The sequence below is a fragment of the Hemiscyllium ocellatum genome, chromosome 50 (assembly GCF_020745735.1).
Source record: "Hemiscyllium ocellatum isolate sHemOce1 chromosome 50, sHemOce1.pat.X.cur, whole genome shotgun sequence".
Classification (NCBI taxonomy): Eukaryota; Metazoa; Chordata; class Chondrichthyes; order Orectolobiformes; family Hemiscylliidae; genus Hemiscyllium; species Hemiscyllium ocellatum.
The window spans coordinates 1462512-1581094 of NC_083450.1; the positions used below are offsets into that span (position 1 = coordinate 1462512).

Here is a 118583-nt window from a genome sequence, read left to right on the forward strand (position 1 = left end):
CAGGAAAGACCTAAAGAGAGAGCTCAGAAGAGCCAGGAGGAGACATGAGAAGTTGTTGGCGGATAGGATCAGGGTAAACCCTAAGGCTTTCTATAGGTATTTAAGGAATAAATTAATGGTGAGAGTAAGATTAGAGCCAATCAAGGATAATAGTGTGAAGTTGTATGTGGTGTCAGAGGAGATGGGGAAGCACTAAATGAATATTTTTCAACAGTATTCACTCTAGAAAACGACAATGTTGTCAAGGAGAATACTGAGATACAGGTTACTAGACTAGATGGGATTGAGGTTCACAAGGAAGAGGTATTAGAAATCCTGCAGAGTGTGAAAATAATTAAGTCCCTGGGCCGGATGGGATTTACCCTAGGATCCTCTGGGAAGCCAGGGAGAAGATTGCCAAGCCTTAGGCATTGATCTTTAAATCGTCATTGTCTACAGGAATAGTGCCAGAAGACTGGAGGATAGCAAATGTGGTTCCCCTGTTCAAGAAGGGGAGTAGAGACAACCCTGGTAATTATAGACCAGTGAGCCTTACTTCAGTTGTTGGAAAAGTGTTGGAAAAGGTTATAAGAGATAGAATTTATAATCATCTAGAAAAGAATAATTTGATTAGGGATAGTCAGCACAGCTTTGTGAAGGGTAGGTCGTGCCTCACAAACCTTATTGAGTTCTTTGAGAAGGTGACCAAACAGGTAGATGAGAGTAAACCAGTTGATGTGGTGTATATGGATTTCAGCAAGGCGTTCGATAAGGTTCCCCACAGTAGGCTATTGTACAAAATGCGGAGGAATGGGATTGTGGGAGATATAGCAGTTTGGATCAGTAATTGGCTTGCTGAAAGAAGACAGAGGGTGGTGGTTGATGAGAAATGTTCATCCTGGAGTCCAGTTACCAGTGGTGTACCGTAAGGATCAGTGTTGGGTCTACTGCTGCTCGTCAGTTTATAAACGACATGGATGAGGGCGTAGAAGGGTGGGTTAGTAAATTTGCAGACGACACTAAGGTCGGTGGAGTTGTGGATAGTGACGAAGGATGTTGTAAGTTACAGAGAGACATAGATTAGCTGCAGAGCTGGGCTGAGAGGTGGCAAATGGAGTTTAATGCGGACAAGTGTGAGGTGATTCACTTTGGTCGGAGTAACCGGAATGCAAAGTACTGGGCTAATGGTAAGATTCTTGGTAGTGTAGATGAGCAGAGAGATCTCAGTGTCCATGTACACAGATCCTTGAAAGTTGCCACCCAGGTTGACATGGTTGCTAAGAAGGCTAAATCAGTGTTTTAGCTTTTATTAATAGAGGGATCGAGTTCTGGAACCACGAGGTTATGCTACAGCTGTACAAAACTCTGGTGTGGCTGCACTTGGAGTATTGTGTACAGTTCTGGTCACCGCATTATAAGAAGGATGTGGAAGCTTTGGAAAGGGTGCAGAGGAGATTTACTAGGATGTTGCCTGGTATGGAGGGAAGGTCTTACGATGAAAGGCTGAGGGACTTGAGGCTGTTTTTGTTAGAGAGAAGAAGGTTGAGAGGTGACTTAATAGAGACATCTAAGATAATCAGAGGGTTAGATAGGGTGGACGGGGAGAGCCTTTTTCCAAGAATGGTGACGGCGAGCACGAGGGGGCATAGCTTTAAACTGAATGGTGATAGATATAGGAGATGTCAGAGGTAGTTTCTTTACTCAGAGAGTAGTAAGGGTATGGAATGCTTTGTCTGCAACGGTAGTAGATTCGCCAACTTTAAGTACACTTAAATCGTCATTGGACAAGCATATGGATGTACGTGGAATAGTGTAGGTTAGATGGGCTTCAGATTGGTATGACAGGTCGGCGCAACATCGACGGCCGAAGGGTCTGTACTGCGCTGTAATGTTCTATGTTCTATGAGCATTGTGGCACAGACAGTCTCGTACAGGGAAGCTCACACCATCAATACTTTATCTGGGCCAACATGTTAATGTTCACTTGAGAATGTAACTTTTAAAAAGGTTTAAAAATTACAAATGTCGGAGAAATTTGCCCAATAGGTTAGAGATCACAAAACACAGCTCAAAGTGAAACTGACAAACAATGTATTGCAAAGCGATACTGCTGGAAGAGAAACAGACTAGGCCGACACAGAACTGACAGTCTGTACAGGTAGATCAGATTTCTCTTCCTAGAGTTGAGGATGAGACCAGTTTTATAATAATGCTGCACATTGACACTGATTAAGAAATGGGAAACTACAATGTATCTGCAAATGGAATAATCTAATTGCAAGGATGCTAATTGGAAAACAAATATCGGATGAATATCCTGCTTCTTCAAACACTGCAACATCCTGACAGTATCGATGGTTCCATTCATCTTCATAGATAGATGTCAATGTCTCCTCTGAAGTGGTGAGGTGCTTCCATTATTCTGGAGCATGTCCTTGCTGGTGCCTCTCTGTCTGACCTGCTCTTTGTGTGGCTTTGGTATTGCTGGGTTGTGAAGCTGCCCTTGGGGCTTTGAGATATTTGTGGTGCTCTGTCATTGTTAGTGGGAGCTTGAAGTGTATTGCTTTGTGTGGGCTGTCTGATTTGGCTTGTGAGCTGCTTGGGAATTCTGGTGTTTTTGGTTCGGTTTGGCCAATTTTGCTTTTGTGGGCCTATCGTGGGTTAGCAAGTCTTTTCCCACAACATATGAAAGAACTGAAACCAACATGGTCATTCTAACAGATGAGAGACTTAACAAATAATTCAGGTCTTTTTCAATATATAATTTCAGTTACATCACACTAAACTTTTGCTATAAATTCTGTCTTACAACCCTATACTCCACAACCACCTGATGAAGGAGCAGTGCTCCGAAAGCTAGTGCTTCCAATTAACCTGTTGGACTATAACCTGGTGGAATGTAATGTTTAATTTTGGATACTGTTGGGATGAGGAGGTGGGAGGGGCAACGTACCAGGGGTAAGAAATAGGGTACAGGTCTCTGGCACAGAGTCTTTCCCTTAATTAGAAGGGAATGGGGGAGATGCGCAGAGCACTAGTCATTGATGATTCCATAGTTAGGGGGCAGATAGGAGGTTATGTGGGAATGAGAGAGGGAGAGAGAGACAGTCAATGTGTAGCCCCCCAGGTGCCAGGGTTCGTGATATCTCAGATTGTGTTTTCGGATCCTTGAGGCGTAGGGGGTGCAGCCCCAAGTCGTGGTTCACATAGGCACCAACGACATAGGTAGGAAAAGGATGGAGACTTAAGGCAGAAATTCAGGGAGCTAAGGTGGAAGCTGGAACAAACAGAGTTGTTATCTCTGGTTTGTTGCCTTGCTAGTGAGGTGAGGAATAGGGAGAGAGAGGACTTGAACATGTGGCTACAGGGATGGTGCAGGATAGAGGGTTTCGGATACTTAAATAATTGGGGCTCATTCTGGGTTAGGTGGGACCTCTACAAACAGGAGGGGTACTAATAGCCTGGGGTGGAAGATTTGCTAATGCTGTTTGAGAGGGTTTAAACTAATTTAGCAGGGGGATGGGAACCTAAATTGTAGTTCCAGTGTCCAGAAGGTTGAGATTAATGAGGTCAGAAATAAGATTTCAAGGTCGCAAGAGTACACTGGCAAGTAGGAAGGTGGTTTGAAGTGTGTCTACTTCAACGCCTGGAGCATCCGGAATAAAGTGGGTGAACATGCAGCACAGGTTGGTACCTGGGACTTCGATGTTGTGGCCATTTTGGAGTCATGGATGGAGCAGGGACAGGAATGATTGTTGCAGGTTCTGGTATTTAGATGTTTCAGTAGGAACAGAGAAGATGGTAAAAGACTGGAAGGTGTGGCATTGTTAGTCAAAGATAGTATTACAGTGGCAGAAAGGATGTTTGGGGACTCGTTTATTGAGGTAGTATAGGCTGAGGTTAGAAACAGGAAAGGAGAGGTCACCCTGTTGGGGGTTTTCTATAGGCCTCCGAATAGTTCCAGTGATATAGAGGAAAGGATAGCAAAGATGATTCTGGATAGGAGTGAAAGTACCAGGTAGTTGTTTTGGGGCACTGTAACCTTCCATATATTGACTGGAAATACTATAGTTTTAGTATTTTAGATGGGTCAGTTTTTGTCCAATGTATGCAGGAGGGTTTCCTGACATAGTATGTAGACAGGCCAAAAAGGGGTGAGGCCATATTGGATTTGGTACTGGGTAATGAACCTGGCCAGGCATTAGATTTGGAGGTAGCTGAGCACTTTGGGGATAGTAACCACATTCGGTTATTATTTTTTTAGCGATGGAAAGGGATAGGCACTCACAACAGGGCAAAAGTTATAATTGAATGAAAGGCAATTATGATGCGATTATGCAAGATTTAGGATGCATAGAATGGGGAAGGAAACTGCAAGGATGGGCACAATTAAAATGTAGAGTTTATTCAAGGAACAGCTACTGCATGTCCTTGATAAGTATGTACCTGTCAGGCAGGGAGGAAGTGGTCGAGTGAGGGAGCAGGTGAATCGCTTGTCAAGAGGAAGAAGGCCTCTAATAGGATGAGACATGAAGGCTCAGTCAGGGTGCTTGAGAGTTACAAGCTAGCCAGGAAAGATCTAAACAGAGAACTAAGAAGAGCCACGAGGGGACATGAGAAGTCATTGGCAGATATGATTTTAAAATTCCTACAGCAGGAAATAAAGAATGACGAGAGTAAAATTGGGGCCGATCAAGGACAGTAGTGGGAAGTTGTGCATGGAGTCCGAGGAGATAGGAGAAGTGCTAAATAAATATTTTTCGTCAGTATTCACACTGGTAAAAGTCAATGCTGTCGAGAAAAGTACTGAAATACAGGTTCGCAAGAAAGAGGTGTTAGTAATTCTGGAAAATGTGAAAATAGGTAAGTCCTCTCGGCCGGATGGGATTTATCTTAAGAATCTCTGGGAAGCCAGGGAGGAGATTGCAGAGCCTTTGACGTTGATCTTTATGTCGTCATTGTCTACAAGAATAGTGCCAGAAGACTAGAGGATAGCAAATGTTGTTCCCTTGTTAAAGAGGGCAGTAAAGACAATCCTGGTAATTATAGAACAGTGAGCCTTACTTCGGTTGTGGGTAAACATATTGGAAAATATTATAAGAGATAGGATCTATAAGCACCTAGAAAGGAATAAGTTGATTAGGTTAGTCAACATGGTTTTGTGAAGAGTACTATGTGCCTCACAAGCTTTATTGAGTTCTTTGAGAAGGTGACCAAACAGGTGGGTGAGGTTAAAGCAGTTGATGTGGTGTATATGGATTTCAGTAAGGTGTTTGAAAAGGTTCCTCATGGTAGGCTATTGCACAAAATACAGAGGCATGGGATTGAGCTGTTTGGATCAGAAATTGGCTAGCTGAAAGAAGACAGAGGATAGTGATTGATGGAAATGTTCATCCTGGAGTTCAGTTGTGAATGGTGTACAGCAAGGATCTCGTTTTGGGTCCACTGCTGTTTGTCATGTTTATAAATGACCTGGATGAAGGCGTCCCTGCCTGCCCTGACTGCTTTGACTTGCCTTTGTTCTCAACTGTTTTATATGCTGTTGTATTGTTTTGGAACTTTCGGAGAAAAAAAAAGTCAAAACAACAACACGTTTAAAAGGGAGAAGAACAGACAAAGGAAGCACATGGTGAAGTCAGTGCAGGGGAGAGAGAGAGAGAGAGAGAAACCCATACTGCCAACTGAGATAGTTAGCAGTTATTGCCTTTGCTGTTGAATTAATGTATCACTAGACATCGGAGTGCGTCTGGGAAAATTTAAAAAACAATATAAGTAGGAAACGAGATGAGGTCCTGAAAGAAGAATTCAGGTAGCTAGGAGAGAAGTTAAAGAGAAGGACCTCAAAGGTAGTGATCTCAGGATTACTACCAGTGCCACGTGCTAGCCAGCGTAGAAATGAAAAAATAGGCAGGATGAACATGTGGCTTGAGATATGGTGTAGGAGGAAGGGGTTAAAATCTGTTGGATATTGGGACCGGTTCTGGGGAAGGTGGGACTATTACAAAATGGACGGTCTACATCTGAACCAGACCGGAACCAATGTCCGAGTTTTTGCTACTATTGTTGGGGAGTTTTTAAACTAATGTGGCAGGGGGCTGGGAACCAGAAGAGAAAACAAGTAAGCAGCGAGGTGGAGACTGTAAGAATCATGGAGATAGCATTAATAAAAGGAAGAGTAGGCAGAGAGCAAATGAGCGCAAAAAAACTGGTGGCATGAAATGCATCTACTTTAATGCAAGGAGTATAGTGTGTAAGGCAGATGAACTTAGGGCTTGGATTGGTGCCTGGGAGTATGATGTTATTGCAATCATAGAGACTTGGTTGAGGGGAGGGCATAATGATTGGCAATTAAATGTTCCAGGATATAGACGCTTCAGACAGGACAGGGAGGGAAGTAAAAGGTTTGGGGGGGTGGGGGGGGGGGGTTGGAGTTGCATTGCTGGTCAAGGACGATATCATGGCTGTGCTAAAGGAGCACACTATGGAGGTCTTGGGTAGTGAGGCATTATGGGTGGAGCTGAGAAATAAGAAGGGTGTAGTCACACTGTTGGGACTGTATTACAGGCCTCCCAACAGTGAGCGTGAGGTAGAAGAACAAATAGATAAACAGATTATGGAAAGATGTAGAGGCAATAGGGTGGTGGTGATGGGAGACTTTAATTTTCCCAATATTGACTGGGATACATTTAACGTCAGAAGTCTGGATGGGGTAGAATTTGTAAGAAGCGTCCAGGAGAGTTTTCTAGAGGAGTATGTCAATAGTCCGACGAGGGAAGGGGCCATATTGGACCTGGTACTGAGGAACGAGCCAGGACAGGTGATAGAATTTGTGGTGGGAGATTTCTTTGGGAACAGTGACCACAATTCTGTAAGTTTTAGAATACTCATAGATAAAGAAGAAAGTGATTCTAAGGGAAGATTACTAAAGTGAGCCAAAGCCAATTATATCAAAATTAGGCAGGAGCTCGGAAATGTGGATTGGAAGCGGCTTTTTGAAGGGAAGTCCACATTTGAGATGTGGGAGGCTTTCAAAGATAGGTTAAAGATAGTGCAGGATAGGCATGTCCTGTTGAAGGCAAAGGATAGGAAGGGCAAGATTCGTGAACCATGGATGACAGGAGAAATTGTACAACTAGCCAAGAGGAAAAGGGAAGCATACATAAGGTCCAAGCAACTAAGAACAAAACAGGCCCTGGAAGAATGTCGGAAGAGTAGGATATGTCTTAAACAAGGAATCAAGCGGGTTAAAAGGGGTCATGAAATAGCTTTAGCGAGCAGAATTAAGGAGAATCCCAAAGCATTTTATTCTTATATAAGAAGCAAGCAGGTAACTAGAGAAAGGATTGGTCCACTAAAGGATAACGAAGGAAGGCTGTGTGTCGAACCTGAGAGAATGGGTGAGATTCTGAATGATTACTTTGCATCAGTGTTCACTGAGGAGTGGAACATGATGAATGTTAGAGATAGAAGTTTGATTAGTCTGGATCACGTTGGCATAAGTAGGGAAGATGTGTTGGATAGGCTAGAGATTATTAGGGTGGACAAATCCCCAGGACCGGATGGGATCTATCCCAGGTTGCTGAGGGAAGTGAGAGAGGAAATAGCTGGTGCTCTGACAGATATCTTTATGGCATCCTTAAAGACAGGTGAGGTGTTGGAGGACTGGAGAGTTGCTCATGTTGTCCCCTGTACAAGAAGGGTAATAGGGATATACCGGGTAACGACAGACCAGTGAGCCTGACGTCAGTGGTAGGAAAGTTGCTCGAGAGGGTACTGAGGGATAGGATCTGTTTATATTTAGAAAAGAATGGGCGTATCAGTGATAGGCAACATGGTTTTGTGCGGGGGAAATCGTGCCTTACCAACTTAATAGAGTTCTTCGAGGAAGTGACCAAGTTGATAAATGAAGGAAGGGCTGTTGGTGTCATATACATGGACTTTAGTAAGGTGTTTAATAAGGTTCCCCATGGTAGACTAATGGAGAAAGTGAAGTCACATGGTGCACAGTGTGTTCTAGCTAGATGGCTAAAGAACTGTTTGAGCAACAGGAGACAGAGAGTAGTGGTTGAAGGGAGTTTCTCGAAATGGAGAAAGGTGACCAGTGGTGTTCCACAGGGGTCAGTGTTGGGGCTACTGTTGTTTGTAATATACATAAATGATCTGGAAGAGGGTACTGTTGGTATGATCAGCAAGTTTGCAGATGACACGAAGATTGATGGAGTAGCAGAAAGCATCAGGGACTGTCAGAGAATACAGGAGGATATAGATAGACTGGAGAGTTGGGTGGAAAAGTGGCAGATGGATTTCAATCCAGACAAATGTGAGATGATGCATTGAGGCAAGACTAATTCTAGAACAAATTATACAATGAATGGAAGAGTCTTGGGAAAAGTTGATGAGCAGAGAGATCTGGGAGTGCAGGTCCATTGTACCCTGAAGGTTGCTGCACAGGTGGATAGAGTGGTCAAGAAGGCATATAGTATGCTGACCTGCATTGGACGGGGTGTTGAGTATAAGAGCTGGCAAGTCATGTTAACATTATGCAAGACATTCGTTCAGCCACATTTAGAATACTGTGTACAGTTCTGTCGCCACATTACCAAAAGAATGTGGACGCTTTGGAGAGGGTGCAGAGAAGGTTTACAAGGATGTTGCCTGGTATGGAAGGTGCTAGCTATGAAGAAAGGTTGAGTAGGTTAGATTTATTTTCATTAGAAAAAAGGAGATTGAGGGGGGGCCTGATTGAGGTTTATAAAATCATGAAGGGTATAGACAGGGTGGATAGAGACAAGCTTTTTCCCAGGGTGAAAGATTCAATAATGAGAGGTCACACTTTCAAGGTGAGAGGTGGTAAATTTAAGGGGGATACATGCGGCAAGTACTTGACAAAGAGGGTGGTGGGTATTTGGAACACGTTGCCAGCAGAGGTGGTAGAGGCAGGCACAGTAGATTCATTTAAGATGCGTCTGGATAAATGCATGAGTAGGTGGAGAGTAGAGAGATACAGATGTTTAGGAATTAGGCGACAGATTTAGACAGTACATTTGGATCAGCTCAGGCTTGGAGGGCCAAAGGGCCTGTTCCTGGCCTGTAAATTTTCTTTGTTCTTTGTTCACAACAGATCTTGGAGGAACCTGTTTGGGAGAGGCCACAGCACAGAAACAGATAAATGGATTTTAAGCATAGCCTTAAAATAAGTCTGCAGTAGTGAGTAGAGTGGGTTCTTCCTTGATTATATGTTTCATTGAGCTATGTCTCTTGATTAAACTTAAAATATAAGCCATAAGTATTAATTTAACCTGGAGCAGTGTTTTGTAGAGGAATAAGACAGCGCTATTTTCTGGGTCTGTAGTTTGAAAGAAGCAACAATGGCCCTTCGTAGAGTGATATGCTCTTCTTGTCGGATGTGGGAGTTTAGGGAGAGTTTACGGATTACTGAGGATTATATCTGCAATAAATGCAATTCGTTGGTTGCGAATCCTATCAGATCGAATGGATCAGTTGGAGCGACAGTTAGAGACAATGGGGAATTTACAAGAGCAAGGGGGTGTGATGAATGGCAGTTACAGGAAGGGGGGAATGTCTCAAATACAGTCACATAGATGGGTTAACTCCAGGAAAGGTAAGAGAGGTAGGCAGGTAGTAAAGGAGTCTTCTGTGGCTATCCCCATTTCAAACAAGTATGCTGTTTTGGAAAATGTAGGGGGTGATGGATTTTCAGGGGAATGTAGCACTAATAGCCAAGTTTCTGGTATAGAGACCGACTCTAATGTCATGAGACGTATGTCGGGTTCCAAGCAATTGATTGTGTTAGGGGACTGTCTAGTCCGAGGCACAGACATATGTTTCTGTGGCCAGCAATGAAAAATCAGAATGGTCTGTTGCTTCCCTGGTGCCAGGATCAAGGATGTCTCGGAGATGGTGCAGAATGTTCTCACAGGGGAGAGGGACCAGCAGGAGGTCATTGTCCACATTGGAACCAACGATATAGAAAGGGAAAAAGTTGAGATTCTGAAGGGAGCTTACAGAGTTAGGCAGGAATTTAAAAAGGAGGTCCTCAAGGGTAGTAATATCTGGATTACTCCTAGTGCTACGAGCTAGTGAGAGCAGGAATAGGAGGATAGAGCAGATGAATGCATGGCTGAGGAGCTGGTGTATGGGAGAAGGATTCACATTTCTGGATCATTGGAAGCTGTTTTGGGGTAAAAGTGATGTGTACAAGAAGGACAGTTTGCACCTAAATTGGAAGAGGACTAAAATACTGGCAGGGAGATTAGCTAGAGCTGCTTGGGAGGATTTAAACTAGTAAGGTGGGGGAGTGGGATTCAGGGAGATAGTGAGGAATGATTTCAATCTGAGACTGGTACAGTTGAGAACAGAAGTGAGTCAAACAGTCAGGACAGGCAGGGACAAGGTAGGACTAATAAATTAGACTGCATTTAGAGTCATAGAGATGTACAGCATGGAAACAGACCCTTCGGTCCAACCTGTCCATGCTGACCAGATATCCCAACCCAATCTAGTCCCACCTGCCAGTACTCGGCTCATATCCCTCCAAACCCTTCCTATTCATATACCCGTCCAAATGCCTCTAAAATGTTGCAATTGTACCAGCCTCCACCACATCATCTGGCAGCTCATTCCATACACGTTCCACCCTGTGGGTGAAAAAAGTTGCTCCTGAGGTCTCTTTTATATCTTTCCCCTCTCACCTAATCCTATGCCCTCTAGTTCTGGACTCCCTGACCCCGGGGAAAATACTTTGTCTATTTATCTTATCCATGCCCTTCATAAGGTCACCCCTCAGCCTCCGACACTCCTGGGAAAACAGCCCCGGCCTGTTCAGCCTCTCCCTGTAGCTCAGATCCTCCAACCCTGGCAACATCCTCGTAAATCTTTTCTGAACCCTTTCAAGTTTCACAACATCTTTCCGATAGGAAGGAAACCAGAACTGCACGCAATATTCCAACAGTGGCCTAACCAATGTCCTGTACAGCCGCAACTCCTGCACTCAATACTCTGACTGATAAAGGAAAGCTTACCATTTATTTCAATGCAAGAGACCTAACAGGGAAGGCAGATGAACTCAGGGCATGGTTAGGAACATGGGACTGGGATATCATAGCAATTACAGAAACATGGCTCAGGGACGGGCAGGACTGGCAGCTTAATGTTCCAGGATACAAATGCTGCAGGAAGGATAGAAAGGGAGGCAAGAGAGGAGGGGGAGTGGCATTTTTGAAAAGGGATAGCATTACAGCTATGCTGAGGGAGGATATTCCTGGAAATATATGCAGGGAGGTTATTTGGGTGGAACTGAGAAATAAGAAAGGGATGATCACCTTATTGGGATTGTATTATAGACCCCCTAATAGTCAGAGGGAAATTGAGAAACAAATTTGTAAAGAGATTTCAGTTATCTGTAAGAATAATAGGGTGGTTATGGTAGTGGATTTTAACTTTCCAAACATCGACTGGGACTACCATAGTGTTAAGGGTTTAGATGGAGAGGAATTTAAGTGCGCACAAGACAATTTTCTGATTCAGTATGTGCATGTACCTACTAGAGAAGGTGCAAAACTTGACCTACGCTTGAGAAATAAGGCAGGGCAGGTGACTGAGGTGTCAGTGGGGGAGCACTTTGGGGCCTGTGACCATAATGCTATTCGTTTTAAAATAGTGATGGAAAAGGATAGACCAGATCTAAAAGTTGAAGTCCTAAATTGGAGAAATGCCAATTTTGATGGTATTAGGCAAGAACTTTCAAAAGCTGATTGGAGGCAGATGTTCGCAGGTAAAGGGACAGCTGGAAAATGGGAGGCCTTCAGAAATGAGGTAAAGAAAGTCCAGAGAAAGTATATTCCTGTCAGGGTGAAAGGGAAGGCTGGTAGGTATAGGGAATGCTGGATGACTAAAGAAATTGAGGGTTTGTTTAAGAAAAAGAAGGAAGCATATGTCAGGTATAGACAGGATAGATAGAGTGAATCCTTAGAAGAGTATAAAGGAAGTAGGAGTATACTTAAGAGGGAAATCAGGAGGGCAAAAAGGGGGCATGAGATCGCTTTGGCAAATAGAGTTAAGGAGAATCCAAAGGGTTTTTACAAATACATTAAGGACAAAAGAGTAACTAGGGAGAGAATAGGGCCTCTCAAAGGTCAGTAAGGCGGCCTTTGTGTGGAGCCGCAAGAGATGGGGGAGATACTAACCCTGTATTTTGCATCAGTATTTACTGTGGAAAAGGACATAGAAGGTATAGAATGTAGGTAAATAGATGGTGATATCTTGAAAAATGTCCATATTACAAAGGAGGAAGTGCTGGATGCCTTGAAACGCATAAAGGTGGATAAATCCCCAGGACCTGATCAGGTGTACCCGAGATCTCTGTGAGAAGCTAGAGAAGTGATTGTTGGGCCTCTTGCTGAGATATTTGTATCATCGACAGTCACAGGTGAGCTGCCAGAAGATTGGAGGTTGGCTAACGCGGTGCCACTGTTTAAGAAACGTGGTAAGGGCAAACCAGGGAACTATAGACCAGTGAGCCTGACATCGGTGGTGGGCAAGTTGTTGGAGGGAATCCTGAGGGACACGATGTACATGTATTTGGAAAGGCAAGGACTGATTAGGGATAGTCAACATGGCTTTGTCTGTGGGAAATCATGCCTCACAAACTTGATTGAGTTTTTTGAAGAAGTAACAAAGAAGATTGATGAGGGCAGAGCAGTAGATGTGATCTATATGGACTTCAGTAAGGTGTTCGACAGGGTTCCCAATGGGAGACTGGTTAGCAAGATCTCATGGAATACAGGGGGAACTAGCCATTTGGATACAGAACTGGCTCAAAGGTAGAAGACAGAGGGTGGTGGTGGAGGGTTGTTTTTCAGACTGGAGGCCTGTGGCCAGTGGAGTGCTACAAGGATCGGTGCTGGGTCCTCTACTTTTCATCATTTATATAAATGATTTGGATGTGAGCATAAGAGGTATAGTTAATAAGTTTACAGATGACACCAAAATTGGAGGTGTGGTGGACAACGAAGAAGGTTACCTCAGATTACAACAGGATCTTAATCAGATGGGCCAATGGGCTGAGAAGTATCCGATGGAGTTTAATTTAGGTAAATGTGAGGTGCTGCATTTTGGGAAAGCAAATCTTAGCAGGACTTATACACTTAATGGTAAGGTCCTAGGGAGTGTTGCTGAACAAAGAGACCTTGGAGTGCAGGTTCATAGCTCCTTGAAAGTGGAGTCGCAGGTAGATAGGATAGTGAGGAAGGTGTTTGGTATGCTTTCCTTTATTGGTCAGAGTATTGAGTACAGGAGTTGGGAGGTCATGTTGTGGCTGTACAAGATATTGGTTTGGCCACTTATGGAATATTGCGTGCAATTCTGGTCTCCTTCCTGTTGGAAGGATGTTGTGAAACTTGAAAGGGTTCAAAAAAAGATTTACAAGGATGTTGCCAGGGTTGGAGGATTTGAACTATAGGGAGAGGCTGAACAGGCTGGGGCTGTTTTCCCTGGAGCATTGGAGGCTGAGGGGTGACCTTATGTGGGTTTACAAAATCACGAGGGGCATGGATAGGATAAATAGACAAAGTCTTTTCCCTGGGGTCGGGGAGTCCAGAACTAGAGGGCATAGGTTTAGGGTGAGAGGGGAAAGATATAAAAGAGACCTAAGGGGCAACTTTTTCACACAGAGGGTGGTACAGGTATGGAATGAACTGCCAGAGGATGTACTGCCTCTGGAGGTTAGTACAATTGCAACAATTAAAAGCCATTTGGATGGTTATATGAATAGGAAGGGTTTGGAGGGATATGGGCCGGTGCAGGTAGGTAGGACTAGATTGGATTGGGATATCTGGTCAGCATGGATGAGTTGGACTGAAGGGTCTGTTTCCGTGCTTTACATTTCTAAATGGCTTTGGATGGAAAGGGATGGGAATGTAAAAACCTACCTGTAAGTCAGAGGCATCCCACCCTATCCTCAGGACATCCAATTTCCTGCAGGTCAGCAGAGCACTTTCTCTCTTTAATGTGACATTCCCTGCTTTTATCATTCCATGATAACCACCTAGATGGCACTACCAGCTTATTCATAAGAATCTGACAGCCAGTATTTAAGCAACTTATTGACACACAACAAACAAGAATTACTAGTTCATGCAGTCGGTAGAATCTGCAGGATCCTCCCACGTGGGAAAAAAAGTGTTCACCAGTAAATCCACAATCTTTAGTGGCCACTCCACCCCCTCCAAAATCTCCTTCAGTAAACTCCAACTTGAAAACAAAATCCAGTCTGTCCTTACACACCAATCCATAGAGAAATCTGAATTCTTGGATAAGGGCAGTTAAATACTTAACAAAACTGACGAGACCTTCATCCTTGCGGAGATGCTGCAGATGGAGGATACCAGCCCATCTGAGCATGCAGTGCAGCAGCTGCAGCAGCAGGCTAGGTGGGTGCAGCATTCTTTGCTGCTTCTGCTCCCATTCTGCTGTCAAATATAACAAAGCCAACTGGCTGTTTTGATGTTAGCTTAATCAGTGAGCCTTCATATCCCTTAAATGATTGAAAGCTCACGTAGTTTCATATCCATAGAAAGGCCACTGACAAAAAGCATACTGACCTCCTCTTCATGGAATGCCCTGCCAGTAGCAGTGGTGGACTCTCCCTCTTTATGGTCATTTAAGCGGGCATTGGATAAGCATATGGAGGTTATTGGGCTAGTGTAGGTTAGGTAGGCTTCGGTCAGCGCAACATCGAGGGCCGAAGGGCCTGTACTGCGCTGTATTTTTCTATGTTCTATGTTCTATGTTCACTGTTGTTAGCTTTTTCATTTTTCTTGGTCATGACTGGGGAGTTGATTGAATCGTTTGGATCAGGATGAAGGCGGTCCAAAGGCATGGTTTAACCTGTGAATGGAGAAAATCTAGAGACCATGTTAGCTGTTGAATATATCTTTGCATTTCCTGTCTCATTCCTTCCTTACCAAGGTGGTTATCAGTATGAAAACAGTCACACATATAACTACATTAAATTGTTTCCACCTATTTCAACATTCTCAGTCATCTTGAAATCTGTTACGCTGTTCACTATTTATGACATTATCAAGTTTTATACAATTCATAAACTTCTAAATTGTACTGCCTAAACAATTCAGTCATTTATGAACAAAAATCAGTGGTCCTAAAATCATAACTTTGGGGGACCCCATTCAGGTTATTCAAAAATTATTTTCCTTTGACAAATTAATACTTGGCAAATGTGAAAGCTGTCAGGAAAATATTTCATAATCTGGCACAGCAAGAAAACAACAAAATGTATCCTGTGCTTTAGCCATTGAAGAGGTAGTTACAATTCAGATTTAAATCGCAAATATTTGTGGGAAACAAATGCAGAATACATTAAAATATGTTCTCCAAATGAAACTTCTCAAATAAAACAGTTGGAATTACAGTGGTTACAGAACCAGTAGCTGTACAACTTTGGTAGAGACTGACATTCTTTGATTTGGAGATGCTGGTGTTGGACTGGGGTGTACAAAGTTAAAAATCACACAACACCAGGTTATAGTCCAACAGGTTTAATTGGAAGCACACTAGCTTTCAGAGCGACGCTCCTTTGATCACCTGATGAAGGAGTGTCGCTCCGAAAGCTAGTGTGCTTCCAATTAAACCTGTTGGACTATAACCTGGTGTTGTGTGATTTTTAACTTTGGACATTCTTTGAATTTGCGATATGAAAGGGGCTAATGCAGTCTTAACAATGATTGACAGAACCTACACAGCTCAGCCTCAAGTTCTAATATTCTCTAAAATCTTAACAAAACATCAAAATTAAAATACATTCTTCTTTTTGTGAAAACTCTGCATTATAAACACAGCAGCAAAGATATTTTAATATAATACTCTCACCTGGCCACTGACGCAATTGTTTTTTTGAAACAGGCATTGTAGAACTTCAAACAAATCAGGGTCTTAAGGCCCTCAATCAATTCGTTTTAAGGTTACAAGTTTGATAATTTTAAAAAAGGACATAATGTTGTATAAAATTAATGTAAAAACAAAATCTGCCCTATTAAAAGCCCACAAAACACATTGAATTGAGATCCTAGTTCAAAGAAGGCAAAACAAAGGATTTTGGGTTTCACCCCACATTCCCTGTGAAATAAAACTAGTTCCCTGTAATTACAAATATTCTGCCAATTCACTCCTTATTCCCTGAATAAAGACAATGCTATTGTATCAGGTCATCATTCTTCTTGGGTTTTAAAAAATGCTGGAAGCCTTTAGCATGGCATTCCCTTACAGTTTCAACTCTTGCAAGTTTGACTGGTGTTTTAATCAATTTTTGACCATACACAGTGAACACAGACAATTAAAATCTAAACCAGTAAAGAGATATTTCAGTAACAGATCTGGGTCTTGATTGACCCATTATGTCATAATCAACCTTTCCCATGTGAATTTCCTATCTACTGTCAGACATCAATGGTTTATTGTTTAAGCTACTATAACAAAGCTCATCAAGAGTTCTGACTAGACTTGTGCAAATAAAAGACTGTTGCATTTAAAATTAACTCCTTAATATCACATTCCCCATACCTCAAGTTCTGCAGTCTTGGGAACATTCCTTTTAAATCATTTTTTGTACCCTTTCCAGTTTAATAAGATTTTTCCTATACCAGGGTGCGCAGAATCATGCGTAGTATTCCAAATGTGGCCGCACCAATGTCTTGTATAGTCTTAACAACTCCTGCACTCAGTGCTCTGACCGATGAAGACAAGCTTGCTAAACCCTTTCTTCATTAACATGTCTACCTGTGACACCCTGTGTACCTACACTCCTAGTTTCTCTGTTTGACCACATTCCCCAGGGCCCCCCCATTAACTGTGTAAGTCCTGCCCTGGTTCGTCTTACCAAAATGCAACATCTCGCATTTATCTAAATTAACTCCATCTGCCAATCCTCTGTCCACTGGCTCAGTTGATCAAATCCCATTGTAATCTGAATAACCTTCTTCACTGTCCACGATACCACCAATTTGGGCGATATCCACAAGCCTACTAACCATGCCTCCTATATTCTCATCCATATCGTTTCTATAAATGACATACAACAGTGTGCCCAGCACTGATCCTTGCAGCAGGACTTATACAGTTTTTGGTGGGCTCTGGGGAGTGTAACTGAATAAAGAGATCTAGGGACACAGGTGTATATTTGCTTGAAAGTGGAGTTGCAGTCAGGCAGAATGGTGAGGAAGGCATTGCCTTCATTGGTCAGAACGTTGAATATAGGAGTTGGGATGTAATGTTATGGCTGTACAGGGCATTGGTGAGGCCTGTTCTGGAATGCTGCGCACAATTCTGGTCACCCTTCTGTAGGAAAGGTGTTGTTAAACTAGAGAACGTGCAGAAAAGATTTACAAGGATGTTGTCAGTACTGGAGGATTTGAGTGTAGGAAGAGGCTTAACAGGCTGGGGAGTTGATCTTACAGATGTTTATAAAATCATGTGGGGAATGGATAGTGTGAATAGCCAAGATCTTTTTCAGAGGGTGGAGGAGTCCAAAACTAGAAGGCATAGGTTTAAGGTGAAAGGGGAAAGATTTAAAAAGGACCTGAAGCACAACGTTTTCGTGTAGAGTGTGGTGCACATATGGAACGAGCTGCCAGAGGAAGTACAGGAGCAGCTACAATTACAACATTTAAGAGGGACCTGAATAGGGAGGGTTTGGCGGAATATGGGCCAAATGTTGACAAATGAGACAAGGGTGTCTGGTCAGTGCGGCCAGGTTAGACCGAAGTGTTAGCTTCTGTGCTGTATGACTATGAATCCTGAGAGAGAGTGAGAAAGAGACAGAATCTTCACACCTTAAGAACTAAATTTATTGAAATTCATAAATTTGATCATTTGCAGATGTGTATTTATTAATGGTTCTGGGCCACAACGCGGCAGTAAAAAAACATTGACGAGGTGTGTGGAATGATACAATGCAGATAACTTTTGAGTGTAGAATTATGTCAGAGAGATTTTCAGACCAGCCAGCAGATGGCAATGTGCTCATAGACTTTTTGAGTTTAATTGCACAGATTCTTCAGAATTAAAATAAACGTACGTTTTATCCAATCTGACACACTCCTGGAGCACATTCAACCCGATCTGACATGCTTTCAAAGCAGATTGCAACTCATCTGACACACTCAGAGCAGACTGTGCTCAGTCTGACACAGTCTTGGACCAGACGCTATGCAATCTGACAAACTCCCATAACAGACTGTACCCAGCCTGACACCCTCACAGACCACTCTGTGCCCCAGCTGACACCCTCCCAGAGCAGACTGTACCCCAGCCTGACAGCTTCCCAGAACACTCTGTACCCCAGCTGACACCCTCCCAGAGCAGACTGTACCTCAGTCTGACACCCTCTCAGAGCAGACTACTTCAGTCTGACACCCTCCCAGAATAGACTGTACCCAGTCTGACACCGTCACAGAGCAGACTCTACTCAGCCTGACACCGTCCCAGAACTCTCTGTACCCCAGCCTGACAGCTTCACAGAGCAGACTGTACCCAGTCTGACACAATCCCAGAGCAGATTGTACCCCAGCCTGACAGCTTCACTGAGCAGACTGTACCCAGTCTGACACAATCCCAGAGCAGACTGTACCAGGCCTGGTACCCTTCCAGAGCAGACTGTACTCCAGCCGGACACCCTCACAGAACACTCTTTACCCCAGCCTGACACCCTCCCAGAACACTCTGTACCCCAGCCTGACACCCTCCCAGAGCAGATTGTACCCCAGCCTGACACCCTCCCAAAGCAGACTATACCCAGCCTGACACCTTCCCAGAGCAAACCCTACCAAGCCTGACACCTTTCCAGAGCAGGCTGTACCCAGCCTGACACCCTCCCAGAGCAGACTCTACCCAGCCTGACACCCTCCCAGAACACTCTGTACCCCAGCCTGACACCCTCACAGAGCAGACTCTACCCAGCCTGACACCCTCACAGAACACTCTGTACCCCAGCCTGACACCCTCACAGAACACTCTGTACCCCAGCCTGACACCCTCCTAGGGCAGACTGTACCCAGCCTGACACCTTCCCAGAGCAGACTGTACCCAGCCTGGCACCCTCACAGAACAATCTGTACCCCAGCCTGGCACTCTCCTAGGGCAGACTGTAGTCAGCCTGACACCTTCCAAGAGCAGACTGTACCCAGCCTGACACCCTCCTAGGGCAGACTGTACCCCAGCCTGACCCCCTACCAGAGCAGACTGTACCCAGCCTGATACCCTCAAAGAACACTGTACCCCAGCCTAACACCCTCCTCGAGCAGTCTGTACCCAGCCTGACACCCTCCCAGAGCAGACTGTACTACAGCATGACACCCTCACAGAACACTCTGTATGCCAGCCTGACACCCTCCTAGGGCAGACTTTACCCAGCATGACACCTTCACAGAGCAGACTGTACCACAGCCTGACACCTTTCCAGAACAGACTGTACCCAGCCTAATACCCTCTCAGGCCAGACTGTACCCAGCCTGACATCTTCCCAGGCCAGACTGTACCCCAGCCTGACCCCCTCCCAGACAGACTGTACCCAACCTGGCACCCTCACAGAACTCTCTGTACCCCAGCCTGACACCCTCCCAGAACAAATTGTACACAGCCTGACACCCTCACAGAGCAGACTGTACCCCAGCCTGACACCCTCACAGAACACTCTGTACCCCAGCCTGGCACCCTCACAGAACACTCTGTACCCCAGCCTGACACCCTCCCAGAACACTCTGTACCCAGCCTGACATCCTCCCAGAACACTCTGTCCCCAGCCTGACACCCTCCCAAAGCAGATTGTACCCCAGCCTGACACCCTCACAGAGCAGACTTTATCCATTTTAAGAAGGGCTTATGCCCGAAACGTCGATTCTCCTACTCCTTTGATGCTGCCTGACCTGCTGCGCTTTTCCAGCAACACATTTTTAAACCCTCCAAGAGCAGACTCTACCCGGCCGGACGTATTGGGACACATTGTTTCCTTTCCTGAAGACCCTTTGTGGTCTTTTATTAGATGGAACTTAATAGCTCACCAAACTGGGATGTGATCTTGTGACTTTAGGGTTTTTGTTTCAACCTATCATCTCTCAACTGTTATACACACTTGACACTTTCATTGGAAAGAGTGCTGTACTGTCTCATTTGTGCTACCTTTTCCTCTGAGCCTGAAAAACAAGTGCTTGCCTGGTTCTACCCATCAGATAAATCAGATTTGACAGTGCAACAAAAAACACTGTACAGAAATAATTCTGGTCCCTTGAGTGCTGTTTCTCAGCACTCCACTGCTCAAGGTCACTCCCTGACATACATTCATCGATTCATGTGACATGACCTAGCCCCCTTTCTCTGCAACGCACACCCCCAACAAAAGAACACAACCATTGGAAGAAATATCTCACACAAACTGCAGTTGGCTCTTGTTAGATGGTTCCCCAAGACACATACGAGTGTGCGTGTAAGATAGAGCAACCTGTGTTAGGTAGGGCCTGTGTCATCGTAACACAAGATGCACCAAGTTCAAGTTAATTGGACATGGCCCAGTTAATGCGCAGAGTGAGTGTAAATGTCAGTGTCAGTGTCTCTGTGCTTTGACCTCCTGTGCATTCAGTCAAAAAACATTGAGTTGTAGTGAGAATATAGAAGGCACCTCATTTGGTCTGCATAGATTTAGCCAGTTTGAGGGTTAAGTATTGGACCCGGGCTGTGCTAACCCTGACACCTCACAGCAACTGGATGGTGAACTTTTAGGTAAAAGTAAAATTGCCACACTCCTACCAGGCCATAAGGCTGCTCTCTCATCAGAGAAAGAAGGCTGGTGGCGGTTTAACCTGAGGGTTACCACACCTCAGGCGAGAGGAGAGGTTGAGAAGCAGTATCGTTAATGGTAACATTGAACTCATGCTGTTGGCATTATACTGCATTGAAAATCAGCTGTCCAACCAACTGAACCAACAATAAGGTGAGGGTGATGGGACATTGTAGGGGGAAGGTGAAGAAAAGTGTCAAGGGAACAACACTGAAGTATCTACAAGAGTACGATCCAAACATTGGAAGTCGGATTTGGCTGGAATACTACATGACAACTAGTGCGGATGTATGAATGGCTATATTTCAGGCCATAGATTTCTAGGAATCTAGATTGCTTTATTAATGACTGCTCATGTGACATGAGGAAAAGAATGAGCTTGTGAGGAACTAAAAGACAGCTAAGGTTCAGAGAATCATCACTGACTGGGTCACAATATTAGTATTGTGTTCAGTGTAGATCAACCTTATTTGCATGGTGGATGTGTACATTCCTCGGGGCACCGTTCAAGCACCTACCTGCCCCAGTGAACATCAATTGTACAAGGAGAAGCATTGGTGAAAGGCACAGTTTAGGATGCCCAAAACTTGTTGGTTTTTCAGAACAAGGCGTTGACCCCGGCTGAGTCGCAGACTGGCACATTCCAAGGTGCAGCACCATGTGCAGAGGCATGCACTAAAGTGGGAAAGAGCCATTGTCTCAGGTCCTTCTGCCAAAGTTAAATTGGGGACTGTTCAATTATTGGACCCTCCCAAGTGCCTCAAACGCATGTCAATGTCGTGTTGTTCAAGTAAGAAATGCCTTCGCTTTGTTTGGTTAGAATCAAACTCCAATGTTTGTTCGTTTCCCTGATATGCTACTATACAGAACCAACCTGCATTTGTGATTATGTATATGCATAAAGGTTTTTTAATAAATAAAGTATGTTCTAAAATTTTAAGAAAAGCATCCTGACCCCGGGATATCTATCAATGCAGTGACCCAGGAGGAAGAGTGTTGTCAGTACCCCCTGCCAACAGCAGCATCACTGGAAACATCAGAGTGTACCACCTGCTCTTCAGCAGTGTGAGGTTCCAAATGTGGGCCTCAGCTCTGCTGTCTCTGAGGCCCATACATCATTTTCTTCTTGGTATATTTACTGGCCTCCAAAGAGCTACAAACCACCTATGCAGCCAGGGATGTGAACATTGCTCACATAGGACAATCCCAACTTCTCCCCAACCAGTGGAGGAGACCTTATTCAAGCAGAGACTGCAACCCAGACAAAGGCCACTGAAACCCTGCCAAATGGTTGGATCCTGCCACACTCCTGTTGACCCTGAGTCTGGAGATGTTAGAGAACTAGAATGATCAAGAATAAACAATGGAACATCAGGCCATTTACCCAGCTGATCTGTCCACGTTTTTGTGTTCCACAAGCATCTCCTTCCACCAGGCTTCATTGCACCTCTCCTCTCGCCTGAGGTGTGGTGACCCTCAGGTTAAACCACTACCAGCCTTCTTTCTCTGATGAGAGAGCAGCCTTATGGCCTGGTAGGAGTGTGGCAATTTTACTTTTATCTAAAAGTTCACCATCCAGTTGCTGTGAGGTGTCAGGGTTAGCACAGCCCGGGTCCAATACTTAACCCTCAAACTGGCTAAATCTATGCAGACCAAATGAGGTGCCTTCAATGATTAGAACATTGCACAATGACAGCACTGGAGGTTATGAGTACTGAGAGTGTGTGTGATGTGAAGAGAGTTAATGATGAATGTCAAGTTGAATCATGAGCAAAAGAATGCATGAACTGAGAGACAGTTCTGGGTCTGCCCTGCAGGCCCTAGCATTGATTTAGTTCCCTGTGCAATGCCAGCACTAATCGGTCTCTGAACGAACTGTTTCAGCCCTTTGGCTCCATGTGAATATACAGCAAGTGCAGAGTTTGACGCTGATCCAAGCTGGTGCAGGATGGGGGGAGGCACATCAGGCAGATTTACAAACATTCTGTTATGCTCCCCTTTTTTTAACTTGGTAGATCCTCTCTGCAACATCAAGGGGATGAGCCTTTCCCCATCCCACCCCACCCCACCTCCAGGAACATCTGACCATCCGTTAGGCAGATGATAATCCATTTTGTGAATGCTTTGTTGACCTCAGTCATCGCAACACGATCTCAGAGACCTTTCTCCTGAGGCAGGCTTCACATCTTAGGTTCGAGGTCTCTGAATCTGGAGTTTATCTCAAAGAACAACTGTATAAGTACATAGCAGGCCATTCAGCATCTGATAGGGTGAGAAAGTGGAAGGGAGGGAGCTCAGAGTTTCTGATTGGACATAGATCATGTCAGGTCTCTGCCATATGATGTAAACCTCCCTGGAGTGCTGGAGCAAGATTCCGGTACTAGCAACTGGGAGCTAGCTGAGCTCAGTTGGGAGCTAACCCACACACAGCAGAGCTTTGCCTGGGTGAGGAGATGGATGGTTGCAATCCCAGACAAAATTATAAATTATATTACAATTTGGTTTTGGACCAGTAACTGTCTTTTTGTTAAAGGTAGACAAAGTTTGAAATCCTGGGTACTCAGAAAGCGAATATAGCCACAAGATTCCATGGTTTTGGACAAATAAACTTTATGATATAAAATTAGAAAAGTTAAACTGTAACATACAGAATGAAGATGATGTACCTATGGCTAACAGGCAAAGCAGATAAAATGGCAGATATGGTCAGGATAGACGGTCAAGATATGATTGCTCAGATTGTAGTGACTCTGTGGGTCATCAAATCTCATTAAAGTTTTGTTTCCCTTAAAAGGCATTCCAATTCTTTCTAATGTCTAGCCTGGATCTCTCTCAAAAGCCACTGCCCTGTGGATCCAATCTGAAGCCCAAGTAACCTACACTATTCCATTCTCGTCCATATGCCCATCCAATGACCATTTAAATGCCAGTAAAGTTGGTGTGTCTACAACTGTTGCAGGCACTGCATTCCACGCCCCTACTGTTCTCTGAGTAAAGAAACTATCTCTGACATCTGTCCTATCCAAAGAAAGTATATTCCTGTCAGGGTGAAAGGGAAGGCTGGTAGGTATAGGGAATGCTGGATGACTAAAGAAATTGAGAGTTTGGTTAAGAAAAAGAAGGAAGCATATGTCAGGTATAGACAGGATAGATCGAGTGAATCCTAAGAAGAGTATAAAGGAAATAGGATTATACTTAAGAGGGAAATCAGGAGGGCAAAAAGGGGACATGAGATAGCTTTGGCAAATAGAATTAAGGAGAATCCAAAGGGTTTTTACAAATATATTAAGGACAAAAGGGTAACTAGGGAGAGAATAGGGCCCCTCAAAGATCAGCAAGGCAGCCTTTGCGTGGAGCCACAGAAAATGGGGGAGATACTAAATGAATATTTTGCATCAGTATTTACTGTGGAAAAGGATATGGAAGATATAGAAAGTAGGGAAATAAATGGTGACACCTTGCGAAATGTCCAGATTACAGAGGAGGAGGTGCTGGATGTCTTGAAACACATAAAAGTGGATAAATCCCCAGGACCTGATCAGGTGTACCCGAGAACTCTGTGAGAAGCTAGAGAAGTGATTGCTGAGCCTCTTGCTGAGATATTTGTATCACCGATAGTCACAGGTGAGGTGCCAGAAGACTGGAGGTTGGCAAACATAGTGCCACTGTTTAAGAAGGGTGGTAAGGACAAGCCAGGGAACTATAGACCAGGGTCCTAGGGAGTGTTGCTGAACAATGAGACCTTGGAGTGCAAGTTCATAGCTCCTTGAAAGTGGAGTCACAGTTAGATAGGATAGTGAAGAAGGTGTTTGATATGCTTTCCTTTATTGGTCAGAGTATTGAGTACAGGAGTTGGGAGGTCATGTTGCAGCTGTACAGGACATTGGTTAGGCCACTTTTGGAATATTGTGTGCAATTCTGGTCTCCTTCCTATCGGAAAGTTGTTGTGAAACTTGAAAGGGTTCAGAAAAGATTTACAAGGATGTTGCCAGGGTTGGAGGATTTGAGCTAAAAGGAGAGGCTGAACAGGCTGGGGCTGTTTTTCCTGGAGCGTCAGAGGCTGAGGGGTGACCTTATAGAGGTTTACAAAATTATGAGGGGCATGGATAGGGTAAATAGGCAAAGTCTTTTCCCTGGGTTGGGGGAGTTCAGAACTAGAGGGCATAGGTTTAGGGTGAGAGGGGAAAGATATAAAAGAGACCTAAGGGGCAACCTTTTCACACAGAGAGTGGTATGTGTATGGAATGAGCTGCCAGAGGAAGTGGTGGAGGCTAGTACAATTGCAACATGAAAGAGGCATTTGGATGGATATATGAATAGGAAGGGTTTGGAGGGATATGGGCCATGTGCTGGCAGGTGGGACGAGATTGGGTTGGGATATCTGGCCGGCATGGATGGGTTGGACCGAAGGGTCTGTTTCCATGTTGTACATCTCCATGACTCTATGCCTATCACCCCTCATTTTAAAGCTATGCCCCTTATGCTAGCCAATGCCATCCAAGGAATAAGGCTCTCCCTGTCCACCCTATCGAACCCTCTGATTATCTTCTAAATCTCAATTAAGTCACCTCTCAACCTTCTTCTGTCTAACTCACACTTCTCCCCATTTGTTATTCATGCCCTGTTCGCTCAGTTTCTTCCTGTGAACCTGCATTCAGCTGGATTCATGACCAGTTCTAGCTGGCTTCATTGAGCTGGCATTGCCCCTGAGTTTCCTCAAGCTTCAGTATTTAACAGTTGCACAATGCAAATACTGCACTGTCGGATTCCCTTACCTCCAGTCTCAGAGCCACTGAACTGTCAGGGCTCTCGGGACTTCTTCTGAGCTCTAACCCACTCCAGCACAGAGTCTGTGACTTTCTGCTGCCCTCTCAGTTCAGTGTTTCTCCCAACCCTTGATTGCTCACACTCGTATTTCTTCCACTTGGAGACTCTTCCCCCTTTTCTGAAGAGTGAGCTATAGAAAGATAATGTTAAAAATCATGCAACACCAGGTCATAGTCCAACTATACAGGAAACGCCGATCCTTCATCAGGGGATTATGGAGTCTAACATTGTAAGACACAGAATTCAAGGGTGTGATTTTTACCTTTGTACACCCCAGTCCGCCAGCACCTCCAAATTTAGAAAAATAATGGATTTTGTCATGAATGGAGGGAAGCCATCAGCCCAGGGTTCCTGATCCTTATCGTTATACAGACACTGATGCTCATACATTTGTGTCAGTGTTGATATCAGGGTTAGGTATGGATAAACTGCCTATATCCATCCTTTGGGGGCTGTCTCCTTACACATCGTTCAAATAAGGTAGCAAAGGTCACCCAGCTATTGCAAATCCGACATTCCCAATAAGAATGAGAAACTGAGTCACTGCATACTGTACCTTCACCATGGCCTTAGATAGAACTCCCAGGAATTCCTGAATCCATCATTATCATTCCCGCACCCAAACTTATTTTGGCAGGTCTCTGTTCTGGGAAGCCCAGTTCTCAGATTACGGTGTGGATCTAGCTAAGCAGATAATTAAAGTCAAGTGAGTTTGAACAAGGTTTGATATGATTCTTGGTGAAGCTGTTTGTCCAGGGTCGGGGGTGCGAGGAGTGGGGGGGTGGTTAGTATTGATGAAGCAGGTCACTGCACTGAAGAGAGTGGCATCGTTCCAACAAGTTTGAACAGGGGAATTTTTCACTCTGTTTCAGTCTCAGGTGTTCACAACAGAAGGCACTTCAGGCCACTTCCTTTGTCATCAATTCCGCTTTGCAGATCTTTTAACACAGCTACATCAGCAGAACAGCAACGTCAGCTTCATTTCATGTGAAACATACTACCTTTCACTGTTAGAGAGTCAGCCACCCGTCCTGAAGGGGCTGACCCTCACTGGGATATGGGGTCCCCCTCCCTCTCCTGAAGGGGCTGACTCTCACTAGGGTATGGGGTCCCCCTCCCTTTCCTGAAGGGGCTGTCTCTCACTGGCATACGAGGTCCCCCTCCCTCTCCTGAAGGGGCTGTCTCTCACTGGGATACGGGGTCCCTCTCCCTCTCCTGAAGGGGCTGACTCTCACTGGGGAACGGGGTCCCCCTCCCTCTCCTGAAGGGGCTGACTCTCACTGGGGTACAGGGTCCCCCTCCCTCTCCTGAAGGGGCTGACTCTCTCTGGGGTACAGGGTCTCCCTCCCTCTCCTGAAGGGGCTGACTCTCACTGGGGTACGGGGTCCCCCTCCCTCTCCTGAAGGGGCTGCCTCTCACTGGGGTACAGGGTCCCCCTCCCTCTCCTGAAGGGGCTGACTCTCATTGGGGTACGGGGTCTCCCTCCCTCTCCTGAAGGGGCTGACTCTCACTGGGGTACGGGGTCTCCCTCCCTCTCCTGAAGGGGCTGACTCTCACTGGGGTACAGGGTCTCCCTCCCTCTCCTGAAGGGGCTGACTCTCACTGGGGTACGGGGTCTCCCTCCCTCTCCTGAAGGGGCTGACTCTCACTGGGGTACAGGGTCCCCCTTCCTCTCCTGAGGGGCTGCCTATTACTGGGGTATGGGGTCCCCCTCCCCCTCCTGAAGGGGCTGACTCTCACTGGGGGATGGGGTCCCCCTCCCTCTCCTGAAGGGGCTGACTCTCACTGGGGTACGGGGTCTCCCTCCCCGTCCTGAAGGGGCTGACCCTCTCTCACTGGGATACGGGGTTCCCCTCCCCCTCCTGAAGGGGCTGACTCCCACTGGGGTATGGGTTCCCCCCAGCCCCCCTCCTGAAGCGGCTGACTCTCTCTGGGTTTCAGGGTCCCCTCCCTCTCCTGAAGGGGCTGACCCTCTCTCTCTGGGATACGGCCCCCCCCTCCCTCTCCTGAAGGGGCTGACCCTCAGTGGAGTACACCTTCCCTTCAGGGCTATTCTACAATGAAAATGTGAATAGTTTTGGCCCCTTTATGACTTGATGTCAGAATTGTCTCTACAACAGCCAGAGAGATTGACTGACAGTTTTTGCTCAGGGCACACACCTGGTCTGGGTTTATGTTACGCATGGGAAAGCAACAGGGTCAATGTCTGAGCCCACAAGTCTCGAGAGGCCACAGCTGCAGGACCTGGCATGATGTGATTACTATTAACTCAGATTAGTTTAAGTGTTTTGAGGCAAAATGGCCTATTCCTAAAATGGCTATGCTTCAGGCTATTAACTCCATCAAGGTTAGTAACAGGCTCTGTTCATGATTCAGATTACCACCGCACGCCAGATACCCAAACTGTCAGCTACTCCTTCTTGATCTTCCTTCTCTTTCTCTTTCTCTCTATTGTGGCGTTTGTGAACTGAAGTGACCCACTGCTGCTTATCCCTGTCTGCAAAACACTGTTTTCCCTTCTTTCTCTCCCCATCCCTCTCTTATTATAACCTCAGTTATTGAGTGAGTCATATTTTCAGGGATTCTTTTCCCTGAAAGTGCACCAGTAATGTGTATATTATGGGATGTGATTGAACAATCTGCTCTATATTAACTGCAACTTCTTCAGTATTCCATTGGCCTGGGCCCTTTCTCGGTCTGCCTCACCTTCTAATCCCTCAAGGCAGATTTCAAAGCAGCAGGCTGACAGGAAGTTATTAAACAACCCATTCAGGGATATTATGAACTCATCTCTGGAGCAGGTCTCCTGGCTCAGAAGCATGGACACTACCACCCATACCACAAAACCTGCATGACTGGCTGATAATCCAGGGTAGTTAATTGTGAGCCGAGAGTGTGGTGCTGGAAAAGCACAGCATCCGAGGAGCAGGAGAGTCAACGTTTTGTGCAGAAGCCCTTCATCAGGAATGAGGCTTGTGTGGGGAGGTGGGAGCGGTTGCTGAGAGATAAATGGGAGGGAGATGGGAGGGGGTGGGGGGGCTGAAGGTTGGCTGGGAATGTGATCGGGAGATGAAGGTGGGGGAGAAAGTGAGAGGTCAGAGAGGAGGGTTGAGTGTTGGATGGGAAGGAAGATGGGTAGGTCAGGAGGGTGGTGCCAATTTGGAGGCTTGGGACTGGGATAAGGTCGGGGGAGGGGAAATGAGGAAACTGCTGAAATCCACATCGATCCCATGTGGGTGCAGGATCCCAAGGTGGAAGGTAAGGCTTTCTCCCTCCAGTTTCTTCATTTCCCTCCCCCCACCATATCCCAGTCCCAAGCCTCCAACTTGGCACCACCCTCTTGACCTGTCCATCTTTCCCATCTATTTGCTCCACCCTCCTCTCCGACCTATCACCTTCTCCCCCACCTTCATTTACCTATCACATTCCCAGCTAACCTTCCCCCCCCCCACCAGCCTCACCCCCTCCCATTTATCTCTCAGCAACCCCCCCACCCCCCCCCCCCAGCCCACAAACCTCATTCCTGATTAAGGACTTATGCCCAAAACGTTGACTCTCCTGCTCCTCAGATGCGGGTTGACCTGCTGTGCTTTTCCAGCGCCACACTCTCGGCTCACAATTACCTACCTTGGATTGTAGTTAAATCTTTCCCCTCTCACCTTGAACTTATGCCCTCTAGTTTTGATCTCTCCCATCCTGGTGAAAAGACCTTGGCTATTCACCCAATCTGTGCCCCTCATGATTTTATAAACTTCGATAAGGTCACCCCTCAGCCTCTGACACTCCAGAGAAAATAATTTCAGCCTATTCAGCTTCTCCCTATAATACAAACCCTCCTACACTGGCAACATCCTTGTAAGTATTTTGTGATTGCTTTCAAGTTTCACATCATCCTTCCTATAGCAGAGAGAGCAGAATTTCATGCACTATTCCAAAGGTGGCTTACCAATGTCCTGTACAGTCACAACATGACCTCCCAGCCTCTATACTCTATGCACTGACTAATGAAGGAAAGCATACCAAACACCTTGTTCACTATCCTACCTGCGACTCCACTTTCAAGGAGCTATGGATTTGGACTCCAAGGTCTCTTTGTTCAGCAGCACTCCCGAGGACCTTACCATTCAGTGTATAAGTCCTGCCCTGATTTGCCTTTCCCGAAATGCAGCACCTCATTCATCTAAATTAAACTCCATCTGCCACCCCTCGGCTAATTGACTAATCTGATCGAAATTCTGTTGTACTCTGAGGTAACCTTCTTCGCTGTCCACTACACCTCCAATTTTGGTGTCATCTGCAAACTTACTAACAATACCTCCTATGTTCATATTTAAATAATTTATATAAGCAGTGAAACTAGCACCAATTCTTGTGTCACTCCACTGGTCACAGGTCTCCCGTGTGAAAAGCAACCCTCCACCACCACCCTCTGTCTTCCATCTTCAAACCTGTTCTATGTCCAAATAACTAGTTCTCCTTGTGAGTTTCTCCAGCAATTTCTCTTTATATTTCAGATTTCCAGCATCTGTAGTATTTTTTTGTTCTATTTTAAAGTTTGTTTGATGTTTGGGGCCAATATTTATTCCTCCATCATCTTCATTAAGCCGAATCAATAAAAGCAAATTACTGTGGATGCTGGAAAAATGAAACAAACACAAGAGTTCTGAAGAAATCATAATGAATTTGAAACATTAATTCTGTTTCCTCTTCACAGATTCTGCCAGACTTATTGAATTTCTTTGGCATTTTGTGTGTTTGTTTCATTAAACAGATTATTTGGTGATACCATTGCAGCTTGTGAGGGTTTACTGTCTGAAAATTAGCCTCAATTTTTCCAATGTTACAACAGTGTCTCCACTTTAAAATCAGATTGTTGATTATAAATAGCTTCCTAATGTGTCAAGATTGTGAAAGGTGCGATATAAATGAAAGTCTTTTTCTTTCTTTGTCTTTTCCTCTGCATTTATCTGTGTTTGCGTCTCTCTCTCTCTCTCTCTCTCTCGTCTTGCTCTTGTGTTCACTCTCTCTCTCTACGTCTCACTCTCTTCCCTCCATGCGCACACATTAATGTGTTCTATGCTGCCATGAGGTCAAATCCTTTCAAATGTATGTCTCGGACCATTGCCCATTATCCCTTGACCTCATTCAGCACAGTACACAGCAGGAGCCTTTGTTCAGAGTCAGGCTGCTGAGTAGGAGAGGTGTCAGGCCCTCCAGATCCGGGAACACAGTTCATCATTGCCTGGGGCCTTCCCTGACCTTTCAGAAGGCTGATTATTCATCAGCTATGGGCTTCCAAAAAAAATGTTCTGTGTTCTTTTGGGGCTGGGGGTTTGGGTGAAGGTTAAAGAGCAGTGACCTGGGCAAGCAGAAGATCAAGTCTTGTGATTAAGGAATGCAAGACTAAGAAAGGACTGCTGAAATAGGGTTGAGAGCAGTGATTGTGGACAGTGTTTGTTTGTGCTGAGTGAGGTAAATTACTTCATCACGCTTTTAGCTGACAGCAAGATGTCAGAGGTCAGTGAGAACAGGAGTGTGTAGGAATTTAGAGAGGACTTTTGGTTGAGTGCAGCTTGATTGTTCTAGTGTGTTCCACCTGTGTGTGTGAAATCTGCAGCGTGAGCTGTTTCTAATCATTGCAGATCCTTATAAAATTAGTAAGGTTGCAGTGTTCTGAACAGGATGGAACAGTACATAAATTTTACTCCAGTCAGTTTAAATGTTTGGAATTGCATTAAAGTGCAGGTCAGTAACAGCACAGTAGGCAAAGGGCACCTCTACACAGTCCCCATCAAACATTACTAGGATAGGTACAGTACAGAGTTAGATATAAAGTAAAGATCCCTGTACTCTTTAAACTGTGAGTAAAGTTTCATCTACTCTTTTCAGCAGAAAGTAAAGCCCCTTCTACACTGTCCACATCAAGCATTCCCAGGACAGGTTGGATACAGAGTAAAGCACTCTATGCTATACCCATTAAGCACTCCCAGCACAGTTAGAGCAGGGGTTATTGAAATAAAGCTATAGTGTTGGAGAAGTTCAATATGTCTGGCAGCACCACTGGAGAGAGCAGCAGAGTTAACATTTTGTGTCCAGTACGACACCTTCAGAACAGGTTCCTTTTCTATCTCCGCTGATGCTACCAGACCCGCTGCATTGTTTTCAGTTTTCCAGTATCGACAGTATTTTGTTATGCTCTGCATTGTACTTTCAAATTTGCATTCAGACTGAAACGGGGTCACAGTCCTTGTTTTGTCATTTGTTAAGTTACACGTCTTGCAGATTATTGAAGTTCCCTCATCTGAGTCCCCCTCTGCCTAAGAACCTCACCTCCCAGTAAAGATGGGGTCGAGAGGTCAGAGTGCTCCAAAAGGCATAATCAGAACCGATTCCTCTGGCTGAAAGAGCATGAAAGAGTCTGGTGTTACTTAAACCAATCTCACTATTTTCATTAAGGAAAGGTCGAGCAAGGTTAGGGAAAGTGTTTCCAGATTTGCTGTGGATGTGGCTATTCAGAAGTCAGTCCTAATTTGAAATTCTCTTCCTCTTCTGCTTCTACAATATCTTGAGCCAACACTACCTGTGCCAATTTGGCCTCTGCTTATTCTGTTCCTCAACCTCGTGTGAACATACATTGCCATGGCTGTGATGCCCAGACCTTTCATTGGCAGGTATCATTGGCAGGTACAGCTGGATACTGACATACCACCTCGAGCTGTCATCTATCCATCTCCCACCAAAGTCTGATAACTCTGTTGTGAAGTCCCTGGGGATATGTTTTCCTTCATTAAAGGTGGTTATAACTGCAATTCATCGTTGCCAATCAACTGGCTCCACAGCAGACTTGCCAGATTGAGCACTTCACTCGCAATCCGACTGAAAGAGGCCACACAATGGCTAATTGAGGAAATGTGCCTTCCCACTCTCCACCGCTGATTTTCTAATCCCTGTGAACACAAAGGATAATGTGTGCGATTCTGGTGGGATCAACTTCCTGCAAGAGAGGTGCCCCAGTTGGAAAGATGACTCTCAGGTGAGCCAGTTCCTGATATGTGCGAGAGTGAAACAGGACATTCTTTGTGCCAGTGGTTATTCTTCACCTGAACACCTTTCCATCCTGCTTCATCTCACCCCATCCACATTCTATTCCTTTTGCTCTTAAATACATACATGTTTTTGCATTCAGTGACTTTCTGAACAGAGATATTTCTCCTCAGTTGTGAAAGGAGTTTGAGCTTATACTTTTTGCTTGTATTTTTGTAACTTCTCATGACATGGTTCTTCTCAAGACCCTTCAGAAACAGCTTGCATCTTTGTTACTACTGTAGGTGCAGGCTACAAAATAATTGTTTAAACATGTTGTTGAGCAGCTCCACTCCTTCCCCCCATCATCTTTGAGTATGAGTATCATGCTTGAACCCAAAGCTCTGCTTGATGTGGAATGAAAGGGAGATGAGAGGAAGCTGCAACAACTCACACACAACCTGAAAGAAACAAGTTCAAGATGGGGGAAGGGGATGTGAAAAGTAGAGCAGAAATTCTTGCATCTCTTCACAGTTGACTAGCCCATCTCTTGTTGGAAAACTTTGTCTGTCATGACTCATCTATGTCATTGTCAAGCTCCGTGGGGGAGACTTAGAAGAAAAACCAACCAGACTGGAGCGGTGGTGTTTGTGCTTGACCTCACACAGTAACCTTTCAGTTGCTAGTGAATAACTGGTCTATAATTATCCTTGTGAGCCTTCAACAAAGATGCTTAGCACCCCCTCATCACACTTGCGGACATACAATGATCATAGGAATCACAACTCTGGTACCAAATCAAATTGATCCTCTAAAAAGGTTACATTTATAAAACAATGAAGCCAGGTTACCTCGACTATGTGTAAATTGCTAAGCCAGCCTGGTCAGTAGATTGAGCTTGGAGATACATACATACTGCTGTCTAGTCCTGCTTGGCTGGTTCCAAGACACATTGGGGCTACCCAGCTCAGATATTGTGTAGCAGTGAGCTTCATTTTTTTTAATTTCAAAAATATACTTTATTCATAAAGTTATTCTGATATCTATGCAATTGGTCATGCCATACATACATATACATTCCATTTCATTACATACAGAGATCGGAATTAATCATTCGTATGTACAAGTCAGCACATTGACCATCCAGGTATTTTGCTGAGATGTCAGTGAGCTTCATTTATTATTGTAAATGTGGCAAATGGCTGAACAATCCTCACAGCCACAAAACAAGTGGTTCTCCCACTTTAAACGCGACCTTTGAACAGTAATCTAGTTGGTAGAAATGTGTGTATTTCTCAAAATAATCACATTGTGTCACAGCTTTGTGCCTTACACTCATGAAGACACTTCACAAGAATATACATTAAACAGAAAGCCATTATTTATATGGGACATGGGAAGAAGATGCAGATTAGTTACCAAGTCGACTTTGATAGGTAGAGATACCCTATACACTGGGAACCAAGCCCATTGAGAGTCACTGTCACCAGAGACCAATCCCAGTGAGAGTCACTGTCACCAGAGACCAATCCCATTGAGAGTCACTATCACCAGAGACCAATCCCAGTGAGAGTCACTGTCACCAGAGACCAATCCCATTGAGAGTCACTATCACCAGAGACCAATCCCTGTGAGAGTCACTGTCACCAGAGACCAATCCCATTGAGAGTCACTATCACCAGAGACCAAACCCAGTAAGAGTCACTGTCACCAGAGACCAATCCCATTGAGAGTCACTATCACGAGAGACCAATCCCAGTGAGAGTCACTATCACTCGAGACCAATCCCATTGAGAGTCATTATCACCAGAGACCAACCCCATTGAGAGTCACTATCACCCGAGACCAATCCCAGTGAAAGTCACTATCATCAGAGACCAATCCCAGTGAGAGTCACTATCACCTGAGACCAATCCCATTGAGAGTCATTATCACCAGAGACCAATCCCAGTGAAAGTCACTATCACCCGAGACCAATCCCATTGAGAGTCACTATCACCAGAGACAAATCCCACTGAGAGTCATTATCACCAGAGACCAATCCCATTGAGAGTCACTATCACCAGAGACAAATCCCACTGAGAGTCATTATCACCAGAGACCAATCCCATTGAGAGTCACTGTCACCAGAGACCAATCCCAGTGAGAATCACTGTCACCAGAGACCAATCCGAGTGAGAGTCACTGTCACCAGAGGCCAATCCCAGTGAGAGTCACTGTCACCAGAGACCAATCCCACTGAGGGTCACTGTCACCAGAGACCAATCCCAGTGAAAGTCACTGTCACCGGAGACCAATCCCATTGAGAGTCATTATCACCAGAGACCAAACCCATTGAGAGTCACTATCACCAGAGACCAATCCCATTGAGAGTCATTATCACCAGAGACCAATCCCAGTGAAAGTCACTATCACCAGAGACCAATCCCATTGAGAGTCACTATCACCAGAGACCAATCCCAGTGAGAGTCACTGTCACCAGAGACCAATCCCTGTGAGAGTCACTGTCACCAGAGACCAATCCCAGTGAGAGTCACTATCACCAGGGACCAATCCCAGTGAGAGTCACTATCATGAGAGACCAATCCCAGTGAGTGTCACTGTCACCAGAGACCAATCCCAGTGAGAGTCACTATCATCAGAGACCAATCCCATTGAGAGTCATTATCACCAGAGACCAATCCCTGTGAGAGTCACTATCACCAGAGACCAATCCCATTGAGAGTCACTGTCACCAGAGACCAATCCCAGTGAGGGTCACTGCCACCAGAGACCAATCCCATTGAGAGTCACTGTCACCAGAGGCCAATCCCAGTGAGAGTCATTATCACCAGAGACCAAACCCAATGAGAGTCACTATCACCAGAGACCAATCCCATTGAGAGTCATTATCACCAGAGACCAATCCCAGTGAGAGTCACTATCATCAGAGACCAATCCCAGTCAGAGTCACTATCACCAGAGACCAATCCCAGTGAGAGTCACTGTCACCAGAGACCAATTCCTGTGAGAGTCACTATCACCAGAGACCAATCCCAGTGAGAGTCACTGTCACCAGAGACCAATCCCAGTGAGAGTCACTATCACCAGGGACCAATCCCAGTGAGAGTCACTATCACGAGAGACCAATCCCAGTGAGTGTCACTGTCACCAGAGACCAATCCCAGTGAGAGTCATTATCACCAGAGAGCAATCCCATTGAGAGTCACTACCACCAGAGACCAATCCCAGTGAGAGTCATTATCACCAGAGACCAATCCCAGTGAAAGTCACTATCACCAGAGACCAATCCCATTGAGAGTCACTATCACCAGAGACCAATCCCAGTGAGAGTCACTGTCACCAGAGACCAATCCCTGTGAGAGTCACTGTCACCAGAGACCAATCCCAGTGAGAGTCACTATCACCAGGGACCAATCCCAGTGAGAGTCACTATCATGAGAGACCAATCCCAGTGAGTGTCACTGTCACCAGAGACCAATCCCAGTGAGAGTCACTATCATCAGAGACCAATCCCATTGAGAGTCATTATCACCAGAGACCAATCCCTGTGAGAGTCACTATCACCAGAGACCAATCCCATTGAGAGTCACTGTCACCAGAGACCAATCCCAGTGAGGGTCACTGCCACCAGAGACCAATCCCATTGAGAGTCACTGTCACCAGAGGCCAATCCCAGTGAGAGTCATTATCACCAGAGACCAAACCCAATGAGAGTCACTATCACCAGAGACCAATCCCATTGAGAGTCATTATCACCAGAGACCAATCCCAGTGAGAGTCACTATCATCAGAGACCAATCCCAGTCAGAGTCACTATCACCAGAGACCAATCCCAGTGAGAGTCACTGTCACCAGAGACCAATTCCTGTGAGAGTCACTATCACCAGAGACCAATCCCAGTGAGAGTCACTGTCACCAGAGACCAATCCCAGTGAGAGTCACTATCACCAGGGACCAATCCCAGTGAGAGTCACTATCACGAGAGACCAATCCCAGTGAGTGTCACTGTCACCAGAGACCAATCCCAGTGAGAGTCATTATCACCAGAGAGCAATCCCTGTGAGAGTCACTATCATCAGAGACCAATCCCATTGAGAGTCACTGTCACCAGAGACCAATCCCAGTGAGGGTCATTATCACCAGAGACCAACCCCATTGAGAGTCACTATCACCCGAGACCAATCCCATTGAGAGTCACAATCACCAGAGACCAATCCCTGTGAGAGTCACTATCACCAGAGACCAATCCCTGTGAGAGTCACTATCACCAGAGACCAATCCCAGTGAGAGTCACTGTCATCAGAGACCAATCCCATTGAGAGTCATTATCACCAGAGACCAATCCCATTGAGAGTCACTGTCACCAGAGACCAATCCCATTGAGAGTCACTACCACCAGAGACCAATCCCATTGAGAGTCACTATCATCAGAGACCAATCCCATTGAGAGTCACTGTCACCAGAGACCAATCCCAGTGAGAGTCACTACCACCAGAGACCAATCCCAGTGAGAGTCACTATCATCAGAGACCAATCCCATTGAGAGTCACTGTCACCAGAGACCAATCCCAGTGAGGGTCACTATCACCAGAGACCAATCCCAGTGAGAGTCACTGTCACCAGAGACCAATCCCAGTGAGAGTCACTATCATCAGAGACCAAACCCATTGAGAGTCATTATCACCAGAGACCAATCCCTGTGAGAGTCACTATCACCAGAGACCAATCCCATTGAGAGTCACTGTCACCAGAGACCAATCCCAGTGAGGGTCACTGCCACCAGAGACCAATCCCATTGAGAGTCACTGTCACCAGAGGCCAATCCCAGTGAGAGTCATTATCACCAGAGACCAAACCCAATGAGAGTCACTATCACCAGAGACCAATCCCATTGAGAGTCATTATCACCAGAGACCAATCCCAGTGAGAGTCACTATCATCAGAGACCAATCCCAGTCAGAGTCACTATCACCAGAGACCAATCCCAGTGAGAGTCACTGTCACCAGAGACCAATTCCTGTGAGAGTCACTATCACCAGAGACCAATCCCAGTGAGAGTCACTGTCACCAGAGACCAATCCCAGTGAGAGTCACTATCACCAGGGACCAATCCCAGTGAGAGTCACTATCACGAGAGACCAATCCCAGTGAGTGTCACTGTCACCAGAGACCAATCCCAGTGAGAGTCACTGTCACCAGAGACCACTCCCTGTGAGAGTCACTGTCACCAGAGACCAATCCCATTGAGAGTCATTATCACCAGGGACCAATCCCAGTGAGAGTCACTATCATCAGAGACCAATCCCATTGAGAGTCATTATCACCAGAGACCAATCCCTGTGAGAGTCACTATCACCAGAGACCAATCCCATTGAGAGTCACTGTCACCAGAGACCAATCCCATTGAGAGTCACTATCACCAGAGACCAATCCCTGTGAGAGTCACTATCACCAGAGACCAATCCCATTGAGAGTCACTGTCACCAGAGACCAATCCCATTGAGAGTCACTACCACCAGAGACCAATCCCATTGAGAGTCACTACCACCAGAGACCAATCCCAGTGAGAGTCACTATCATCAGAGACCAATCCCATTGAGAGTCACTGTCACCAGAGACCAATCCCAGTGAGGGTCACTATCACCCGAGACCAATCCCATTGAGAGTCATTATCACCAGAGACCAACCCCATTGAGAGTCACTATCACCCGAGACCAATCCCAGTGAGAGTCACTATTGCCAGAGTCCAATCCCATTGAGAGTCACAATCACCAGAGACCAATCCCAGTGAAAGTCACTATCATCAGAGACCAATCCCAGTGAGAGTCACTATCACCCGAGACCAATCCCAGTGAGGGTCACTATCACGAGAGACCAATCCCAGTGAGAGTCACTGTCACCAGAGACCAATCCCACTGAGGGTCACTGTCACCAGAGACCAATCCCAGTGAAAGTCACTGTCACCGGAGACCAATCCCATTGAGAGTCATTATCACCAGAGACCAAACCCATTGAGAGTCACTATCACCAGAGACCAATCCCAGTGAGAGTCACTGTCACCAGAGACCAATCCCAGTGAGAGTCACTATCACCAGGGACCAATCCCAGTGAGAGTCACTATCACGAGAGACCAATCCCAGTGAGTGTCACTGTCACCAGAGACCAATCCCAGTGAGAGTCATTATCACCAGAGAGCAATCCCATTGAGAGTCACTACCACCAGAGACCAATCCCAGTGAGAGTCACTATCATCAGAGACCAATCCCATTGAGAGTCACTGTCACCAGAGACCAATCCCAGTGAGGGTCATTATCACCAGAGACCAACCCCATTGAGAGTCACTATCACCGGAGACCAATCCCATTGAGAGTCACAATCACCAGAGACCAATCCCTGTGAGAGTCATTATCACCAGAGACCAATCCCATTGAGAGTCACTGTCACCAGAGACCAATCCCATTGAGAGTCACTACCACCAGAGACCAATCCCATTGAGAGTCACTATCATCAGAGACCAATCCCATTGAGAGTCATTATCACCAGAGACCAACCCCATTGAGAGTCACTATCACCCGAGACCAATCCCATTGAGAGTCACAATCACCAGAGACCAATCCCAGTGAAAGTCACTATCATCAGAGACCAATCCCAGTGCGAGTCACTATCACCCGAGACCAATCCCAGTGAGGGTCACTATCACGAGAGACCAATCCCAGTGAGAGTCACTGTCACCAGAGACCAATCCCTGTGTGAGTCACTGTCACCAGAGACCAATCCCAGTGAGAGTCACTATCACGAGGGACCAATCCCAGTGATGAGTCACTATCACCAGAGACCAATCCCAGTGAGAGCTGTTATCAGGAACAAACCCAATGAGAGACATGACCTTGGAAATCAGGAAGATCTACTGAACATTGTATTACTTGCAATAATAGCACATGGACGGCAGCAGTTCAAGAAGGCAGCTCACCATGACCTTCTTGAGGGCAACTAGGGATGGGCAATGAATACTGTCTAGCCAGCAACACCCACCTCCTGAAAGATAATGAAAAAGTAGTTGAGGTGATTGATCCATTTGTCTCCTTAACTCTTTCTGACTATGGAGGACTCCTAGTCACACACTGTGAGCTTCCACAGGTCCTGCCCCATCTCAGGCTTCCACAACCTGATACTCTCTACTTGTTTTTGGAATATCTTTTCCATAATGGTTTTCTTCAAAACATCATGTCAAAAGAAATGTTTGAATTCAAGGGTTATGTGTGATAATGAGGATGATAGAGAAAGGGTCAAGGTGATGATGAGTCAGGTGTCAGAATTTAAAGGTTGGATGTTGTGAAAAAAATCATAGAATTCTCCATTATAGAAGGAGGTCATATGATCCATTGTGTAGTTATCAGCTCCCAAAAGAGCTACGCCCACCAGGGAATGTGTGGTGGAGAGAGAGAGAGAGAGAGAGAGAGACAGAGTTCAGACGCTATCCTTGTACAAGAATGAGCATTAACTCGTCATTAAAGTAACATAGGAAAATACCTTCTCCACAACCACCTGATGAAGGAGCAGCGCTCCGAAAGCTAGTGCTTCCAATTAAACCTGTTGGACTATAACCTGGTGTTGTGTGATTTTTAACTTTGTACACTCCAGTGACACCTCCACATCATGACCTTTTCCACAGTGCTCAGCAGGAAAATGGCTCAGATTTGTTTTCAGTTGCTGGTTTGATTTCATTCTTGTGCAGAGATACAATCTTTGTATCATGCATATCCTGAGGGATTGCAGCATCTTTCAGCAGGGGTAGACAAATCCCTGCAGAAATGCAGATTTCCCATGCTTGATGAATTCTGCCAGTTAAGCATTAATACCCGGAGCTTAACCCATACTGCCTTTGTCAGATGATAGATCCAGGCTGAACAGCTCTCACCCAAGTTTCACTATCGTTTAGATCTACAAGATCGACAATCAACATGATCTCCTCAGGCCAGTAACTACAAGAGAAATGTTCTAAATAAAGGAGAACAGTATATACTGCCTTCGCCAAACTCACCAAGGCAGTTCAACTGAGACAATCTATTGAAGCAGTTCAATAAAATAGGCTGCCTGCTAATCAAATCCATGTGAACTTATACCGTGATGTGTAAGGTCACCTATGATGAGGCAACAGTAGGATCTCTTTGAGATCCAACATGGGGTAAAACAAATTAATGTTCTGCTACCAACATTCTGGCATATCCATCTTTTTGCCACTATCAATATGCCCTTAGTTCATCTCTCTCCTTCCATTATCACAACTTCAGAAAGCTGTTTAGTCTTGCCTACCTAAGATCCAAGCCAAAAGTGTGAAAAGTTTTAATCAAGGGATTGCTGGTCCCCAATCTTGTTGTAATAGTAGTACATTCCAAGGAAGATCTTAAGCAGCAAATGAATCTGTGCAGAATTTGGTTTGACCATCAGCATTCGGAAGACAAATGTCATGGTCCAGAATTGTGTGCATCACAATCAGCATTGACCATAGTCATGATTTGGAGATGCCGGTGTTGGACTGGGATATACAAAGTTAAAAATCATACAACACCAGGTTATAGTCCAACAGGTTTAATTGGAAGCACACTAGCTTTCGGAGCGACGCTCCTTCATCAGGTGATGGTGGAGGGCTTGATCGTAACACAGAATTTATAGCAAAAATTTGCAGTGTGATGGAACTGAAATTATACATTGAAGTGAAACTATCACTGTATTCTAACAGATGAAAGGCTTAACAAACAATCACTATTTCAATGTATAATTTCAGTTCCATCACACTGCAAATTTTTGCTTTAATTTCTGTGTTAGGATCGAGCTCTCCACTATCACCTGATGAAGGAGCATTGCTCCGAAAGCTAGTGTGCTTCCAATTAAACCTGTTGGACTATAACCTGGTGTTGTGTGATTTTTAGCATTGACAATGTGATGCTGGGGGTTATTTATACTTCTACAAGTCTAGACTCCACAGTCACCAGCAATATCTCAAATAATACAAACATTAGCATTTTGCTTTTCAAAATCTGCCACTGTTACATCCAAGTTGACTGAGAATGTAAGACAACGGCAAGCTGACTGAGAACATTAAACTGCAAGTCTACCAGACCATTTCTTTCATGTACGCCAGTAAGACCATGGCAAGCTATGACAGGACGGAGAAAAGGCTGACAGTTTCGAGTTTTGCCATCTGAGGCATGTCCTTAGATCTCTCAGCAGGACAATGAATAAGTTCTGGAGCTTGTTAATTCCATCGACCAATAAAACCTATGCTGATCTGGCTACCTTGATCAGATGGGTGATGGCCAGAAACCCAAAGCCTTTCTGAATGGTGAATTGGCTTCTGTGTTACAACCTGCTTAACGTTTATGCTTTAACTACAGGGTACCTGCAGTTGAGATGTGAGGGCAGTGGACATTGTAACATACAGTTGGGAGAGAAAAGCTGATAGCTGTGATTTCTGAAGTTAAAAATCACACAATACCAGGTTATAGTCCAACAGATCTATTTGGAAGCACTAGCTTTCGAAGCGCTGCTCCTTCATCAGGTGGTTGTGGAGAATAAGCTTATTCTGGTATTGTGTGATTTTTAATTTTGTCCAACCCCAGTCCAACACCGATTGTGATTTCTGAAGGCTGACTGGAAGCACTCTGGAAGAGTCAGAGAGAGATGGAGAACTGATCTGTCCGAGTTGCCCAGAAAAACAAGATTTTAGTAAATCCTGCACCTACTCAGGTCACTGTGACATCTGCAGCAAGTGGTCTAATTAGTGAGTTTGTGGACAGTACAAGGTTTAGTGGATGTGCGGTTTGTGAGGAGGATCATCAGAGGATACAACAGGATTTAGATCAGTTGGAGTCATGGGCAGAAAAATGGCAGGTGGAGTTTAATCTAAACAAATGTGAAGTGGTGTATTTTGGAAGGTCAACTACAGATAGAAATTACACATTTAATGGCAGAACCTTTAGGAGTATTGATACACAGAGGGATTTGGGTGTGCAGGTCCACAGATCAATGAAGGGGTAGGGTAGTGAAAAAGGCCAATGGCATACCTGACTTCATTGGGAGGGGCATTGAATGTAAAGATAGGGCACGTTATACTGCAGCTTTATAGATCTTTACTTAGGCCACACCTGGAATATTGTATACATTTCTGATCACCACACTATCAGAAGGATGCAGATGCTTTGGAGAGAGCACAGAAGACGTTTACCAGCATATTGCCTAGTATAGGGATTTTAGCCATGAAGAAAGATTAGATAGACTGAGTTTGTTGTCACTGGAACACAGGAGGTTGGGGGGCAGCCTGGTGGAAGTTTATAAGATTGTGAATGACATAGATAGAGTGGGAAGTATGAGGCTTTTTCCCCAGGGTGGAGGGGTCAGTTGCTAGGGTATACAGGTTCAAGTGCAGGTTGGCAGGGGGTTAGTTTGAAAGAGATGTGCGAGGTATGTTTTTCATGTAAAGGACGATGAGTGCCAGGAATGAGTTGCCAGAGGAGATGGTGGAAGCAGACACCATTGCAACATTCAATATTGAAAGGATGTTCGGAACAGATGATCAGAGCCTTGTCACACTGAGTTGACAAATGGAATATGACAGAGATTTATAGAGAGACCTCCAGAGCAATGGCAACAGACAAATGATGCAATGGAAACCAGAAGAGTGGTATGGTCAAACATAGAAGAGTACACAGAACTGGAGGAGGTCACAGCGATAGGGATCGAGGGGCTGGAGGAGATTACAGAGATAGGGAGGGTGTGTAGGGGCTGGAAGGGGGGACAGGGATAGGGAGGGGTAGTAGGGTTGGAGGGTGTGACAGAGATAGGAAGGGGGTGTAGTGTCTGGAGGGTGTGACAGAGATTGGGAGTGGGTGTAGGGGCTGGAGGGGTTGACATAGATAGGGAGGGGGTGTAGGGGTTGGAGTGGGTGACAGAAATAGGGAGGGGGTGTAGGGGCTGGAGGGGGTGACAGAAATAGGGAGGGGGTGTAGGGGCTGGAGGGGGGGATACTGGGGTAGGAAAGGGGTGACAGAGATAGGGAGGAGGTGTAGGGGCTAGAGAGGGTGACAAATAGGGAGGAGTTGTAGAGGTTGGAGTGGGTGACAGAGATAGGGAGGGGATGTAGGGGTTGGAGGAGGGGACAGAGATGTGGAGGGGGTGACAGAGATAGGGAGGGGGCATAGTGGCTGGAGGGGATGACAGAGATTGGAAGGGGGTGGAGGGGCTGGAGGGGGTGACAGAGATAGGGAGGGGATGTAGGGGTTGGAGTGGTGACAGAGATAGGGAGGGGATGTAGGGGTTGGAGTGGGTGACAGAGATGGGGGGATGTAGGGGTTGAAGGAGGGGACAGAGATAGGGAGGGGGTGTAGGGGCTGGAGGGGGTGACAGGGATAGGGAGGGGGTGTAGGGGCTAGAGGGGGTGACAGAGATAGGGAGGGGGTGTAGGGGCTAGAGGGGGTGACAGAGATAGGGAGGGGATGTAGGGGTTGGAGAGGGTGACAGAGATAGGGAGGGGGTGTAGGGGTTGGAGAGGATGACAGAGATAGGGAGGGGGTGTAGGGGTTGGAGAGGGTGACAGAGATAGGGAGGGGGTGTAGGGGTTGAAGGAGGGGACAGAGATAGGGAGGGGGTGTAGGGGCTGGAGGGGGGACAGGGATAGGGAGGGGGTGTAGGGGCTGGAGGGGGGGCAGAGATAGGGAGGGGGTGTAGGGGCTGGAGGGGGGGACAGGGATAGGGAGGGGGTGTAGGGGGGGACAGAGTGTGACCTGCCCCCTGGAATGGCGGTGCGAAGCCCCTCAGCTGAAAGGTAGTTGTGAATGGGAGCTGGTGACAGAACAGAGACGGAGATCAGAAACTCGGGGTCAGGCTCCAACAACAGACCAGTCCCGGTCAGTGACGGGGGAAAGGGACTGAGCGACAACCCTCGGGCAGCAGCAGGAGAAAGTTGATGGGGTTTTCTCTTCCCGCTGACCCCAGTGTTGGGGGGGGGGGGGGGGGGTGTCTGTCTGTGTGTACCTGGTTCCCAGGGGTGGGGGCTCTCTGTAACTGGAAAGAAAGCCAAGGGTTGGTGAGAGACAGAGAGAGAGAGGGAGTGAGGGGCAGAGAGAGAGAGAAAGAGACAGGGGGAGAGAGAGAGAGGGGGGGAAACAGTGAGAGGGAGTGGAGTCCGTATCTCTCTGTGTAAGTTTGTGCGGTGTACTCTGTCCCTGGGGGTGATAGTTCAGGCAGAGCCCCCTCCCTGCAGTTCCCTCTCCTTGTGGATTTGAATCGGATTCCACCCTCCTGCCGACTGCAGACCAATCCCAGAGCAGCGAGCGGAGTTCCAGACACCGCCGGACCGGAGTCCACAGCCTCCCGGGTCAGGCTGGAGCAGAGTCAGCCTCCCGGACCGGAGTCCACACCCTCCCGGATTGGAGAGCCCCGCTCCCTGGGAAGCTGCGCCCGGTTTATTAGCGGGACTTTTATACAGACCCTGAGCTGCTGCTGCTGCTGCTGGAGGTATCCTGCTCAGTTAGCCCGGGACAGGAGGGGGTATCCCACACCGGCTTGGGATACGAACGGGATAGAGTCTGCACTGGGAAGGGGACAGGGTCTGCACTGGGAAGGGGACAGAGCCCGGACTGGGAACGGGACATTGTCTGGACTGGGAACGGGACAGAGCCCGGACTGGGAACGGGACAGGGTCTGCACTGGGAAGGGGACAGAGCCCGGACTGGGAACGGGACAGAGCCCGGACTGGGAACGGGACATTGCCTGGACTGGGAAGGGGACAGAGCCCGGACTGGGAACGGGACAGAGCCCGGACTGGGAACGGGACATTGCCTGGACTGGGAAGGGGACAGAGCCCGGACTGGGAACGGGACATAGCCTGGACTGGGAAGGGGACAGAGCCCGGACTGGGAAGGGGACAGAGCCCGGACTGGGAACGGGACATTGCCTGGACTGGGAACGGGACATAGCCCGGACTGGGAACGGGACAGAGCCCGGACTGGGAACGGGACAGAGCCCGGACTGGGAACGGGACAGGGTCTGCACTGGGAGCGAGGTCGAGTCTGGATTGGGAACATGTTAAAATCAGGATAGTATGAAAAAGACAGTGTTACACTGGGAAAGGGATAATGTCTGGATTTGGGTGGGTATTAAATGTGAAGTCTGGACTAATTCTGGAATACAGTCTGGATTGCAAGTGAAATAGATTCTGGCCTAGGATCAGGGTAGAGCAGGCACTGGGAGTGGGATAAAGTCTCCACCCAGATAGAACCTGAACTGGGAGCAGGAGAGATTCACACTGAGATTGGGATAGAGGCTAGTTGGTTCTGGGGTAGAGTCAGGGCTGGTTCTGCGATAATATCTGGACTGAGATCAGGATCGAATCTGTGAAGACAGAAGCTGGGATATAGGGTAGGGGCTAAAACAGGATAGGAACTGGGAATGGATAGTGACTGTGACTAGAGGTGGATCTAAGGTAAGACTGGGGCTTGTGTTGGAATTTGTGCTGGAGCTGTTTTCAGCCTGCTGGTGGATTGTTAGGGGAGTTTGGAGACCTGTGTGCAGAATGATCAGGAACACTTGGAGAGACCCTGTACAGGAGACACCACTCACTGCCGGGCCCCACCTTAGTGCAGAGGAGCAGAAAGCAGCCCTTCCAGAGGATCTGATCGCCTGTTCAGGGGCTCAGCAGGATATACCACAGCTGGAAAAGCTGCAGCAGCAGCAGCCGGGAGTGGAGTGTATGGTTTGTGGGGACAAATCCAGCGGCAAACATTATGGACAATTCACCTGTGAAGGCTGCAAGAGTTTCTTCAAGAGAAGTGTCCGGAGGAATCTGAGCTACAGCTGCAGGGGCAGCAGAAACTGCCCTGTTGACCAACATCACCGCAACCAATGTCAACATTGTCGCTTCAAGAAGTGTCTGAAAGTTGGCATGAGACGAGAAGGTATACCTTCCTGGTCAGGGGTGGCTGCGACCAGAACTCTTACCTGGGGGAAGCTCGTTAGTAGTACAGTTAGTCTTTAACCAGCACCATGCACAGTATTTAGTATCATATTGATAAACAGCACGGAAACAGATCCTTCAGTCCAACTTGTCCAGGCTGACCTCAATTAATCTAGTCCCATCTGTCAGCATTTGGCCCATATCCCTCCAAACCCTTCCTATCCATATACCCATCCAGATGCCTTTTAAATGCTGTAATTGTACCAGCCTCCACCACTTCCTCTGGCAGCTCATTCCGTACACGTACCACCCTCTGGGGGAAAATGTGCCCTTTAGGTCCTTTTTAAATCTTTCCCCTCTCACCTTAAACCTATGCCCTCTAGTTTTGGACTCCCCTACCCTGGGGAAAACGCCCTGACTACTCACCCTATCTATGCCCCTAGTGATTTTATAAACATCTGTGAGGTCACCCCTCAGTTTCCGATGCTCCAGGGAAAAAAATCCCAGCCTGTTCAACCTCTCCCTTTTCTGGATTAGTGGTGCTGGAAGAGCACAGCAGTTCAGGCAGCATCCAAAGTGCAGCGATTTCACTGCTCCTTGGATACTGTCTGAACTGCTGTGCTCTTCCAGCACCACTCATCCAGAATCTGGTTTCCAGCATCTTCAGTCATTGTTTTTACCAACCTCCCCCTTTCCCTCTTTCTTCCCTGTATTTTGAACAATTGCCACAGCGCAGAAGAAGACTATTTAGCCCATCATGTCTGCGCTGGCTGTCTGAACAAGCAACCCAGTCAACCTCACCTCACCTCACCTCTCCCTTTTTGCAGCATCACACATTTTCGCACCCCCCCCCCATTCCTTTCACCCACTCAGCAGTCCAATTCCCTCAGAATGTTTGAACTGAACTTTCCTCCACCACCGTCCAAGTCTAATATCTAGCCACCCACTTCATGAACATTTCCCTGCACTTGTCACCTCTACCTCCCTCATCAAGTACCCTGAATCAGTTCTTAACTCCATCAGCCTGTCCCCATCCGCTACATCCAGAATCACTTCAATCAAATTGCCTTCATTTCTCCAAGGAAAATAGCTCTAACTTTTCCAATTTATCTTCCTGGCTGAAGTTTCCTATCCCTGAATCCATTCTTATGAAAATCCTTTCTGTACCCTCATGACTGCCAGGGTTCTGGTCTATGTCCTTAACCTCATTTATTTCTCATTTATTCTCATCCGTTGTCTGTATTTTCATTTTGTCTTTTCTCTATCTATTTCCTCTGCCCCCATTGTCTCTATTGCTTTGTGTCCTAATTCCCTCACTCTTTACTCATTTCTCAATGACCCTCTCTGTCTCATTTTGCACTCATTCTGTCTCCGTTTCTCTGCCAATTTTCAGTCTTCTCTAGTATTGCTGTCTTTCCCACTTCTCTATTGCTCCTTTGTCCATCAGCATGTATCACACTGAAATAGCCAGAACTGAGAAACTGCAAGACTGAGATTACTTTTGATAGAATGACATTAATGACAGATTCTGAGGTGGTACATTTGTTGTGGAAATTTGAAAAACATTTTGAGCCCTTTGTTTGCTAATAATGTTGTTGATTTTCTGAGTTTGTTTCTGATTTTGTTTGGTTTTATTAAAAGTTTATAGCAAAGGAGGCCATTTAAGACCATAAGACATAGGAGTGGAAGTAAGGTCATTCGGCCCATCGAGTCCACTCCGCCATTCAATCATGGCCGATGGGCATTTCAACTCCACTTACCTGCGTTCTCCCTGTAGCCCTTAATTCCTCGTGACATCAAGAATCTATCAATCTCTGCCTTGAAGACATTTAGCGTCCCGGCCTCCACTGCACTCTGCGGCAATGAATTCCACAGGCCCACCACTCTCTGGCTGAAGAAATGTCTCCGTGTTTCTGTTCTGAATTGACCCCTTCTAATTCTAAGACTGTGTCCACGGGTCCTAGTCTCTTCGCCTAACGGAAACAATTTCCTAGCATCCACCCTTTCCAAGCCATGTATTATCTTGTAAGTTTCTATAAAGTCTCTCCTCAATCTTCTAAACTCCAATGAATACAATCCCAGGATCCTCAGCTGTTCCTCATATGTTAGACCAACCATTCCAGGGATCATCCGTGTGAATCTCTGCTGGACACGTTCCAGTGCCAGTATGTCCTTCCTGAGGTGTGGGGACCAAAACTGGACACAGTACTCCAAATGGGGCCTAACCAGAGCTTTATAAAGTCTCAGTAGCACAACGGTGCTTTTATATTCCAACCCTCTTGAGATAAATGACAACATTGCATTCGCTTTCTTAATCACGGACTCTCCCTGCATGTTTACCTTTAAAGAATCCTCAACTAGCACTCCCAGATCCCTTTGTACTTTGGCTTTACAAATTTTCTCACTGTTTAGAAAGTAGCCTATGCTTTTATTCTTTTTTCCAAAGTGCAAGACCTTGCATTTGCTCACGTTGAATTCCATCAGCCATTTCCTGGACCACTCTCCCAAACTGACTAGATCCTTCTGCAGCCTCCCCACTTCCTCAGTACTACCCATCATGTTAGTGCTAGAGCAGTTCAAATATAATCAAGCTGCCCTGTTATTTCCTCACGGCTCAGAGTCTTCCTCTGTGTCAAATATTTAATGAAGTATCCTTTACAAACAACAATGTGCCCCTGGTAATATTTTCCTTGCCCCAGCAACACTGTGTAAAGATTTGTTTTGCAAATCTATCTCCTTATTCTCTTAGGGTTGTTTTACGTCATGAACCACCCTCATTTTTGACTCCCCCCAACTAGAGAAAATAGGTTCTGGCTATACATTCCATAATAACTACTTATTAATTATAAAAATTGTTTGAACTTTCTCTGATCTAATGTGAATAGACCCAGTCTCTCCAGCTCTCAACCTTCTGTCATTGTCATCATCCTTGTGTATCTATACTGGATGAATGGTTTTAATTGCCCTTCTATAAGGTACACAACTCTATGTGTGACCTAAATCAGTGTTTGGTACAAAATTGTAATTTATTCTTTACATTTGCATGCCTCTACATATAAAATTCAACAATCTATTGATTTTTATCACCATCTATCTGAACTTCCACTTAGGAAATTCAGTCTAGTTTTTGTCCTTGATCCTATTGTTCCTTCTCTGTTTCTCTCTTCTTGAGTTGTGCCTGTTCTTTTTCTCCTTAAGTTTTCCCAGGTTCCCAGTTTGTCCCATTTTTGTTGATTTCACACCAACCTCAGACCAGCTGCAAAATGCAGACCAAGGGAATTTGCACCGTATTCTGATTAATGGAAACAAACTATTTACTCTGTATTAAATTGCATTCCAGTGGTCAGCACTGTAAATATATTTAATGTCGTTACACTCCAGATCTGCCATTACGTTTTCTTTGAATATTGCTATAGTTTGGGCATCTTGCATTGTCCTGGACGAGAGTTTCATCTGTGTAATTGCTGCATTCATTTATTGAGCTTGAATCCAGTTGCTTTGTACTAAGCTCTGTACTTATGACTCTGATTGTCACAAGCCATCATTGATCTCCCATCTCGTTAGAAGGCAGTAGAATAAATACCTCATTAAGCTCCACGTTAGACTATAATCTGCCAAGATTTATTAATCACTTGTTAGCTAAATAGCAATTTAGAATCATAGAATCACTACAGTATAGAAGCAGGCCATTTGACCCATCAAGTCCACCCTGACCCTCTGAAGAGCCCAGCCCTGTAAAATTGCATTGCCCATGGATAATCCACCCAGCTTGCACATCCCTGGACACCATGGGCAATTTAGCATGGCTGACCCACCTAACCAGCACATCTTTGGACTGTGGGAGGAAACCCGTGCAGAGATAAGGAGAATGTGCAAACTCCACACATACAGTCACCAAAGGGTGGAATTGAACCCAGATCCCTGGTGCTGTGAGGCAGCAGTGCGAACTACTGAGCCACCTGACTTCTACATTTTATATTCCAAATGTTAACTATTCTCCCTTGGGAGTTAAAATTGTTTCACTTGTGTTAGGATACAATGTGACCTCAACTAGACGCAGGGTCCCTCAGTACTAATCTCTATGTAGTGCGGTATTACTGATCACACATTCTGGCAGCTTTCAGTCTAACTGCAAATAAGGCCAAGTGACATGTAGTTTTCTACAAAAATGGATGAAGAAACTAGTTTTAGAACATGGAACAGTTTTGAATCTCATTAGCTTCACAAACAGCAACCAATTCAAAGACTAACTCAGAGGTACCACCTGATGAAGGAGCAGCGCTCTGAAAGCTAGTGCTTCCAAATAAACCTGTTAGACTATAAGCTGGTGCTGTGGGATTTTAACTTTGTCCACCCCAGTCCAACGCCAGCTCCTCCACATCAGGTATTTGAATGGGCTGCCTCAGGTCCTCCCTTAGTTGAATTGGACCATTGTCTGGAAGTTTGATTTTGGTGTTTAACCCCCATGTGCATTCATATGAAGTGAAGAAACATTGTGTTTAAAGAAAAGAATTTATGTTGGGTACCAGGAAATTTGTAGACTTTGTAACACTTAAACTTTTAAAGGAACCAGAATGTCTCAGTTCAGTTGTAAACGAACTGAAGTGACTCCTACTGGAAACACTTTCCTTGTCAGGTGGTCACAAATTTCAGCTCCTCACTTAGTCTCGTCTTCCCATATTCTACATACTTTAGAAATGTAGGTATCTATCTCTGAACCACAACTCCTCATTTTACCTCCTACTAATCTAAACTATTGGACTATCGTGATGCCCTTCAATGGCTGCAGAGCGTGAGATGAAACAAAGACAGGATTGCATTTATTTAACACCATTCACATCCTCAGACGCCCCAAGGCTCTTTAGAACCAATGCAGGACAATGGAAGTGTGGTCACTGTTGTCATTTACACACAGCAAGTTTCCACAAATAATATAAAGATCTGATGATTTGACCTTTATTGATGATTCTTACAAGAGTAATGAGGACACTGGAGAGAAATCCCTTGTTTTTCTTCAAAATGTGATGTTTTATTTTTAACTAAGAGAACAGACAGGACCTTAGATTCACATCTCATCTGAAAGACAGTTGTAACAGTACATTATTTCCATAGTACAATGCAGCACTCTCAATACTGACCCTGCCATTTCAGCACTGACCCTCTGACAGCGCCCACTCCCTCAGCACTGACCCTCCGACAGTGCGGCGCTCCCTCAGCACTGACCCTCCGACAGGGCCCACTCCCTCAGCACTGACCCTCCGACTGTTCGGCACTCCCTCAGCACAGACTCTCTGACAGTGCGGCACTCCCTCAGCACTGACCCTCCGACAGTGCCCACTCCCTCAGCACTGACCCTCTAACAGTGCAGCACTCCCTCAGCACTGACCCTCTGACAGTGCAGCACTCCCTCAGCACTGACCCTCTGACAGTGCAGCGCTCCATATTGCACTTTTTTATGAGGCTGCATCTTTAAGCTCATATTTCTGAAGTAGGGCATGAATGTACTCTTCGGACTCAGAGATGCAGGGTGTACTATCAACTGAGCCCTAACTCACAGTTAGTTCAGTGTGTTATCTGTGTCCTTTCACTGATAATAATGTCTGCTTATCAGTGTTATTTTTATTACAGCAGTACAGAGAGGCAGACTGGCTCACTCTCAGTCCAACCCTGGACAGTACAGCCTTAACAATGGCGATGGCTTCACCAGCCCTTCCTACCTCTCTGGCTTTCTCTCATTGCTGCTACGGGCGGAACCCTACCCAATGTCTCGCTATGGCAGCCAGTGCATGCAGCCCAGCAGCATGATGGGGGTTGAGAACATTTGTGAGTTTGCTGCCCGCCTCCTTTTCAGCGCTGTGGAGTGGGCCAGGAATATCCCGTTCTTCCCTGACCTCCAGATCTCAGACCAGGTGGGGCTTCTGCGACTGACCTGGAGTGAACTGTTTGTGCTGAATGCGGCTCAGTGTTCAATGCCGTTGCATGTGGCCCCTCTCCTAGCTGCTGCTGGTCTCCATGCCTCCCCAATGTCGGCAGAGCGCGTTGTGGCATTCATGGATCACACCCGGATCTTCCAGGAGCAAGTGGAGAAGCTGAAGCTGCTGCATGTGGACTCGGCTGAGTACTCCTGCCTGAAAGCCATTGCTCTTTTCACTTCAGGTCAGTGGGCTCTGGGTCTGTGTGCAGTGTTGGGTAACCCACTGTATGATCACGCCACCATTATGAATGAGTGAATCATGAACGATTATTCCTGCTGCTCAGAGAAAGAGCAGATGTGAATCAGAGTCAGCACCAAGAGCAAAAAGTAGGAGGTCCATTTTCATTGGTGCTAACTGAACACGAGTCAGATCTAGCATCCAACAGTGAAGTTCTCAATCCCCTGTCACATTGCTCATGAAGATTAAAGTGTTATGTTCAGGTGAAGTGGGGTCAGACAGCACGGCGACTTGGACCTGAATATTTTGATACACTTTAAAGTCATAACAATTAGACATTTCTGTTATACGTTCCTACTGATTATTGAGATTGTGTAAGCAAACATGTCACACCGTAATTACACCATCTGGTCAACAATGATGCATTTGGGAGGGTGTGATTATACTGACACATGTTTACATGTGGAGACATTCAGAACCCAGAATGGGATAAACAGACCAAGGATGAGCACTGCCTTATTCTGAATATTCCCTTCCAAATCAATGTGTGTGGTGTGTACAGTGCGGCTGCATGCAAATGGACACGAGTGTTCTATGTGCATGTACATGTTTGTACCGTGTATGTGTCTGCACATATAACTATTCTGTGTTCATGCATATGTGTGTGTATATTCTGTGTGCATACATGTGTGCAGTGTGTGCACGTGTGTGTGTATGCACGTGTGTGTGTGTATGCACGTGTGTCTGTGTGCATACATGTGTGCAGTGTGTGCGTGTGTGTGTATGCACGTGTGTGTGTGTATGCACTTGCATGTGTGTATGCACGTGTGTGTGCACTTGCATGTGTGTATGCACGTGTATATGTGTGTGTATGCACGTGTGTGTGCACTTGCATGTGTGTATGCACGTGTATGTGTGTGTATGAGTATGATTAGTCTTCAGCTGGAATACAAATCAAAATACTAGAGCATAGCATTAATTCATTGATATTACTCAGGTGTGAGAAACGAACCCACTTAATCAATAATTTTCAGTCCGAGTCAAAGAGTTCCGAAGCAGCACATTTATTTGAACATCTTTAAAGATGGGTGGCTGTACGAGGAGAGCCACACCCGACAGTAAAATACAGTTTTTTTATACTTTTCTGAGGGGTCTCTCAACACCCCTACACTAAGCAATAAACCTGTCATAAGTGTCTATTTCATTCTATCCCCTTATTTGGTTATTACCTGCGCCCGTTATTCCTTTATTTGGGAATTCCCTGCACCCAAGCCTAAGCCGATCATAATTATTAATTATGTCACTTGTTTTTCTTCAAACCTGCTTTATTTGGCTGTTCTTGTTCGTTACAGCCTTCCTGTTGTTTCGTCCAGTTCCTCTTTTCTTTTCTAACCTTCTGACTTTTGAGATCATCCTTTACAATTTCTTAGCTTAAAACTATTTCTTTAAAAGACCCTCTATATTTGTTAAAATCAACATACACCTGGCAACCTGAAATGTTTCTCTCTCAATCCCTCCTTTTCTTTTTGTCAGTGTATGTTGATCTTATTGATTCTGGGACAATGAGGCCTCCAGGTTAGAGAGCATCAGTCCAGAAAGTTCATCGACTTTGGAAATGCCTTCGGGGGGGTATTCTCAACATCATAAGTTGTTAACAAGTAAAGGCTGTCCCCTGCATACCCTTCAGGGGCATCTGTTTGGTCAAGGCGGTCTCAATCATTCTCTGAGCGAGACCCCGAATACAAGGAATAATACAACAGCCCAGTGCTGCCAGAATCCCAACGACCGCTGTCAAGGAGGTTAGAATAGAAACCACAACTCCTTTCTGTTTGCCGAACCAAGACTCCAACCACTCTGTTATTGAAGTGACCACCCCAGAATTTTCAGCCAATTCACGTGAGAGGGTCGTCAATCCTTGTAAGGCTCGAATAATCGAGCCGTCGGGGGCCGTGTTATTCGGAATAAAGGTACAGCAACTTTCCCCTAACATAACACAAACTCCCCCTTTTTCTGCCAACATCATACCTAAGGCCATCCTATTTTCCCAGGCATCCTGCTTGTGGCATCTAACTGTTCAGCTATTCCTTTAACAGCGTTTCTGGTGTAATTTATATCTCTTTGTTGGTTGTAAAAGATGCAATTAATCCAATCGACATTTTTATTAATCGTAACCCACCAGAAGAGAGACTCAAATCCAGCTGCTATCTGGTTACGGGCCTTAAATTCGTCAGGCACCCCTCTGGGAACCCCTATCAAGTCCAAATAAATATCATCATCAAAGGAGGTAGCAAACACTGACCGTGCCCTCCTCCTTTTCTTCATTTCAGGAATCTCACCTCGTTCAAATGCTATGGTGAATGGAATAACCAATTGTACGCCAGTCAGAGGGCATAGTAGGTCTTAGAATCGTTCTGCCACAGTACCACCACAAATCTGCTCGGGGTATCTTTAAAGCTGAGTAGTTTCCTCCCCACTCTGTCTCGGAAACCGATTCAATTTCCAAGCGTGACTTTAAGTCTCCTAGAAATCAGGGCTGGTCCGAGCCCTGCCTTCGTACACAGGAGGTGTGGTTCCTGACCACGTCCGAAAACGAAGGGGGAATTTTGAATTCCTCCTCCTTCAGGAGAGGGAACAACAACAACAAAGACTGACAGCCTGGGTTGCCCCACGCCGTCTCATCCTGATACAGGGCTATCATGCACATTATACCAGCCCTGTCTCGCTTCCACCTGAGCGGGAAGGGGACCATGTGAGCCACCGGCCTACCTGAGGCACATACAGTATATTTCACCCATTCAACCCAAGCATTTGTATCCTCGTATCAGATTTCTAATTCAATGGTCTGTTTTAAGTCCTTTACCTCTATAATTTTTACTACTTTAAGGTCATCGGGAGGGGTGAAAGGATGTACCTTATTATCCAGTAGTTTTCCTTGTCCACACTGTGTGGAGTTTGCACGTTCTCCCTGTGTCTGCGTGGGTTTCCTCCGGGTGCTCCGGTTTCCTCCCACAGTCCAAAGATGTGCGGGTCAGGTGAATTGGCCATGCTAAATTGCCCATAGTGTTAGGTAAGGGGTAAATGTAGGGGTATGGGTGGGTTGTGCTTCGGCGGGTCGGTGTGGACTTGTTGGACCGAAGGGCCTGTTTCCACACTGTAAGTAATCTAATCTAATCTAATCTAATCTAATTCCAAAACAACAGCCCGAGAAATCATTCCCGTTTGCTTTCATTTCTATCCCAAATGTTTCAATTAATTATACCTGACAGATGACCCCTCCCAGAATCGCTTCATGCCATGTGGTTTTCTTTATCGTTAGGTATATTGGGTTACACTTTTTATTGGGACAATTGCGAGCTGGTTGGAAGGGGGCCCGGTGTACTCTGATGAGACTATTATACCAAGGACCACCCGCAAGGCCATCCCCATAAGGACTTAAGATGAATCTCTGAGCTGCGGTATTGTCTCTGATTATCTATATCCCCACAATTTACTAAGCTGCATACATCAGCGTCTATTACTTGTGGATTATCAGACTCAGGAACCGTTAATAACACATATGAAAATGATATTTGACAAAATCCCAATACTAAGAGGGCTAGTATCATAACTCTAAGCATCCCCAGCATTCCTGGATGTCACAGTTGAAAGAAAGGACAACAGAGAACTACAAACCTGCGTATACAGAAAACTGACAAACACTGATCAAATACTTAACGACACCAGCAACCATCCCAACACACACAAATGAAGCTGTATCAGAACACTATTCCAATGAGCCACCACACACTGCAGCACAGACGAACTTCAGAAAACAGAGGAGAGCCACCTATACAATGTATTCAAGAAGAACGGACACTCAAAACACACAGTGCGCAGATTCCTCAAGAACAAACCACGACAAGCAGACCAAAGACAGCCAGAAACCCTAACCACCTTACCATACATCAAAGAAGTTTCAGAAATGATAGCCAGACTACTGAGACCCCTCGGAATCCTAGTAGCACACAACCCACCAACACTCTCAAACAAAAACTAACAAACATAATTGACCCAGCACAACCCATGGACAAAACCAACGTCATCTATAAAATTCCATGCAAGGACTGCCACAAACACTATGTAGGACAAACAGGAAGAAAGTTAGCCACCAGGATACACGAACACCAGCTAGCCACAAACAGACACGACCCCCTCTCCCTCATAGCCCTACACACGGATGAAAAAAGCCACCATTTTGACTGGGACAACACATCTATCCTGGGACAGGCTAAGCAAAGACATGCCAGAGAATTCCTAGAGGCCTGGCACTCCGACCACAACGCCATAAACAAACACATAGATCTAGATACCATCTATCAACCCCTCAGAACACGAACAGGAAATGACATCACCACAAACCCCAGGAACCCCATCCAGGAGAAAGATATAAATTGAAAGCAGGAGACAACAGCTTCGCTTCACTTGGAGGTCCCCACTGATGATGTTACCGAGCCAGGTAATGAAACGTCTGGATATCACACCTACAGCTCAGCGAGCAACACCTACACCCTAAACCTCAACCTGAGCTACAAACCTTGCATCCCCAGCATTCTAAAAATCATGCTGAAGCACAAAAAACTTAATATACAATCTTACAGAAATAATCCCGCGCTCGTGTCACCAGTGTATAATCAGTTACTCCAAGTCTCTTTAGCCTGAGTTTCAGCAGTTCTTGCGTTGATTCGGCTGTCCAGATTTCTTCCTTAACTGGAGATTCCACTGGCCCTTTGATCCGAGTGTAGTGAGTCCAGCCTTTCCCCGCCGTCCTTATTGCCATCTCTGTCGTGCGGAGGGCTTGATACGGACCTTCCCAATCTGGCTGAAGTTTCGTCTCCAATCACAATTTGATTAGGACCCGGTCGCCCGGTCTGAGCGGATGCACTGCAAAGTCAAGGGGTGGTATCTGGGCGTTCGAAGAAACGATAGAGAACTGGACAGGGCCAGTATATACTTCCTTAACTTCTGTTCATTAATTTCCACAATTGGAACCTCCCCTCTTGTGCCCAAATAAGGTAATCAATATTTCATTGGGGACAATCCCAAGTCCTTTCTAGGTGCTGTTCACACCCATGGGAGGGCCAAGGGTAGACACGGGAGTTTGGTCTCAAGTACTAATTTAATTAGTTGCTTTTTCAGTGTCTGATTCATTTTTCAACCTTTCCTGATGAGGACGGGTGCCAAGGGGTCTGAAATTCCCAGGAGATTCCTAAACTCTTCATTGTCTCCAGTAATACTTTAGAAGTAAAATGTGGACCTTGATCTGAGTCTATATGTTCTACTACCCTGTACCTGGGAATGATCTGTTCAAGAATCACCTTGGATACCCCATTCGCAGTGGCTGTAGCCAAGGAGTATGCTTCAACCCATCCAGACCAATGGTCAACAACCACCAACAGGTACTTCACCCTTCCCACCCGGGGTAACTCGCGATAACCTACCTGGATACTCTGAAATGGTCGGAGCCCAGGGGGTCGTGCTCCCTGAACCTATCTCCCCAAAACCTTTTTGTTTATCTTTTTACATGTTATACATCCTTCACATATCTGTCTGGCAATGGTATATACTCCTTCCCATCCATATCTTCACAGGACTAAATCGCACATTGCCTGCACATTGCCTGCACTCCCTTCCCCCCCCCCCCCCGCCGCCCATGACTTCCCTGATGCAAAATGGTCATAATTTCTTGCATCATCATTTTATTAAGCATCTCCCTTCCATCAGGTAGCAGCCAATGCCCCCCTTCTGTTTTAACTACACCTATGTCTTTCAGTTCCTCCTCCTCAGTATTAAATAACGGAGTACTCGGAGGATCAGGGAGCAAAGGTATCAGGGGACATATTCATGCTTCTGGTGGACTCATGACCGCCTCCCTAGCTGCCTCATCCACCAATCTATTCCCCCTTACTTCTAGGGTATCCCCCTAGCTGCCTCATCCACCAATCTATTCCCCCTTACTTCTAGGGTATCCCCCTAGCTGCCTCATCCACCAATCTATTCCCCCTTACTTCTAGGGTATCCCCCTAGCTGCCTCATCCACCAATCTATTCCCCCTTACTTCTAGGGTATCCCCTAGCTGCCTCATTCACCAATCTATTCCCCCTTCTAGGGTATCCCCTAGCTGCCTCATCCACCAATCTATTCCCCCTTCTAGGGTATCCCCCTAGCTGCCTCATCCACCAATCTATTCCCCCTTACTTCTAGGGTATCCCCCTAGCTGCCTCATCCACCAATCTATTCCCCCTTACTTCTAGGGTATCCCCTAGCTGCCTCATCCACCAATCTATTCCCCCTTCTAGGGTATCCCCCTAGCTGCCTCATCCACCAATCTATTCCCCCTTACTTCTAGGGTATCCCCTAGCTGCCTCATTCACCAATCTATTCTCCCTTATTTCTAGGGTATCCCCTAGCTGCCTCATCCACCAATCTATTCTCCCTTACTTCTAGGGTATCCCCCTAGCTGCCTCATCCACCAATCTATTCCCCCTTCTAGGGTATCCCCCTAGCTGCCTCATTCACCAATCTATTCCCCCTTACTTCTAGGGTATCCCCCTAGCTGCCTCATCCACCAATCTATTCTCCCTTACTTCTAGGGTATCCCCTAGCTGCCTCATTCACCAATCTATTCTCCCTTATTTCTAGGGTATCCCCTAGCTGCCTCATCCACCAATCTATTCTCCCTTACTTCTAGGGTATCCCCCTTTTGCTGACCATTTTCATGAACCACAGCTATTTCTGGGACAATAGTAGGGATTCTAAAACTTGCTTTATTAATCCCTCATGAACTAATTCCTTGCCCCTACTATTAATTAAACCTCGTTCTTGCCAGATTTTTCCGAAGGTTTGTACTATACCAAAAGCATATCTAGAATTCAAAGTTTGTGAGAAGATTTGTAGCTCGGGTGCTTGTTGTTGTGGTTCTGTTCACCGAGCTGGGAGTTTGTGTTGCAGACGTTTCGTCCCCTGTCTAGGTGACATCCTCAGTGCTTGGGAGCCTCCTGTGAAGCGCTTCTGTGATCTTTCCTCCGGCATTTATAGTGGTTTGTCTCTGACGCTTCCGGTTGTCAGTTGCTGTCCGCTGCAGTGGCCGGTATATTGGGTCCAGGTCGATGTGTTTGTTGATTGAATCTGTGGATGAGTGCCATGCCTCTAGGAATTCCCTGGCTGTTCTCTGTTTGGCTTGCCCTATAATAGTGGTGTTGTCCCAGTCGAATTCATGTTGCCAGTCATCTGAGTGTGTGACTACTAAGAATAGCTGGTCGTGTCGTTTCGTGGCTAGTTGATGTTCATGGATGCGGATCGTTAGCTGTCTTCCTGTTTGTCCTATATAGTGTTTTGTGCAGTCCTTGCATGGGATTTTGTACACTACATTGGTTTTGCTCATGCTGGGTATCGGGTCCTTCGTTCTGGTGAGTTGTTGTTTGAGAGTGGCTGTTGGTTTGTGTGCTGTTATGAGTCCTAGTGGTCACCGTAGTCTGGCTGTCAGTTCGGAAATGCTCCTGATGTATGGGAGTGTGGCTAGTCCTTTGGGTTGCGGCTTGTCCTTGTTCCGTTGTCTTTCTCTTAAGCGTCTGTTGATGAAATTGCGCGGGTATCCGTTTTTGGCGAATACAGTGTATAGGTGTTCTTCTTCCTTTCTTGCAGTTCTGGTGTGCTGCAGTGTGCTGTGGCCCTTTTCAATAGTGTCTTGATGCAACTTCTTTTGTGTGTGTTGGGGTGGTTGCTTTCGTAGTTCAGGACTTGGGTCTGTGTGTGGGGCTATCCTGTATACCTTTGTATACATCCACAGATTCAATCACTAAGCACATTGACCTGGACCCAATATACCGACCACTGCAGTGGACAGCTGGAACTGATAACTGGAAGCAGCAGATTCAAACCGCTACAAATGCCGGAGGAATCAGCACAGAAGCGCTTCACAGGAGGCTCCCAAGCACTGAGGATGTCACCTAGACAGGGGACGAAACGTCTGCAACACAAATTCCCAGCTCGGCGAACAGAACCACAACAGCATATCTAGAATCTGTATATATCGTTCCATCTCTATTTTCTCGGGCTTTAAGGGCCTTAGCTAGAGCATAAAGCTCACAAGTCTGTGCTGACCAACTATCAGGTAATCTACCAGAATTAATCAGAGTCCCTTCGTCTCCATCAATCACAGCATAGCCATTATGTCTTTTACCCTTGATTACTCGGGAGGAACCATCTATAAATAGTTAGTCTCCATGTAGCTGGAGATTCCCCAGGTCCTCCCGTACCTTTGTCTGATGGTTTATAATATTGAGACAATCATCTTCTGGATTTCTAGGAGGTTCTCCTCCTCCTCTCCATAAGGATATGGCCGGATTCAAACAGCTGTCTGTGACTAACACAAAATCGTCCTTCTCTGTTAAAATTGCTTCATACTTCAGAATTCTAGAGTCGGTAAGCTAGCCTTTTGGCTGAGGATGGACCGTACCTGATCTGGGCTACTGACTATTAGGACTCCCCCAAAGGTAAGGTTCCTACTTTCTACAACCAGGCGCGGCACGGTGGCACAGTGGTTAGCACTGCTGCCTCACAGCGCCTGTAGACCCGGGTTCAATTCCCGCCTCAGGCGACTGACTGTGTGGAGTTTGCACGTTCTCCCCGTGTCTGCGTGGGTTTCCTCCGGGTGCTCCGGTTTCCTCCCACAGTCCAAAGATGTGCGGGTCAGGTGAATTGGCCAAGCTAAATTGCCCGTAGTGTTAGGTAAGGGGTAATATGTAGGGGTATGGGTGGGTTGCGCTTCGGCGGGTCGGTGTGGACTTGTTGGGCCGAAGGGCCTGTTTCCACACTGTAAGTCTAATCTAATCTAAAAAAAACCAATGAAGCTGTTGCTGCTCCTACACACTCTGGCCAACCTCTCGAGACTGGATTGAAGGTTTTAGACAGAAAGGCCACTGGTTGTTTCTTTCCTCCCCATGTGAGTTAGGACCCCTGAGGCCACTCCCTTATCCACAGTAGCAAAAAAGGGAAGGGTTTTTCTAAGGAAGGCAACGTGAGGACGGGCGCCTGAATCAAACTCTGTTTCAATTCCTCAACGAATTCCCTTTCCTCTTTTGTCCACTTTCAGCTGTTCAGTTCGTCATCTAGTAATTTCAAGTGTAGTTTCTTCGTTTTCTGAGCATAAGAATCTATCCATAATCTACAATAACCTGTTAACCCCAGCAGTTTCCGTAGGTCCCTTTCTGTTTCTGGTAACGGCATTTTTTTTTAGATTAGATTAGACTTACAGTGTGGAAACAGGCCCTTCGGCCCAACAAGTCCACACCGACCCGCCGAAGCGAAACCCACCCATACCCCTACATTACCCCTTACCTAACACTACGGGCAATTTAGCATGGCCAATTCACCTGACCCGCACATCTTTGGACTGTGGGAGGAAACCGGAGCACCCGGAGGAAACCCACGCAGACACTGGGAGAACGTGCAAACTCCACACAGTCAGTCGCCTGAGTCGGGAATTGAACCCGGGTCTTCAGGCGCTGTGAGGCAGCAGTGCTAACCACTGTGCCACCGTGCCGCCATTTCTATAATCCCCTTTATTCGTTCTGGGCTTATCTACCTTTTTCCTTCACTAATCAAGTGTCCCAAGTACTTGACCCCTTTTTCCACATATTGGAATTTATTCTTAGAGACTCTTAGTCCTTGTTGTCCCAGGAAATTTAATAACTTATTTGTAGTCTCAGCCACACTATCCCTCTTTTTCCCAGTAATTAACAAATCATCTACATATTGTAACAGAGTAATTCCTGCAGGGATATAAAATTTCTCCAAAACCCACTCTAATACCTGACCAAAGAGATTCGGAGATTCAGTAAAACCCTGTGGAAGTACCGTCCAGCTGTACTGCTGCTTTTGTCCGGTGTTCAGGTCTTCCTGTTCAAAGGCTTCTCTCTGACCATGGGCAGGCCCAAAAAGCATCTTTTAGGCCTATCACACTAAACCACTTATGCTCATGTGGAACTTTCCTCAATATTGTATAGGGGTTGGGGACCACCGGGTGATGACTTTGAACTTTCTGATTCAATCTTGCACCAGACGGTAAGTGCCGTCCGATGTTTTTACTGGGAGAATAGGTGTTTTGAAAGGAGACATGCAGGGCTCTAATAATCCATCCCTAATCAACCCCTTTATTACTGGCTGTAATCCTTTACATCCCTTCGTCAGGGTTGGGTATTTAGTTTTGTCTTTTTCTTTATTACCTCATCAACCGTGGGCTAGCATTAATTTTGCCTTTTGTTTCTGCTTTTTGTCCTCTCTCCTTACAAATACTCTCTGAGCCTCCCTCAGCAATTCATCTAATGGTTTCTCACTCCATCCCTCTAGTTTCTGTATTTTCTTCTGAACGTCTGGCCAAGACTTAGTCCTTTCCCTACTGGCCCCTCTAAATCCATCCCAGAATATTTGCGCATAGAGTCCTTCAGTCTTTGTAAAAACTCCGAGGGACTCTCTTCCTTTCCTTGACGTATCTCAAATGCCTGCGTTAAATTCTGTGACTTCGGGGCGGCTTCTCCAATTACCCTTATTAATACATTTTTCATAATTTTCATCTTTTGCCTATCATCTTGTTTTTGATGATCCCAATTGGGGTCTCTTAAGGGGAACTTATCCCCTGCCTGATCTGCCCCTTCAGTTCCCATGAAATGCTGCTTTCCTGATCAACCCTCTTTCTTCTCCACTAAATAAAATATTTAGTCTGGACATCAATTCTGTCCAAGTATATACATGCGGACCCAGGAATTGATCAATCTGTTCTGACAAACCTACCAGGTCTTCTATAAGTATTTTCATTTCTTTTTTAAAGGACCCTACTTCCCCACTAATTAAAGGGACATTAACAAATCCAATTTCTCTTTCCCCGATCGGGACCTCTCTTAATGGAAACATGTTTTGGACCAACATTTCTTCCGCCTTCCCTTCGCTTACTTTCCATTTGGCTTCTGGTGCATTTTTGCAATCGGGACCTGACTTTTATCTATTTCCTGTTCTGTCTCAGACATGGTGGGACCTTCATCCCCCTGCCCCAGTCCCACTGCCTGCCCCTGACCCGTACCAGAAACCGCCATGGGCTGTTGGATTCTTCCGTATGGCGGGGGGTAAATGATCTAATACCTCCCATGGGGATAGAGGTGGTGCGCTAGGGATGTTCTTTTCATCTATTTTTACAGTGCACATCCGTATTTTAGCTTCACCCTTCCAACAGGAGGCAGAATTAGACTCCTCCTGACTGAAGGGTTCTTTCTCATTGACATATAAATTTAAATGTTGACAAACCCAGTCCTCGTCCGACCCATACTTTGGCCAGAAGATGGCAGGACGAAGAATAGGTTCCTTAATCCATACAAAACAACAATATTTTATCATCTTCTTTCTATCTTTTTGTCGTGTGTGTGTTCATTTCCCAACATCCTGCCCAACGGACTTTCTGGAGGAATGTTGCCAGGGACGCCTCCCTTCTCAATGGAGGATTTTCCTTGACTACCTGTTGCACAACCCATTTCACCCTGGTTCACCACCCAGTGGCCTCAATCACCTCTCCCAATAGGGATCCAATCCCTACAGAATCTGAGGATTCTTTCCCCAAAAAATCCTTGAGTCCAATTCAAGGTAGGCCACTTTTTTAGGGGTTAGCCTGACCCCTGTCAGGTGATTCTGGTGACCTTGTAAATCGCAAAAAGGCAATTGAGTTAGGGGTGCCATCCCTATGAACCAGTCCAACTCGAGGTAGGAGTTTGTTACTGCCGAATCCCAGGTTACTTTTGTTAGTCCCTCATAACTACTAAAACCCAAGCCCCAGCCACCAAGGTTGAACTTAAAAGTCAGTTTTCTTACCTTGGTCTGTGCACAGAGTTACCTGGCTATTAGACGTGTTCCGGTTGTGCCTTTCCCCTTGGGTCCCACCCAAGGTCCCCTTGAGTCCAACTCAAGGTACACACACTCACTACCAACTGGTTCGGAACGACTCTTAAAGGATTCAATTCAGGCAATCCCATAAACCACCCACCGCTGAAAAACATGAGATCGTTCTAAAGGAACAGGGCGCGTTTTCTCAGTTATCGACGGTGGGGGCCTTTTCAGGAGCTGAAGTTCATCCCGGACGAGCCCCCAATTGTGAGAAACGAACCCACTTAATCAATAATTTTCGGTCCGAGTCAAAGAGTTCCGAAGCAGCACATTTATTCGAACATCTTTAAAGATGGGTGGCTGTACGAGGAGGGCCACACCCGACAGTAAAATACAGAGTTTTTAAAATACTTTTCTGAGGGGTCTCTTGACACCCCTACACTAAGCAATAAACCTATCATAAGTGTCTATTTCATTCTATCCCCTCATTTGGTTATTACCTGCGCCCGTTATTCCTTTATTTGGGAATTCCCTGCACCCAAGCCTAAGCCGATCATAATTATTAATTACGTCACTTGTTTTTCTTCAAACCTGCTGTATTTGGCTGTCCTTGTTCGTTACAGCCTTCCTGTTGTTTCGTCCAGTTCCTCTTTTCTTTTCTAACTTTCTGACTTCTGAGATCATCCTTTATTATTTTGATAGTCCAAAAAGCAGACCTACAAACTATGAGCTTATTGCGAAATGCCCCTCCTGCTTCTTTTGTGGTCAGCTAAAATACTCAAAGTTATTTCTTAGCTTAAAACTATTTCTTTAAAAGACCCTCTATATTTGTTAAAATCAACACACACCTGACAACCTGAAATGTTTCTCTCCCACAAGGGGACTGAGGTGAGGAAAGAGAACTATGATTCCACTAACCAGCAATGATTCTACCAGTTAGTTCTTGATATCACACATTGACATACTTAGCAAAATACTTTGGAAGGGATGTATCTGAATGATGAAAATCCGCAGCTATATTTATAGAATTTACTCAAGTTACGTCAAGCTTGAGGGGATTAATGTCTTTAGGTGTTTTATTAAAATGACGTGACGGATGATTCAGATTTATTTCAGCTGAAATCAAGACTGACTTAATAGGTGATGAAAATAGAAATAAGTCAAATCTAATCAGAGTTTACCTTGTATTAAACCTGCATGCCAGCTGTTTGGGATTACCTGAAACAATCAAAACTGTGACTTTTTAAGCTGGCATCAGTCACATCAGGCATCAGTTCACATTTAATATCGTTTTCCTCAGTTCTGCCAATTTACATGCACAATAATTCAAATGGATTGCCCCTACAGTACGTTACAAAAATAACTGAGGGAATGGATCAGGATTTACAATAGTTCCTAGTAATATGTCAGTATTGACTGAAGATTCCTGGGAATAGATTATCTTAGACAGGAGTCCCTGGGACTGGAACAGTATAGACAGGGGGTCTTTGGTGCACTTTATTATTGATCAGGATACCCTGTGGTCTGCATCTGTATGTACAGGGGGTCCTTGGAGTGGCTCAGTATAGACAAGTGGCCCTTTGCAGCAGATCAGTATTGATGTAGGAACCTTGGGAGTGGCTCAGCTGAGACAGGGTGTCCCAGGGAATGGGACAGTTTTGTCAAAACACCCCTGGGAATGGGTCACTATTGGCTGTGGGACCATGGGAGTGGGTCAGTTTTAATCAGATGTCCCTGGGAGTGAGGCAGTATCGGTAGATGTTGCTGGGATGTGGGCCAATATTGACAAAGATACCCTCTAAGTGAGTGAATATTGACAGGTACTCTGTTTGGTTCAGTCTTGATAGAGGTCCCCTAGTTAGTCGCTATAATGGTTACTCAGGAGTGGGTCAGTATAGACGGGGTCACCTGAGGAGTGGTCCAGTATGGACACATACCTGTGGCAGTGAATCAGCATTTCTGAGGGGTTTGAGAGTGCGCCAATATTTATAGGTTGTTACCTAGGTTTGGGTCATTATTTATAAAGGATATTCAGAATGGGTTCAGTATTCATAGGGAATCCTCGGGAATGGGTAAATAAAGATCAGGAGGCCTCGGTAGTGGGTCAGTGTTTATAGGGGATATTCATGGGTAGGTCAGTATTTATAAAGGGTACCCGGGAGAGGGTCAGTGTTTATAGGGGGTACCCGGGAGTGGGTCAGTGTTTATAAAGGGTACCCGGGAGAGGGTCAGTGTTTATAGGGAGTAACTGGGAGTGGGTCAGTGTTTATAGGGGATATTCATGGGTAGGTCAGTATTTATAAAGGGTACCTGGGAGAGGGTCAGTGTTTATAGGGGGTACCCGGGAGTGGGTCAGTGTTTATAAAGGGTACCCGGGAGAGGGTCAGTGTTTATAGGGGGTAACTGGGAGTGGGTCAGTGTTTATAGGGGATATTCATGGGTAGGTCAGTATTTATAAAGGGTACCCGGGAGTGGGTCAGTGTTTATAAAGGGTACCCGGGAGAGGGTCAGTGTTTATAAAGGGTACCCGGGAGTGGGTCAGTGTTTATAGGGGGTAACTGGGAGAGGGTCAGTGTTTATAGGGGGTAACTGGTAGAGGGTCAGTGTTTATAGGGGGTAACTGGGAGTGGGTCAGTGTTTATAGGGGATATTCATGGGTAGGTCAGTATTTATAAAGGACACCCGGGAGTGGGTCAGTATTTATAGGGGGTAACTGGGAGAGGGTCAGTGTTTATAGGGGGTAACTGGGAGTGGGTCAGTGTTTATAGGGGGTAACTGGTAGAGGGTCAGTGTTTATAGGGGGTAACTGGGAGTGGGTCAGTGTTTATAGGGGATATTCAGGGGTAGGTCAGTATTTATAAAGGGCACCTGGAATTAGGTCAGTATTTATATATGTACCCGGGAGTGGGTCAGTGTTTATAGGGGGGTAACTGGGAGAGTGTCAGTGTTTATAGGGGGGTAACTGGGAGAGGGTCAGTGTTTATAGGGGGTAACTGGGAGTGGGTCTGTGTTTATAGGGGGGTAACTGGGAGAGGGTCAGTGTTTATAGGGGGTAACTGGGAGTGGGTCTGTGTTTATAGGGGGGTAACTGGGAGAGGGTCAGTGTTTATAGGGGGGTAACTGGGAGAGGGTCAGTGTTTATAGGGGGTAACTGGGAGTGGGTCTGTGTTTATAGGGGGGTAACTGGGAGAGGGTCAGTGTTTATAGGGGGTAACTGGGAGTGGGTCTGTGTTTATAGGGGGGTAACTGGGAGAGGGTCAGTGTTTATAGGGGGTAACTGGGAGTGGGTCTGTGTTTATAAGGGGATAACTGGGAGTGGGTCAGTGTTTATAGGGGGGTAACTGGGAGTGGGTCAGTGTTTATAGGGGGTAACTGGGAGTGGGTCTGTGTTTATAGGGGGGTAACTGGGAGAGGGTCAGTGTTTATAGGGGGTAACTGGGAGTGGGTCTGTGTTTATAAGGGGATAACTGGGAGTGGGTCAGTGTTTATAGGGGGGTAACTGGGAGTGGGTCAGTGTTTATAGGGGGTAACTGGGAGAGGGTCTGTGTTTATAAGGGGATAACTGGGAGTGGGTCAGTGTTTATAGTGGGTAACTGGGAGTGGGTCAGTGTTTATAGGGGGTAACTGGGAGTGGGTCAGTGTTTATAGCGGGTAACTGGGAGAGGGTCAGTGTTTATAGGGGGTAACTGGGAGTGGGTCTGTGTTTATAAGGGGATAACTGGGAGTGGGTCAGTGTTTATAGGGGGGTAACTGGGAGTGGGTCAGTGTTTATAGGGGGTAACAGGGAGAGGGTCAGTGTTTATAGGGGGGTAACTGGGAGAGGGTCAGTGTTTGTAGTGGGTAACTGGGAGTGGGTCAGTGTTTATAGGGGCTAACTGGGAGAGGGTCAGTGTTTATAGGGGGTAACTGGGAGTGGGTCAGTGTATATAGTGGGTAACTGGGAGTGGGTTAGTGTTTATAGGGGGGTAACTGGGAGTGGGTGAGTGTTTATAGGGGGTAACAGGGAGAGGGTCAGTGTTTATAAGGGGTAACAGCGAGAGGGTCAGTGTTTATAGGGGTTAACTGGGAGTGGGTCTGTGTTTATAGTGGGTAACTGGGAGTCGGTCAGTGTTTATGGGGGTAACTGGGAGTGGGTCAGTGTTTATAGTGGGTAACTGGGAGAGGGTCAGTGTTTATAGGGGGTAACAGGGAGAGGGTCAGTGTTTATAGAGGATCACCCAGAGTTGGTCTGTATTTATAGGGAGTACCTGGGAGTGGGTCAGTGTTTATGGAGAATACCTGGGAGTGGGTCACTATATATAGGGTGTCCTCAGGAGTGGGTCAGTATAGACACAGTCCTCAGCCAGAGGTCAGTATTGATTGGGATTTCAATAGTTGCCCTGTTTTGACTGGGTACCCTCAGGAGTGGATTCACATTTACAGCAGCTACCCTGGAGTATGGTTAATGAATTCCACTTTTTACATAGTCGACAAAGGAATGCGTTAGAAAGTCGATTAGGATTCCTGTCAGGAACTCGGTGTTATTTTCAGGTCAGTGATCATTATAATGTAGTGGTGGATTTTATTTATCCAGTGACCCAGTTCTTTCTGAGCTGATTCAGCTCATGTGATGTTTTGGTGATTTGGTTAATATATCGAAGAGTGAAGTATTAGTTAAAGCTGTGATGTGGAGTTGCTTTTCAGTACCTCACTCCCTGGATATGGACAATGGTTTGAAATAATATTTCCCCTTTCCATCAACATACATTGACCCGACATTTGTTTCAAAGAACTCCGTTTTCTTATTTCACATGAAATATCTTCCCCATTGTCATCAGGATTCGAAATGAGCCACAGTCTGGTTCTGCACAATTACTAACAATATGTATTAAAAGCATCTCGAGCAATATGGTACCAAACTGGTTGGGTGACTGCAAGCAGAATAATGATTAATAGTTGGTTAATAGGCTGCAGAGGGTTTATATTGGAGTTCCCCAGGGTTGAAGCTAAGACCCTTGTTCTTCTTGATGTATCTTAATGATATAGACCTCAGGGTACAAACCACAATTTCAAAATGTGTGGTTGCTTCAAAATTTGTAATTATTCGAACTGTGAGGACAGTCCTCAAAAGGACAGACAAGCCAGTGAAATGGACAGACAAATCGCAGATGAAATTTAAGTGTAAAGTGATTCATTTCAGAAGGAAGATCACAGACAATGTAAAATTGATGGTGCACTTCTAAAGGAGTTACGAGAGCAGAGGGTACCTGGGTTTATAGGTGTACAAATCATTGAAGATAGCAAGACAGTTTCGAGAATGTGATAAATAAAACATACAACGTGCTAGGCTTTATCATTAGGGGTATAGAGAAATAAATACTTTTAAACTTGTCATAAGTTAGTCCTCACACTGCACATCACACCATAGGACCTGAAGGCATTCAGTGAGGATCAGAAAAGATTCACATCAATGGTTCCAGAGTTGAGGAATTTCTGTTCTAAAAACAGATTGGAGAATTTGGAACAGTTCTCCCCAGAGAAGAGGAGGCTGAGAGGAGGTTTAAGAAAGATATTAAAACCCATGAGGGATTTGAACACAGTAAATAGGGAAAAGGCCATTCCCAGGAAGCAGAGGGCACGGTTTTAAAGTAATTGGCAACAGTTGGCATGAGGAGCAGCTTTTTCACAGAGCGGGTGGTTAGGATCAGGAGTGCACTGCCTGAGGATGTCACCGTGACAGGTTCAAATGAGGCCTTTGGGAAGGAGTTGGACAGTAATCGGGAAAGAGAGAGAATCATGGAGGAGGTAGGGAATGAGCATGAGGTGAAGTCCTCCGTCAGCGAGCTGTCACCAACACAACAGGCTGGACCTCTGATGTGCTGCAATCATTCTCTGAGAAAGTCCTGCACTGGGGAGCTGGGTGTGCAAAATCAAAGCCCCTCGGACTGGTGGGAGTATACCGGCATGGACTGCAAACTTGTCAGCAGGCAGGAGACAGGCAGTGGCAGTGTTTATTTAGAATATATATGTCAGCAATTTGGATGAGGGAATTAAACATATTGGGTGGAATCTTATAGGTGTCTGAGTGACTCTGACTCTATGTCAGGGGCTACAATGTGATCTGTGAGAGATATCAGTCAGGGTTAGTTTGACATTGGAAGCTTCACACTGCCTGTTTTATGCATTTGCCAGGTTTCTAGCTAGTGATGAATTTCCAGTTGTAGCTGGTTAAACACCTTATAAACAGCTTCCTATCTTAATAATCACACTGAACAATTCTGACATCAGGAGACCAGAAGGTGTACCAAAGGCCTTCAGCTGACTGCTTTGCTATGACCTGAGTCCATATTGCTCAGCTGGAAACAGCACCCAGCATTTGCCTCATGAACATCACGGTCCCTCTCTGATCCACTCGGAAACACACAGGGTACCTCGGTAACTAGCATTGAAAGGCTGCAGTAGGGACACCTTGTGCACAGCACACAGATAGGACCAGCTGCCTCACAGGGTTGCTCGTTGCTGGCTTTGCAACCATTCACTCAGCATCTAGCTGTGTGCTTGCAGCATCTATGCTGTGCTCTGCCTGATAGGTGCTTCAGCCAGAGATAAACCAACAGCACTGCTGTATCCACATGTCCTTTTGCACAGACCTGCAGGCTATTTGTCATACTTACTGGTAGGAATCTGTCTGCAGGGGAGTAGGAAACACCTTGATGTATGGTATATCGAGACTTTAGTTTAACACCCACAGTATATACCAGCTGATTGTGCAGCATGTGTATACAATCGAATGGCCATGTTGGAGAGCAGGTGTGGGATGGTCCTCAGTCCGATCACGGCAGGGTGGGTGCCATGGTCAGGAGGTCCCAGTGTCGTTGGTCAGGGGAACAGTTCAGACACAATCTACAGCATGGCCTCAGTCAGCATGGCTCACTCACTGTCAGGCAACCTGTGTGATGGCACTCTGTGCACTAGCAACCCGGAGAAAGATTGTGTACATCAGATGGAGAGCTCCAAAGGCAGTGGAGGGATGTTGGAGAATGCTGCTCATTGTGGTTAGTCAGTGACCTGGGGCAAATACAGTCCTCAGTGTCTCATCATTAAGTAGGGTGCAAAGGGACCCCTGACAACCTTACCTAATACCCCCGACAACCTTACCAAATACCCCCGACAACCTTACCCAATACCCCCGACAACCTTACCCAATACCCCCGACAACCTTACCCAATACCCCCGACAACCTTTCCTAATACCCCCGACAACCTTACCTAATACCCCCGACAACCTTACCAAATACCCCCGACAACCTTACCCAATACCCCCGACAACCTTACCCAATACCCCCGACAACCTTACCTAATACCCCCGACAACCTTACCCAATACCCCCGACAACCTTACCCAATACCCCCGACAACCTTACCTAATACCCCCGACAACCTTACCCAATACCCCCGACAACCTTACCTAATACCCCCGACAACCTTACCCAATACCACCGACAACCTTACCTAATACCCCCGACAACCTTACCCAATACCCCTGACAACCTTACCTAATACCCCTGACAACCTTACCTAATACCCCTGACATCCTTACCTAATACCCCGACAACCTTACCGAATACCCCCGACAACCTTACCTAATACCCCCGACAACCTTACCTAATACCCCCGACAACCTTACCCAATACCCCCGACAACCTTACCCAATACCCCCGACAACCTTACCCAATACCACCGACAACCTTACCCAATACCCCCGACAACCTTACCCAATACCCCTGACAACCTTACCTAATACCCCTGACATCCTTACCTAATACCCCGACAACCTTACCGAATACCCCCGACAACCTTACCTAATACCCCCGACAACCTTACCCAATACCCCCGACAACCTTACCCAATACCCCCGACAACCTTACCCAATACCCCCGACATCCTTACCCAATACCCCCGACATCCTTACCCAATACCCCCGACAACCTTACCCAATACCCCCGACAACCTTACCCAATACCCCCGACAACCTTACCTAATACCCCGACAACCTTTCCTAATACCCCGACAACCTTACCCAATACCCCCGACAACCTTACCTAATACCCCCGACAACCTTACCCAATACCCCCGACAACCTTACCCAATACCCCCGACATCCTTACCCAATACCCCCGACATCCTTACCCAATACCCCCGACAACCTTACCCAATACCCCCGACAACCTTACCCAATACCCCCGACAACCTTACCTAATACCCCGACAACCTTTCCTAATACCCCCGACAACCTTACCCAATACCCCCGACAACCTTACCCAATACCCCCGACAACCTTACCCAATACCCCCGACAACCTTACCCAATACCCCCGACAACCTTACCTAATACCCCCGACAACCTTACCCAATACCCCCGACAACCTTTCCCAATACCCCCGACAACCTTACCCAATACCCCCGACAACCTTACCTAATACCCCCGACAACCTTACCTAATACCCCGACAACCTTTCCTAATACCCCCGACAACCTTTCCTAATACCCCCGACAACCTTACCTAATACCCCCGACAACCTTACCTAATACCCCCGACAACCTTACCTAATACCCCCGACAACCTTTCCTAATACCCCCGACAACCTTACCCAATACCCCCGACAACCTTACCCAATACCCCCGACAACCTTACCCAATACCCCCGACAACCTTACCCAATACCCCCGACAACCTTACCCAATACCCCCGACAACCTTACCTAATACCCCGACAACCTTACCTAATACCCCCGACAACCTTACCCAATACCCCCGACAACCTTACCTAATACCACCGACAACCTTACCCAATACCCCCGACAACCTTACCCAATACCCCCGACAACCTTACCCAATACCCCCGACAACCTTACCCAATACCCCCGACAACCTTACCTAATACCCCCGACAACCTTACCCAATACCACCGACAACCTTACCTAATACCCCCGACAACCTTACCCAATACCCCCGACAACCTTACCCAATACCCCCGACAACCTTACCCAATACCCCTGACAACCTTACCTAATACCCCCGACAACCTTACCCAATACCCCTGACAACCTTACCTAATACCCCCGACAACCTTACCCAATACCCCCGACAACCTTACCCAATACCCCTGACAACCTTACCTAATACCCCCGACAACCTTACCCAATACCCCCGACAACCTTACCCAATACCCCCGACAACCTTACCCAATACCCCCGACAACCTTACCCAATACCCCCGACAACCTTACCCAATACCCCTGACAACCTTACCTAATACCCCTGACAACCTTACCTAATACCCCTGACATCCTTACCTAATACCCCGACAACCTTACCTAATACCCCCGACAACCTTACCCAATACCCCCGACAACCTTACCTAATACCCCCGACAACCTTACCCAATACCCCCGACAACCTTACCCAATACCCCCGACATCCTTACCCAATACCCCCGACATCCTTACCCAATACCCCCGACAACCTTACCCAATACCCCCGACAACCTTACCCAATACCCCCGACAACCTTACCTAATACCCCCGACAACCTTACCCAATACCCCCGACAACCTTACCTAATACCCCCGACAACCTTACCCAATACCACCGACAACCTTACCTAATACCCCCGACAACCTTACCCAATACCCCCGACAACCTTACCCAATACCCCCGACAACCTTACCCAATACCCCTGACAACCTTACCTAATACCCCCGACAACCTTACCCAATACCCCTGACAACCTTACCTAATACCCCCGACAACCTTACCGAATACCCCCGACAACCTTACCTAATACCCCCGACAACCTTACCTAATACCCCCGACAACCTTACCCAATACCCCCGACAACCTTACCCAATACCCCCGACAACCTTACCCAATACCCCCGACAACCTTACCCAATACCCCCGACAACCTTACCTAATACCCCTGACAACCTTACCTAATACCCCTGACATCCTTACCTAATACCCCGACAACCTTACCGAATACCCCCGACAACCTTACCCAATACCCCCGACAACCTTACCCAATACCCCCGACAACCTTACCTAATACCCCCGACAACCTTACCTAATACCCCCGACAACCTTACCTAATACCCCCGACAACCTTACCCAATACCCCTGACAACCTTACCTAATACCCCCGACAACCTTACCTAATACCCCCGACAACCTTACCCAATACCCCCGACAACCTTACCCAATACCCCCGACAACCTTACCTAATACCCCCGACAACCTTACCCAATACCCCCGACAACCTTACCTAATACCCCCGACAACCTTACCCAATACCCCCGACAACCTTACCTAATACCCCCGACAACCTTACCCAATACCCCCGACAACCTTACCCAATACCCCCGACAACCTTACCCAATACCCCCGACAACCTTACCCAATACCCCCGACAACCTTACCCAATACCCCCGACAACCTTACCTAATACCCCTGACAACCTTACCTAATACCCCTGACATCCTTACCTAATACCCCGACAACCTTACCGAATACCCCCGACAACCTTACCCAATACCCCCGACAACCTTACCCAATACCCCCGACAACCTTACCTAATACCCCCGACAACCTTACCTAATACCCCCGACAACCTTACCTAATACCCCCGACAACCTTACCCAATACCCCTGACAACCTTACCTAATACCCCCGACAACCTTACCTAATACCCCCGACAACCTTACCCAATACCCCCGACAACCTTACCCAATACCCCCGACAACCTTACCTAATACCCCCGACAACCTTACCCAATACCCCCGACAACCTTACCTAATACCCCCGACAACCTTACCCAATACCCCCGACAACCTTACCTAATACCCCGACAACCTTACCCAATACCACCGACAACCTTACCCAATACCCCCGACAACCTTACCCAATACCCCCGACAACCTTACCCAATACCCCCGACAACCTTACCCAATACCCCCGACAACCTTACCGAATACCCCCGACAACCTTACCTAATACCCCCGACAACCTTACCCAATACCCCCGACAACCTTACCCAATACCCCCGACAACCTTACCCAATACCCCCGACATCCTTACCCAATACCCCCGACATCCTTACCCAATACCCCCGACAACCTTACCCAATACCCCCGACAACCTTACCCAATACCCCCGACAACCTTACCCAATACCCCCGACATCCTTACCCAATACCCCCGACAACCTTACCTAATACCCCGACAACCTTACCCAATACCCCCGACAACCTTACCCAATACCCCCGACAACCTTACCTAATACCCCCGACAACCTTACCCAATACCACCGACAACCTTACCTAATACCCCCGACAACCTTACACAATACCCCCGACAACCTTACCCAATACCCCCGACAACCTTACCCAATACCCCCGACAACCTTACCTAATACCCCGACAACCTTACCTAATACCCCCGACAACCTTACCCAATACCCCCGACAACCTTACCTAATACCCCCGACAACCTTACCCAATACCACCGACAACCTTACCTAATACCCCCGACAACCTTACCCAATACCCCCGACAACCTTACCCAATACCCCCGACAACCTTACCCAATACCCCTGACAACCTTACCCAATACCCCCGACAACCTTACCCAATACCCCCGACAACCTTACCCAATACCCCCGACAACCTTACCCAATACCCCTGACAACCTTACCTAATACCCCTGACAACCTTACCTAATACCCCTGACATCCTTACCTAATACCCCGACAACCTTACCCAATACCCCCGACAACCTTACCCAATACCCCCGACAACCTTACCTAATACCCCCGACAACCTTACCTAATACCCCCGACAACCTTACCTAATACCCCCGACAACCTTACCAAATACCCCCGACAACCTTACCCAATACCCCCGACAACCTTACCCAATACCCCCGACAACCTTACCTAATACCCCCGACAACCTTACCCAATACCCCCGACAACCTTACCCAATACCCCCGACAACCTTACCTAATACCCCCGACAACCTTACCCAATACCCCCGACAACCTTACCCAATACCCCCGACAACCTTACCTAATACCCCCGACAACCTTACCCAATACCCCCGACAACCTTACCTAATACCCCGACAACCTTACCGAATACCCCCGACAACCTTACCTAATACCCCCGACAACCTTACCCAATACCCCCGACAACCTTACCCAATACCCCCGACAACCTTACCCAATACCCCCGACATCCTTACCCAATACCCCCGACATCCTTACCCAATACCCCCGACAACCTTACCCAATACCCCCGACAACCTTACCCAATACCCCCGACAACCTTACCCAATACCCCCGACATCCTTACCCAATACCCCCGACAACCTTACCTAATACCCCGACAACCTTACCCAATACCCCCGACAACCTTACCCAATACCCCCGACAACCTTACCTAATACCCCCGACAACCTTACCCAATACCACCGACAACCTTACCTAATACCCCCGACAACCTTACCTAATACCCCCGACAACCTTACCCAATACCCCCGACAACCTTACCTAATACCCCCGACAACCTTACCTAATACCCCCGACAACCTTACCCAATACCCCCGACAACCTTACCTAATACCCCCGACAACCTTACCCAATACCCCCGACAACCTTACCCAATACCCCCGACAACCTTACCTAATACCCCCGACAACCTTACCCAATACCCCCGACAACCTTACCTAATACCCCCGACAACCTTACCCAATACCACCGACAACCTTACCTAATACCCCCGACAACCTTACCCAATACCCCCGACAACCTTACCCAATACCCCTGACAACCTTACCTAATACCCCTGACAACCTTACCTAATACCCCTGACAACCTTACCGAATACCCCCGACAACCTTACCTAATACCCCGACAACCTTACCCAATACCCCCGACAACCTTACCCAATACCCCCGACATCCTTACCCAATACCCCCGACAACCTTACCCAATACCCCCGACAACCTTACCCAATACCCCCGACAACCTTACCCAATACCCCCGACAACCTTACCTAATACCCCCGACAACCTTACCTAATACCCCCGACAACCTTACCCAATACCCCCGACAACCTTACCTAATACCCCCGACAACCTTACCCAATACCCCCGACAACCTTACCCAATACCCCCGACAACCTTACCTAATACCCCCGACAACCTTACCCAATACCCCCGACAACCTTACCTAATACCCCCGACAACCTTACCCAATACCACCGACAACCTTACCTAATACCCCCGACAACCTTACCCAATACCCCCGACAACCTTACCCAATACCCCTGACAACCTTACCTAATACCCCTGACAACCTTACCTAATACCCCTGACAACCTTACCGAATACCCCCGACAACCTTACCTAATACCCCGACAACCTTACCCAATACCCCCGACAACCTTACCCAATACCCCCGACATCCTTACCCAATACCCCCGACAACCTTACCCAATACCCCCGACAACCTTACCTAATACCCCGACAACCTTTCCTAATACCCCGACAACCTTACCCAATACCCCCGACAACCTTACCCAATACCACCGACAACCTTACCTAATACCCCGACAACCTTACCCAATACCCCCGACAACCTTACCCAATACCCCGACAACCTTACCCAATACCACCGACAACCTTACCTAATACCCCCGACAACCTTACCCAATACCCCCGACAACCTTACCCAATACCCCCGACAACCTTACCCAATACCCCCGACACCCTTACCCAATACCCCCGACACCCTTACCCAATACCCCCGACACCCTTACCCAATACCCCGACAACCTTTCCTAATACCCCCGACAACCTTACCCAATACCCCCGACAACCTTACCCAATACCCCCCGACAACCTTACCCAATACCCCCGACAACCTTACCCAATACCCCCGACAACCTTACCTAATACCCCCGACAACCTTACCTAATACCCCCGACAACCTTACCCAATACCCCCGACAACCTTACCCAATACCCCCGACAACCTTACCCAATACCTCTGACAACCTTACCTAATACCCCCGACAGCCTTACCTAATACCCCCGACAACCTTACCCAATACCTCCGACAATGACATGCTATGCAGACATGAACAGCACATGGTGAGGTGGGTGTAGAATCCAATGGAAGTGATGCCATAGAGATGGGGTAGGTGGTTAATGAGACTCCATTGGTCAGCTACTGGAAGACATCTTGCTCGATTTCACACAATGGAAGTCCTTCCAATGTGCTTACCCAAAAAACAGTGAGACCCAGCCCAATATTTTCAATTTTGGTGGTAACGCAATATTAGGTCCAATTGATAAGGACGAGATAAAGAGCCTTCAAGGAAATTGCAACAAATTTGGTCAGTGGGAAAATGTGTGACAGATGCATTATCCTCCGCTCAGTGTAACATTGTCTACTTCTCTCGGAAAACCAGAATGGTTCAGTATTATTTAACGGTCATTGATTGGGAATTGTCGATGTCCAAAGTGACCTGGCTTTACTTGTACACCAGTTCCTGAAAGTAAGTTAGGACAGCAGGCACTATGTTGGCCATCATTGCAAGAGGGTTCGAATACAGGAACAAGGAAGTCTCACTGCACTTGTATAGGGCCTCAGTGCGACCACGGCAGGTGTTAAGGTGAGTCTTAAAAGACTAAAGCCAAGCAGCGAGCTGTAGTAAGGGGATTTCAGAACTTAGATCCCAGACAACTGAAGATGTGGCTGCCTGTGATGAATCCATTATAACCAACGACATACGAGATGCCAGAATTAGCAGACAGCAGAAATCTCGGATGGTTCTGAGGTTCGAGGTAATGACAGAGATAGGGACCCAATATAGGTCAGTGAGCACAGGGGTGATAGGGAAACAGGGATATGACACAAGCAGCTGGGATCTGGATGGTCTCAAGTTTCTAGAAGGTAGAATGTAGGAGACCAGTGAGGAATTAATTGGAATAGTTTGTTTAGCGGGAACGGAAGAGAAGAATAAGAGTTTCAGTGACAGATGAGCAGAGACAGGCCAGGCTGTAACGAGATTAATAGACCCCATATAACAATTGAGATACAGAAATTTGTGATGATAAATTGACAGGACCCCCTAGTTTGTCTTTTATCATTCTCAAAATTGTCAAAATACATGATGATAACGGTGGTGTTGACTCATGGGAGCAATTGATCTCCAACAATGAGTCGACAACAGGCACAAGGTGAGGAAAATTGCCCAGTGATGGAGAGTTTTTGGGAACCATGGGTTCAGAGTCACCTATACCTCCCAGACATGATATGCTCACCACATATTTCCAGTTGTTGATATCCTGGGGTTTGAACCCTCACCATGTTCTCCCTGATGGTGATTTCAGTGTCAGAGTAAATCACTGCATGGTGCGAGAGTCTGTTGAGCTTGTAGGTACAGGCTTGAGCCTCAGAACATGGCAGGGTCAAAGGAAATCATGATTTAAGGCTGCTGCATGTAATATCACATTCCTGTGTGAATGAAATTTCAACTTCCTGATCAATTCATCAACTGGGGACACTGGGAATTACCCCTGGGAGTTCCACCAGTGGTTTAGGAATATAACAACAGTTCCCTGTAAACTATGAATGCCAGGAGATGCATCCTGGGGACGGGATAATTGGAAGGCACTCCCTGGGTCGTGGGAAAGTCATGAGTTGTTTACCTCGAATACCAAGAACCGCTCATCAGGCACTGGGACTATCAGAGACCGGAGTACATTGGGAACAGAAATATTGAGGACTGCACAACGTATACTAGAAATACTGGGAGCTGTGCAGTGCTAATTGGGAATATCAGATGGTCCCCTGACTGGGAACCCTTCCCCAGTGACCAGGAATGCCAACAGTTACATCCAGAGATCTGGGAATTTCAGAAAGTGTTACCAAGGAACTTGGAATATTGAAAGTTGCTCCAGGAACTGGGAGTATTGAGAATGACCTGGGAGGTGAATGAGGTTCCTGAGCGGAGACAATTGATCAGATGTTAATTTGTAAATAAACCGACACACCAACCAGGCTCATAAATGACACTCTTACCAACAGTACTCACCTCAGTCAGGAATGCCTCAAACGCAGATTTTGATATAAAAATACGGGGAAGACCATTGAGGACAGAGATGAGGAGAAACTTCTTCACCCAGAGAGTGGTGGCTGTGTGGAATGCTCTGCCCCAGAGGGCAGTGGAGGCCCAGTCTCTGGATTCATTTAAGAAAGAGTTGGATAGAGCTCTCAAGGATAGTGGGAATCAAGGGTTATGGAGATAAGGCAGGAACAGGATACTGATTAGGAATGATCAGCCATGATCATATTGAATGACGGTGCAGGCTCGAAGGGCAGAATGGCCTACTCCTGCACCTATTGTCTATTGATATTCACTTAAAACTGAAACATTTCTTGCTGGAATGAGTGGGGAGTTAGCTGGACTTATTGCAGTCTTTATTAGTCATCTAAAAATGTGGGTTTTCCTGCAGATGCCTGTGGTCTCTCGGATCCTGCCCATGTGGAGAGTCTTCAGGAAAAATGCCAGTGTGCCCTGGAGGATTACAGCCGTAACCAGTACCCGAACCAACCCAACCGCTTCGGCAAGCTGCTGCTGCGGTTACCTTCCCTGCGTGTGGTCTCCTCTCCTGTCATTGAGCAATTGTTCTTTGTACGTCTGGTGGGCAAAACCCCAATTGAAACTCTTATCAGGGACATGCTGCTGTCTGGTGCCAGTTTCAGCTGGCCTTATATGCCAGTCCAGTGATAGGGCAGACAGGGGCAGGGGCGACAAAGACATTATGGCCACCAGATGGGAACAGGGATTACCATTTGGATTTTAAAGCAGGTTTGAACGTTCTTGTGGGCTGGGGGCTTCTATCTCCTGACACTGGGTAACAGGAGGCCCCTTCAAAAGGAAGGGAACATGTTTCTTTTCCGGTGTGAAGTTTTTCCTGGAGTCACAGTTTCAGGATCACACGATGCTGGAGCAAGGGAAATCAAGGCCAGTTTTCAATAAACCGAAACAATATGAAATGAATGGCAGTGTCTTTATAACATTACGATATCAATATTTGGCAGATATTATGAAAAACTTTAATTTCTTACCACCTTTTGAATCCCAAGATTCCCAAATATGTTTACAGCCAATGAAATATATTTTGAAGGTCATTCCTGGTGTAAGATTAAACAGCCAGTTTATTTCACAATGTGCTGCTAACAACAACAGTGGGAGGGAGAGCTGGCTCGGTGAACCTGGTGATTTTGGTGAACGTGATGGTAAGTATGGGTTTGGACCTGGGAGAGGATTCAAAGCTCTACTGCTTCATTGCCATGGATCTAGTGATGTCCATGTGAGCAAAGGGTTTAATATATAACCTGAAACTGGTCTAAAACAGAGTGCAACACTCCCTTAGCACTGACCCTCCGACAGTGCGGCACTCCCTCAGCACTGACCGTCTGACAGTGTCCACTCCCTCAGCACTGACCCTCCGACAGTGCCCACTCCCTCAGCACTGACCCTCTGACAGGGCCCACTCCCTCAGCACTGACCCTCCAACAGTGCCCACTCCCTTACCACTGACCCTCCGACAGTGCCCACTCCCTCAGCGCTGACCCTCTGACAGGGCCCACTCCCTCAGCACTGACCCTCCAACAGTGCCCACTCCCTTACCACTGACCCTCCGACAGTGCCCACTGCCTCAGCGCTGACCCTCCGACAGTGCCCACTCCCTCAGCACTGACCCTCCGACAGTGCGGCACTCTCTCAGCACTGACCCTCCGACAGTGCTCACTCCCTCAGCACTGACCCTCCGACAGTGCGGCACTCCCTCAGCACTGACCATCCAACAGTGCCCACTCCCTCAGCACTGACCCTCCGACAGTGCCCACTCCCTCAGCACTGACCCTCTGACAGTGCCCACTCCCTCAGCACTGACCCTCTGACAGGGCCCACTCCCTCAGCATTGACCCTCCGACAGTGTGGCACTCCCTCAGAACTGACCCTCCGACAGTGCCCACTCCCTCAGCACTGACCCACTGACAGTGTGGCACTCCCTCAGCACGGAACATCCAACAGTGCCCACTCCCTCAGCACTGACCCACTGACAGTGTGGCACTCCCTCGGCGCTGAACATCTGACAGTGTGGCACTCCCTCAGCACTGACCCTCCGACAATGCGGCAGTCCCTCAGTGCTGACCCTCCGACAGTGCGGCACTCCCTCAGCACTGACCCTCCGACAGTGCGGCACTCCCTCAGCACTGACCCTCCGACAGTGCGGCACTCCCTCAGCACTGACCCTCCGACAGTGCGGCACTCCCTCAGCACTGACCCTCCGACAGTGCGGCACTCCCTCAGCACTGACCCTCCGACAGTGCGGCACTCCCTCAGCACTGACCCTGCGACAATGCGGCAGTCCCTCAGTGCTGAACATCCAGCAATGTGTCACTGCTTCAGCACTGACTGAGTCGGTATGAGATCGAAGATGTTCGTCAATATTAAAGCTGGTGATGTGATATCATAACAGTTGGTGTGATATTGGTCTGTGAGTGTGATATTGGAGTTCTCGGTCTGGTATTGGGGCTGTGGGTGCGATATTAGGGCTGTGGGTGCGGTATTGGGGGTGTGGGTGTGGTATTGGGGCTGTGGGTGTGATATTGGGGCTGTGGGTGCGATATTGGGGGTGTGGGTGCGATATTGGGGCTGTGGGTGCGATATTGGGGCTGTGGGTGCGATATTGGGGCTGTGGGTGCGGTATTGGGGCTGTGGGTGCGATATTGGGGCTGTGGGTGCGATATTGGGGCTGTGGGTGCGATATTGGGGCTGTGGGTGTGATATTGGGGCTGTGGGTGCGGTATTGGGGCTGTGGGTGCGATATTGGGGCTGTGGGTGTGATATTGGGGCTGTGGGTGCGATATTGGGGCTGTGGGTGCGGTAACGGGGCTGTGAGTGTGATATTGGGGCTGTGGGAGTGATATTGGGGCTGTGGGTGCGATATTGGGGCTGTGGGTGCGATATTGGGGCTGTGGGTGCGATATTGGGGCTGTGGGTGCGATATTGGGGCTGTGGGTGCGGTAACGGGGCTGTGAGTGTGATATTGGGGCTGTGGGAGTGATATTGGGGCTGTGGGTGCGATATTGGGGCTGTGGGTGCGATATTGGGGCTGTGGGTGCGATATTGGGGCTGTGGGTGCGATATTGGGGATGTGGGAGTGATATTGGGGCTGCGGGTGCGATATTGGGGCTGCGGGTGCGGTATTGGGGCTGCGGGTGCGGTATTGGGGCTGCGGGTGCGTTATTGGGGCTGCGGGTGCGATATTGGGGCTGCGGGTGCGATATTGGGGCTGTGGGTGCAGTATTGGGGCTGTGAGTGTGATATTGGGGCTGTGGGTGTGATATTGGGGCTGTGGGAGTGATATTGGGGCTGTGGGTGTGATATTGGGGCTGTGGGTGCGATATTGGGGCTGTGGGTGCGGTATTGGGGCTGTGGGTGCGATATTGGGGCTGTGGGTGTGATATTGGGGCTGTGGGTGCGATATTGGGGCTGTGGGTGTGATATTGGGGCTGTGGGTGTGATATTGGTGTTCTCGGTCTGGTATTGGGGCTGTGGGTGTGATATTGGGGCTGTGGGTGCGATATTGGGGCTGTGGGTGCGATATTGGGGCTGTGGGTGCGATATTGGGGCTGTGGGTGTGATATTGGTGTTCTCGGTCTGGTATTGGGGCTGTGGGTGTGATATTGGGGCTGTGGGTGCGATATTGGGGCTGTGGGTGCGGTATTGGGGCTGTGGGTGCGATATTGGGGCTGTGGGTGCGGTATTGGGGCTGTGGGTGTGATATTGGGGCTGTGGGTGTGATATTGGGGCTGTGGGTGCGATATTGGGGCTGTGGGTGCGGTATTGGGGCTGTGGGTGCGGTATTGGGGCTGTGGGTGTGATATTGGGGCTGTGGGTGCGATATTGGGGCTGTGGGTGCGGTATTGGGGCTGTGGGTGCGATATTGGGGCTGTGGGTGTGATATTGGGGCTGTGGGTGTGATATTGGGGCTGTGGGTGCGGTAACGGGGCTGTGAGTGTGATATTGGGGCTGTGGGAGTGATATTGGGGCTGTGGGTGCGATATTGGGGCTGTGGGTGCGATATTGGGGCTGTGGGTGCGATATTGGGGCTGTGGGTGCGATATTGGGGCTGTGGGTGCGATATTGGGGATGTGGGAGTGATATTGGGGCTGTGGGTGCGATATTGGGGATGTGGGAGTGATATTGGGGATGTGGGAGTGATATTGGGGCCGCGGGTGCGATATTGGGGCTGCGGGTGCGGTATTGGGGCTGCGGGTGCGGTATTGGGGATGTGGGAGTGATATTGGGGATGTGGGAGTGATATTGGGGATGTGGGAGTGATATTGGGGCCGCGGGTGCGATATTGGGGCTGCGGGTGCGGTATTGGGGCTGCGGGTGCGGTATTGGGGCTGCGGGTGCGTTATTGGGGCTGTGGGAGTGATATTGGGGCTGCGGGTGCGGTATTGGGGCTGCGGGTGCGGTATTGGGGCTGTGGGTGCGATATTGGGGCTGCGGGTGCGATATTGGGGCTGTGGGTGCGGTATTGGGGCTGCGGGTGCGGTATTGGGGCTGTGGGTGTGATATTGGGGCTGTGGGTGTGATATTGGGGCTGTGGGTGCGATATTGGGGCTGTGGGTGTGATATTGGGGCTGTGGGTCCGGTATTGGGGCTGTGGGTCCGGTATTGGGGCTGTGGGTCCGGTATTGGGGCTGTGGGTCCGGTATTGGGGCTGTGGGTCCGGTATCGGGGCTGCGGGTGTGATATTGGGGCTGTGGGTGTGATATTGGGGCTGTGGGTCCGGTATTGGGGCTGTGGGTCCGGTATTGGGGCTGTGGGTGCGATATTGGGGCTGTGGGTCCGGTATTGGGGCTGTGGGTCCGGTATCGGGGCTGCGGGTGCGATATTGGGGCTGTGGGTCCGGTATTGGGGCTGTGGGTCCGGTATTGGGGCTGTGGGTCCGGTATTGGGGCTGTGGGTCCGGTATCGGGGCTGCGGGTGCGATATTGGGGCTGCGGGTGCGATATTGGGGCTGTGGGTGTGCTGTTAGAGCTGTTCCCTGTGGGATATTATTTATCATCGTCAATACCAGTGAAGCTGGTTTCTTATAGATCAACTCTAATTTGATTCGTGTTCTGCAGATGTCAGCCTGTTAATCAAATTGGGAGTTTGGAACTCCCACATCCTGAACTTTGTTCACAATTGCGATGGTTGAAGATAGCCCATTAATGGGATTGCCACCTCCTCACCCCCGTCAGTCAATGGTGTTCAGTGAAACATGTCCCAGTGTCAGGTTGAAGGCCAGTGAGTCGCTCAGGGAATCACAGTACAAAGCTCAAGATTAGCCTGCGTGAGAGGAGAAGGCGGCTAAGTGCTCCCAGATTTTCTGTGGGATTCATTGTTGACTGAATTGTTAGTAAAATAAACTGGCTGACCTTAATGCAAATTGACTCAGCTGGAAAAGAGCTAATTCAATCAGTTGTTCACTGACTGAAGGATACAAACCATGCAGCATTGTCCGTGAATATCTCCGCTGCAAATCCAGGTCAGAGCTTTCAAATCAACACAGCACAGCTTTATCGAAATGAAAGTGTTTTGGAATGTTGCCTTGTGTTCGAATAGTCTTTCTGGTCTTGTTTAGAGCAGGCTGTAGGAGCTGAAGTGCCTGGTAAATACAACTTAGTGCCTGACTAGCATTGACAGCCCCAATCTCTGGTAAACACAGTCCAGTCGCTGGTAAACACGGCCTGGTGCCAGGAAAATACAGCCCGGTCCCTGGTAAACACAGCCTGGTCCCTGGTAAACACGTCCCGGTCCCTGGTAAACACAACCCGGTCCCTGGTAAACACGTCCTGTCCCTGGTAAACACAGCACATGAAAGGTAAACACAGACCAGTGCCTGGTAAATACAGCCCAATCCCTGGTAAACACAGACCTGTGTCTGGTAAACACAGCCCTGTCCCTGGTAAACACAGCCCGGTGCCTGGTAAACACATCCCGGTGCCTGGTAAACACAGACCTGTGTCTGGTAAACACATCCCGGTCCCTGGTAAACACAGACTTGTGTCTGGTAAACACATCCCAATCCCTGGTAAACACAGCCCGGTGCCTGGTAAACACATCCCAATCCCTGGTAAACACAGCCTGGTCCCCATTCAACACAGCCCGTTCCTGATAAACACATCCAGGTACCTGGTAAACACAGCCCAGTGCCTGGTAAACACGTCCCGGTCCCTGGTAAACACAGCCCATGCCTGGTAAACACAGCACAGTCCCTGGTAAACACAGCCCGGTGCCTGTATAACACAGCCTGGTGCCTGTAAAACAGAGTCTCGTCCCTGGTAAATTCAGCCCTGTCCCTGGTGAATGCAGCCCGGTCCCTGGTGAACGCAGCCCGGCCCCCGGTAAACACAGCCCTGTCCCCGGTAAACACATCCCGGTCCCTGGTGAATACAGCCCTGTCCCTGGTGAACACAGTCCGCTGCCTGGTAAACACAGCCCGGTCCCCATTAAACACAGCCCGTTCCTGATAAACACATCCCGGTGCCTGGTAAACACAGCCCGGTACCTGGTAAACACAGCCCATGCCTGGTAAACACAGACCAATGTCTGGTAAACACAACCCAGTCCCTGGTGCACAGACCCATGTCTGGTAAACACAGCTCGGTGCCTGGTAAACACAGTCCAATCCCTGGTAAACACATCCCGGTCCCTGGTAAACACAGACCAGTGCCTGGTAAATACAGCCCAGTCCCTGGTAAACATAGACCTGTGTCTGGTAAACACAGCCCTGTCCCTGGTAAACACAGCCCAGTCACTGGTAAACACAGACCCATGTCTGGTAAACACAGACCCATGTCTGGTAAACACAGCCTGGTGCCTGGTAAACACAGCCCAGTCACTGGTAAACACCGCCCTGTCCCTGGTAAACACAGCCCGGTCCCTGGTAAACACAGACCCATGTCTGGTAAACACAGCCTGGTGCCTGGTAAACACAGCCCCATGCCTGGTAAACACAGACCTGGGTCTGGTAAACACAGCACAGTCCTTGGTAAACACAGCCCGATGCCTGGTAAACACAGCCCAGCGCTAGTAAAACGCAGCCTGGTGCCTGTAAAACACAGCTCGGTGCCTGATAAACACAGACCAGTGCCTGGTAAACACAGAGCTGAAAATGTGTTGCTGGAAAAGCGCAGCAGGTCAGGCAGCATCCAAGGAACAGGAGATTCAACGTTTTGGGCATAAGCCCTTCTTCAGGCTTATGCCCAAAACATCAAATCTCCTGCTCCTTGGGTGCTGCCTGACCTGCTGCGCTTTTCCAGCAACACATTTTCAGCTCTGATCTCCAGCATCTGCAGACCTCACTTTCCCCTGGTAAACACAGACCCATATCTGGTAAACACAGCCTGGTGCCTGGTAAACACAGCCCAATCCCTGGTAACCACAGACCCATGTCTGGTAAACACAGTCCAATCCCTGTTAAACACATCCCAGTCCCTGGTAAACACAGCCTGGTCCCCAGTAAACACAGCCCGTGCCTGGTAAACACAGACCTGTGTCTGGTAACCACAGCCCAGTCCCTGGTAAACACAGCCCTGTCCCTGGTAAACACAGCCCGGTCCCCGGTAAACACAGCCCGGTCCCCAGTAAACACAGACCCATGTCTGGTAAACACAGACCCGTGTCAGGTAAACAGCCCAATCCCTGGTAAACATGTCCCGGTCCCTGGTAAACACAGTCCATGCCTGGTAAACACAGACCAGTGCCTGGTAAACACAGCCCAATCCCTGGTAAACACAGACCCGTGTCTGGTAAACACAGCCCTGTCCCTGGTAAACACATCCCAGTCCCTGGCAAACACAGCCTGGTGCCTGTAAAACACAGCCCGGTGCCTGGTAAACACAGCCCAATCCCTGGTAAACACAGACCCGTGTCTGGTAAACACAGCCCAGTCCCTGGTAAACACAGACCCGTGTCTGGTAAACACGTCCCGGTCCCTGGTAAACACAGCCCATGCCTGGTAAACACAGCCCAGTGCCTGGTATACACAGCGCTGTCCCTGGTAAACATGTCCCGGTCCCTGGTAAACACAGCCCTGTCCCTGGTAAACAGGTCCCGGTCCCTGGTAAACACAGCCCATGCCTGGTAAACACAGACCAGTGCCTGGTAAACACAGCCTGGTGCTTGTAAAACACAGCCCGGTGCCTGGTAAACACAGCCTTGTCCCTGGTAAACACAGACCCGTGTCGGTTAAACACAGCCCAATCCCTGGTAAACACGGCCCAATCCCTGGTAAACACAGACCCATGTCTGTTAAACACGGCCCAGTCCCTGGTAAACACAGCCCAATCCATGGTAAACATGGCCCAATTCATGGTAAACATGTCCCGGTCCCTGGTAAACACAGACCCATGCCTGGTAAACACAGCCCAGTCCCTGGTAAACACAGCCCAATCCATGGTAAACATGGCCCAATTCATGGTAAACATGTCCCGGTCCCTGGTAAACACAGACCCATGCCTGGTAAACACAGCCCAGTCCCTGGTAAACACAGCCTGGTCCCTGGTAAACACAGCCCACTCCATGGTAAACACGGCCCAATCCCTGGTAAACACAGCCCAGTCCCTGGTAAACACAGCCCAATCCCTGGTAAACACAGCCCAGTCCCTGGTAAACACAGCCCAGTCCCTGGTGAACACGGCCCGGTCCCTGGTAAACACAGCCCAATCCCTGGTAAACACAGACCCATGTCTGTTAAACACGGCCCAGTCCCTGGTAAACACAGCCCAATCCATGGTAAACACAGACCCATGTCTGTTAAACACGGCCCAGTCCCTGGTAAACACAGCCCAATCCATGGTAAACATGGCCCAATTCATGGTAAACATGTCCCGGTCCCTGGTAAACACAGACCCATGCCTGGTAAACACGGCCCAGTCCCTGGTAAACACAGCCCAATCCATGGTAAACATGGCCCAATTCATGGTAAACATGTCCCGGTCCCTGGTAAACACAGACCCATGCCTGGTAAACACAGCCCAGTCCCTGGTAAACACAGCCTGGTCCCTGGTAAACACAGCCCACTCCATGGTAAACACGGCCCAATCCCTGGTAAACACAGCCCAGTCCCTGGTAAACACAGCCCAGTCCCTGGTAAACACAGCCCAGTCCCTGGTAAACACAGCCCAATCCCTGGTGAACACGGCCCGGTCCCTGGTAAACACAGCCCAGTCCCTGGTAAACACGGCCCACTCCATGGTAAACACGGCCCAATCCCTGGTAAACACAGCCCAATCCCTGGTAAACACAGCCCAGTCCCTGGTAAACACAGCCCAGTCCCTGGTAAACACAGCCCAGTCCCTGGTGAACACAGCCCGGTCCCTGGTGAACACAGCCCGGTCCCTGGTAAACACAGTCCGGTCCCTGGTAAACACAGACCCATGTCTGGTAAACACAGCCCGGTCCCTGGTAAACACGTCCCGGTCCCTGGTAAATGCAGACCCATGTCTGGTAAACACAGCCCGGTCCCTGGTAAACACATCCCGGTCCCTGGTAAACACAGCCCGGTCCCTGGTAAACACATCCCGGTCCCTGGTAAATGCAGACCCATGTCTGGTAAACACAGCCCGGTCCCTGGTAAACACATCCCGGTCCCTGGTAAACACAGCCCGGTCCCTGGTAAACACAGCCCGGTCCCTGGTAAATGCAGACCCATGTCTGGTAAACACAGCCCGGTCCCTGGTAAACACATCCCGGTCCCTGGTAAATGCAGACCCATGTCTGGTAAACACAGACCTACTCTTGACAAACACACTCTGGCCTGGAAACTCAGCCCAGTTGCCAATGGATGAAGCCATTGCCACTCACTGCTGTCACACACGACCTCTGTGGCTTTATCAGCAGTACGGTCATCTGTACTAGGAACCCAGAAGGAGAGGATCCCAACCCAACTTAAAACATCAGCTTCAGCACTGAGGAAAGAATTTCCCCTGAGCCCATAGCTGAGGGGTGGAAACTCAATTCACCAGCATGTGGCTCTAGTTCCGCACAATCCTGGGGGGTGGTGCATACTGCCTTGGGAATATTATCTGCATCTTCAGAGGGAAGAGACCTATTTGAGCAGCAATGGTCTGTGTCCCTTGTATCTGTTGTAGACTGTCAATAACAATCTGGGTGAGATCTATTAAAACGGATAGTTTCAGCTCCTGTCAAGCTTTCCTAATGCCTTAATGGCTCACTTAGTAAATAATAGATGGTTTCTGCTTCTCGAGATTGGAGTCAAACATATTTCCAGGTCCCTGCTTGTAGCTGACCTCAATCATTTAGCAAGCTCCAACTAGCACAGGGACCGAAAGGCTGCAGGAAGGAAAGCCAGGGGCTGATACTTGTGTTTCGGATTCTCACCCCCAGGATCCAGTTTAGTATTCACTCGTGTACTGAAGGAATGCTGCACCTCGAAACGCTCCGGTCTGTGCAAGGTTTCAAAGGTTCCCTGGAAGGAGTGGGGGGTGGGGGGAGTTGGGGGATGGTGGGGTGGGGAGGTAGGGGGTTGGGGGAGATGGTGTGGGGGGGGGTTGGGGGATGGCAGGGTGGGGTGGGGAGGTAGGGGGTTGGGGGGATGGTGTGGGGGGTGTTGGGGGATGGTGAGGTGGGGAGGTAGGGGGTTGGGGGGATGGTGTGGGGGGGTTGGGGGATGGCGGGGTGGGGTGGGGAGGTAGGGGGTTGGGGGGATGGTGTGGGGGGGTGTTGGGGGATGGTGGAGTGGGGAGGTAGGGGGTTGGGGGATGGTGTGGGGGTGTTGGGGGATGGTGGGGTGGGGAGATAGGGGGTTGGGGGGATGGTGTGGGGGGATGTTGGGGTGGGGAGGTAGGGGGTTGGGGGAATGGTGTGGGGGGAGTTGGGGGATGACGGGGTGGGGAGGTAGGGGGTTGGGGGGATGGTGTGGGGGGGGGTTGGGGGATGGCAGGGTGGGGTGGGGAGGTAGGGGGTTGGGGGGATGGTGTGGGGGGGGGTTGGGGATGGTGGGGTGGGGAGGTAGGGGGTTGGGGGATGGTGTGGGGGGAGTTGGGGGATGACGGGGTGGGGTGGGGAGGTAGGGGGTTGGGGGGATGGTGTGGGGGGGGTGTTGGGGGATGGTGGGGTGGGGAGGTAGGGGGTTGGGGGATGGTGTGGGGGTGTTGGGGGATGGTGGGGTGGGGAGATAGGGGGTTGGGGGGATGGTGTGGGGGGATGTTGGGGTGGGGAGGTAGGGGGTTGGGGGATGGTGTGGGGGGAGTTGGGGGATGACGGGGTGGGGTGGGGAGGTAGGGGGTTGGGGGGATGGTGTGGGGGGGGGTTGGGGGATGGCAGGGTGGGGTGGGGAGGTAGGGGGTTGGGGGGATGGTGTGGGGGGGGTTGGGGATGGTGGGGTGGGGAGGTAGGGGGTTGGGGGATGGTGTGGGGGGAGTTGGGGGATGACGGGGTGGGGTGGGGAGGTAGGGGGTTGGGGGGATGGTGTGGGGGGGTTGGGGGATGGCAGGGTGGGGTGGGGAGGTAGGGGGGATGGTGTGGGGGGGGTTGGGGATGGTGGGGTGGGGAGGTAGGGGGTTGGGGGATGGTGTGGGGGGTGAGAGGGGGGTTGGGGCAGGGGAGGTGGGGGGTTGGGGTTGGGGTGGGGGATGGGAAGAGGTTGGGGGGATGGTGGGGGGGGTTGTGGGCGGGGGAGTTGGGGGGTTGTGGGATGGGGGGGGTGGGGTGGTTGGGGGTGGGGCATGGGAAGGGGTGGGGGTGGGGGTTGGGGGGGAGTTCTTGCCCGTGACCTAGGCCAGCAGTACTCCCTCTGCTAAAAAGAAAGACCTCACTGATCTGGCTATGCATCTCGTTGTTACCTATGGGATCTTGCTGTGTGTCGCTGACTACATATTTCCCAGACCTTTCAAAGACATGGTGATGGCCGTGAATGAAAACTAGAGGGGTTTTTTCTGTGATATGGTGTAGCCCATTGGACTCAATATGGTCTGGGTGTTCAAAGAACTGCAACTCCAGATGGGAGTGTAAACCCAGGTGAGTATCCTGCCTGTTAGTCCCGGAGGTCCTGGTCTGGTCAGCCTGAGCATCAGTCACAGAATAGCCACTGTGCTGAATGTCCCAGCTTCCCATTGATGGACAAATGCCAGCATGCCCGGGTATAAACTGGTTAGATTTCTGTAGGTTTACCTTCAGCAGTGAGGTTAATTTTCAGGCCTCGTCAATTAATGTCACTCTTTACTCAAATTAGGACTCCCCCATAAATCACTCCAAAGTGAGAATATTACATGAGCTGAATGATCTGAAAAGCTGGCGATGATCAGTTGGATTAATGACGACCCCCCCTTGGCTTTCCCTCTGGATGGTAATTTAGCCATGCAACCGGAAAGTGCAAACCAAACCAGAAATTACTGGAAAAGCTCAGCAGGTCTGGTTGTCTCTGTGGTGAGAAATCACGTTTAACATTTCAGGTCCAGGCCCTTCCTCAAAACGTTAAAATGCGGCTTTGTCGGTGATTCAATCCATGGAGCAGAGAATAAGGTGATGAGACCCTCCTGCAAGGTGGGTGGGAGGTAAAGAGAGGTACAAGAGAAAGAGAATCAGGAAGGAGAGAAAGAAATCAAAATACAAGAGATGAAGAGAGAGGTAAAGGACATAAAACAGTGATAGAAATCATGAAGGAGAAAGAGGGGTGGGAGAAAAGACAGATTACAGTCACAACCAACCTCCCAGAAACTGAAAGTTGCCAGACAATTGATGACTTGCTTATCAGAGAGAGAGAGAGATAACTAATTGTGACTTTTATCAGAGGGTCACCATGTCTTATGCAAGGGACAAGGTCAGGAAAGCAGGGCCTTTAATGGTGACCTCGGCCGATAGAAGGAATTGTTGTCACACAGACCAGCCGTCCAAGTAACTGAGCTAACCAACCCCAAACATGCTGTGTTTGTTGATAGTCCTGTTTTCAATTATAGAACAAACCTTGATTCAAACAGTCCAGTGGCCTTGTTCATGAAAATATCTCTGCAATTGGGGTTAGACAGACGACAAGACCAAGGATCCCTGTTAATGTGCCAGAGACTAGGCAAGGGTGTTGGGTGGGAATATAGTTTATGTGTTGCCAGCCCCCCCCTCAAAACACTTCAAGAAAGTAACCCGAACCCTAACTTTGCGAGTTGTTTTGAGCAGGTGTAATGTGGATATTCCAGGAGGGATGCAGCTGGCCCAACCACTTAGTTTTGAACAAAACCGAATTTATTTGCAAGGTTTACTAAATGAAACTCAAAGGAAATAGAACAGAATACTGAATAACTTAACCTATTGGAAAACCCGACCGATAATCCCTGTAAAAACCCCTTGACAAAAAAGTAAAATCAAACACGGGGGTTTTGGAGGAGAGTTTCAGAGAGATGGGAGAGAGATTCAGCATGGAATAACTTTTTCCAGATCTTTGACCAGCAGCCTTAAAACTGCTTGCTTGCTCTGAACAGCCAGACATATAAAACCAAACCAAACCAGAGAGACGCTGGGCTGGGAGACGCAGGCTTGGAGGAGCTGAAGGGCCTGTTTCTGTGCTGTAAGGTTCTTTCTTCTGGGTGAACTGGCCACGCCCCTTTCGTTGTGCAAGTGTTTTTTTTAAACTTAAAAGCTTCTTCAAGTTCATCAAGCCAGACATTTCAGAACCTGTCATAAAACCACCTTTAAAACAAAAGCCACGGACAATACAACCCAATTAAAGGAGCAGCAGCATCACCATCATCAGTGTATACGACTATATAGAGCGAAGAGAAATTGGCAGTGACTGTGCAGAAGAATGAATTTGAGGAAGATTGCTCCCCCATGCCTGTATATTTGCACTGTTCTACCTGTGACACGTTGTCAATCTCTCATCTTATATTGTTCCCCAGCTGCTGTGAGAGTTACTGACAGGAGGCTGGATGTGAGCAGAAAGGTGAATGAGAACAAACTGTGCTCAGTAACATGATCCAAAGTGTTGCAGGTCATATCTAGGACTTCTAACACCAGCCCCATCTCACCTGCATCCCTCTCAATATCACCTCCAAATCTGTCAATGTCACCTCCATCCCTCTCAATCTAACCTTTATTCATCCCCTTTCCTCCATCACACTCAGCCTCACTTTTGTCCCTCAACACCACCTCCACCATCCCAATGAACCTCACCTCCAACCCACTCAACTTCACCTGTCCTTCAACATTACCTCTCTCCCACATAACATCACCTTCATTCCTCAATATTGCCTCCATCCTAGTGAACCACTCCCCTGCCCCACTCAACCTCACCTCCATGCCTGTCACAATCGCTGGTCAACACATAGGGCAAGTTTCCTGAAGTGAAATTCAGGGAATTCAGGAGCCATCACCTTTGGTTCTCCGCCACAAATTCAATTTCCTTCCAGTTCCATTCCTCTCCTCAATTACTGCCTGAGGTTGAAACAGACAGTTCACAACCACGCTGTCCTATTCATTCTCTGCATTATCAGAAACATTTACTTCCACTCTCTGAACATGGCCCTTCCCTGTCTGTCTAGCTGTGCCTTTGCTACTTCTGGGCCTGACAGTTCTACTGCTGCTAGCTTGCCTCCTATCACCATCGAGTTTTGCTGCACATCTCCTGATCTTCGTCCATCACGAGTGACCATTCTCATTGACTTTGGTCGCTCACTTCAGCATTACCCTTCAGGAGCTCTGCACCTATCTAATTCGGGCCTGTTAAACATCCCTGCTTTAAATTCCCTCCCAGAATCTTCCTGCCTCAAATATCCCTCAACACCCACCTCTTTAACACAACACTTAGTCTTCTTGCCTGCTTTGTGTTACATTTTAGTTGATGGTCGCCTGTTTAACACTTTCTAATGTTTGACAACACCTCAGGCATTGTGTATAAATACAAGCTGTTGTTCGACCTGAATGTACAGGTGAGTGATAGTTGAAACCTGCTGATGAGTTGGACAGATATTAAAAATCAACGTACACAGCTAGTCATGCTCTCACCTTACACAGCCAGCTCTGTGCCCTGCAATGAGTCACCCATTCTCCTACTCATTTACAACAAGCTTGCAGCCTGTTCCTGAGCAGGAAACACCTGGTGTGCAGCAACTTAAACTGTTCCTGAGTATCACACGCTCCTTGGTGAGGGGGTAAGGAAAAACTGTGTGCTTGTGAGAGGAGCCAGTGAGAGATGTTGCAGGTTGAGACCAGGAAAAAAGAAAGACCATAAGATATAGGTGCAGAAATGAGGCCATTCAGCCCATCCAGCCTTCTCCATCACGGCTGATAATATTTTCAACTCCATTCTCCTGCTTCCTCCCCATAACCTTTGAAAATCAAGAACCAATCCAACTCTGCCTTACACATACTGAAGCACCTGGCCTCTATAGCCTTCTCTGCCAATTGATTTCCAGATTCACCACTCTCTGAATGAACACGTTTCTCATCTCTGTTCTGAAGGGTCTTCCCTTTACTCTAAGGCTGTGCCCAAGTCTCTCCTATTAATGGAGAACGTGCGGATTGCAGATGCTGGAGATCAGAGCTGAAAATTTTAGATTAGATTATTTACAGTGTGGAAACAGGCCCTTCGGCCCAACAAGTCCACACCGACCCTCTGAAGTGCAACCCCACCCGTACCCCTACATTTACCCCTTACCTAACACTACGGACAATTTCCCATGGCCAAATCACCTGACCCGCACATCCCTGGACTGTGGGAGGAAACCGGAGCACCCGGAGGAAACCCACGCAGACACGGGGAGAATGTGCAAACTCCACACAGTCAGTCGCCCGAGTCGGGAATTGAACCCGGGTCTCAGGCGCTGTGAGGCAGCAGTGCTAACCACCGTGCCGCTATGCCTGAAACATTGATTCTCCTGTTCCCTGGATGCTGCCTGACCTGCTGCACTTTTGCAGCAACACATTTTCAGCTCTCTCCTTTCGATGGAAACATCTTCCCAATGTCCACTAGTTTGTAAGTTTCTGTTGCATCCGCCCCATGGCTCTAAGCTCCATCAAGTACAGACCCAGAAGGAGAAGAGTCCTGCTGCCCGCTTTGTCGGCTCCAACACTCTCCCTCCCCCGGAACCTCACTGAGAAAACAAGTCCAGTTCTACAGAAGGACCTGGAACAGATCCTTTCCCCTCACAGATGCTGCCAGAGCCTGGGCGCCACATCTTCCCTCGGCTCTTACATGAGGTTTATTTGGGGAATCTGGTGGGTGGGGACCACATGGACACAAGGCTCTGTTTCCCTGATGATAAAGTGCAGGGCCTGACGTCACTGACAGACTGACACAATCAACCAATTCCCAGGAAATTCACTTTAATTGATACACTCAGGTGACGTCACGGCCATGACGTTCGCATCTGCAACATCGACGTGATGACGACACGGGACAAACGCCGTGCGCGATGACGCCCCGACGTGAAAGGTATGGGACAAACGCCGTGCGCGATGACGGCATGACGTCAAGGTACGGGACAAACGCCGTGCGTGATGACTGCATGACGTGAAAGGTACAGGACGAACATCGAGCGCGATGACGGCGTGACGTCAAGGTACGGGACAAAAGCCGAGCGCGATGACGGCGTGACGTAAAAGGAACGCGACAAACACCGAGCGCGATGACAACATGACGCGACAGGTACGGGAAAAACGCCGAGCGATGACGACATGACGTAAAAGGTACGGGAAAAACGCCGAGCGCGATGACGGCATGACGTAAAAGGTACGGGAAAAACGCCGAGCGATGACGGCATGACGTAAAGGGTACGGGAAAAACGCCGAGCGATGACGACATGACGTAAAAGCAGCGGCTCTCCAGATGATTGGGGGTTGGGCTGCAAAAGCACAGCAGGTCCGGCAACGTCCGGCATGCGCGGGAATCGACGTTTTGGGCAAAAAAACCCTTCATTGGCAATTATCGATGAAGGTCTTTTGCCCGGAACATGGATGTCCCGGCTCCCCGGGCGCTGTCTGACCTGCTGTGCTTTTCCAGCAGCACACACTACCATCTCCAATTGACTTTGGGGGGCGGGGCTTACCGTCGGGGGGCGTGTCCGCGTGAGGCGATGACGACATGGCGTCCAAAGGGCGGCTCCAGGTGAAGTGGGCTCTGGGCCACGTGGCGCGCTGACGGCGTGACGTCACGCCCGCCATGACGGCATCACGTCGAGTAGACGCCCTCCTCCTCCCTCACACCATCTTCATGTTGTACTTGGCGTCGTCTCCCTCCCCCCCTCCTCCTCCTCCTCCGCCGCCACCGCCCCCGTGCGGCACGAAGTCCACCTGGATGTTGTTGTGTTTGATCGGGCCCTTGGCCCGGCTCCAGGCGAACAGCAGCGAGAAGCAGACGGTGACCACGCTGAAGAAGGAGGCGAAGCCCATGGTGGTGGTGACCAGCAGGGTCTGGGTGTCGAAGGGGTAGCCGGGCCGCACGCCGCCCCTCCCCGCCGGCCGGAAGACGCCGAGCTCCTGCGGCGAGAGCGGCCGCACCCGCAGCGTGGCCGAGGCGGTGTCGTTGCCGCCGGCGTTGCGGGCCACGCAGCGGTAGATGCCGGCGTCCTGCGGGCGGACCGAGGCGATCTCCAGGCCGCCGTCGGGCAGCAGGCGGCTGCGGCCCAGCGCCGGGCCCGGCAGCGGGAAGGGCCCCGGGGTGGGGGCGCCCAGCCGCTGGCGCCGGGGGTTGAGCCACAGGATGTCGGGGGGCGGGTCACCGTCGGCCGAGCAGCGGAAGGTGACGGGCCGGCCCTCGCGGACCGAGAGGCGCTGCGGCCGCTTGTCGCGGATGCGGGGCCGGCTGCAGAGGAAGGAGCCGGGCGGCGGCGGGCGGTCGAGGCGGAGGCCGCGGTGGGCCTCGGGGGTGCGGCAGGCGGGCGCCGGGCCCAGGAAGCGCAGCCGGCGGCGGCGGCGGGCCACCCAGTGCAGGCGGCAGTCGCAGGCCAGCGGGTTGTCGCCCAGGCCCAGGCTGTGGAGGCCGGCCGCCGAGCGGAAGGCCTTCTCGGGCAGGCTGCGGAGCTGATTGGACGTGACGTCGAGCAGCCGGAAGTAGAGCAGCCCGCGGAAGGCCTCGGGCTGGACGGCGAGCAGGCCGGCGCCGACCAATCGCAGCTCCTCCAGCCGGGTCACGTGGCGCAGCATCCCCGCGCGGATGACGCGAATGGGATTGTGGGAGAGGTCCAGCCAGCGCAGGGCAGGCTGGGATTGCAGGCCCAGGTAAGGCACCGAGCTCAGGTTGCAGCGTGTGACCGACAGGCGCAGCAGCAGCTCGGGCCCCCGGAGGCTGCCTTCCTCCAGCTCGGACAGGGACGACCACCCGTCCAGCTGCAGCAGGCGGAGGGCGGCCAGGGGCCCGAAGGTGCCGGCGGGGAGGCGGCGGACCCGGGCGAGGCCGAGCAGGCGGAGGGCGCTGAGGTTGGCCAGCGGCTGCAGGGAGAGGGCGGACGGGGCGGCGGGCAGCGAGCCCCCGGTGACGGTGAGCAGGCGCAGGGCGGGTAGGCCCTCCCACAGCCTCGGGCCCAGGTAGCCGAGCTGCGGGCCTCCCACCTCCAGGCGGCCGAGGCGGCGCAGGCCCCGGAAGGTGAGGTCCAGCAGCGCCGGCAGCGGGTTGGAGCCGAGCTCCAGGCTCTCCAGGGCGGCCAGGCGGCCCAGCGCCCCCGGGGACAGGTACCGCAGCCGGTTACCGTCCAGGCGGAGGCGGCGGAGCTGCCCGAGGCCGGACCAGGCCCCTCCATCCTCGGCCTCGGCCTCCTCCCCCTCCCCGCCCCCGGGCAGCTCCGACACCAGGTTCCCGCTGAGGTCCAGCTCCTCCAGCCGCCGCCGCGCCGCCGGCCCCCCGGAGCCCCGCGGCCACTCCAGCCGCCGGAGCCGGTTGCGGCTGAGGTCGAGCACCCGGGTCCCCCCCGGGATCCCCGCGGGCACCGACTCCAGGCCCCGGCCCGAACACTCCACCGTCCGGTTGTCGGCCCAGCAGCGGCAGGGGGCGGGGCAGGGGAGGCCGGGCCCCGGGATCACCAGCAGCAGCAGCAGGAGGGGGGGGGAGAGGCCGCCAGCCCCGCCCGGGGACCCGCTCCCGACACCGCCCTCCGGCCCTGAAACACAGAGAGAGGGGGGGGGGGGGGGTCAGGGAGGGGGCTGGCTCACTTCACATCACACCCACCCCCCTCCCCCTCGCACCCCCCTCTCCCTCGCACCCCCACCCCCTCTCCCTTGCACCCCCCTCTCCCTCGCACCCCCACCCCCTCTCCCTCGCACCCCCACCCCCTCTCCCTCGCATCCCCCACCCCCCTCTCCCTCGCATCCCCCACCCCCTCGCACCCCCCACCCCCTCTCCCTCGCACCCCCCTCTCCCTCGCATCCCCCACCCCCTCGCACCCCCCACCCCCTCGCACCCCCCACCCCCTCGCACCCCCCTCTCCCTCGCACCCCCTCTCCCTCGCACCCCCCTCTCCCTCGCACCCCCCTCTCCCTCGCACCCCCCCTCTCCCTCGCACCCCCCTCTCCCTCGCACCCCCCTCTCCCTCGCACCCCCCTCTCCCTCGCACCCCCTCTCCCTCGCCCCCCCCTCCCCCTCACCCCCCCCACCCTCCTCACCCCCCCTTCTCTCTCTCCCCCTCCCCCACCACCACCTCTCTCTTCTCTGGTGGGATATACGGACCTGTGAGGACCAGTCTTTGCTCCAGCCTGTACCCAGTGGCTGGGGAGAGTCGGTGAGATGAAGGGCTGGGAGTGACCCTGCCCTGCTCTCTCTGTCACTCTCACTCTCACACACACACGGTCAGTTCAGCTGCTCAACAGTATGTGAAGAGGAAGCTGGGTGTCACTTCTTCGTCTGTAGCCCCCCCCCAGTCTGCCTCTCTGAGCCCGGTAGCCCCTGGCCGGGACAGTCAAGGGTAGCCCTGGGGTGAGAGTTACCGAGTCGAAGGTGGGCATTTTCCCGTTCCAGAGGATGCTTCCCCCTCCCGCCTCAGAAATCACGGATATTCTGTGCTGCTCCAGAGCCACCTCTCACCGTTATCCCCCTCAACCTCCTCCATCCCATATGTCCCCCCTTCGCAGCCCCCTCGACTTGTCATTCGGCCCCATTACTCTGCCCTGTTCCTAGTTGCTGTCCCCCGGTTTGTTTGGGCTATGGTTGAGGCTGAGGGATGGGTGGTGAGTATTCCCGCTGCCTCCTATACAGGTGTTTAAAATGTTGCAGCTTCTGATTTAAAAATGACAATTACCTCATTACCATCGTACTCCTGAGGAAGTCATGGATTTTTGTTCAGTCCTGGGTTGCAGCTGTAACTCCGGGACTGGCTTCGTTGCGGTTACTGTCGGAACAGCTCTGACAGTGTGGATTTATCCCGGTGGGATCTGGTTACAGGTCATACACCAGCTGCAGCCAGTGACTAAGTTTCCAACAGCCAGCACATGGTCAGGTTACAGGACAAACATTGTCCCCTCTGAATATTTAAACACTCGACACCTTGTCGCTTGCTTTCTTTAGTCAAAAGTGAAATCGCCTGCTTGTAATTTGAAGGGGGCCTGGTGTAACCCAGATTGATCACCAGAGCTGTTCACTGTCAGCTGAAAGCTCAGATTTAGAATGTAGCTTCCTTTATTCTGTCCCCATCAAATACCCTCAGGAGAAATACTACCTGGGTTAGATACAGAATAAAGCTCTCCACTCTTCTGCAGTAAAAGTAAACAATATAGAGATTTCTTGGCACTTCCCATAAAACCCTCCCAGGGACAGGATGGGGTTAGCTAAAGAGTAAAGCTCCCTCTACACTGTCCCCCATCAAACACTCCCAGGACAGGGACAGCACGGGTTAGATACAGAGTAAAGCTCCCTCTACACTGTCCCCCATCAAACACTCCCAGGGACAGCACGGGGTTAGATACAGAGTAAAGCTCCCTCTACGCTGTCCCCCCATCAAATACTCCCAGGGACAGGGACAGCACGTGGTTAAATACAGAGTAAAGCTCCCTCTACACTGTCCCCCATCAAACACTCCCAGGACAGGGACAGCACGTGGTTAAATACAGAGTAAAGCTCTCTCTACACTGTCCCATCAGACACTCAGTACCCGGACAGCACAATACAAATATCCTTTGATACTGCGAACAGTGCAATCTAGACAGATAAAGCCCATCTAACACTGTCTCTAGCGACCACTTACACGGCCGATACAGAGTCAAGTTCCCTCAAACACAAAAGAGCAGAGATTGCTGGAGAGGCTCAGCAGGTCTCTGGAGAGAAGGCAGAGTTAACATTTCCCACCCTGTGACCTTGATTCAGAATGTGCATTAAGCAGTGAACACAGGAGAAGGTATTTCTGCAAGGTTTTTTTATTGTATCAAACAGAAACCAGCCACAGACGAGACCCTGAACATCAAGGAGTGTTCCATGGGAATGTGTGAGATTAACGTAACCAACTGTTAGATCTGTTTTGTTCTGTCACCAAAACTCTCCTTGGAAGTTGAGCTGAAGTTTGCCGTGGATCACATGGGGCTCACCGCTTTCCCTCTTTCTTATCACATTTGGTGATATCTGCCGGTTTCTCCTGGAGTGCGGTTACAGCCCAGGGATATTGCTGGAATACTGGGCCTGAGCAGGGGAAGGCTGGTTTCCTGTTTCCTACTGGGTCCCCGGATGTTAGAAGAATGGGTTTTCCTCTTCTTTGTAGCTGTTCTGAAGCCGAAGACGTCCCATGGTGGTTTTACTGATGCATGGGATCTTGTGATTGGTTTTCATAACAACTGCCAGAAGGCATGAGCTGGGTCGCTGAATGAGTTCACACCAATCGGGGTAATCGACAGGCTGGGGCACGCTATTAAGAAAAGACAGGCTGAGAGAGCGTATTATACAACCCCCCCCAGGCTTAAATCCACAGAGAGTACTTACAGGCTTAAGATACAGAGTACAGCTCCCTCTACACTGTCACCCTATCAAACCCTCCCAGGACAGGGACAGCACGGGGTTAGATACGGAGTAAAGCTCCCTCTACACTGTTGCCCCATCAAACACTCCCAGGGACAGCACGGGGTTAGATACAGAGTAAAGCTCCCTCTACACTGTCCCCCATCAAACACTCCCAGGGACAGCACGGGGTTAGATACAGAGTAAAGCTCCCTCTACGCTGTCCCCCCATCAAATACTCCCAGGGACAGCACGGGGTTAAATACAGAGTAAAGCTCTCTCTACACTGTCCCCCATCAAACCCAACCATCACGATGTTAGATATGGAGTAAAGCTCTCTCTACACGGTGTCCCCAGCACCCCCAAACCCAACACATCCAATGCTGGTTGAGATACTGAATGTCCCCATGAAGTGTTCCTGCTGTTCTGGTTCCTACTTACCTGTCACAGCAGCCAACTCCAAAGGGCTTCAGGCAGATACATTGGTAACATTCTTCATTAATCCAAGTGTCTCCAGTCTCCAGCCTGACACCCTTGTGTTCACAGGTGGCTAGACAAAGATACAGACAGGGGTTAGTGTAAAAGGAAGCCAGTCGGTAACCTGTCCCCCTTCATAACCACTCCCCCTCCTGCTCCCAGATTAACAGAAATGACTTTCACCTTTGCTGTTAAAGAAGCATTCTCCTGCGGTGTGTACGGTGTGAGGGAACAGAATCAAAGCTATGCACAAAAATCTCACTGCACCCCTCAGCAGCACCATAGCATAAATCAGTTGACGTTTCTGGCTGTCTCTCTCTCACTGCTGTGTCCTCGTCTGTCTCTTGACCTGTTGGTTTCTCACACCCTTTTCTGCTTGTTATCTCTCTCCTCTCTTAGATGTTACTGTCCTCCCGGTCTTCCCACGGCCTCAGTCTGTCTGCCCTTCCCACGGCCTCAGTCTGTCTGCCCTTTCCACGGCCTCAGTCTGTCTGCCCTTCCCACGGCCTCTACCTGCAGCTGTTCCTTAGGCTTGCAGCAGAGAGTACTCTCTCCTCTCGTCCACTTATTTCTATTTACAATCTTTTTCTGCTGTTGAATATTTCCTTCCTGCTGCTGAGTAATTTCTCTTCCTGCTGTCCTGTCCTCGCCCCATTAACTCTGGGCAGTGCCTCTCCTATTTATACTGGTCCATCGTTCTGTCACTCCCATTTCTAACAGTGCGTTTATAGACTGATGCAGCGTGTGCTCACACCGTCTGTCGTGGTGATAAGGCCAGGGTCTTCCTCAGCTTTTATTTATTTACCGGCAAATGACGACGATGCGGTTGACACAGTGATGGTAGATAACAAGGTCTCCGAATGACAGAGAATTCTCCGTTATATCATCAGAACACCATAACCTCTTATCTGATACTTGCAGCATCTACTGTGCAAATTGCTAGTCCCTGAGTTCAGTTACTGATCTTATAGTTTGCCTAGAGGAACGGGAGTAGGCCATTGGGTATGACCCTGCCTTGACTGATCAAACTTTCCTGCATTACCTCCATATCCCCTCATGTCATTATTTTCCAGAATCCTGACTTGTTTTGAGACTGCCCTGTCGTTGAGGTTCCACGGCCCTCTGGGCAGAGTATTCTATCATCCTGGGTGTGAAGAAATTCATTCGCTCAGTCTGAACTGTCCTGTTCCTTCTCCTGAAACTATATCCCACAGCTCTCAAATCATCAGCCAGGGAAAGCATCTGACCTCCCTCCACCCTGTCATAACTTGAGAGGATGTTGCACTTGAGGGAGATCACCTCTGCGTTTTTGAAAATTACGGACCCAACCTTGTCAATCCTGTCATCCCAGGGATTAACTGGTGAGCTTATGGCAAATGTAACCTTCCTTAGATAAGGGGGACCCAAACTGTACAGAATACACCAGATGTGGTCTCGCCAGAGTTCTATACATCTTTATTCCTGTGATAGGATCTCCTTACAATGAAGGCCAGCGTATGAATTTGTCTTTCTAACTGTTGGCTGCAATAATTGAAGGACAAGGACACCGGGCTCTTTTGGATATCTCACTCCCCAAGCCCTACTTTCTATCTAGCAAAGTAACTTACTTCACCTTTATTCCTATTCTATTCCATCTGCCATGTTCCAGTCCATTCACTGAGTGTGTCTGATTTCCCGGGACACCTCCTCACCATGTACCTTCCCCTCCAGCAGGTATGGGCATATTCCAATTGGGGTCCACAGCTACATAGGATTGTGAGCAGTTGTGGTCCTAACACTGATCCTTGTGATATCCCACTAGTAACAGCCGGCCACCTGAGCGTGCTACATCTGTAAAGACATTGTAACATTTCTGTAATTTGAATAAAATGGGCAAATTTTTTAAAACCAAGGAGTGACTGCATCTCTGAAAACAACTTACTGGAACTCATTGTGAGCGGTGTTTACATTGCTGATTTGTACAGCACTGGGAGAAGAAAGATGAGACCCCTCACCACCAGGGGGGGGTGTGTGTGCAGAGTGTGATTCGGCCAGCAGGAAGTTGCTGATTGGTATAAACCAATGTGACCAGTTGTAGATGCCAGAAGACACCAGGATGTGGTGACAGGTGTTGGGGAGAATCTGCTATTGGGGTACCTACATTGGGGCTAGGGAGGGGAGCACCATTATTAAAGCAGACAGTGTCAGATACCAGCTAAAACACAGCCATGTAAAGTAAACCCAGCCACTGCAGGACTGTCTGCCTGGGGCCACATTCCTGGGGGATTAGAACATGTCCGTCAGTTTCAGATCATCCTGTTACACTCTCATTGTTAATAAAGGAAACCGGTAACTATCGGAGAGTGTAAATCGCACCGATACTACACTTGATTGATAAAGTACTTGCTAATGCCTCCGCTGACGTCAAACTCATTCGGGTCCTGTGTTAAATGATAATACCTGTATATTCAACTATTGTGAACGCCCAGACAGCCAGACGCATGGCAATGAGGAAACCCTTCCAACAATAAACCTTTAATTTACAAGATCGGAAACTGCCGAACCCAGGATGTCTACCCATTGTTCGGCACAGCAGGAGTGGGACAGGTATCTCGGGGCAGCCAATAGAGACACTAATCCCTTCACAGACAGGTGAACCGACCAATGAAAGAGCCGAACAAGGGAACCTGACCGGGAACTCGAGGAAGCGCGAAGTATAACTGCACCAGATCCGAAGGGAGAGACAGAGCGCCTTCTCCAACGAATTTGCATGCTTTTGAATTCGTTGTATAGTGTACCAGTTTTGATTCTGTAATAAACGGTGTTTTTGCTCCAAACTCTAGCCGGTTTGATCTCTCCTTCCAACGAACACGTAGAGACGAGACCATTCGGTTTCCGTCTCAACACAGGTCTCTGGTGTTTACAGTACAGGGTGAGTCGTCCCAGGACTGGGGGAAGAGCAGGTTCTATCTCTGGTAAAGGTTCCTCAAGCCTGCAGAAACCTGATTATTTCCTCCTATCAGATGCTGTAAGCCTTTAACCAGTCACTGAGAAACTTTGTAACTCGTGCCGATTGCTCTGTACCTCCTAAGAGGTGAAAGATAATGAAGATTGGAAACAGAGATCTGGGTAAGTAAAGAAATGCCTAACCCTTTGAATTGTGTTCCCTCGTTTTCCCCCACCCCCACCCTCAACTCGCGCACACTCCACCATAACACCTGTTTTTTCTTGTATCTCTAGTCATTTTACAGGTTGGTTAAAGTTTCAATGAGTAGGAGTTATATCTTCATAGTGCACAGTTTGGCTTGTGGTTAAAATGTATTCATTGATAATGAACAGTAGTTCTCGTTGAGTATGGGAGTTGGTATTTTTTGTTAACCTGATTCCTATGCACATGTAACTCGGGGACTGTGTACTTTGAGCCATTATTAATGGGGTTTGAGGATCACCTCCCTTCCCCAAGGGGCTGGTGACATTGTTTATTCCTGCTCTGTTTCTGTCTATCAATCAAGTCTCAATCCGTATTTCTCCCAAGGCCATGCGCTCTAACTTTGTTTATTAACCTCATCGAAAGCCTTACAAAATCCAAATACGTCTCATCCGCTGGTTCTCCTTAGTCTATGCTGCAGATAATATCCTAAGCAAATCCAACGTTTCTCAATGATCAGAAAATGGTCATTCAATTTATCATGTCGGTTTTAGCTGAAACAAGCTGCCAATTCTAATCTCCATTTCCAGCAACCTTCAGCAATTCAAGGGCACATTAAACTTTCTTTTAAGGGTTTCTGTCTTCATCACTAAACCAAGCAGAGAGCTCCAGACACCCACTACCCACTGGGTGAAATAGCTTTTCCTCCTGCTCCCTTTGATGTGCCTGGCAAAACTGTTAAATCTATGGCCCTGGTGACTGACCTCTCCATGAGGGAAGACACATCTTTCCCATTCACTCCATCCAAGCCCCTCATTAAGCTGAACTCCTCAATTGAGTCACCCCTAAGCCTCTTGTCATGAAATTGTACAGTATGGAAACAGATTGTTCAGTCCAACTCATCCGTGCTGACCAGATATGCTAACCTAATCTACCTCCATTTGTCAGCACCTGGCCCATATCCCTCCAAACCCTTCCTGTTCATATACCCATCCAGATGCCTCTTAAGTGTTGTAATTGTATCAGCCTCCACCACATCCTCTGGCAGCTCATTCCACACACGTACCACCCTCTGTGTGAAAACGTTGCCCCTTAGGTCTCTCTTATATCTTTCCCCTCTCACCCTAAATCTATGCCCTCTAGTTCTGCACTCCCCCACCCCAGGGAAAAGACTTTGTCTATTTATCCTATTTATGCCCCTCGTGATCTTATGAACCTCTATAAGGTCACCCTTAGCTTCTGACGGTCCAGAGAAAAGGCCCCAGCTTACTCAACCTCTCCCTGTAGCTCAATTCCTCCAACCCTGGCAACATCCTTGTAAATCTTTTCTGAACTTTTTCAAGTTTCACAACATCTTTCCGATAGGAAGGAGACCAGAATTGTGCACAACATTCCAAAAGTGGCCTGATCAATGTCCTGTGTTCTAAAGGACAAAAAAAACCCTTGGCTTAATGACTCTCCTCAGCTTCAAGGAATCATGATGAAGGGCTTTTGCCTGAAATCTCGACTCTCCTGTTCCTCGGATGCTGCCTGACCTGCTGTGCTTTTCCAGCACCATGCTCTCGACTGTAATCTCCAGCATCTGTGGGTCCTCATGTTCCCCTCATTACAGCCTTGATCTAGTATTCAATACCTTGCCCAATGAAGGAATGCACCTCCTGATGTATTTGCCACCTTGTTCACCTGCTCTGCCACCATCAGGGAGCTATGGACATGGAGCACGCGCCTGGTGTTTGTTTTTATTCTTTTGGTTTCTCCATCTTCCATTCGCTACCTTCCCAGACACCCACTCACTCACCCACCCACTCACTCACCCACCCACTCACTCACCTACCCACCCACCTTCCCACTCATCCACTCACTCACTCACTCACCCACCCACCCACCTTCCCACTCACTCACCCATCCACTCAGACACTGCCTGCAGTCAGTCTTTTCATCAGTTACCTGGCTAACTTGTGTTCCCTACAAATTTCCCAGTCGTGCCTTGGAGCCGTGTTGAACAGCAGTGGAAACTATTTTCCACCAAGTCTTGTCCATTGTTTCCTGTTATTGAGTCAACTCCCCTGCATTGCCCAGGTTCCATGGGCCTTGGTCTTTCTAACTAGTCTGCTGAGAGACTTTTGTCAAATGCCTTACTAAGGTCCATGTAGATAACATCTGCTGCACTACCCTATCTTGAGGAATTCAATTAAGTTAGTAAGACACCCCTTACGTGAGTATAAGAGGTAGAGTTAGTAAGTTTGCAGATGACACCAAAATTAGAGGTGTAGTGGACAGTGAAGAGGGTTACCTCAGATTACAACAGGATCTGGACCAGATGGGCCAATGGGCTGAGAAGTGGCAGATGGAGTTTAATTCAGATAAATGTGAGGTGCTGCACTTTGGGAAAGCAAATCTTAGCAGGACTTATACACTTAATGGTAAGGTCCTAGGGAGTGTTGCTGAACAAAGAGAACATGGAGTACAGGTTCATAGCTCCTTGAAAGTGGAATCGCAGGTAGATAGGATAGTGAAAAAGGTGGAGTGTCGGAGGCTCAGGGGTGACCTTGTAGAGGTTTATAACATTGAGGGGCATGTATAGCGTAAATAGACAAAGTACTTTGCCTGGGCTGGGGGAGAATAGGACTAGAGGGCATAGGTTTAGGGTGAAAGGGAAAAGATATAAAAGGGACCTAAGGGGCAACTATTTCACCCAGAGGGTGGTATGTGTATGGAATGAGCTGCCAGAGGAAGTGGTGGAGGCTGGTACAATTGCAACATTTAAAAGGCATCTGGATGGGTATATGAATAGGAAGGGTTTGGAGGGATATGGGCCGGGTGCTGGCAGTTGGAACTAGATTGGGTTGGGATATCTGGTCGGCATGGATGGGTTGGACTGAAGGGTCTGTTTCCGTGCTGTACATTTCTATGACTCGACATGACCTTCTCATAATAAACCATGTGACTCTGATTTAATCCAGTGATGGTTTATCCTGTCTCAGAAATGTAATAATTTGCTCAGCACTGAGATTGGAGTGACCAGTCCATAATTATTTGACCCATCCCTTGCATCTTTTTCAAATAATAGGAAAACATTCAAAGACCTCCCATCCTCTGGAAGCTCATCTGTATCCAGCGAGGATCGGAAAAAGATCCTCTGGGCATCTGCTATTATCCTCCTTGAGGACACAATTCTTCTGTTCCTCATGATTTATTCACCCATAGGTCTGTCCCCCAGCACTTCCCTGTTTACTTCATTGAACATTTCACATCCCTCTTTAATCGCCTGTGACACCCCTTTTGTCACAGAAAAGACAAACTGCCAGTTGAGCATTCAGTCTACATTGTCTGCTTCCATGTACTAGATTAGAGTGATGCTGGAAAAGCACAGCACGTCAGGCAGCATCTGAGGAGCAGATGAATCAACGTTTCAGGCAGGGTGCCTCCAGGTTAGAGAGGTAAATGGGAGGGGGGTGGGGCTGGGGCAAAGGTAGCCAAGAGTACAATAAGTGGATGGGGGTGATAGGTCAGAGAGAAGGCTGGAGCGGATAGATGGGAAGGAAGATTAACAGGTAGGACAGGTCATGAGGATGGTGCTGAGCTGAAAGGTTGGAGCTGGAGTAAGGGGAGATGAGGAAACTGGTGAAGTCCACATTGATGCCCTGGGGTTGAAGTGTTCCGAGGTGGAAGATGAGTCATGGGTGGTGAGGGAGTGGTGTTGGAGGAGGCCCAGGACCTGCATGTCCTCGGCAGAGTGGGAGTAGAAATGTTGGGCGTGGGGTTGATTGGTGCGGGTGTCCCGGAGATGTTCCCTAAAACGCTCTGCGAGAAGGCATCCAGTCTCCCCAATGTAGAGGAGACCGCATCGGGAGCAGTGGATACAATAAATGATATTGGTGGATGTGGCAGGCTCCTTTTGGGGCCTTGGATGGAGGTGAGGGAGGAGATGTGGGCAGAGGTTTTGCAATTCCTGTGGTGGTAGGGGAAGGGAGGGTGGGTTGTGGGGGGGCGTGGACCTGACCAGGTGGTCACGGAGGGAACGGTCTTTGCAGAAGGTGGAAAGGGAAATATATCCCTGTTGGTGGAGTCCATTTGTAGGTGGTGGAGGATGATGCAGAGGTTGGTGGGGTGGAAGGTGAGGGGGGGGGGGGTCTGTCCTCGTTATGGTGGGGTTAGGAGTGGAGGTGTGGGATATGGGTGAGATGCGTTGGAGGGCATCCTCAACCACGTGGGAAGGGAAATTGCGGTCTTTAAAGGAGGCCATCTGGTGTGTTCTGTGATGGAACTGGTCCTCCTGGGAGCAGATACGGCAGAGGAATTGGGAATATGGAGGAGGTGAGGTGTAATCCAGGTAGTTGTGGGTTTGTAAAAAAAAAAATGTCAGTGTCAAGTCGCTTGTTATTGATGGGGAGGTCCAGGAAGGGGAGGGAGGTGTCAGAGATGGTCCAGGTGAATTTTACTGGTAGGTACAACCCTCCCACGGTGATTCTTTTGCTCTTCATGTACTGATAATGAACCTTTGGATTTTCCTGAATTGTACTAGTGTTCATATGTACACTTTTCTTTCATAACCCCCTTTTTGTTTTACTTCTCGATGTTCTGGTATCACTTGAAACATCAGCCCATTAATGTTCAGGTATTCTCTCAATGTGTGGTTATCACCTTGCTTCTCATAATCCTCCATTTGTTTGATCAGATGTAACAGCTTTGTTTCCGAATGATCTACATGTTACTGAAACTTCACATAAAACCAGGTTCGATTCCAGCCTGGGGTGACTGTCTGGGTGGAGTTTGCACATTCTCCATGTGTCTGTGTGGGTTTCCTCCCACAATCCGAAGAATTGCAGGTCAGGTGGATTGGCCGTGCTAAATTGCCCAGAGCGTTAGGTGTATTAGTCACAGGGAAATGGGTCTGGGTGGGTTACTCTTTGGAGGGGCGGTGTGGACTTGTTGGGCCGAAGGGCCTGTTTCCACACTGTAGGGAATCTAAAGGTTTACAGGTTGTTCTGCTAAAATGTGTGTTTTGTTAACACAACTTTGTTGTGATGTGATTGACAAATTGGGGACACTTTCTTAAGTGTGAACTTTTCAAAGGTGTGGTTGTAACATGATGACATCACCAACATTTTCAATGCTGTTTCTAAAGTACGGTCAGTCCTTCTCTAACGCGATGGTTACGTTCTTATTTCTCAAAGGTTCCTTTATAGCACGATAGCTAACTAATCCCTTTCCTAGTGCACAACACTAAATCCAAAGTGGCCCAATTCTTCAATGTCCTGCTCCGTTATTGCAATTACAACACCAAGGGGTCAATGCAATCTTTAATGTAAACCAGAGCCAGCTATCACTGTTTAAGCAGAGTGTTTAGTCAGCTTTTGTAAACACAGACGTCATCCTATCTTTGAAATAAAACCAAACAAAAGAGCTCCAGACATTACTGAGGCCAGATAGTAACGTTAGGAACCAGAAACTAACAGAAACATAGTGGAAACTGGCTGTATGACAGCTACCTCTACACTGTCCCCATCTCACTCCTAGCACAGGGTCAGGTACAGAGTAAAGGTCATTCTACACTGGTCACCTCTTTTTCCCCCCCCAAATAAACCCTCTCAGGTCAGCTACAGCATGTGGTTAACTATAGGTAAAGCTCCTTCTACATTGTCCCCATCAAATACTAGAACATAGAACATTACAGCGCAGTACAGACCCTTCGGCCGTCGATGTTGCGCCGACCTATCATACCAATCTGAAGCCCATCTAACCTACACTATTCCACGTACATCCATATGCTTGTCCAATGACGATTTAAGTGTACTTAAAGTTGGCGAATCTACTACCGTTGCAGGCAAAGCTTTCCATACCCTTACTACTCTCTGAGTAAAGAAACTACCTCTGACATCTCCTATATCTATCACCATTCAGTTTAAAGCTATGTCCCCTCGTGCTAGCCGTCACCATTCTTGGAAAAAGGCTCTCCCCGTCCACCCTATCTAACCCTCTGATTATCTTATATGTCTCTATTAAGTCACCTCTCAACCTTCTTCTCTCTAACAAAAACAGCCTCAAGTCCCTCAGCCTTTCATCGTAAGACCTTCCCTCCATACCAGGCAACATCCTAGTAAATCTCCTCTGCACCCTTTCCAAAGCTTCCACATCCTTCTTATAATGCGGTGACCAGAACTGTACACAATACTTCAAGTGCGGCCGCACCAGAGTTTTGTACAGCTGTAGCATAACCTCGTGGTTCCGGAACTCGATCCCTCTATTAATAAAAGCTAAAACACTGTTTTAGCCTTCTTAGCAACCATGTCAACCTGGGTGGCAACTTTCAAGGATCTGTGTACATGGACACCGAGATCTCTCTGCTCATCTACACTACCAAGAATTTTACCATTAGCCCAGTACTTTGCATTCCGGTTACTCCGACCAAAGTGAATCACCTCACACTTGTCCGCATTAAACTCCATTTGCCACCTCTCAGCTCAGATCTGCAGCTTATCTATGTCTCTCTGTAACTTACAACATCCTTCGTCACTATCCACAACTCCACCGACCTTAATGTCGTCTGCAAATTTACTAACCCACCCTTCTACGCCCTCATCCATGTCATTTATAAACTGACGAGCAGCAGTAGATCCAACACTGATCCTTGCGGTACACCACTGGTAACTGGACTCCAGGATGAACATTTCCCATCAACCACCACCCTCTGTCTTCTTTCAGCAAGCCAATTACTGATCCAAACTGCTATATCTCCCACAATCCCATTCCTCCGCATTTTGTACAATAGCCTACTGTGGGGAACCTTATCGAACGCCTTGCTGAAATCCATATACACCACATCAACCGGTTTACTCTCATCTACCTGTTTGGTCACCTTCTCAAAGAACTCAATAAGGTTTGTGAGGCACGACCTACCCTTCACAAAGCTGTGCTGACTATCCCTAATCAAATTATTCTTTTCTAGATGATTATAAATCCTATCTCTTATAACCTTTTCCAACACTTTTCCAACAACTGAAGTAAGGCTCACTGGTCTATAATTACCAGGGTTGTCTCTACTCCCCTTCTTGAACAGGGGAACCACATTTGCTATCCTCCAGTCTTCTGGCACTATTGCTGTAGACAATGACGATTTAAAGATCAATGCCTAAGGCTTGGCAATCTTCTCCCTGGCTTCCCAGAGGATCCTAGGGTAAATCCCATCTGGCCCAGGGACTTAACTATTTTCACATTCTGCAGGATTTCTAATACCTCTTCCTTATGAGCCTCAATCCCACGGATTAAATACCGAAGAAAGTTATATTCTTTAAAACTGACGGTAATGTGCACTCCATAGTACTTTTGCCCTAAATGACACTCAGTCTACACAGCCTGAGTGATATTTCACTCCAGCATCTTGTCGTTCTGCGCAGCAGGTAATTTTCCTGATTTAAAGTCGCCCATTGGGGTTAGTAAGTACAAGGTCAGGCTGTGTGCTGGTGACCTACACCTAACCTATCAACTTTGTGTGTTTTGTTAAACATGGTCTTTTTGAACAAAGGCACCAGGCTCCCAGTGTGACACACACACACACACCACACACTGTAATGCTCGCTCTCTCACTCACTCACTCACTCTCTCTCTCTTTCTCTCTCTCTCTCTCTCACACACACACACACACACACACACACACACACACACACACACACACACACACACACACACACACACACACTTTCTCCTGGCCCGGATCAGAGACAGGCCTATACTGAACACTAGGGAATACTGATTCGAGTGCTCCGGTCTCTGTGTGCTTATTTGTATTCAGCTGCAACCACACTCCGTCTCAATGTCTGACAATGAGGCAACAAACGGGTCAAATTGATTCAATTTGTCTCCGGACCTTCTCAGAGGCCAGTCTGTCCAGTGCTCTCTGACGATGAATGACCAACACAGAGAAGATGATGGAGAGTGTTAGCATGGTGCCTTCGAACCTCCAGAACAGAGTCTCCTCCATCAGTGCGGAGCGGCAGCTGCAGAGAGACACAGTACAGCATTCAGAAACAGCCTCAGTAGGATAGGTTAGAGTCATGGCCAGTCCAGCGGGTCAACTGTGTAACTGGATATCCCTCCCCCTCCCAGCTCCATTCCAGACGAGACACCCCACAACATCCCCATGAACAAAGAACCCAGAAATCCCGACCTTTTATATTCCTCTCGCTGGGACTCGGAGCAGTTGATCTTTTCCACATATCCTGTTGTACTGCAGGCTTCTCGGGTTTTCTGTCAAGAACACAGGAGTCAGACTGTGGTCAACAAATCGCTCAGGTGCTGGGCAAGGTCCCATCTGTCTGTCTGTCTCCAACCGCCACTCCCCCTTTCCCCCGGCACAGGGACCCCAAACCCTCCCTTTTACACCCACACTCCCAGCAGTAGCCTTTACAGGACACTTACCACCTCAAAGCGTGTGCACTCCTTACAGCTCTCTGCCACAAAGAATTGTTCCACCTGCCAACACGGGGCGTTTGAAACGGTGCTCACTGTGAACAGACAGCAACATGGAACTACACGGACAACACAATAAAGCTCCCTCTACTCTTCTAAACTGAACGTAAAACTCTCTCTACGCTGCCCCCCCATCAAACACTCCAAGATACAGGGACAGCACAGGGTTACATACACAGTAGAGCTCCCTCTATGTTGTCCCCTACTAAATATTCCTGGGACAGCACGGGGTTAGATACAGTGTAAAACTCCCCTTACACTGTTCCTCACTATCAAACACTCGCAGGCACAGAGTAAAGCTCCCTCTACACAATCTCTCCCCCCCCGCCATCAAACACTCCTGGGACAGGGACAGCATGGGGTTCAATGAAGAGCAAAGCCTCCTCCACACATTCTCCATTCGACAGAAAAGGCAGTGGAGGGAATGTCTGAAATGCTCTACTCTGTGAGTGGGGTGGGGGTGGGGGATGTTACTGAATGTTTAGAAAATTGATCCTTAGATGCGGGTGACACTGGCTGGGTCAGCACGTATTGCCCATCCCTAATTGTCCCTTGAGAAGGTGGTAGTGGGATGGTGAGTGCAGTTGCTTTGGGAATCCACACCGTGCTGTTAAGGAGGGTTTGGGCTGCAAAGGATCGACTCTCGGGTCAGAAATTCAGAAGAGCTCGTGGTTACTTGTCCCAGTTTATTTCCTTACGTGCCTGGTGTAAAATGCATCTTATAATGTTGGTGTGTAGTGCCAGGGCTGCTCTGACCCAGCAAGGTGCTCGCAACATGACAGTTGTTCATTTTGAACAAAGTAGGAAGATACCTGAATCTTTTCCTTCACGTGACGTCAGAGATTCGGTGAACCTGAAAGGTAATAACAGAAGAATGATGACTGCCAGTATTTCACGTCTCATTCTTACCAGCTCGGTTGATTTCCTGTTCCTGTCGGCAGGGTCACTGGACAGTGACCAGGGGCAGGACTGCGGCATGGAAACAGATCCTTCAACCAAACTTACCATCGCCAACCTGTGTCCCAAACTAAATTAGTCGCTGGGTCTGCACTTGGCCCATATCCCTCTAAATATTTCCTATCCATATGCCTATCTAAACATCTTTTAAATGTTGTAACTGGACTTAGTTCTACCACTTTGTCTGGCAGCTCATTCCACATAAGCACCATTCTCCGCATGAAAAAGGTCCCCTATCTCTCTTCAGATCATTAGCAGGAACCCTGGCTGTTACTCTCCCAGAGATTTAATGGGGGTCAGGGTGTAACACACCAATATTTAACCGGCATCTCCAAATCAATATTTAATGGAGTTGTGTTTAATAATCTGGATATTTCACGGGGATCGGAATTTAACACTCTGGATATTTAATGGGGCTCAGGGTGTAACAAACCGGATATTTAATGGGGTTTGATTTCTAACTCACCAGATATTCAACATGAAGAGATAGAACAGAGTAAGTAGGAATGATCGGCTGGTGTTTGTGCAGCTGCTGGTTGGATCCTGGGCCTTCTGTGATTCACAATTCAAAGACATGATTTGAGAGCAGCAAATGATAGAGCTTGCAACAACCTGGAGACCTTGCATTGCATCAGGCGTCATTATGGGGAATCCGTGTAATCATTCCGAGCCGTGGAGCAGGTTTCTGGTAAATAACAACAAGGTACAGGTATGATGACAGGAATCCCCGCGTATGACCCCACACCCCAACATTCATCACATAACCCCTGCTTCTAAACCTCAGGCAGAGCACACCCCCCGACACCATCATTCTCAGGGCCAATTCTCCCCCTACACCCCCCCCAAACCCCAGCGACACCCCACCCCCCCCTCACTCCCCCAAACCCCAGATACACCCCTCCCCCCTACACCCCCCCCAAACCCCAGCGACACCCCACCCCACTACACCCCCCCAAACCCCAGCGACACCCCACCCCACTACACCCCCCCAAACCCCAGCGACACCCCACCCCATTACACCCCCCCAAACCCCAGCGACACCCCACCCCACTACACCCCCCCAAACCCCAGCGACACCCCTCCCCCCCTCACTCCCCCAAACCCCAGATACACCCCTCCCCACTACACCCCCCCAAACCCCAGCGACACCCCTCCCCCCCCTCACTCCCCCAAACCCCAGATACACCCCTCCCCCCTACACCCCCCCAAACCCCAGCGACACCCCACCCCACTACACCCCCCCAAACCCCAGCGACACCCCACCCCACTACACCCCCCCAAACCCCAGCGACACCCCACCCCACTACACCCCCCCAAACCCCAGCGACACCCCACCCCACTACATCCCCCCAAACCCCAGCGACACCCCAACCCACTACACCCCTCCAAACCCCAGCGACACCCCACCCCACTACACCCCTCCAAACCCCAGCGACACCCCACCCCACTACACCCCCCCAAACCCCAGCGACACCCCACCCCACTACACCCCTCCAAACCCCAGCGACACCCCACCCCACTACACCCCTCCAAACCCCAGAGACACCCCACCCCACTACACCCCCCCAAACCCCAGCGACACCCCACCCCACTACACCCCTCCAAACCCCAGCGACACCCCACCCCACTACACCCCCCCAAACCCCAGCGACACCCCACCCCACTACACCCCCACAAACCCCAGCGACACCCCAACCCACTACACCCCTCCAAACCCCAGCGACACCCCAACCCACTACACCCCCACAAACCCCAGCGACACCCCAACCCACTACACCCCCACAAACCCCAGCGACACCCCAACCCACTACACCCCTCCAAACCCCAGCGACACCCCACCCCACTACACCCCCCCAAACCCCAGCGACATCCCACCCCACTACACCCCCCCAAACCCCAGCGACACCCCACCCCACTACACCCCCCCAAACCCCAGCGACACCCCACCCCACTACACCCCTCCAAACCCCAGCGACACCCCACCCCACTACACCCCCCCAAACCCCAGCGACACCCCACCCCACTACACCCCTCCAAACCCCAGCGACACCCCACCCCACTACACCCCCCCAAACCCCAGCGACACCCCACCCCACTACACCCCCCCAAACCCCAGCGACACCCCACCCCACTACACCCCTCCAAACCCCAGAGACACCCCAACCCACTACACCCCTCCAAACCCCAGCGACACCCCAACCCACTACACCCCTCCAAACCCCAGCGACACCCCAACCCACTACACCCCTCCAAACCCCAGCGACACCCCACCCCACTACACCCCTCCAAACCCCAGCGACACCCCAACCCACTACACCCCTCCAAACCCCAGAGACACCCCAACCCACTACACCCCCACAAACCCCAGCGACACCCCAACCCCACTACACCCCTCCAAACACCAGGGACACCCCTACACCCCACTCAAACCCCAGGGACACCCCTCCCCCCCCAACCCCAGATACACCCCTCCCCCCCTTTACCCCCCAAACCCCAGGGACACCCCTCCCCCCTACACCCCCCCAAACCCCAGATACACCCCTCCCCCCCTTTACCCCCCCAAACCCCAGGGACACCCCTCCCCCCTACACCCCCCAAACCCCAGATACACCCCTCCCCCCCTTTACCCCCCAAACCCCAGATACACCCCTCCCCTCTACACCCCCCCAAACCTCAGGGACACACCCCCTCCCCCTCCCGGGGGTTTTATTCTGGAACCTTCCAGCGGGGCCCACAGCAGTAATGGTTCCCCCTATCCCTGGTATTTCTCCCTCCCTCCCTCCCTCTTTCTCTCCCCCTCCCTCTCTCTCCCTCTCTC

At 48.5% G+C, this 118583-nt stretch overlaps 3 protein-coding genes and 1 pseudogene across 3 annotated transcripts; 2 read left to right on the forward strand and 2 right to left on the reverse strand.

The window, feature by feature from the left end:
- Positions 1–46268: 46268 nt before the first annotated feature.
- Positions 46269–81799, forward strand: LOC132805508 (COUP transcription factor 2-like). Its single transcript, XM_060820621.1, has 3 exons — positions 46269–46650; positions 52278–52805; positions 81256–81799. Exons 1-3 carry the CDS (start codon positions 46269–46271, stop codon positions 81528–81530), a joined length of 1185 nt encoding a protein of 394 aa, XP_060676604.1. The 3' UTR covers positions 81531–81799.
- Positions 81800–91370: 9571 nt separating this feature from the next.
- On the forward strand, positions 91371–91971 carry LOC132805509 (uncharacterized; annotated as a pseudogene).
- Positions 91972–97134: 5163 nt separating this feature from the next.
- LOC132805511 (leucine-rich repeat and immunoglobulin-like domain-containing nogo receptor-interacting protein 3) lies at positions 97135–100903 on the reverse strand. Its single transcript, XM_060820622.1, has 2 exons — positions 100840–100903; positions 97135–99919 (listed from the first exon to the last, which is right to left on the reverse strand). The coding sequence occupies exons 1-2, from the start codon at positions 100901–100903 to the stop codon at positions 98025–98027; spliced, it is 1959 nt and encodes a 652-aa protein (XP_060676605.1). The 3' UTR covers positions 97135–98024.
- Positions 100904–102559: 1656 nt separating this feature from the next.
- On the reverse strand, positions 102560–116446 carry jtb (jumping translocation breakpoint). Its single transcript, XM_060820795.1, has 7 exons — positions 116232–116446; positions 115621–115661; positions 114758–114843; positions 114507–114586; positions 114207–114336; positions 103177–103285; positions 102560–102646 (listed from the first exon to the last, which is right to left on the reverse strand). Exons 1-6 carry the CDS (start codon positions 116405–116407, stop codon positions 103205–103207), a joined length of 594 nt encoding a protein of 197 aa, XP_060676778.1. The 5' UTR covers positions 116408–116446; the 3' UTR covers positions 102560–102646; positions 103177–103204.
- Positions 116447–118583: the final 2137 nt, after the last annotated feature.

Coding starts and splice junctions, on each gene's coding strand:
- LOC132805508 (XM_060820621.1), top strand. CDS start 46,269: ATGATCAGGAACACTTGGAGAGACCCTGTACAGGAGACACCACTCACT. Junction 46,651..52,277: donor AGTTGGCATGAGACGAGAAG/GTATACCTTCCT, acceptor TTTTTATTACAG/CAGTACAGAGAGGCAGACTG. Junction 52,806..81,255: donor CATTGCTCTTTTCACTTCAG/GTCAGTGGGCTC, acceptor GTTTTCCTGCAG/ATGCCTGTGGTCTCTCGGAT.
- LOC132805511 (XM_060820622.1), bottom strand. CDS start 100,903: ATGACAAGTCGAGGGGGCTGCGAAGGGGGGACATATGGGATGGAGGAG. Junction 99,920..100,839: donor GGAGGTTGAGGGGGATAACG/GTGAGAGGTGGC, acceptor TCTGTGTTTCAG/GGCCGGAGGGCGGTGTCGGG.
- jtb (XM_060820795.1), bottom strand. CDS start 116,407: ATGACGCCTGATGCAATGCAAGGTCTCCAGGTTGTTGCAAGCTCTATC. Junction 115,662..116,231: donor CTCTTCATGTTGAATATCTG/GTGAGTTAGAAA, acceptor ATTACCTTTCAG/GTTCACCGAATCTCTGACGT. Junction 114,337..114,506: donor CAGCGAGAGGAATATAAAAG/GTCGGGATTTCT, acceptor GTCTCTCTGCAG/CTGCCGCTCCGCACTGATGG.